At 44.4% G+C, this 143,525-nt stretch overlaps 2 protein-coding genes and 1 long non-coding RNA gene across 5 annotated transcripts; 2 read left to right on the top strand and 1 right to left on the bottom strand.

Moving 5' to 3' along the window:
- The first annotated feature begins 13,091 nt into the window (after window positions 1-13,091).
- On the top strand, window positions 13,092-101,742 carry LOC102155709 (myocardial zonula adherens protein). Of its 3 annotated transcripts, XR_005381702.1 has the most exons (14): window positions 13,092-13,263; window positions 23,921-24,007; window positions 37,025-37,180; window positions 40,389-40,481; window positions 44,678-44,791; window positions 48,410-48,562; window positions 51,141-51,266; window positions 52,283-52,411; window positions 57,759-57,838; window positions 59,298-59,403; window positions 79,848-79,931; window positions 93,184-93,284; window positions 94,841-94,921; window positions 100,811-101,742. XR_005381702.1 is itself a non-coding variant. In XM_038580533.1 (13 exons), exons 1-13 carry the CDS (start codon window positions 13,198-13,200, stop codon window positions 100,905-100,907), a joined length of 1,392 nt encoding a protein of 463 aa, XP_038436461.1. In that variant the 5' UTR covers window positions 13,092-13,197; the 3' UTR covers window positions 100,908-101,742. The 3 variants fall into 3 exon arrangements, 2 of the variants coding, with proteins under 2 accessions (XP_038436461.1, XP_038436462.1); XM_038580533.1 differs by lacking the exon at window positions 94,841-94,921; XM_038580534.1 differs by lacking the exons at window positions 79,848-79,931; window positions 94,841-94,921.
- Window positions 101,743-105,338: 3,596 nt separating this feature from the next.
- Window positions 105,339-117,340, bottom strand: LOC102155613. Its single transcript, XR_005381704.1, has 3 exons — window positions 117,172-117,340; window positions 114,912-115,057; window positions 105,339-105,707 (listed from the first exon to the last, which is right to left on the bottom strand). It is a non-coding gene; the product is annotated as an uncharacterized LOC102155613 (long non-coding RNA).
- Window positions 117,341-117,445: 105 nt separating this feature from the next.
- Window positions 117,446-127,846, top strand: POLR2M (RNA polymerase II subunit M). The gene is made up of 4 exons (XM_038580535.1): window positions 117,446-117,692; window positions 119,875-120,522; window positions 122,952-123,162; window positions 124,945-127,846. The coding sequence occupies exons 1-4, from the start codon at window positions 117,580-117,582 to the stop codon at window positions 125,086-125,088; spliced, it is 1,116 nt and encodes a 371-aa protein (XP_038436463.1). The 5' UTR covers window positions 117,446-117,579; the 3' UTR covers window positions 125,089-127,846.
- Window positions 127,847-143,525: the final 15,679 nt, after the last annotated feature.

The raw sequence follows: 143,525 nt of genomic DNA on the forward strand, positions 1-143,525 counted from the left end.
AGAGGGGATGGAGAGGACGGAAGTGGGCTTCCAGGGGACTCTCCGGCGGGACCTGGCCCCGTGGGAGACAGGATGCAGGCGAGCCAGCCCCCCCAGCCCCCTCCAATCAGGCCATTTCCTCTTGCCAGAGGTATATGTGGTGGCCCGTGTGATGCAACCGTCATAAATGCATTGTCCTCAAATCTAAACTGGGGCGGGAGGAAACGCCTGGCATTTATGATATGTCTGTCTTCTTATTCGTTGAGCATGTTGTTTGGGGGAGATAATAAACACTGTGGAGAGAGTGTTTTCAGAGATCTTTGTGGAAACAACGTCCTGATGAAGGGCGAAGACGCTGAGGACATCTGAAGCAGGACACGGCTCTCGGACAGCCTCTTGGTCCCCGGCTCTTCCCCTCTGCTTCCCTCCTTCCCTTGCAGGGTCCTCCCTGGTGTCCACAGCTCACTGGAATGACTCTTGACTCTTCCTCCCTAGGGGACTGACCAATAGGTGGGTACAAAGGCCCAGCCTCCTTGCCATCCAGCTCCAGAGCAGCCCATGGGATCAGCCAAAGGCTCTGGTGTGACTGCACCCCCCGGGGCCACCCCCCCCCCACTGCCTCCCCCACTCCTGTATCTCCTCAGGGCACCCCTCACACCGTCCTGCACACGTGCCTCCCTCAGAGTGTGTGACCCAGCGAGCCCAAGACACGTGGAGGCGTAAAGGTAGAGAACGTGTTCCAGAAAGTCGAGGTAGTCCGGGGCTGGCTGGAGGATGGGAGGTGGGGGGCGTGTAGGACACGCGGGGGCCTCCTCCTGCCACTTGCACTGAACATCCAGCGAAGGACGTGTGTCTGGTTTTCTCCAGAAGCTCGCCTGCCACGCTGCCCAGGGCCGCAGAGGCCTGACCTATTATCAGGGTAAACTGCCTGTGGCTTAGAGAAAGTGGCCGTTTATAACCTGAGCAAATAACAACGGGGAAATGTCTGGGAACCGCTCTGTTGATCAAGGCTTTGGGAATGTCAAAGCTACACACCGCCCGCGAGCACATCCCGTCCAAAGGCCCTCCGGTAGCACGAGGAGGTGTGGAGCCCCAGAGGAAGCGTGACTTAGGTCAACACGGATAGTGTCGGAGCCACCACAGGAAGCCAGTTCATTCGTCTTTCCACGGCTCCTCTGGTAAGCCTGTGCTTCCTACCCAAGAAGAACCTGGGCGTAAGCCCTTGGTACTCGTCTTTGTCCTGTGACAGTGACTTGTCCGAAGGAGTGTGAAATGTCCTTAAAGAAGACTGTCACCGGGCTTCCCGCAAGGCCCCCAGCAGCTGTCCACAAAGTGAGCCTGATTTGCCGGTGCCAGGCACTCAGTTCTTCCAGAACCCTCCCTATCAGATCAAATCCAGCTGTTTGTCTTCCAGTCATGGTCAAGACACATATGGAAGCCATAGAAACCATAACTGGGGGGACGTCTACCTACGTGCTTTTCTTTAGAAGGGACCTCACGTGCTATGGCCACTTTGTATTCTATACTCTCATTTGAGCCTCACAAAGACTCTAAGAGGTGGTAGAAGGTTCACAGGTGAGAAGACTGAAGTGTTTAGTGCCAGCTCTGGCTGTGAGGTTAGTGGCTCCTCTTCACCACACCCCTCAGGTTGGTTGGACCCTTCTCTTCCCTGGGGAGAGGGTTATCAGGAAGCTGACCTTCAGCTGGAGCACGAGTTATGACGAATAACTATATGCAGCCACAACACGCTAGCTTCTGATTAATGGATGGCTCCAGACCCAACAGTGTGGGAAACAGCAGTGCTCAATTTGGGGTGTCCTGTCTAGAACTGGGGTTGGTCTTTTGATGTGCCTCTCTGAGCTTGGCAAAAATTAGCCCACATAACCAGATTCTGTGTGACCTTCTCTTCCCAGATTAGGCATATTTCCGGAAAGCTACCTTAGGACAGTCCCCCAGCTATTTGTTTTGCTAGCTGCCTATGAGCTCAATGCATTCGCTTTTCCATGGATGGGGAGGGTCTTGTAGTTGGCTACATTGGAGAAACACTGCATAGTTCTGTATCTTTGGAAGATGTTCCATCTACTTTAAGGCAATAAGTCGTATTTTAAATCTGCCTTGGGCGGCCCGGATGGCTCAGCGGTTTAGCACCACCCTCAGCCCAGGGTGTGATCCTAGAGACCCGGGATCGAGTCCCATGTCGGGCTCCTTGCATGGAGCCTACTTCTCCTTCTGCCTGTGTCTCTGTCTCTGTCTCTCTCTCCTCTCTGTGTATTCTCATGAATAAATAAATAAAATCTTTTTTAAAAATCTGCCTACTTTTGTTTCACTTAGATTTTTCTAATTTTTTGGCTATAGAAATGTTTTTTAAAATAGGTTTTTAAAATATTTTATTTATTTATTTGACAGAGCAGAGAACACAAGCAGGGGGAGCAGCAGAGGCAGAGGGAGAAGCAGGCTCCCCACTGAGCGGGGAGCCCGAGGACCCTGAGATCATGACCTGAGCTGAAGTCAGATCTTTAACCGACTGAGCCACCCAAGTGTCCCCTTTTTAAATATATTTTTTAAATATTTTATTTATTTATTCATGAGAGACACACAGAGAGAGAGACACACAGAGAGAGGTAGAGACACAGGCAGAGGGAGAAGCAGGCTCCACGCAGGGAGCCCGACGTGGGACTAGATCCAGGGTCTCCAGGATCATGCCCTGGGCTAAAGGCAGCACTAAACCGCTGAGCCACCCAGGCTGCCCCCCTTTTTAAATATTTTAAAATGTGCTTCTTTTTTTTTTTTTTAAACCTTCTTGAAGTGCCTTAACCTCACCTTTCTGAGGCAAATTTCTCTCATCTGTCCTGGTTCTTACGAATGGGTTTTCTGTCTTGGTCACTCTTTTAGAATCACTGTCCCCTGTCTTCCCGGTGTCCCCTCTACACACCAGGGTCTGGCCTTGATCTTGGGGCCTTGCTCTCTGCTTCTGGTCTTGGGACTGATGGGGTTTCCTGGGACAAGGGACTTCCAGTGCCAAAGCTGAGGATGTCCCAGGCAAACCAGGACATGTTGGTCATCTATTCTGAGCCGTGCTCCATGCAGTCCTGCAGCTCCCTGATGGCTGCCCTGGTGCCTCCCTGGCTTCTCTAAGGATTCTTGTTTCTGGCTGAGCCTACCTGAAGGACATGCAGCTGTTTAACCTTCAACTCCCTGCTCCTGGTCTGGGGGTGTGACTATAAGTTGCCCCCTGCCTCTCAGCTAAACTCAATCTCATCAGCCCTCTGTAGTTGGGGCAGACTTGAAGTTCCCTTGCTGCCCCGGTGAGCGAGCAGACCCCATCCCGACGCTATCCTATCCACCTCACGTGGACTCAGGTAACCCTGCCCACCCTGTCTCTGCCCCTAGCTCTGACAGGCTCAAGGGGAACTGAGTGGCTCTCAAGAAGGGTCATGGTGATGTGACCCTGGCTGAGAGGGAGCTGATGGGGCATAGGCTGCCCTGACATGTGTGTGGAGGCAGAGAGGGCCAATGTGTCTGGGAACAGAAGCTGCGGCCTCCCAGGCCCTCCCTCCATCTCTGCCCTGTCACCATAGTTAGGCAGAGTTTGGAGGACTGGCACCTGGGATGGACAGCTGTGTTTGTGTCTGGGCCACACAGATGTCTGCTGATGAATGAGTCATCTCTGATGTCAAAGGCTCAGTCACAATCGAGGAGGGTGATGGAGGCGTGGGGAGGAATGAGAGCAATCAAGTGTTAACACGTGTCCCAGCACCATTGAGGAGTGATGAATTTGTCCCTCGTTTTTACTGCTGTCGATCTCTTTCCTTTGTCCCCTGTCTTTCCCCAGCCTTTCTGCTCCCTTGCTCCAGGTATTTCTGTGTAGGTTCAGATCCGGTGTGCCTTTTGTTCATTAAAGCTCTGATTTACTGAGATACTGGTGACTTTAGTTCCCGAAGGGGAGGTCTTGAATTGACATGTTGCAGGGCAGGAGGCTGACACAGTCATATCAGAGGGAGGTCTGGACAAGAAGTAGATGTTTCTCCAGATCCGGTGAGCCCTGGAGACCCACACCACTCCCATCCAGAGATGCTGGGACCTCTCAGGGACTGAGTATGCTGTAGCTCTGGGGCCACAGAAAGGCCACTCACTCATTCCAACATGCTCTACTGGATGCCTGCCTAGTGCCAGGCACTGTTGCAGACTCCAGGTTAGAGGAATGAACAAAGCAGACTAAAACCGATGCCCTCCTAGACCTTGGGTCTCAGGGGAGACAGACACAAACCAAATGCCCCAGACTTGGGCTCTTGTATGAGGAGCTGTGAAGCCATTGCAAGGATCTGCCCAGAGGAGTATGGTTTTACACGGATCACTGCAGCCTTTGTGTTGTGAAGAGACTATAGGGGGACAGGGGCAGAAGCAGAAAGGCCAACTAGGAGGCTATATTTCAAGGATCCATGGGAGAGATGATGGTGGTATAAAAGGCTTTAGATGTTGGACATGTTTTGAAGGTACAGCTAGATAGATAAAAGGTAAGGTATGAGATTAAAGGGAGAAGTCAAGGATGACTCCAGGGATTTTGGTCTGAGCTACAAAAGAATGAGCGTCCATCAGCTGAGCTGGAGAAGGCTATGGCAGGAATGGCTTTTTGGTGGGGTGGGGATCTAGCATGAAGATAGCTGGGTCCTGTGTCTCCCATTCCAGGCAGGGCCACACTAGCCCATACAGCTGTGTGTGGATTAGAAATGGCATCCTATCCTCTAATGGACACAACTTCATGCTGGGGGCACAGTTTACCAAGAGGTACCTTAGCTCATCCAGCCTGAAGCTCTGCTGCCGCAAACAACCTTCACAACCACCTACGGAGGCCCTGCCTCAAGTGACTATGAGCATAACAGAAAGACCCTTGCAGGCAGGAGGGGCCAGATGGGTACTTGGGGCAGAGCAAACTGAATTTAGAGAATTGTTCATATCCTCATGTTATATTTCATAGTAAACTCTATCCTTCCATCAGCAGCTATAGTAGAAGCCTTGCTTGCATGAATCCATTAGAGATATAGAGGCAGAAAAATAATGAATATTGTTGATCTTCTTAGAATTAAAAACTAATGACTGCTGTTTGGTTTTGAACTTAGATGATCCTCTTTCGTAAATGCTAAGAGCAGATAAGCTCTCTATATTAATCTTTCTTAGTAGAGCAAACCAAATATAGGAAAGAACAGCATTTATTCTTTCCTAAAAATCTTTTTTTTTTTTGCTTTAAGATTTTATTTATTCATGAGCAACACAGAGAGGAGAGAGAGAAAGAGGCAGAGACACAGGCAGAGGGAGAAGCAGGCTCCATGCAGGGAGCCTGACGTGGGACTCGATCCCACGTCTCCAGGATCACGCCTTGGGCTGAAGGTGGCACTAAACCCCTGAGCCACCAGGGCTGCCCACTTTCCTAAAAATCTTACATCAGCACTGGTATGGAACAATTTGTTGAAGAATTTGTTCCATATCTAAGAGTGTTTGCTTTGGGGAATTCGTTCCAAATCTAAGGAATGTTCTATTCTCTTTCACACGTACCATTACCCCCAAAATGACCAGGCAATTCATGCTTTTCTTTAGAAGGGGCCTCACCTGCTACTGTCACTTCATTTATGTTGAGTACTCTCATTCAAGCCTCACAAAGACTCTGAGAGGTGGTAGGGTGATCTCCCATTTCACAGGTGACAAGACTGAGATTTGGAAAGTAGAAATGACTTGCCCAGGACCTCTCAGCTAATACACGGCAGAACCTGAATGTAAACTCAGGTTCGTTTGGTTCCAAAGCCTGTATTCTCTATTAAATAGTGTTCCTCAGACTAGAATCCCATAATCCCAGGGCCACAGATGTCTAGAATTTGATGGGAATAAATATATCTTCTCTGTACCTCCTTCCCCATCTGATACCTGGGCTCCCTCTAATTATTCTTCTTTTTAAAAGATTTTTAATTTATTTATTCACGAGACACACACACACACACACACACAGAGCGAGAGAGAGGCAGAGACACAGGCAGAGGGAGAAGCAGGCTCCATGCAGGGAGCCCAACATGGGACTTGATCCCGGGTCTCCAGGGCCACACCCTGGGCTGAAGGCTGTGCTAAACCCCTGAGCCACCCAGGCTGTCCTCCCCCTAGTTATTCTTGATGAGATGTATCCATCCGTGGTACCAGTCCCTGCCCTAGTACAAATGCTGGGAAAAGTTTGGGAAACTTATTAGAATATGCATTTCTGGTTGTCATCCCAGAAAGGTATTATTAGAAAGTCCCTACATGGCTTCAGTGCACAGTGGGCCTGGGGATGGTTGATGGAGCCACAGCCCCGTGTAGGGGGAATGGGCCCTGCTTGTCACTGCCCCTACTCCAAATTCTTCCCTCTCTTCCCCCTCCTCAGCTAGCTCTGGCTCTTGGAGTATCTCTTAGATTACATTAAACCCCATTTCCCTGTAGCTTTTACTTACTGGGCCCCATTCTACACTTTGAGTCACACAGAACATGTCTAACTGCTCTGTCACAGGGACAGGACTGAAGGCACCTAACATGTTTCCAAGTCTTTCCTTCTCTAGAGACAACACTCCCAGTTTTGTCACCTGTGTTAATGGTATTAAATTCAACCTGTGTTCTCTACATTAACCACCAATGAAGCGGCAGACTAGTAATCGTGAGTTGATCCTGCTCATTTCAAAGCCTCACAACGGCTACCTGGTAAAACCACCAGAAGAAAATCAACAATTTTTGAGGGAAGTTCCCAAAGAGACTTCCCTTGGGTAACTGGAATAATCTTTCAAATTTCGACAACTGCCTCAGTCCAAATTCAGGCACTTTCCTAGCACCTACAGCAGATGTGACAAAATGACACCTTCAGCCAACATTTTATTTTACACCATTATTTGATGCCAAGTCAAAAACCATCTGTGTCACGTTCTTCTGAAATCATCTGGGTGGTCTGTGTTCTTTAAACCGTGGCACCCAGAATCAAAGGCCACACTCCAGGCGGGGTGGGGCTCTCACCACACAGAGGGCCACTTGCCTCTCTGGTCCAGACCCTGCCTTCCTCTGAATACAGTGTGAAGTTAGATGAGATGTTCTGGGCCATGGAAGGGCTGGCTTCTGTGGAGTCCTAGGCCAGACTGAGTCCCACAGGTATCTTCAGTACATGACACTGCTGAGCGGGGTCTCTTGGATCTGCCACCGGTGCCATTGCTGACTCTGGACCCACAGTGAGGACCATAGATGTATTCCTATCACGTTCCCTCTTGTCAGATTCTCCAGCCTCTTGGTTTTTTGGATCCTGCCTCTTCCCTCAGTAGATTGAGTGTTCCAACCTCTGATCTTTCAGACTGTCTATATTCATACTGTTGTTTTACCAGACTCTCCAGGCCACACGATGGTTGGTGGTTACTGTCGTACCAGAGATCTTTACTCTGAGCCGCACCATATTCCATACCCATTGATATCTGTATGTATATCCAGATTTTATAGAGATGATGAGACATAGATGTCGTGGACAGTTGGTGCCCAACTAATCTCCTTGGCTCTCTTTTACCAGCTCCCTGTGTCTGTTTCCCAGCTGTTTAACATGTGTTTTGATGCTAATGGTTTGTACCTGTGAGCTTCAGAGGATTCCCTATGGACATGGAGGTTCTTGCCCCTACAGAGTACCACAGTGCTTGAGAGTTATATGCCTGCCCTCCCCCCACCCCTATACCAGGGAATGAGTGGCTCGTGTGGGAGTACAAACACCATTTTGTCTTAAAGCACGACTAACTCTGAGGTACAGTTTATACTCTAGAGCTGTCCATGGAATCAGGCTGGATCTGGAACTTTCTCTAAAATGGCACCCTCGCTTGCTTCTTCCAGTGTCTCCAATCCCTTCCTGGTTTCCCCCTCAGAGCACCTCCTCAGTAATCATATGGATCATTGGCTCAGAGTTTGCTTCTGGGAGAAGGTGGTAGTTGTAGCATAAATAGATGGATCCAATATTCTACATGAATACACAGAAGCATCTCAAGGCTTTTTGATTTTTTAAAAAGCAAAAGAACACTTCCCATTATAAATTCACTATTTTGTTTTTGGCACAGATTCAAATACAGGTATTGCTCATATTTTCATCAGTCCAAATGGGATTTACTGAGAAGTGACCAATTCAGAAGCTTTGGGGCAAATCTAAATTATTCATGAAAGGGAGCACGGGGTTACAAAAAGGGATGTTCCTTGTATCGCTCTGCTCAGGGAGGCCCCTAATTCCTTTAACATTTCTCATCGGTCTTACTCCTTCCCTTCTGTGTGGATTTTTTTTTTTTTTCTGACATTGGGTGGAGCCCACTTCCTCTTAAAAGACAGTCACCAGGATGTCTTCCTGAAAAAATAAATACATAAGATTTCCACATTTGCACCTGCAACTTTCCTACTACAAGCCCATGTAGCTACTTGGAAAAGTCAGAAGGGCACCTTTTTTGAGATTTGCCCTTTTGTGTTTAATGCACAGCAAAGCCCCAGGGCTGAGAAAGGAATCACTTGTCCTGTACTAATTCTCCTTCCCTCAGGATCTATAGGTGTTGGTTGACTACTCACTAAGGTGACCTACAATTCACCAAAATCCTCCACCTTGTGCTTGGTCACTAAGTTATGTTGATTTGCTGTGGTTTGAATTCCTCTGCTCCTTTCCTTTTTCCACTGCTGCTAATGGCCCTAGTATAAAGCCTCTTTGTCTCACATCAATACCATTTCAGCAGATGGGTGAGGACTCTGGAGCCATGTTGCCCGGGCCAACGCTTACTTAGCTACACCGCTTACTAGCATTGGTACCACGGACAAGTCACATCATCTTCCTGTGGTGTGATTTCCTCATCTGCAAAATAGGAGGCAGAATGGGGCCTTTCTCACCGAGAGGCTAGGTGATGTGTTTTAAAACTTTTGAATGCCGTGAGTGCAGTAGACGCAGTAGATATCAATTTACTCTACTCAGTGCCTATATCTCTTCCCAAATTGATTGTAAACACCTAGAAAATGGGAGCTGTCTTCTTCATCTCTGTGTCCCAGTGCCTGGCACACAGTAGGTACTTGCTACATAACTGTTCAATGAATTGGCTTATTACTCTGCCAGTGGTTCATTTGTTCACGGGCTAACTGGTGAGTGCAGGGTTATTTGCAATGAGCTCGTATTCCCCAGAGTGGGCCCGCAGCAGCTTCCAGCCCCATGTCTAGACAGGTTTATAAATGCTGTGTATCTGGGTGACTTGGCCAGGGTGTTGGGTTCCTTTCAGTCTGCTTCCCTTATCTCTAGGGCCTGCTCTCTTCTCCAATGCCCCATGAATATGGGGTGTTTCTTGTTCTACTTTATCCAAAGGGGCTCTATAATTCAATACCCTTGTCCTTGGGTTGGAGATGTGTCCATCCTTTATTGTGAAAGTTTAGTCTCTGTTTAGTACTCAGAACAGGAGAATATGTCAGGACTGTGACAGCTGAATGGCAGAGGAAGAAAAGCGATGCTTCAGAGACATAAGAATGAGGAGGGCACAAAGTAGCAGGGAGCCTGGCTTTGCTTGGGCTCACCTACCCTGTTCCCTGTCCGGAGATTCAATTTCCCGTTGGTTCTGCCAAGAAATAACAATAGTCTCTGTTGCTCAGGACTTTGCTGGAGAAATGGGCCCCCTCAACTAAAGATGCCAATAGACAGTTTGGGGGGTGTTCAGCAGAGAGCCACAAGGACAATTCTGAAAGCAGAGGCTGGGAAGAGATGAGAGAATTCTAGAAGTAGGGTGAAGGAAGGAGGTTCAATTCAGTGATCGATTTCAAGTAAATAGTGTCTATACAGACATCTAGAATTTTCTATAGACCTGTGCTTCTCTGGAGAAATTCAGGACAGCTCTTAGGAATGTGTGATTATCACTGTGGATGGGAACGATGGCAACTAAGGCCACCCTGTCATAGTTCCTGTCCCTTTAGCCCAAACAGCAGTAATACTTGGTCACCAAAGATCATGGTGGGCCCAGAGTAGACCGGAGCAATGTTGAAAGGAAACAGGGTGACTTTCCACGCCAGAGCCCTATCCTTATCACTCTGCCATCTGCTCAACCCAACCCTTTAATTCCATAGACTGTGGAGGGCATCTGACTGGGGCAGAAGCATTCACTTTTGATTCTCCTTTTGAAAGGAGTCAGTCTTTCCTTTCCATCTTCTGTCTCAGAATTGTTCATAGAAACTCGTGACTATGATTTTGTTTTTGACTTGTTCCTTTCATTTTAGACCCACTTTCCATTGGTTTCCCCATCCCAAAATGTCTTCCTACTTTCTGTCCTCTTTCTTTCCTACTTTCTGGGGGCTCCCTATTCTCCTCTTTTGTAGTTCCACATGTGTTGGCTTGGTAGGGAGGGACTGTGGCATCTGTCCAATCACAGCCCTTAGTGACAGCCAGTGTGTGGAACTTTCCCAGATGGAATAATCCTGGGGCTCTGTTTCAGCTGGCCAACTGCTTAGAGACCCCAGCCCACCCTAGAAGCCAGGTTGGCAAGGATCCTGGTTTCTGTTTTGCTTGACCTTGAGTGAGTTGAAATATTGCTCTCAAACATCATTTCTTCATCCATTCAACATTTAGTGTGCACTTGCAACCTGCCAGTTACTGTTCTAGGCAGAGATGTAAACATGATCCAGTTACCCAACAAAGAGCTCACAAGCTGGTGTGCAGTCTGCTGCTTTTGCCATAAACTATAACACAGTGTGGAAAATATTATATTAACAATGTAAAAAAGACCTGGGTAGATGGAGGGAAAATTAATCTATGGGCCACACTTCCTTTCAAGTGCTGACTCCATTTTGGGTGGTCACTTGGGTGGTTGCCATAATATAAATAAACATTGATGATGCCAGGCTATTTTGGCTCTGTCTGAATGGCACCCCATTTCCTTTCTCCGCAGGGCAACATAACAAAACAACAATAATCATTAGCTTCTTTTTACTGAGATAACCGTGCAGATATTTTTAACCTATGTTGGCTTTCAACAGCCACTTTTTGACCACTATTTATTGAAAGGCAGACCCAACTTTTAGTTTTACAAAACTCTCTGAAGAAGAGTGGGCTGCAGGGAAGTAGGATATAAAGAGACCTTTCACGAATGACCTCGGGGAGGTGGATGGGCGGGTAGTATAAAAGCAGTAGATCTGAAGTTAGAACACTTTGGTCTAGTTCCAGTCTATTCACCAATTAGCCTAATGTCCCTGGGCCTCACCTGCAAAATAAGGACAATGACAGCATTCATCTTTTGGGTCAGGGTGAGAAACTGATGAGAAAACGTACACAGAATCCTTAGAATGCAAGGCACGGCAGTGGTGGTGAGGACAATAGGCTCAGTGACTCTGGGACACTTAGGCACTCTGCCTCAGTTTCTTCATCCACAGAATGATGGAGTCTCATAGGAACATTTGGAATTCTGTCCAGCAACAATTTTTGAGCATCTTTCACGTTGGTGCCACACTGGGGATTCAGAGAGGGGCAAGACCTGCCCCTTGCCCTCCAGAAGATCACCACTGGGGAAGGGGACACACACAGGCACACACATGCACACAGATGACTCTAACAGAATGCAAGACCCCAAAATGCTGCTAGGTTCATGACTGTGAGTGTTCAGGGAAAGAGGATCCTGGAGAGCTTGATGGGGAGACAGTGTTTGACCTGGGCTTTGAAGAGTAGGTAGAGAGGGATTGTCTTTCCCTGCTGAAGGACACTTTATCAGCAGGATAAAGGCCAAACCCTTTAGCTAAGTGCACCAGGTTCTTCATGATCTGGCTCAGCATCCTTCTGCTGCTTCTCTTCCAATCTTCCTCCCAGTGCTCCTCCTACTGTGATACTTTCAGTACCTAAAATATAGTACCTTCTCTTGTGCCCATCTTTGCAAATGCCAGTTCTTTTGCTCTGTAACTTCCTTGCCCCTCCCTCTTCTAGGGGAGGGGTGCAGCAGAGAGGAGAAGCAAGGCCCTGGGGTCAGACTGTAGGGATCCAGCCTAGCTTTGCCCCTGCCTGCTGGTGGGGCTTCTTCTGCTGTGTTACTCATCTCTTGGTGAGTCAGTGTCCTCGTCTGCAAGATGGGTATATTACTAGTGCCTGCCTCAAAGGGTGGTTGCGAGGATTAAATGAGGTAATATATGCAAAGTGCTGGCCAGGTGGGCCCACAGTAATCGCTGAATAAATACGAGCAGTTGTGATAAACACCCTATGCCTGGCTTCCTCCTGCTTGTACTTCAGGTGTTCGCTTAGTCATCACCTCCCCTCGGAGGCCTTTTCCGGCACAGGCCAGCGCCTAGGGCCCTGAGGTGTGCTCCCGTTGGTACCTCCTCCTCCTCCACCGAAGCACGGACACCTGCCACCTATCCCGACCAGACTGCAAGCCTCCTGAGGACAGACAGCGCTAGTAGACTGTGTTGGCTGCTGGGAGGGACACATGGCAGGGACTCAATAAATCCTGAATGGATGACAAGGGGTGAGCGTTCCAGTGATGCGGGGAGGGGGGTGGGAAGCCTTCTGGGGCAGGCGGGTTGGTGGTGGGCCGAGGGGTAGGTGAGGGTGAACGCGCAGGTGGACTTTGACCCCGCAGGCAGGAGAGGTCCGGGGTGTCCAGAGCTCCCAACCGCCCCGGGACGGACCCCGGGCGGCCGCTGCGCCGCGGGAAGGGGACACGGCGGGCCGCCGCCTCCAGGTCTGCGCCCGGGGGAGAAAATGCAGGCGGACGGGTCGGGCCGGCGCGCGGCGGCGCCTCCCCTCCGCGCCCGCCCCCGCCCCTGCCCCTGCCCCTGCCCCTGCCCCCGGCCAGCCCCGCCCCGCCCCTCCGCGCCGGCCCCGCCCCCGGCCAGCCCCGCCAGCCCCGCCCCCCGCGCCGGCCCCGCCCCCGCCGCCCCGCCAGCCCCGCCCCCCGCGCGGGCCCCGCCGCAGCCCGAGCGGCTACAGACCCACCCCGCCCCGCTGGCCCCGCCCCCGCTGGCCCTGCCCCCGCCACGCTGGCCCCGCCCCCGCCCCACTGGCCCCGCCCCCACCAGCCCCGCCCCCCGCCGGCCCCGCCGCTGCCCGAGCCGCTAAGGTCCCGCGCCTCGCCCCCCGCGCCCTCCTCGCCGCCTGGCCCCGCAGTGGGCCGCACCGCCCGCGCTCAGGGCGGGCTCGGCGGGCTTTTTCCGCCGGAGCAGCGCCGCAGCCCGCCAGCCGCCGGCCGCCGACGCGGGATGCTGCGCTCCACGTCCACCGTCACCCTGCTCTCGGGCGGCGGCGCCAGGGCGCCCAGCAGGCGGGTGAGTAGCCGGGGGCGGGAGCCGCCTGGCCGCGGTGGGGTCCGGCGTTGGGGACGCGCGGGACCCGCCCGGCCTCGATCCCCCGACCCTGGACCCAGCTCCGGCAGGCCCTGACCCTTCTCTCAACGTCCAGCCGAGGGCTCGTGGGGCTTAGGGGACTTTGTGGAATTCCCAGAAATTTCCTCTCCTTCCTGCCTCCTCTGTCAGGCCACGTTTATTGGTGGCATGAGTTTGAACAGCAAAGGGGAAGCATTCCTGCAGTGCCCCTACTTGAGACTCAAACGTAATGAATGTCTTTAACACCCAAACTTGCCTCCTTTCAGCGATTAAAAGAAAGGGTCACTCGTCCCCACCGGTGATAGAGTAAGTGACTCTGGAGTGAGTTTAGCCAAGGTGCAGGCTTCTCCTTACAACATAGAGATCAGCACCTGGCCACCCCCGTGCCCCCGTCCAGGAGCCCAGTGGTGTGGGGCTTGGATTCGTGCAAACCGCTTTCTTCATTCTGATCTCAGTGCAGCACGGTGGCAGCAGGGGTAGCCCTGGAAGCCCTGGGCACCGTGTCCAGGGAGGCTGCCCTTTAGAAGCGCTCTGGCGCTGTTCCCCTTGTTGCGTTTTCCCTCACCTCTCCAGGGGCTCAGTGAAGGATGCTAGGCACAAGCAGGTGGCATCATCCCCGTTCTGGTCTCTCTTCCAGGATTAGCACCTCAGCACACTGCCAGCGCCTTGGCTTCTGGCTTTTTAGTTCATCCATTCCTCAAAGTATTCGTGATAGTTATCGTTTGGTGCCTCTTTTCTGTGGTTGAGACTTCTCTAATCATGTTCCCCAAGTTTTAGCTTAAACAGGTGCTGAAGTCCAAGCCAGGACCCCCTTGGGCACTCCGGACTTCTAGTCTTGTGGACATCCTGTTTGTATTTCCATGCCTCAGCCAAGTGACAAGCGGTGGCCTTATGTGCTGCCTTTCTTCAGCTCTAGAAGAAAGGCATTGCGTTACTCTTGGGTGTGGGCGAAGCGATGGATTCTGCGGGGAGTGGGTGCAGGCGTGTGTGCGTGTGTGTACGCCAGACATGTACAGTTGACAGAACTCTGGTTGTCCAGTCACTAGCTTTATATATATATTTTAAAGATTTATTTATTTATTCATGAGAGACACAGACAGAGAGAGAGGCAGAGACACAGGCAGAGGGAGAAGCAGGCTCCGAGCAGGGATCCTGGGATCATGACCTGAGGTGAAGGCAGGTGCCCAACCACTGAGCCACCCAGGCGTCCCAGTCATTAGCTTTATAAAGCAAGATCCACATCAGGGCCAAGCGAGTTTCCAACTATATGTAGTCTGTCTTATTCTAAGATAGGCATTTGCCTTTTTTCTATGGAAATTGTGCTCAGTTGGAACACAGTTGTGATTGAGAAAGAATGAAGTCACTGAAAAGCCAGCCTTGAGCCTGGATAGGGTCATGCGCAGGACCAGACTGCATGAAAGTGTCAAGTCTCCCTCCAGAGATGGGCAGCTAGAGCGAGTGGATGCCGATGTGACTAGTACACTACATTACCTTTCTGTAGGTTGTTTTTCCCAAATGTTTACTTTCAAGTATTTTTTTAGTTGTAAATGGCACAGTGGACAGACTATTGAAAAGGCTTTGCCTTCTTTTTTTTTTTTTTTTTTAAAGATTTTATTTATTTATTCATGAGAGAGGCAGAGACACAGGCAGAGGGAGAAGCAGGCTCCATGCAGGGAGCCCAACGTGGGACTCGATCCTGGGACTCTAGGATATGCCCTGAGCCAAAGGCAGATGCTCAACCCCTGAGCCACCCAGGCATCTCTGCCTTTTGAATAGGACAACCAAAGTACTTTGGGCTGGAGAGGTCAGGGACCTGAATCAGACCCTCTGAGACTGTTTTGAGCACACAGGTACTGGCATACTTGTTCAGGAAAGAAGTCCTAGGTTCCCTTTACGATTTCCTCTGCTCATGATTTGCAAATGCCACAGGTCCTGTCTGTGTGGATGTGCGTGGGGAGCAAGGTGGGAAGATGTGATCTGTTGACTGATTTTTTTTAAAACAACATGTATAGATATCCTTCTGGATGATACAAGGCTGGGCATTGGGGTCCACTGTACCCATGAAGGCAGTTTTTTTTTTTTAAAGATTTTATTATTTATTCATGAGAGATGCACAGAGAGAGGCAGACACAGGCAGAGGAAGAAGCAGGCTCCCCACAGGGAGCCCAACGGGGGACTCAATCCCAGGACCCCGGGATCATGCCCTGGGCGGAAGGCAGACACACAAACTGAGCCACCCAGGCGCCCCTATGGAGGCAGTTATTGTCACAGACTACTATCATACAAAGTGATGGTTGTTAAAGTGGTGTTTTTCTTGTTTTATTTTCATTTTTTTAAAAAATATTTTATTTATTCATGAGAGACACAGAGATGCAGAAACACAGGCAGAGAGAGAAGCAGGCTCCCTGTGGGGAGCCTGTTGCAGGGCTCGATCTCAGGACCCCGGGATCACAATCTGAGCCAAAGGCAGATGCTTCAACCACAGAACCACACGTAGGTGATGGTCTTGAACAAGAACATGCTAGTGATCAAAATAGCATCTGTTTTATCCAAAGAGCTTACCAAATTAGGGACTGTGGGAGAACCAGGCCGTGCTGGTCCAGCTATTCAGACAACTAGAAATGGTGGTGACAGCTGACATTGAGCAGGGAATTTTCTGAGTCAGCCACCCGGGGTGGTGTAGCCAGACTAGACTGTCACTGGTCATCCCTTGTTCCGTGGCTGCCACCTACAATTTGTACTTCCTTCTTATCCGAAATCATGTCCCAAAGAAGAAAATTGGTGGGAAAGTAATTTCTGTCAGCTGATAAGCAAAGAGGCATTTGTGGATGCCAACCAGCAGGGGTTGTGAAATTAAAAAAAAAAAACAACCTACCTTCAAGCCAGTTGCAAAACTAAAAATAGTTTTATCTGTAGCAACAACAGGAAGATAGATTGGCTGGAGAATAACAACAGACAGAATGATGTCCTTAATGAATGGGGGAAAGCATTTTTTAAAAAAACACTTGAATTGCTTCACGATTTTGAAGGGAATTTTGCACATCAAGTTAATCCCACGAAATGGGCCTTTGAGATGAAAGGTCAGTGGTGTGGAGAGGTTGTGTGTGTTGAGGGGGAAGGCTTCGCACAGCCAAGTACTTTTGGTTGAGTTGCTCAGCTGGGGTGGTGAGAGACTTAGATCTGTCAGGGGTTTCCTCCAGCACCACGCTGTCCTGATAATAAGAGATTGTTGGCTGGTATTGCTGGTATCATGGCTCCTCAGGGGCTCATAAAAAAAACAAACAAACCAGAAGCCAACCCAAAAAGGCCACAGGATAGCACTGTCTCCTACCCTGCTTTTAGGGCTATTTCTTTCTCTCTGGCAAAGGCTTCCTCTGTCAAAACCCAGTTGGCCTGCCAGGCCTCACTCCCTAGCTAATGCACACTCTCCTTGGTCCCATTTTGGTCTGGTTGGCTCAAAATAAAGAGTGTTCCTTAGCTGGCCAGTGAATGGGTCAGACAGGTATTTACCTCACTTCCTTTTCACAGAAACACGTGTGTGCACAGCTTCCCTAGAGGTGGGCTCTGAGGAAGGGATATGGCGTTGTGGGACCTCAGGGCCTGGTAGGAGGAAGTAGCACCCAACTTGGTGTGTCAGAGGTGGGATGAACAGACCTGGGTCCTGGGGACTCTTAAGGAAACTTGATTTCCTCAAGACTGCGACCCTGTGGTGGTGCTGCAGAGGGTATGGAGCGGGATCCTGGCCTGTTTCATGTCTTCAGTGGCCTGTGAGAGGGCTGCATCCGTGGTCCAGGTCACAGTTGTCTGCACTGAGTGCCCACACCTGAATGAGAGACCCAGACGCCCGAGCTTCTGATCACTTGGGAAAGCCTTTCAAGTCAGCCTCAGAAATTGTCTAGTTGTGCTCCAGGAGCTGTGGATCCAGGGCAAACTAACCAGAGACCATGTCAAGAAGCTTCCATCTGAAACACTTGGAGCAATTGGCAGCGTCCTGGTCTTAGGGCTGCCTGTGGCAAGCTCCCCCAGTCTAAAACCGGTCCAGTGGGCTATTTCCCTCTGTTCAGCTTTAGGTGAGTGCTGGTTTCCTAAATTTCAGTCATCCTGCTGCTGATTCTCCTTAGTACTCCGAGACCAGAAGGCCCTTTCTAAAATGCAAAATCTGGTTAGCTGATGTCTGCTTAAGGAGCCTCCCTGCTACTACCAACTGCAAGTACAAAATCCTTATTTTAGCTTCCAGACCTTTCTGATTTGGCCTTCGCCTTCGTTTTCCCCCTCCCACACTTTTTCAAGATACTCCGAATTGCTTGCCATTCCAAGGTTTCCATGCTGTTCCTCGCCTCTCTCATGGTTCTTTAACAAAGGGTCTGCTCCTCCAGGAGCCTGTCTGAGCTCTCCCCTTCCTTGTTTCCCTAGAGGCCAGTGCACCCGGTCATTGCTTGCATCAGCTATGATTAACTATTTGAAGAGAGGGGTTAGGGCCCAGCATAATTGGTGCTTAAAAAGAGGAGGATGCCACTGGGGTCCTAAAGGGGCCACACTTCACACCGAATTGGCAAACAGGAAACCAGGAAGAGAAGCCTGGGATAAAGCCATCCCATCACCCTTGGCCTACCTGGACAGGAAGCAGGTGACAAATGGATGGGAGTGCTGGCCCAGGTGAAGAGTTTGGTAGTTCTGGGAAGGCCTCCAAATAGTCCAGTTGCCTCATCCTGTTGCACAAGTTGGAGCTACATTCCTTTGGTTAAGTCAGTGGTTCTCAACCCTGGTTATACCTAGAATCACTGACAAGCTTAAAATACCTGTGCCCAGGCCCCACCCAGGCAGTTTAAATGAGAACCTCTGAAAGTAGAGAATAACACCAGTGTTTTTTAGGAAGTTCCCCAGGTGATTCTAATGTGCAGCCAAGAATAGGAAGTACTTCTTTAATCATTGTTGTCTTCTTACAGCTTCCTTGGGAATACAGACACTCCCGGGACAGTGCTCTGGAAGGTCCCTTTGGCTTTGTGAAATGGCAAGGTGGTGGTGGGGGCAGAGTGGGTGGGGGGGGGGGCTGCCACTCCAGGTCACACTGGTATTTGTGTGCATTCATTTATTTGCATTTTCTGTCTGCATGTTGGCATTCCTGAGCACATTGTGTGCTTGTACAGAAATGAGCCAGTGAGGACAGGAAGGAGAGGTCACTGTCCTTGTATTTATGAGTTGTGTCTGGAGTCAGTCCTGACATAGGAAAGAGGGGCTCTAGAACATTTTACACCACCTACAGAGTCCAAGTATGTAGATTAGCTACTGTCTTTGGGGCCATATTTGGCCCTCTTGGCTTGTTTTGTATCCCTCTGTGATAATGATTTTTACAGTGGCCTGTAAAACCTAAGTATTTACTATTTGGCCCTTTACAGAAAAGGTTTGCCCCTCTCTGGTGCAGATAACCAGTCCTGTAAGTTCAGGACAACAGTAGAGCTAAGAGGCCTACTCTACATGGGGCATGCCCTGTTGCACACAGCCTGACCCACATATTCCAGAGACTTTATGCTTGTGCTGAGTAGAATGTGGTGTCTGTGCTCCGAGCCACAACCACATGAACCACACCTCTTGTTGTTAGGTGGAACTGGGCAGGAACCCACAGTCACAAAGTGGACCAGGCCTTAGAGAAATGGAAATGCGTTTGGCTAATTTCCTTAGGGAAATACATCATTGTAAACTGATTAGCAACCCCCTAACCCCACCCCCTCCTTGGGTCATCTTCTCCACCCCTTTTTTTATTTGATGATAGTTTTCTCTTGGGTGAACCCATATACTGAAGCTGAGAGCATGATGGTATGTGGGTCCCCAGATTCCCCCATAGATGGAGATCTAGCCCTCTGCCTCCACAAAGGGGGAGGTGGTCAGAAACAAGGCCCCAGAGGACCTGCCTAGCTCCTAGGTGCCCTGAATTGCAGACAAGGGCTTGGCTGTGTATTTTTTCGTGGAGGAGGCTTGAATACTATCTGCCCCTCCCTTGACCTCTCTCCCAGAGGGGTTGGTTTGAAAAAAGTGGAAGGCTCTCTGGGGAGTTTCAGATATAGTCACCTTACTGTATTTTAGTTCAACCTAAAAAGAAACTCATACTGACATTTAATTTACTGAGCAAGCAAGTGCCTGTTACGTGTTGATACTATGCTAAGCCCTGGAAGGGCAATGAAAGCAATTAAAGTACAAAGTTTGCTTCATCTCTCCCCTATTTTCCCCCCTTCCATCCGTGTTGTAATGTGTGGAATGTAATAGGAGGTACTCAATAATTGCTGTTGAATCACTGAACTCAGATTTGAGTGTTAGTCCCTTCCTCCCAAGAGCTGAATGACTCCTGATTGTCTTCCACTAGAGACCTTGCTTCTCCATCAGGCATTTGTAGCTTGTTAGAGTTTGGCCCCTACCCATTTGTTTTCTTCTCCCACTCTAGTGTAGGCTGCAGGCTCACTTACAGTTCTCAGAACATTCTCGCATCTGTGCCTTTGGCCAGCCTGGAGCAAATGCCTTGCCTGGTAGTTGTGTGCTGTATTGTGATGATGGATTCTCCAAACCTTAGTGAACCACAAGGTCCTTTTTGTCCTTCTATACCCAGCTCAAATGTCATCTCTAGGAGCCTTTGATATATGCCCCCCCCCCCCCAGTTAAGACTATTGTTCCTTTCATATTCCTACTCCTTTATAAAGGAAGTGTGGTTCCACCATGCCTTAATCACTGAGCTACGCTGCCTCTCAGGACCTTATATTGGTTATGCTAAGTGTTCTTATTTGCCTTGATTGGGTATATTTTTGGGTTCTGAGCTCTTGGCAACATGGCTGTTTCTTTTTCATCTTGGTACTCTCATTGTCCTTAAAGGTATTTTATTTTATTTTTTTATTTTTTACTTATTTTATTTAAGTAGTAGATGCTCTGTAACCTAATGATGACATACACTGAGTCCACCTTCCTGCTTTTGATCCACTGGAAGGGACCCTTGCATGTAGGGACAGCTAACCCAGTAGCTGTGGTGTTCAGGGAAAGTAAGATTCAGTTCTTCTCATTGTTCAGAACATAAGGCTGACCCAACTGCTGCAGGAGTCCCTGGGAATAAAATACTCTACCTTCCTCAAGTATTGCCCAGCTTAAGCTGCTCTGGGTATTATTATCCGAGTTTAAGGAAACCATGGAGACCAGTATCATAAAATGCTCAGAGAGATAAACAATGCTGCCTTGATCTTACTCAGTGGGAAATTTTCCCACGGGAAGATTTCCTGAAAGTGAATGAATAAAAGGAGTTTAACTTTACCATGTCCACCTAAGTGGGTACCTTCAGGGGTTACTCTGTGCTTCCGTTGAGGAATTCAGAGTGTTTTCTAGACCTCTGGGTTGTTCTCTTTGCTGCTCCTGAGGCGGCCCTGTGGACCTAGGAAAGCTTGATCTGTTGCTCTCTCTTTTCGATACAGTCTCTCTCAATCTTTATTATTTCTTTTATTGCTATTATCTTTAATTAAAAAATTTACACATACTTGAAACAGTTGGAAACAATGTGAGAATCCCACTATACAGAGATAATCATCACCACCACCAGCTGGTATGTTTCCTTAAAGACTTTTTTTTCCCCATAAACCTATGCAGATTATTAGAGTATATTTAAAAAACAAAAATGGGATTATTATTAACATTTTTTCTTGCAACTTTCTTTTTTTCACATGACAACACATTTGGCCATCCTTTTAGGAAGGCATCTGATCCTCTTCAATGCTGGATTTAAACTGTGTCTGTGTGGTTCATCTATCAGAGGGCCAGCACTGATGAGAGGATGCTGGCCCCATGTGTAGCCCATCCTTAAAGCACCTCTAATGACATGAGAGAACATTTACCACAGGGGCCTGGGTGTGGCCTCAAGAACCCGCTGCAATTGCCAGATAGCTTTGAAGGCAAATGTGTTATTTTACAGGTTCATTTTATGTTAATTATCTAACACCAGGTAAAACTGGTGGTTTAGGGAAATATTTTCTGTTTATCCTGTGGCTTTGTCATACCCCAGGGTATACTTGGCTCATTGTTGAGTGCTGCAGGAAGCCTGTTGAGGAATATCAAAGTACTGGGTGGACAGATAAAGAATTGTCTCAAGTAAGGGAGGGGAATATTGTACTTTTGAGGGATTGGACCGATGGGGTGCCTTCTGGGCCTTGTCTCCTCTTCAGTCCTTAGTTTATTCTGAAAATTACTGCTATTAAGGATTACCCTTCTAGACTAATCACCCTACAAAAAGTATCACTTACAATAGATCTGTTGATCAAATTGATATTATCATGGAAAGTAGTAAGTTGCAGGTATATTAATTTGCTAGAGTTTCTGTCAAAAGTCCCGCCAGACCACTTGTACACTTGTGCAAGTGTGTGCATCTATTTACCCATGTGTAGGTACACGTGTGTGTATGGGATGGGGTGTAGGAGAAAAGCACTTCCTTTTCTCTGCAAAATTATGCTATGGATTAGATCAGCCTATACAGAAGATTACTGAACGTCACAGACTTGGATTGCACTCCAATGCTTGTGCAAATGCCAGCTGGTTTCAGCGAGTCCATGTGGTCAGAGGTTTGCCTTTCTCTGGAGGAACTCGGATTCTCCTTGGTGCTATTACCTGTCGGCTATGAGAGCTACCTCCTAGCTGGAATAGGTAGTTTGTCTTTGGCCAACATGACTAGCAGTAAGCTTTGAAGGTTTGTTGCAAAGTTGGCCACATCAGAGGCAGTGGTGCTCCGGGGCCCTGAGGGATGAGGCTGGCCCAGAGGTGAGTGAAGATGGAGTATGATTGCAAAATCAGGTATTTAGTTGAAAGAGCTGGGGTTTTAAATCTCGAGGAGAAGAGGTTCAGAGGAAGGAAGCCTTTGTAGAGAAAAGAGAATTGGGTTGTCTTCTCTGAAGACAACCCAGGGTCCATTAGGTAGGAGTTCAGAGGGAACACATAAATTCATCATCAGGAAGTTGGAAGTACGAGATGTCTCAAAGGGAGGTGACAATGTATGTGGAAGTACCCACACATGTTCCAATGGGCTCTCTTACCTGCACATGGAAGATGCCATCCTCAGTCTCTGCACCCTCTTCATAGGCTGGCAGATTGGACTTCAAAGGTTTTTTGCCATCCCATCCCATTCTGGGTGTTTGGGCTGCAGGGTAGTTTTGCTCAGAGGTGGCTGTGCAGATGAAATTGCAGGTATATTAATTTGCTAGGGCTTCTGTCAAAAGTCCCACCAGACCAAGTGGCTCAAACAACAGACCTCTATTATCCCATAGTTTTGGAGCTAGAAGTCCAAAATCAAGGTGTTGGTAGGGTTGGTTCCTTGTGAGGCATGTGTGAGAACGATCCATTCCAGGCCTTCTCTCTTCAGCATGTTCACGTGATGACCTGCCTATAGTGTGTCTATCTTCAGGGTTCCCTTTTTATAAGGACATCCCTCATTTTAGATTAGGACCCACCTTGATTACCTCATTTTTAACTTAACCTCTCTGAAGATTCTGTTTCCAAATAAGATCACATTCAGAGGCGCTGCTGGGGCTTAGGGCTCCAACATAATGCATTTTAGGGGGACACAGTGCGGTCCATATCAGGGACAAGCAGCACGCCCACGAGGCAAGCCCACATGGCTGCAGCTGGGTACTCTGTCTGCTGCTGGGACACTCTTTGGGCTTTTCTGGTGGCCTGATCACTTCTCCCTGGGAGGTCACAGCAGGACCAGGCTGTGACATTAGGGTACCTCATTGAAGTGGAGTCAGTGGTTGAGCGTTTGCCTTTGGCTCAGGGTGTGATCCCGGTGTCCTGGAATTGAGTCCTGCGTCGGGCTCCCTGTGGGGAGCCTGCTTCTTCTCTACCTGTGTCTCTGCCTCTCTGTGTGTTTCTCATGAATAAATAAATAAAATCTTTAAAAAAAAATTTTTTTTTAAGAAGTGGAGTTCTACAACATTTCTCTTTGTGTGATTGGCTTCTTTCACTTGACATAATGTCCTCAGGGTTCACCCATGTTGCAGCATGTGTCAGAATTTCCTTCCTTTTTGAGTCTGGACAATAGTCCATCCTGTGCAGACACCACATTTTATTTATCCATTCAGCCATTGATGGACCTTTGTATTGCTTCCACGTTTTGGCTGTTGTGCAGAGCACTGCTATGAACATGAGTGTGTAGACTTTTACAAAACTTTGTGCTTATGCACACGCATGTCTGTTTGAGAAAAATTCAGCGTATGGTTGACGAGAAAGCGACTCCACCGTCCGATCACCACGGTGTATATTTTGACCTCTATCCACCTAGCCGTATTCTGACCTAAGCACGTGAGATATGATCATTCTGTACACACTGTTCTGGAACTTGAGCCATTTAAAGAAACGGTTGAATGTTGTGAGATGACTTGGTGATGTCTTTGTTCTGAGCAGCAGGGTGGTGAGAGCCTGTTCTGGGCCACACAGAGGCTGGTCTTCTCTTTGGACCTCCCGTGTGGTCAGTATGATCACCTCATTGCTTAGTGGGGGACACAGGCTCTGAGAAGCACAGGGTCACCTAGATCTTTCTACCTTAAATGTGGGTCCCTCACTGGCTTCTCTTCCCTGTCTCTCCTAGGCAAATGTCTGCAGACTGCGGCTGACGGTACCCCCCGAGAGTCCAGCCTTGGAGCCAGGTGAAAAGAAACTTGAAAGAAAAGAACAAGTAAGCCGCCTCTGAGGCAAAGCTCTGACAAGTTCTCCTCTCTGCACTCTTTTATTTGAACCCCTTACCCCTCCCATCCTCCATCCAGGCTATTCACAGAGTCTGAATGTCAGCGACTCGGCTGATGAAAAGGCCCTCTCGACCTTGCCACCCCATCTTCCATCTTCTCAGAAGTCAGGCCGCCCTGCCTGGCTGGCCCTGCTGGCCTCCTGCCCCTGCTCTTGTTTCCTGGTGAACGCTGGCTCTGTGTGGCCTCAAAGCCGCAGGGACGCTGGCCTTCGTGACAGGTGCTGTGGCAGGGAACGAGTTTTTCCTGAAAAAGCTAAGTCCTGTCCAGTCAAAGGGCCCATTGTGAGCTGCCGGCGGCTGAGCCTTTCTCAGCAGCTGGAGGTAGGAAGCCCAGCTCCCGGTGTAGGCCACCCGGAGAGGACAGGCTCAGCACGTAGCCCGGGTGACAGGCAAGGGCACTAGGGTGGAGGGTGGAGGAGGTCAGCAGGGATTTTTGTGCCAGCCTCTGTGCTCAGTGCTAGGCCGTGAAGGTAAGTGTGACCTTGTCCTTCTCTTGGAGGAGCTCGAAGTTCTTCAGGTGAGACAGACCTCTGAACAATGCTGACATGATAGTTAAAGCCTTAGGATCAGAAGGACAAGAAGGGCTCTGGGAACACCAGGAAGGGAAGAACTGACCGCTGGGGGTGACATTGAAGCAGGGGCCCAAAGGATACACAGGGGACACTACTCAACTCCAGACCTCTTGTCCTGGGCAAGCCCTTTATCTCATTCACAAATAGTTAGGAGACGCCTTCCGTATCTCAGGCACTGGGCACGTGAGTGTAGCGTGCTAGAGTGTACTACACTGTGAGGACAGTACTGAACAAAGCAGGGAACAAAAAAGTGCCTGTCCTTTTTGGACTTATCTCCTAGTTGTGGGGGAGAATTAAAAAATAAAAAAATAAAACATATCTCATAGAATTTAGGAAGTAATAATTGCTGATGAAGACAAAGCAAGGGAAGGGGACAAGAGGGCTGAGGGGCAGGTAGTAATTTTTCTTGTGCATTTATTTTGCATAAGCATAAAATCAAACAGTAAAATGGTATGATATGTGGTAACAGAAGTTTTGTAAATGGAATCATGAAATAATGACAAGCTTTGCTATGGAGCTGACCACTGATATATAAAAAAGGAAGGTCGTCTTTGAGTGGTAAATGGTTAATAATGGCCCTAAATTCACTGTTGGTCTTTGTCTCTTCTCTCCTTCTCTTATTCCCTTCTTCTCCCCACTTTCTACCAAGGACAGAGCACTAATTCAAATGATGAATGACAGGGTAAAGGAGGGGAAATGAGGTTATGACTAGAGCAAGGTTGAGAGAAAGTCAAATTGCTTATCTGCTTAAGGAGAGAGAGGTTGAGTTCCACCAAAGGATCCAGAAAAATGACTGATTCCAGGTGGGAGCAAGGCAAGTACAGAGCTAGCCTGGGACATCTCGTGCGGGAAAGTGAGGTGGCACTCAGATGAGTGGGGTCCTAGCAAAGGACCCAGAAGCCAGTTTGAAAGGGGGTCTCACTGCACTGGCAAAACTGCCAACAACGTGAACATCAAAAAGCAATGGCAGTAATATGTTTTGACAAATTGAATAATTAAAAGAGTTCATGAGTTTATAGTAAGCATCAGATTTAGAAAGAGTGTTCTTCTACAGAACTTCAGCTGATAAATTTGGAAAATCTCTATTTTGTAATCTCAAGGGCAGTTCATCAGTGGATGCAAAGCTAGTTGGTGGAAGTTTATTGTGGAACAGTATTTTCACGTGGTCCCAGAGTATCACCTCACAGGTTACTTTCTGACTTGAAGGCACAGTGGTGCAATCTGGCAGCCAGCGTTTCAACCAAGCGATACAATCTAGCTTCACCAATAGTTGGGCAGCCTGGTGGATGGGCTTCCGAGGTGATGCAGTCAAGGACTGCACAGGATCACCTATGTGATATTCATGCCAAACTTGTTAAACTAAACTGAATAGTAAGGAAACAAACCCCAGATATGGGACATTGTGCAGAACAATTGGCATAGAGGAGACTAAGGAGAGGTTAATATCAAATATAAGGAGCAAACCTTGGTTAGATCCAGGATCAAAAAAAACCTGTAGAGGCCATATTGAGATAGTTGTACAGTTTTGAGTATGAACCACTTATTGGATATTATTGAATAAATGTTACTTTTCTTACTTGTGATAATGGTACTTTGGTTATGTAGTTGAGCTGTATTCTCAGCCTGCATATAGCTTTGAACATTCTCTAAAGAAAGAGTTTGAGGGTAAAAGCTCATAACCAGAACCACCTAGACACGTGTTGTTGACTAGATGGAGTGGGCCACTGCGCTCCTGGGGGGTATCCCTCCTGGCCTGTCTGCTGCCCTGTCTGGACCTGAGCTGTCCAGGGGCTCACAGGCTGCTTAGCACACGAGGAATCAGGAGTACTCTTTGAGGAAGCGGCCCAAGCTGGAGGGAGTGACAAGACCAGAGCCATGGCAGCTGTCCCTGTGTGCATGGCAGAGGAGGTGCGGGGATTGGGCTGTTGGAGTTAGACCCAAGCTGCAGGCCTGGATGGATGTTCATGAAGGGTTTCTGGTGCTGTGAGGCACCAGAGGGCATGTCACTGCTAAGAGATATCAAGTATTCCCAAGGAAAGAAGGCATGTGGTCCACATCAAGCAGGAGTTGGTAACCAAGTTATGTGCTTTGATTTGCCCATTTGTCCTAAATAGTGCTTTTCAAACTTTCAAAGCAATAGGATCTGCTTTTTTTTTTTTAATCAGAATATTACTATGAGCCCTCATATATAAATCAGGTAGAAGTGGTGCTAGTGTGGGGCCAGGGTCCCCCTGTTTTCCCTGGCCACCTCCTGTGGGTACGTGAGAACCCCAGGGCTGTGAGGAGCACAGGGCAGAGCCATGAGGGCAGAGCATGCATCAAGTAGCCTCATATGCTGGGTGGACCAGGTGTGCAGCCTAAGTGCCCATCTGTGATGTGTCGGTGACTCACTGCAGAAGAATTGGGGTAGAGTGGAGGAAGGTGGGGCCAGCTGTTTCCCCAGGACTGAAGTCCTTGGGTGGTGGTGGCACTAGAAGGTACTGGTGGTTACTATGAGGCTGTTCTGAGTGATTTTGCCACCATGTCTTGGCCAGCTGCCTGGGCTTGAGTCACGGGCCAGTGGTGAGGCAGGAGCAAGGAGGTCCTGAAAGTGCCATGGGATGTGCCTCCACCATCGCTGTCCCTCCCTGGGACATTGTGGGCCACAACACTGCAAGGTGCCAAGAACTCTGGACGGCCCTCCCTATTGAGATGACTTTGCGCCAGGGGTGTGCAAAGGCTGGGGTGATTGGAGCTGACTCCAATCAGTCAAAGTGGGAAGGTGTAAAAGGCCTCAGTGGCTTCTGATGAAGGTAAACTTTGAGGACAAAATCCAGGATCCCGTTAGAGCTGTAGGTGACTGAGGGCAAGCCGGGGCTTTGACACCATCATGGATTATGCTTAGCATACTTTGAGCACCTGGGATTCCACAGGACAGCTGGCCACACACAGATGCCACTGCCACTTGGGCCGTTCTTCTGTGTGCTCTTCCCCGAATCCTTGGAGAAGGGGAGGGGTGTGGTGGATGGTATATTTTGCCCACCTTCATAATGGTGTGTTTGGAGACTTCTGGAGGCAGTCACAACAGAGGCATCTTTTTCAGGAGTCCTGCGTTCCTGGGGTGTATGTGGGGAGGCTTCCTGCCCTTATGGCAGACCATTCCTTTTTTTAAAAAAATATTTAATTTATTTATTCATGAGAGAAATAGGCAGAGGGAGAAGCAGGCTTCTCGGGGGGAACCCGATGTGGGACTGGATCCCCGGGCCCCTGGAGCTGAAGGCAGATGCTCAAGCAGGTGATCCTGGCAGACTGTTCCTGCCTGCTGCCTTTAATCTTTCTCTTCTAGAAGCTCCCGACTGCCCCAAGACTGCTTTTGTGGGCCACAGATGAGCTCCCAAATACTTCCTTTCTCTGCTGCTTAGTTTCCTTATTTTAAAGGAAGCACAGTAATGCCTGATTGCAAAGAATAAGTGAGCTAATATATGCATATGCTCACCATGTTGCTTAGTGAGGCAGCGACTCAGAGCCAATGTCAATCCTTCGAGTGCCAAGCACAGTGGCCCTTCTTTGCTTTTTTCCCTCAGACCCTCTGGGAGTTATTCCCCCTTCCTGAAACTGCCTGTCCTGCATTTTCCTCTTGGGCTGTGCCCACGCATCTTTGTTTGGTGTCCTTGTGTCCTTCTCCGTAAATCTGAGCATCCTCCTGTCCATGTCCTCAGGCCTTGCTGCTTCCTCTCTCTGCAGACTTTACCTCAGAGAACTCGTTCTTCCACAGCTTGGAGCCAGCCTCTGCAGGGAGACGCTTAACCTACAGCTCTGCCCTCCTGATCCTGAGCCCTGTCCCACTGGTGGCCATGCCAGTGTTCAGTGTTCTCTACATGGGGTGTTTTTAGAATATAGATACCTAATCAGCACATCACCATTATTTTGGTATTTAAAAATATGAATGAATCTGGATCATTTATGAACAGACATACCCAGAAAGTTCTAGGCTGAATTGCAGTTTGGAATGGAACCTAGGTATTCACATTTAGAAAGTGTTCTGACGCCATCCCTCTCTGTTTGAGTCTCCTGAGGCATCTCACAGTGAGAAAGATGACCAGTGTTTTCTTACATTTGTTCATCATAGGTATTTCCCTCAGAGCCATTTGAAATGAGGTGATGTCTTTTTATTTTGTCTCCCAGAGCTTAGGTCCCTGCCTTGCACATAGGAGGTGCTTCAAGAATGCCTTATGTGTTTTGTTTTTTATTTTCTTAGGGCTGCCATAGCAAGTACCATGAACTGCATGGCTTAACAAACAAATTTATTGGCTTACAGTTTTGGAGATTAGAAGTCTGGAGTCAAGGTCCAGTCAGCAGGGTCATACCCTCTCTGCAGGCTCTAAAAGAATCTTCCCTTGCCTCTTTCAGCTGCTGGGGGCTATGGCAGTCCCTGGCTATGGCTGCCTAACCCAAGTCTTCACGTGGTATTCTCCTGATGTGTGTGTGTGTGTGTGTGTGTGTGTGTGTGTGTATCCAAATTTTCTCCTTTTTATGAGGATGCCCATTGTGCTGGATCAGGGCTCACTCTAATGGCTTCATTTTAATTTGCCCTCTCTCCAAATAAGGTCAAATTTGGAGCTACTAGGGGTTAGGACTCCAACATTTCTCTTTTTTGCAGGACACAGTTCAGCCCCAAACAATTTTTTTTTTGGTAGAATGTTAACTTAATTATATTAACTACTCAGATAAATTAGCCATTGGACTTTATTTATGTGTTAAAAACCATTAAGAATATGAGAGAAGAAATGCTCTTAGTTTGTGGATACACATTTCATACTGAGGAATTGATAGTTGGTGTAGATAATGTTGAAATTAACCCCCATCATTTTCAAAGAATGCCATGAATGTATGTACCCATATTCCTATGTAAATCTGTATGTGGTATATTCTTAGATACATGCACATAGCAGTAAGAGACAACACCAGCTATTATGGATTTATCAGCTAAATCGAGGTCTCACTGCATACTTGAGTTTTAGTGAGCACAGCCTGAGCTCTGCTGATTCTGAGTCTGCGGGATGGTGAAGTCTTTTGCAAAGCAACAGAGTAATTTGAAGCAGATGATATTTCCGGTAGCTGGTAACATCCTACCATTGTAGGTGTCCTTTAGCGACCTGTGTTTTTAAAGAACTCTAGTGAGGGAGAGCAGGTATATGTGTATGTATGAAACATTGGGAGCTTTCATAGCCCAGTATAATGTTTCAAAGGAGAAAAGTCTTGCCGTTCAGTTTTACAGTCCCCTTTCCCTTAAAAGCCCCAGATGAGTAAGCGTGCTGAGTCCTCGTCCTTGGGGTGACTGTTTATACAACAGCCCGGGCTGTTGCCAGGTGAGGGAGTGTGCTGCCAGGATTCACATCGGCGCTGGGGCTGTCCTGATGGTGTGCAGGACTCTGTGTGCCTCTCAGAGATAGCAGGCCCAGGAGGATGGGAAGAGGCCCGTGTCCTAGTTCTGGTTCCCTACTGCCCACTGTGGTGTTTGGGCCAGGCAAGTCATCTCTAGGCCTCAGTTTTCTCTTCTAGCAACTGTAGATATTAGCCTGGAACCAGTGTTTTTCCAAGTTTCTTTAGCTATGGAACTCCTTATTCAACTGAATATATATATATATATATATATATATATATATATATATGGAAGTCCATTGGTACAAGAGGGAAAGCCTAGTAGCTGTGGTTTCAGGCAAGACCAGGGCTGTGCCGGCTGTTCCACCCATCCTATACCCTCTACCCCCTGCCCCAGCCTCAGCCTTGTCAGACACTGAGGAGTGCTGGGGTACCATTTACAAACCCACTGGACTACCCAGCTCTTTTCCATTTTTCTGATCTCCTGGGATTATGATTGTTGCCCTGTGAAGAGGCCAGTCGAAGGGTGGATATCTCACTGTCACGGCACATTTGATGGTTGTGGTGCAAACAGCACCAGGAAGAGAGAGGTAGACAGACAGAAGCATTCAGACAAACAACATAGACTTTAGCAGGATCCCAGATACTCAGAAATGTAAAGATCCCGCTAATAATAATAGAATCTGTCAACATCTACTAGTAATGCCCAGCAGCGTACCCGGGGTTTTATGTATATTATTCTGTGTATTTCTAGAACAACCCTTTGCAGTGGGTGGTAATATACCCCTTGTCCTTGATCAGGACAGGACCCTTGAACCTGAGTGCAGTAAATAACTGGCACAGGGCCACGTAGCTAGTACACCATGGATTTGCAGTTCCAACTTGGGTCTGTGCCATGGCCATGTTGCCATGGGAATGTAAACTCTCATACTTTCTCTTATCTGGGAAGGTCTGTCAGGATATTTATATTTTATCAATCAAGGTTACCTAATGTGTGTACTGTATGACTGGGTTCCAGCAAAGAAGTTCCTGATTTTGCCTTCCAGATATTCTTCTTTTTTTTTTTCCTCTGGAGTTGTTGGGCCTAACCAGCTGTTGTCAGCTTAGAATCTAGAAGGTAATATCTTTAAGAAATTACCTCCTACCAGGATACTGTTATTAGAACTACTCTCTCTTTGGGCTTTCTACTTGGCTAGAAGTTTTTCTTTTCCTTCTCTTTAAGCATTAAAAATGATTGGTCTTTGTCCAAGCATGAGTTTATTATTTTATATAAAATGGTGTCTTGAGTCTGTGAGCTCCTCAGAAATAACAAATACTTTAATGAACCAAAGGTATCCATTTCTTTGAGGAAACTGGTCTGTCTCTCCCTTCCCTATTTCTCTCCCAGGCTGTGGGAAGGCTGCTCAGGATGGCTGCAGGGTTCATTATTCATTTTCGTCACAGGGAGACAAAACAATGTCAGGTGTGAGTCATGACCGGGGACTCCTAATTTGCTGGGATTGACACACAGGGCAGACGGGTCAGAGCACGTTCCTGAAAGTGCTGTCCTCAGCGGGCAAGATGGGTAAGACGCCCTTGTTTCAGCGCTCAGCTGTCCCTGTGTCAGCTGCTGCCCTCTGGCTGGAAGAAGAGGTTCAAAGCAAGAAGTTTTGGAAACAACTTGGTTTCTAGTTTGCATGTCATTTAGTTCAGGTAATGGTCCATCTAAGTCATATCAGCAGACTGGACATGTGACTGGCTGCCTGTCCTGGCCTCTGGGGCCAGGGGCTGGCAGTAGTAGGCTATCACCGTGTGTCTGCTGTTATTTCTTCCCTGAGAACTCTTCTAATTTTTTAAAAAAGATTTTATTATTTATTTGAGGGGGTTGGGGAGAGTGCTAGAGCAATCACGAGCAGGGGGAGGAGCAGGGAAGAAGCAGACTCCCTTTTGAGCGTGGAGCTCAGTTTGGGGCTTGATCCCAAGACCCTGAGATCATGACCTGAGCAGACGCCTAACCAACTGAGCCACCCAGGCACCCCCTCCCTGAGAACTCTTCTTGACCAAAGGATTTTCTTCTTTTGCACAGAACACTGTTTTGGATGATTAGATGCTCCAAATCTCTGGCATAGACCCAATTCCAAATATTCTGCTTGCCTGCCTTCCTTCCTTCCTTCCAAACATATTGATTGTGCATCTCTTTGTGCTGAGAGTTAGGGTTAAAACAGTACAGCAGATCCAGCCCCTGCGTTATGGAGCATATCTTATGTAAGATCATATATTCTTAGGGTTTGGGAAATATGATCACCTATTACTGGCCTCACTGACCCCAGCTCTCCAGCAGCCATAAAGTCCTTGCGGCAGGAATTTAGGTGGAGTTACTTTCCTGTACTTTCTCTTCTATTTTTTTTTTAAAGATTTATTTATTTATTCACACACACACACACACACAGAGAGAGAGAGAGAGAGAGAGAGAGGCAGAGACACAGGCAGAGGGAGAAGCAGGCTCCATGCCGGAGCCCGACGCGGGACTCGATTCCGGGACCCCAGGACGGCGCCCTGGGCCAAAGGCAGGCGCTATATCTCCAAGCCACCCAGGGATCCCTTTCTCCTTCTTTCTAAGGCAATTTGCACTACATACATCTTTGGGGAAAACAGCCAGAGCATGAGTCTGTAAGTAAATTTTCAGCCATGAGTATATCCCAGGGAACAGTTTAAATGAAAGATTCTCTGTATATTTCTCTGATTATGTCTATTGTTAATTACATTGCAATTCACGGGGTGCATTTCAGTTGGCTGTTACTTTTTTCCCTTCTTTGACACTGACTTTTTTTTCATTTCCTACATTTGGTAGGGCTTTGGTTTTCCAGGCAGTTTTGCCTAGTATTATTTCATACCCAGGAGGCTTTTTAATAGGCTTAGTATGTTTTAAAGAATTTGATATTTTAATACCAACCAAGCAGCATTATGAAGAAGTTTAAAAAAAAAAAAAACAAACCAAACCCCACAACTTTTGACTGCGGAGAATTTCAAACATACACAAAAGGAGACTGAACGGTGTGATGAATTACTGACCCTTCACCCAGCCCCAAAGCCCTCAACCCAAGCTCAGTCTTGCTTGTCTGCACTCCCATCCGCTTCCTCCCCCCGGTATCCCAGATATCATAAATATTTAAGCATGTTTCTCTGAAAGATAAAGACTATCTCTCATACAATCACAATGCTGTTATCATGCTTCAGAAACTAATATTTATCTTATAGGGAGATACCTTAAAGGACCTGAGAGGAGAAAAATTCAGCCGCAGACACAGTGCCAAACATGTTGGCTCTTTTCATTTTTTTCCTGAGTTCTCTAGGTTTTCATCAAAAACATACATTTTATCAGAGTGATAGCCTTCTTGGGTTCCTTTGCAACTCTGCTGGATAGAGAGTTTATGACTGGGGTAGACATCAGCTCCCTGTCCCTTGGTCTAACATCTTTCCACAGAGGATGTTCCCTTCAGTTGGACCATATTTACATAATCTGGAAAACTCCCCAGAATTTCTTCCAACTCCCTCTTCAGCAAATACTTATTGAGAAATTCATTGACTGATTCAGTCACTGATAGATGTCAGGGCTTATGATGGTAAAGAAGATCAACGTGGCCCAGTGGCTAGGTGAGCAGCCCTTACATATGTGATGATACTAATAGTCACCGTGTTGTGGTTGTGCTGAAGGTGTAGAGACCTAACCAGTCTGAAAGGTCAGTGAAGATGTCCTTGAGGGAGAGACATTTCAGCCCAGCAGTGGGCACTGGACACAGAGGGAATAGCCCGTGTCACATCCTGTGACAAGGAGGGAGTTGACTGATAAAGGAGCAGAAAGGACGGGGTGGGGGCAGAGGGGGAGATGGAGCCCAGGAGGCCTCCCTGTGCTGAGCCTGCCTCTCCCCAGTGGCCCCAACCAGACCAGGGGCCCAGGCTCTTGGCTTCCCTGCCGCTGAGGTCTGGGCTGCTGCCACATGGAGATGTGAGATTCCATTTCACCCCGACTCTTAGCTGTTTTGAAAGCTTTGTGGTCAAAGGCAAGAGCTTAGATTTGGGAAGATGTACTCAGGCACTTGAATGCTGTGGCCACCTTGGAAGAACTAATAATATTTATATGACAGGGTTATTGTGAGGATAAAGAAAATACTGTGTAATAAAACAGACAACAAATATTTGTTCCCTGTGCTTTATTCATAAACCTCCCTTCTGTTTGCCTATCACAGTGCAGCAGCTGGTCACGGCCTCGGGAACCCTCGCTGTGTGGAGTGGCCAGTGAGAGTGGCCCTGCTCCTGAGCAGAGTCCTGTGCTCAGCCCTTGTCTGGACTCTTTTATTTAGTTCCTGACTTTGTAATAATCTTTTCTTTTTTGTTTTTTGAAAATTGAATGAATGTTATTCATTCAAAAATAATGCACCCCCACCCCTTTTCTTTGGCTAAAAATCAGACATAGGTAGGGATGCCTGGGTGGCTCAGGGGTGAGCGTTTGCCTTTGGCTCAGGTCATGATCCTTGGGTCCTGGGATCGAGTCCCACATCAGGCTGCCCGCATATGGAGCCCACTTATCCCTCTGCCTGTGTCTCTGTGTCTCTCATGAATAAATAAAGTCTTTAAAAAATCAGACAAAAAGAAGCATAAATTAAAAAATGAAATCCTATTTTGCCTGAGGCCACTGGCATTAAAAATTTGGATTCCACCCTTCTAGATGTTTTATGCACATAAACATTTTTAAAACAAAACCAAAAATATAGAAATTACTGTTTTTCTCTTAACAGATCTTCGATATCTTTCTTTCCATGTGTGTAACGATTAGATCTACCACCTCTGGAGCCGTGCTTCACAGACCTCGTATTGTCTGTGACATTTTGTCCATCCACAGGCAGGGAGGCAGAGTTGTCTGTGTGCAGCCACCTGAGCGTTTTCCTGAAAACCAGTCCCGTCTGGGAAAGCCTTTGCTTTGCAGAAATGCATTTCACTAAGCCTTCCCATCCTCATCAGCTTGTTTTTCAGGAACTGGGTGGAGTCTGATTAAAAGAGCATGCTTTTGTTGCCTGGTATTTGGGGAGGTTCATGAGAGCTTTTCCTTTTCCTAATTATTTGTATGGGAAACCAGGGGTCTGGAATCCTAGCTTGTCATTCCACCAAGAGCAACTGAACAGTCTCTTCACCTAAATTTATGTACAAATTCCAAGAGTTGGATTAGTGCCAGTGGGATCCAAGCACAAAGGACTCAAGCAGAATCATTTTCTGGAAGCAAATACCATAGTTCATCTCTTCCCAAATATGTACAGAAGGGTGGGAAGCAATGAGTGTTTTGTTTCCTAATTTTTTTTAAAGCTTCCCATCGTTGACAGGCAAACAGTACAAAAAGGTATAAAGAAAGAATTGAAAGTCATCCTGATACCCAGTACCCCAGCTCTACCATGCTGTCCCCTCCTTAGAGGTCATTACTATTAATAATTTACCATGTATCTTTCTAGACTTTTCTTTGACAACTTTAAATGAATGGGAATGTAAAGTTATATTCTGCAGCAAATGAATGATTTTAAAATGTAAATTACAGTCTTATATGTCAAAAATATTTTGTGAGTCCATGGAAGGAATTGATGCAAAGGTGGTGTAAAAAATTAGTGAGTAGGACACCCGAGTGGCTCAGTTGGTTAAGTGTCCCACCCTTGATTTTGGCTCCTGTCATGATCTTAGGGTCGAGCCCTGAGTTGGGATTCTCATTTAGCACAGAATCTGCTTACTGTCTCTCTCTCCTTCTGTCCCTACCCCTGCTTGTTTTTTTTTTTTGTTTGTTTGTTTGTTTGTTTGTTTGTCTCTCTCTGTCTCTGTAAGTATATAAAATCTTAAAAGATAGTGGGAGAGCAGGCTTGCCATATGGAATTCAGGCTTCTGTACTGTGATTGTCATGGTCAGGGTTAGCCCCAGGGGAGACTGGTGTAGGCTGGTTTGTCTGTGAAGCCTCAGTCCCTGATTTTGTCTTGCCCTTCTCTGTCATGGGGACTCTTTCTCTGTCATCCTGGACCTAACAAAGCCCATGGTGTGGGGAAGTATACTTAGTGTCGGAAGGACAGAATTGTCCTTGAACCTAGATGTGTGGCTATAAGCAAGTTATTTAACCTCTCTGAACTTTGGTTTTCTCAGCTATTAAGTGAAGAGGACAATTGCTATGTCACAGAATGGTTGTAAAGATTAAACGTACTAAGGAACCTATCTGGCTTATAGTAGAAGCTGAACAAATCCTAATTTTCTTTTCTCTAGCTTCTTGAGCCTTCATTCTAGAAAAGTGTGTTAGGACTTGAACGTGTTATCCTTTCCCAAGGGTATTAAATCTCTGGGTGAAGGGATTAAAGTGCAAGAAAGTTCTTTTGGCTGAAGTCCTGCTGGCTCTGCCTGGCTTTTCAGAAATATTTCATGAATGGTCATAACAGGTTGTGTACTCCTCCACCCCCTGGCCCCCCCACCCCCCGGCCTTTTCTCTGAGCTGGCTCCAGGGTGGGTCTTAACCTCAGGGGACAATTTGGCTGCCAGTGGACAGCCAACATTCTTCCCCCAGTATCTCAACCTCATGCATTTCAAGTGATGTATTTAATGATGAGGTTGAAGGCATACAGAGGAACTGCTTTTCAGGGGAGAAGCAGCATTATTAGGACACCTGGACTGTGAAAGTGCCGACTCTTGCTCTTGTCGTGAGGGGCAACAAAGGTCAACCTGGCACCTCCGTGAGAATGAAAGGCGCTCCTCTGGGCTGGTAGGGCCCTGCAGATGCACTCTTAGGTAGATGGACAGTGCTTTGATAGAAATTTGAGAAAGATGGCCTTCCTCCAGGGTAGAGGCTGGCATGACCCGTTCCAGGTGCAGGCAGGAGGAAAGTGACCGGGCTGGATTTCTGCTGGGCTCCTTAGTGCCGGCACAGCCCAAACTGCCACATACAATGTACCCATTATCGCAACTGTTTCTACCAGGCCTAAACAGTCATTATTCTTTTCTCTTTTCTACCTTCTTGAAGCTCCCTGAACTAAGCAATGGAGAACCAACCAGGAAACTTCCTCAGGGTGTTGTCTATGGCGTGGTGCGGAGATCAGATCCAAACGAGCAGAAAGAAATGGTGGTATATGGGTGGTCCACCAACCAGCTGAAAGAAGAGATGAACTACATCAGAGATGTGAGTCATTTGAGGATTGCTGTTTTTGGTTTTGTTTGTACTCCTTTTGTAGCATGTGAGACGATGCAGTTGGAAGCATTGACATGAATGTAATAAAGCCTTTTGGAAGAATTTCTAGCATTACTGTTTTCGATGGAAATGTTTCTCCATATCTTCACGTAATGTTAAAGGTACATATACGTAATTCTGTAGTGAAGTATAGAGTGAACTGCTAGAGGTTGTTAAGTACGGATGCTCAGGAGACCAAATGATTCCATTCTTCCACATATGATATAGAGACTTTTAAGTGATTTTTCTTATTATGTAGGACACTCCACTACTAATACATGAGTTTCAAAAATGATATAAATTTGATTGCTTTTGGTTGTAAGGAACAGAAAAGCCAACTCAAAGAGGAAATTTGTCTCATGTGGGGTAAGTATTGGGGTAGGTGGGCTCTCGCCAGGGCACATCCAAGCTCCAGTCCTCTGAATCCTACTCAGAGTTTCCATTGGTTCTTTCCTCCTTTGTGTCAGGCTTATGGCATCATCTAAAAATATGATGGTGGCTGGAGGAAGAGGCTACTTGTCTCTGGTTTCTTTTTTTAGAGTCCTTCTGTTAGGCTTCTTATATCTCATTGGCCAGGATTGGGTCACAGGCCCATTCCCAAATCCATCCCTGGATGGATCCCCTGGTGAGGGGAATGGGATTGATTATAGCTGGTTCAGATCAGTTAGTCGAAATAGATGCTGAGAAGTCAACCACAGTAGACACTGTCCATCTCAGGCCAATCAATGTCATTTCTTTGTGTTTAATATAACATTTCTTATATTTCTTAATTGCACACTCTTTTAAGAAAATTTGGAAAATACAAAAGTGTGTCAAGAAGAAATCAAAACCATCCATAATTCTACCATTTAACCAGAGCTGTTTTTTTTTTTTTTTTTTTTTTTTTTAATTTTTTCCAGAGCTGTTGTTAAGGAGCATTTTCTTCTACATTTTTTATTTGTTTTCATCCATCCATCCATCCATCCATCCATCTCCATTCCTTTTTGGTTCTTTGGCCTCCCAGTGCCCTGTTGACCAAATCAGTATCATTAGATAGAGAGGAAATTAGTTACTCTGACCCTGATGAGCTCAGAGCACCACCTGTGGACTAAAAAGTGCTCATGGGAAGCAGAGCAGTGTGGGGCAGTGGGGTACCCCTTAGACCTTGGTTCAACATCTACCTCTGTGTTTGGCCCAGCCAAGCTTTTGTTTCTGTGGGCTTCAGTTTTCTCCTATATAGATTGTGGAGGGTGGAAAGGGACCCCTAAAGTCAAAACTTCTAGCTTTTTATATGGTGTGTTTGCAGAGAAGATACAAAGTCATGTTATCAGCTTTTGTATAGTTTTTTAATTTAATTTAATTTTTTTTTGTACAGTTTTTTTAAAAGAACATCTCATTGAGTATTAAAAATAACTGTTTTGGGCACCTTCTTTCACGTGTCTTGAAAGATTTAGATACTTATATAATTAAAAGAAATTAAAAAATCTTGTCTTAGTTAAAAATAATAAATGCTTAACAGAGAAAATGAAGAAAAGCCAAAAAAGTTACATACATACACAAATGTACAGGACAACTATGACAACCACCACCCTCAAATCCCCAATCATTCTACTCCCCAAATATAATTTTTAATCATTCAGAGTATCTCATTCTTGACTTCCTCTATAGAAGCAACTTGAACATTCCTCATCTCCAGTATTTTTCTCATGTAAATACTTAGTCCCTTCTCATATACCTCGGATAAAAAGGCACTGCTTCACAGGTAAACCTTTCAAGCAGAGCTGAAGAGCCGCCAGTTGCCCAAGACAAAAACAACAGGTGGAGGTTGTGAACCAGGGATGACATGTGCCTGGGACACAGGGGTGGTTCTGACCTGGATTACTAGCCTCCATTGTGACCTGTAACATAAAATTAATTTCCAGGTCCCACCTTCTATAGCTGGTTTCAAATCCATCCTGGCCTGCTCATCCCTAAGCATGTTTATGGGATTGTTCTCTCTTGCCATGAGTGATTCTGGCCCAGTTGGCTTCTTGTACCACTTGCCATCCAGCTTGAGAGCCAACCCACTCCCCACTGATGAGCAGCATGAGAGCCAATTAGGGCCATGGTGAAAACCTTTCTGTCTGCCAGAGTGTTTTGGGCCTCATTTCCCCAAAATGTTTGTAGATAACAGCAAGAAAGTAGACTCTTGATCAGAATTCATTTAGGAAAGTCTTGGCATCTTGATTTACACCTTGCTGCCAAAATTTTCACCAATACGCACTCACCTCTAACAAACATGCAATCTGATTTAAAACCTGTGCTAGCTATGCAAATACAGCTTCAAGGTGAAGTGCTCCCTCGTGCTATCCCCTAATTCCTACCTACTACTGTCTTTGAGTCCCTCCTGCCATGGAAGTTCTGGAACTACCTGCAGAGGGCTCCCTTGAGACCTCGTTTCTATTTGAGGATCCCTGAGCTCTCCATTAAGCAGAGCAGGAGCAGGGGCTTTTTTTGACCCTTGACAGGGTCAAGGCCTTTTTTTTTTTTTTTTTTAATAAAAATTGTAAGGACCTGGTTACTCCTCCAAAAGTGCTACTATAGAGGAACTTCAACAGTGGTTGTGTAAACAGGTGTTTGGAGGATTACCCTGACTTTTGTTATATTTTGTGCCTGTGTATTATTGATAAATGAGAAATGTTCAAATTTATGGTCTCTCTATGCTCATACTTCCCTGCCGTATATTTCAGATGTTTAATTGCTCTTTGGTGGTCAGAGCAGAGATAGGGAAAATTAGAGGTTGCTTTTTTTTTTTTTTTTGTCTTCTTAGTCACTTGTTTATAGAGTCAACTTGTTAATTTTCTACTTATAAAAATGTGTGATAGGAAAAGGAATCTTGCTGAATGTGTTTTGACAGGTGATAGGTGCATTTCAACAAACCATTTTTTCTTTAGGGCTTATTATTTGGATAATTAATCTTTATTAATAATTACAAACATTCATAATAATACATATTTATTGTTGTTATTTGGATAATTCCCTTGGCTTCTAACTAGATATTAGAAGTGATTTTCTTAATCTCCCAAACTGTCATGTTCTTAAAATTGTTTTTTTTTTGTGGAACCCTCCTGTCATTAGTGTTTCAGAAAATCTCTCAAAATTTTGTAACTTGATCTCTAACTAGCATCTTTGTGGGCTGCAGGTGAGAGCCACTTTGGAAAAAGTAAGGAAGCGAATGTATGGAGACTATGATGAAATGAGACAGAAGATTCGACAGCTTACCCAGGAATTGTCAGTAAGTGAATATCTCAGTGACTTGGAAATATGGAGGGATGGTAGGGCTTAGGACTCCCTCTGAGTGGCTGGTGCCTGAACATATTTGAGTTTATGATGTTCTTTGTGAATAGAATCATATTTTAAATGAACTGAGGGAATTTTATCACAGAATTAAGTGTATTATTTAAAGGGACATTTGTGGCAAGAAGAATCTTTACATTCAAAGCATTCCCTCCACAGTGAGGGACAAGACAAGGAAGCCAGCTATCATCATTACTATTTAATATTGTACCTGAGAGATTAGCCAATGGAATTAAACAGGAGAAACAAATTTAGAGGTATAAAAACCAGACAGGTAGATGTAAAACTGTCACTGTTTACAAACTGTATGATTATATACCCAGAAAGCACAAGTGAGCCAATGGAAAAAAAAAAAACTACTGTAAAAAACAATTTTGTAAGGTAGCAGGGTAAAAAAATTAATAGGTACAAACAAATAGATTTCAGTATACAAAACACAACTGGTGAGAAGAAACAAGAGCAAAGAGAACTACCAAATATCTAGGAGTAAACTATACCAAGAGGAAAGACATACTATGTACTTAGATAGGAATTGCCAACATTGTAAGATGTCCGTACTACTCAGGGTAATACACAAATGTAATGTAACCCAATAAAAATACCAACAGATTTTTATTTTATGTCATTCTTATAACTGGACTAGGTGATTCCAGAGTATACAGAAAATAAATAGGAAGAATTGAGGAAATTCTGGGGAAAAAAATGCAATGAGGAAGACTAGCTCTATTAATGTTATAAGAAACTGAGAGAGCCTCAGAGATTAGGACAGAATCATATTAACACATAAAAAAGTAAGCATCCATGAAAAAAGTGAAGAAATGGACTCCAATATATGATAAATGTAGCATCTCAAATAAAGAGAGGAAAATGGACCAGTGAAGATATGCTTTGGGGAATATATTTTTTTTAAGATTTTATTTATTCATGAGAGACCCAGAGAGATAGGCAGAGACATAGGCAGAGGGAAAAGCAGGCTCCCTGTGAGGTGCCTGACTCGGGATTTGATCCCAGAACCCTGGGATCACGCCCTGAGCCAACGGCAGAAACTCCACCACCCAGCTACCCAGGGGCCCATGTGGGGACAATTTATATGCTTTTGTGACAGACTTCTGGTGAATTCCAAAGACATCAAAGACTTAAGTGCTGAAGATGAAACTTAAAAGTACCAGAAGAAAACATGTGAATTCTTTTATATTCTTGGGGTGGAGAAGGCTTTTCGTTACTCTGATGTGGAATTCTAAAACTACAAAAGAAAAGTTTGGTAACTTTGACTACACTGAAATGAAGGACGTGTGCTGGCAGAGACACCAGTCAAAGTCTAATGACAAACCTGGCAAAATGATTTGCCCTTCATGTCATAGGTAATAGGCTGATTTTCTGAGTATTTAAAGAGCTCTCAGGCATCAAGAAGAAAAGGCCACAACTCATAAAAATAGGCAAAATATTTGTTATGGAGTACTTATAGTAAAAGAAGGATGAAGAGCTCTTAAATGTCTGGCAGGATGCTCTGCTTCCCTCTCATTAAGAAAAACTTGGATTAAAACCATCCTGACTGGGGATCCCTGGGCGGCTTAGCAGTTTGGCGCCTGCTTTCGGCCCAGGGCGTGATCCTGGGGACCTGGGATCAAGTCCCACATCGGGCTCCTGCATGGAGCCTGCTTCTCCCTCTGCCTATGTTTCTGCCTCTCTCTCTCTCTGTCTCTCATGGATAAATAAATGAAATCTTTAAAAAAATAATAAAACTATCCTGAAGTGTAATTTTTACCTGTGAGACTGGCACACCTATAGGGGCAGACAAGATACTATATTAGGGTGCTGTGGAGGAAGAGGCAGATTGCTGGATAGGATAGAATTTTGTGTTACTCTGAGGGAGAGCGATTTGGCTGTAGCTACCAAAATTACAAAGGCCTCCATCCTGTGACTTAGCAGTTCTGTTCCTGAGAGCATATTCCCTAAACTCTCACGCGTGAACTGACATAGGTATGAACTTAGTTATCACAGCATTGTTCGCTGTAGTAACAAGGTTGGAAACCTAACTTTCCATTAAGAAGAGAAAAGTAAAATAAATTATGACTCTACAATAGGGTACACAGAAGGAGAAGGCGCCTTCTTTTGGCATAGGGTGGCATAGTCGAGCCTCCAACTCTTGATTTCGGCTCAGGTCGTGATCTCAGGGGTGTGGAATCTAGCCCTGCAGCAGGCTCCCTGCTCAGTGGAGAGTCTGCTTGAGGCTCGTGTCTCTCTCTCCCTCTCCCTTTGCTCCTCTCCCTGCCCCTGTGCCCAAAATAAATAAATAAATCTTAAAAAGGAGGGGGGGAGCATAGGGGAAGGGGAGGGAGGAGGAAAGAATAAAAAGAGCAAGTAAGCTCTTCAAAATGAGATATGGGAAGATTTCAAAGATACAGAGTATATGGTATAAAAAAAAGCAAAATACAAGAAAATAGGTACAATGAACTACCATTTACATAAGACAGGAGGGGAAAATAAGTATGTTTAGATAGTTTTGTGGGTGCAAAAGTAGTTACTAGAAGGATAATCAAGAAACAAATTAACGGATTCTTTTTTTTTAAAAAAGATTTTAAAAAATTTATTTATGATAGACAGAGAGAGAGAGAGGCAGAGACACAGGCAGAGGGAGAAGCAGGCTCCATGCCGGGAGCCCGGCGCAGGACTGGATCCCGGGACTCCAGGATCGCGCCCTGGGCCAAAGGCAGGCGCTAAACCACTGAGCTACCCAGGGATCCCCAAATTAACTGATTCTTAATTGAGAGGCAGAGTAGGCAAGGTGGTCCCTGAGCAGATGGGACAGGAGTGACAGATTTATGTTAGTGTGTACCTTTTACATTTTGTAAATGTTTCAACTATGTGAATGTCTTACTTTCCAATTTAAGAGAAAATAACATTCCTCTGATTTAAACAAGCTAATGCCTGCGAAAAAATTATTTTTTGTATTTTTGATTCATAATGTTGAAAGAAAAAAAGTCCACGTATACACAACCTACTTTCCGTAAAGGTGAATCTCTGCAGGAAGGAAGCACAGCTACGCCAGCCGTGTTAGAGGTTAGCGCATGACTTGGCCGCGAGATTATCTGCTTAAGTAAGACCCATTGCCTTGATTATAGGGGTGGGGGCGTAGCCCATTCTCAACTGGCATGTAGGAAGAGGTTTGTGAAATTCTCACATACTTGTGGAAATTGAGTCTGCCATCCACTGACACGCGCTAACAACTGTAATTAAAGCCGGAGGATTGGAGTTGCAATAGATGCTCAGACAGGTCCCTGCCCCTGGCTTTCCATCACCGTCTCTTGCACACCCTCATTTTCCCATGCAAGAAACTATGTCTCTGCCCCGTCTCCTCCCCTAGGCCAGCCCTCATTCTGCAGCCACATTACCATTGCTAAATTCTTGCAATGTGAACACACCCCTGAGCAAGAACGTGCCCCCCACCCTGTTCCTGGGCCTGCCCTGCTGTTTCAACTCTGCTTCCCATGTGCAGGGTGCCCCTCTGGTTCTGTCATTGCTGACTGCTTTCTGTGGCTCCAGCAGACCCCACCGGCATCCACCCTTGAGCCTAGCCCGAATCCTTACCCCTCATTCTCCTGCCTCCCTGCTCCCAGACCTTCTTGAAGGTTTGGCTTAAACTTGTAGAACTCTCTCTGATGAGACTGTCTGCAACACGTTAAACACACACACCCAACAAAGACACGGCAGCAGCGGCAGCCCCAGAATGATGCTGGAGAACTGTGTGCACCCCAGATGTGCTCTTTCTGTGCTGAGTGGAAAGAGCAAGATGTCATGAGAAGATATTCCAACTGGGTTTTAGTTATACCCTTATACAGTGGTTCTAGCTGTACCGCTTCTCAGTTGCTGGTGTGCAAACCCCGTAGCTTCTCTGATTCTGTTTCTTCCATGTGAAGGGGGATGGTCTGCTGCTGCACCTGTTGTGAGGAGCCGGTGAGGCCTGTGGGTGAATATGTAAAGGAAGAGCCTTCTTGTCTTTCCCCTCTCTGGGTCATGCAGATGTTGAATTTGCAATTTTAAGCTGCACTTGGAATATCAGGAGAAGGTTCTAGCCTAACTGAAGCTTGTTGCAGGTATAAATGGTTTTGTGTAACCATCTCGTCATCTGTTCAGGCTTCACAGGCTCAGCAGGAGTATCTTGAGAGTCACATCCAGACACAGTCGTCAGCCCTGGACAGTTTTAATGCCATGAACTCAACCTTAACGTCGGACTCCATTGGCCTGCAGGTACTCCAGTGCTCGCCGTTAGCCTGGGTGCCCTCTGGGGTGCCCTCTGTTACGGGGCCGGCATGCCTAACCAAGTGTGGGTCCGTGCCTCGGTAGTAAAGTAAGTCACGGGATGTCTTCAGATCATTATTTAGGATCCTTCAAGCATGGCCACAGTAAAGCCCATACCAGGAAGCTAGTGAAGGAGGTGAGAGGAAGTGCTTCCAAGCCAAGACTCTAAACCTTTGAGTAGAATTTGTTTCTGCCTTTGTTAAAATGGGCGTTTAGATCCTGAGCTCCATTAGAGGTGTCACTTTCTCCAGTAGGTACCCAAGTGGTCTTAAGTATTAGCACTTAAAACAGCACAGCAGCCCCTGTTCTTTTAGCTCTCGCGTTACGGGAAGTTCCACCCAAGCACGGAAAAGACAGACCTACTCACAGACCATCTGTACTCATTCATGGCAAGTAACTCCCAAAGGCTGTGAAGCACTTTTTACTAATTTAGAAATTATTTTGCAATAAAAGAAATCCTGTGCATTCCAAAGAATGTCTTTAGTACGAGGCAGGAAGGCAGAAGGATTCAGGACGCTCTGAATGTGCGTCCTCGGTCCACTTCAGGATTGCTCCCATGATTGAACTGCCTTGCTGGGAGTTCACCCCGCCAGTGCTACCCATTGTTACCCTTCCAACTGAGTCCTGCATCTAATATGCAGATTAACTTGAAAAGGTTCAGAACAGCATTACATTCACCAGAAACACTCTCCCTTGGCTTTGGTTTCCAGATAGGCACACAACAGGTTCTTGCCTCTTCTCTAAATCCATTTGGCTCTTATTTTTTTTCCCTTCCCTAAAAGGTGCCATAGCTATTATGTGTCCTTCCCAGTTCTATACAAATAACAGATAAATTTTCATGTTGAAATCCTCCACTTCCCCATGAGCCTGGTTTTCTCTGGTCACAGCTGTGAGGGCAGTAGTGCCAACCACAAAGCTAGATACAGCAGCGGGCCTGGGCAGGCATCGTGTTGGGATTTGGCTGGGAGGCCATTTCTGGTGGGGTCTTGGAGCCTCACCCCTTTCCTGATCCTTCTTAGTGCATGCTGGTTTTCCCCTGGCCCCAGGCCTGGCCCTGCTCTGGGTCTGGTGTGGTTTTCCCTTTCTTCTGCCATCAAGGGAGCTTGGCAAGGCTCCCTTTCCTTCTCTCTTGGGCATCTTTTCGCTCCTGGCCAAACAGTAGGAGATGCTGTACCTCACCTAAGTGCAGACCTGGTTGGTATGGGCACAGATTTTCTGGGTTCTCTTCCCCACCTGTACTTCTGACCTGCCATCCCGCTGGTGCTCCAGGCAGTGAGGTCAGCCATCAGAATAGGGTCAGCCATAACCCAGGTATCTGACTGGTTCCTAGTTACAGTCCAGTGTCTTGGCCTGGGGCAGACAGAGGAGCTTTATAATGAAAAGATTAAAAATTATGTTAAGGGGCACCTGGGTGGCTGAGTTGGTTAAGCATCTGCCTTTGGCTCAAGTCATGATCCCAGAGTCATGGGATCGAGCTCCGCATCGGGCTCCCTGCTCAGTAGGGAATCTGCTTCGCCCTTTGCTTCTCCCCATCACTCTTGCTTAATGCCAGTTAATATTGGTATGATTTAATGCTTTGGGTTCTACATGGTTAACTCCTCATTCATACAGAGAATGGCTTCCATAACCTGGAATTCTTACCACCGGGGACTGGGTTGTGTGTACCATCTACCACCTCCCCAAGTCACGTTCGACTTTCAGTTAGATTTGGAAACCCTGGGGTTGGACACATGTTCTAATGCCTATATCCTCTTTGTAGAGGATTAGTCTTTGAAGCTTCCTCAAGTCCTTAGCCTTCACTGTAGATAAAATGCCTCTGATTCCTAAACCTACTTGAATCAGAGAAAGGATTTTTGATGGAGGTAAATAGACATTAACAAAAACACAGAAGCCATTTGGAAGCACAGAATCAGAAGATATTTGAGCTGCAAAGGGCTTTAGAAACCACCTGGCCCAATCACTCCCTCTCCAAGGCCCACTGGCTCTACAGATAGAACTCTTGTGCTCATGAACCTACATCTGGACCCAGGGTTCTAGTCCTGGCTCTACTGCTAGCCAGACACCTTGTTCAAGTCGTTTTTTTCTGCTGGCCTCAGCTTGTTTATCCATAAAACAGGGGGACTGGGGATCATCTCAGCAGTTCCTTACACTTCTGACAGCCTGTGAAATCAAACCAAGGTTCTGGTCTGTCAATAATAATGAAAATGGGATAGTTTGGGCAAGGGGAGAGGTCAGAGCCTTGCAGAAGTAAGAAGCCAACAATCTTCAGATTCACTTGAATTTCCTGGCTGTGATATGGTGCTTTTCTTTTCTCCTTTTCCATCTTCTTTTTATTTATTTATTTATTTTTTTAATTTTTATTTATTTATGATAGTCACACACAGAGAGAGAGAGAGAGAGAGAGAGAGAGGCAGAGACATAGGCAGAAGGAGAAGCAGGCTCCATGCACCGGGAGCCCGACGTGGGATTTGATCCCGGGTCTCCAGGATCGCGCCCTGGGCCAAAGGCAGGCGCCAAACCGCTGCGCCACCCAGGGATCCCTCCATCTTCTTTTTAACAATAACTTTTTAAAAAGATTTTATTTATTGTTCCTCATGAGAGAGACAGAGAGACAGAGACATAGGCAGAGGGAGAAGCAGGCTCCCTGTGAGGAGCGCGATGCAGGACTCGATCCCAGGACCCTGGGATCACAACCTGAATCAAAGGCAGATGCTCAACCACTGAGCCACGTAGGTGTCCCTAATTTAATCATTCTTGCTCCAGTGGATGGCCTGGAGCAATAATCAACAGGATTTTTTGCTTGTCAGGCACTTGTCTGAGTCACCAGACTCTGTTCCCTGGTACTTCTTCATTGCCACAGTTCTCTGCCTGGTAGGGGAAGGGGAAGCGTTTGCTGGCACCATCAGAACCTGAGCTGTGCTGTGGCTGTCCTGGTAGGTGGTTTCACAAGTACAGAAGGGACAGCCCCTTTAAGGAAAAAGGGGACTATCTCCATTCTACAAAATGTATGTTTTTATTTTTTGATTTTGTTGTAGGAATTTGAAAGATACAGAAAACACAGGGAAGGAAATAAATATCCTCCATAATCTTACCACATAGAGATAACCATTATTTGGATCTTGATGAAATTCATCCCAGTCTTCTGAAAACTTGTCTCTACATAAACACGTTTGAACCGATGCCTATACATTTTCCTCTTCAAAATGGGATTTGTTCTATCCTTACTATTTTCAAAACATAATTTTTCTTACATGAAATGATGCATTATTCCACTTTTCCTGGAAAGACTCCATTTTTGTCCATCTCCATCCATCCTGAGCAGGGGCAGGTGGTGTGGGCAGAGGCTGTGGGGTGTGATGTGGAGGCTTGCTGGCCCACCCAACTACAGAACCTTAGACCACTTGCCCATGGTGGGGGGCCCTCAGCCCCCCAGATACCAGCGTCCTGGCTTGCAGCTGCTTGACATCTCTCCCAATGGTTAATGGCAAAGGGATGTCCCGGTGCATGACTCTGGCCATGTTTTCTCACATCACCGGATCTGGTTTTGATTTCTTTTTATGCCACTAGAAAACCCTCGTGGATGTTACTCTGGAAAATAGCAACATTAAGGATCAAATCCGAGATCTGCAGCAGACCTATGAAGCATCCATGGGCCAGCTGCGGGAAAAGCAGAGGCAGTTGGAGGTAGCGCAAGTTGAAAATCAGCTGTTGAAGATGAAGGTAAACTAGGAGACCGCGGATTTCCCCCTGACCCTTCTCTTCTTTCCCTTTCCTTCTCTCTCTTCCCATCATTAACAAATCCATCTCCTTTCTTCTGTTTTCTTGGTTGGCATTTCCCATACTTTTTGTGGCCAACTCCATAGGGCTTGGCTTGAAGGCACCGAGGGGGGTTCTATGTTCACTATTCCCAGTTCAGATTGGGATGCACCACAAATACCCTGAGAGGGCACTTCTGCCCTGGCCCCAGTGGCGTTAAGGGCTGCTGAGACAGTCATCATGGCACCACTGTCACATACTGAGAGGGCGGGGGGTTGCCCACAGGTCTGGGACTTCAGAAGACTTCACTGTTGAGATTTTCTCTGATGTCTCAAGGTATTTCTAGTTTGATAATAAAGAGCCTGCTGGAAGGTAATAAGGGCTCTTTATTATCAAGGGCATGCAGGAAGAAGATCCGTGGGTGACCGAGGACGCTGGGCAGTGGTTGAGTGGGCCAATGAGGGACAGGAGGGACATAGCCCTTTCTAGAAGTCTCTGTTTGCCATGGAAATGGAGTGCAGGACACATTGTGTGTCTCTCAGCTGATGATAATCACTGCTCAGGATATTCCATTTTGTGGCTGCTTGCACCAGAACCTCTCTAGTGATGAGAAGGTTGATTAGCACCAACAGAGACTTTTGTTGGATCTTAGAAATAAATGTCATGTACCCCATGGAGTTTGAAGTATACTTCCTTTATCCAGAGCTCACACATCACACACACAGAGCTCAGCTCTCTGGAAAAAGCAATAAGCTGGAAGGACGGGACACAGACCTTCTGCAGCATAAAATCAATGGCATGAGGTTCAAAGGCAAGGATGGGGCGTGGGCAGAAAGGGAGTACCAGCCACCTCCAACCTGAGTCCTGCTCACCCATCTGCTTTTTCTTTTCTCTTGAGCTGGGGCCCAGGGAGGCACTGGGAGGTCCTGGCTTAGTGTCCCCAGACCAGGTGGGAATGTTTCTAAATGCGGTATTTAGGAAAGCACAAACATGTGGAAAGGCTGAGTCCAGATTTCTTCTATGAGCTGAACTGAAGTCTCTCCTAGGTACTGTTTGGCCAGTGTGATTAATAGGACAGCTTTAACTCCATGTGGGCAACTTGTCTTCAAAGGCCTCCCCGCTTCTGTGACATAACAAGATTTTAAAATAATGTATACACATGGTGGGGTGCGGCGGGAGGGGAGCCATAGTATGAAAGGTAATGCAGAAATATGCCCACACCATTTTACATTCCCCCAGCAGTGTGAGAGGATTCTGAGGTCTCATATCCTCACCGACACTTTGTTACTGCCTCATTGCTCATGGCCATCCCAGGAGTGTGAAGTGGTATCTCTTTGTGGTTTTGTGTTCCCCGATAAGTGATGATATTGAGCATATTTCTTGTGCTTAATAGGTCGGTATATCTTCCCAAAGAAGACATCTATCAGATCCTTCACCCATTTTAAAATTGGATATTATTGAATTGTAAAAAATCTTTATATATTTTGGGCACAAGTTATAAGATATGTGATTTGCAGATCTTTTCTCCCACTCTCTGGGTTGCTTTTCACGTTCGTTGATGGCATCCTTGAAGCCCAGAAGTTTTAATATTGAATACTGATAAGGTCTTTCTGTTTATCTTTTCTCGTGTATGCTTTTGGTATCATATCTGAGAAACTATTGCCTCACCAAAGGTTGCAAAGATTCATCTTATGTTTACTTAGAGGAGTTTTATAGTTTTGTCTTTTACGTTTAAACCTTTGATCTATTTTGGCTTACTTTTTGGTAAAGTAAGAACATTAGGTGTCTAATGTTCTTTTGGGTGTGACTATCCATTTGTCCCAGCACTGTTTGTTAAAAAGACTATCCTTTTCCCATTGAATGGTCTTGGGAGGTAATTTCTTGAAATTTAATTTTTTGGTAACAGATAAACGATTTATTTGATTCAGAGTCAAATCTACAAAATAATATATCCAGAAATAGAATATCGGTACCTGTAATATCCCCTTTCGTCTCTTTTTAAAGATTTTATTTATTTATAAGAGAGAGAGAGAGAGAGAGAGAGAGAGAGAGGCAGAGACACAGGCAGAGGGAGAAGCAGGCTCCATGCAGGGAGCCTGACGTGGGACTCGATACTGGGTCTCCAGGATCACGCCCTGGCCTGAAGGTGGTGCTAAACTGCTGAGCCACTGGGGCTGTCCCCCCTTTTCATCACTTACTCCTTCTTTTCTTAAACAGATAGACCTTTTAATTTTAAAAATTCAACTTAAAAGTGGCTAAATTGGGGGACAGGGCTGATGCTTAGGTACATTTCTGTCTTTTTGAAAAATTACCTCATGTGGAGGGTCCTTATCCTGGTAACAGAGTGTGAAGTCCTGCTTTCTCTTTCTCTACACCTCTACTCCCCTCTCCTTCTTCCCACCATCCTCCTCCCCTTAGTTCCTGCTGCTTTGGTCTCCCGTCTCCGCAGAAGAAGCCTGGTTGGTGGGTTCACCACTGCGTGGCAGGTGCTGGTTCCCTGGAACCTGCAAAAGCCAGAGCTCTGAAATGAATGTCTCTGTAGGTGGAATCCTCCCAGGAAGCCAATGCCGAGGTGATGAGAGAGATGACCAGGAAGCTGTACAGCCAGTATGAGGAAAGGCTGCAGGAGCAGCAGCAGAAGCACAATGCCGAGAAGGAGGCTCTGCTGGTGTGTATGCCCTAGCTGCCCACGAAGAACTGGGGAGCGTGTGGTCCATGAACGTTGGTGAGGTTTAGGTAGTAGCAGGGTTTCTGCTTGGAGGGGAGTCTGCTTTCTCTAACATGAGTGAAGGTCAAGGTTTATTCATTTGCTCGCTCATCCCCCCACTTCTCCCTCCCGCCCTCATTCATGCCCCCCTCCTTGCTCCAGATAACCACCAGTCTCTGCCTCTAAGTACCTCCTTTTCTCTGGCTAGATTTGCCATTTGCCAGTCTTCCAGCAGATCCCAGGCTTCCATGCAGCTGTGCCCTTTCTTCCTCCATTTGCTCTTTACCTGAAATGCCCTCCTTCCCTGTCCCTGCACCTTCCCAAGAACGTGCAAAGCCCTGAAAATGCCACCATCTCTGAATAAGTCTTTGCCATTCATTAGAAGTGTCCTGTGTCTTTGGGAAGCCCATGTTCTCTCTCCGCTCTTTGCTGTGGCATTCTAGACCTCACCTGTACATCTCACATCCCGGCTTTGGTAGGAGCGAGTGTAAGATCATTGGAGGTAGGGAGTCCTTGGCTGCCTTCTCTTGTGTTCTTAAAGCTCTATAGATGTGCTGAATGGCTGACCGACTTGGTGCTTTGCAGTATGGGAGAAGGGTAGAGGCATTCTGCATTCAGTTCCAGATGTGGCCCTACTTACCTTTATATTATTGGCAAATACACTGACACTTTGAGCATCCAGTCAAGGGAGAAATAACATTTGCGGGCTTGTTTTTTAGATATAAGGACTCGGGGGGTGGGGAGAGGAGAAAAAATAACTAGGCCCATTAAAAAGCCACACGACGTTTCTTTATTTGCAGGTGAGAACTCGAATCATGGGAGTTGAGTTCATGATCTGAGTTCATGACACTTCTCAGCCCCAAGAGTATGTTTTTAGAGAGATGTCACGATTTAGCAAGGCCAGCGCTATTTGGACCCTCATTAGCAGCCTAGGGACTCCACGCCTGTGCTGAGAACAGAGTGTGTTTCCTTTGCAGGAAGAAACCAAAAGTTTTCTGAAAGCTATTGAAGAAGCCAATAAAAAGATGGAAGCAGCGGAGATCAGCCTAGTGGAGAAGGACCAGAGGATTGGAGAGCTGGACAGGCTGATTGAGCGCATGGAAAAGGTAACAAACACTGCTCTGGGCCCAGACTCTCCACATCCCTGCAGTCCTGGCAGGCCCGCAAAGGTGCAAGGAGCCTTCGGCACCCGTCTCGCTCATCCCTCTAATTTGTGATTTCAGCAGGAAACAACAAAGCCATAAAATGGAGTATGAGAAGGTCTGACAAAGTTCTCATCTTTCCTATAGTAACTGTTTTGGTGCTTTTTTTTAAAAAAAAAAAAGATTATTTATTTAGGTATTCATGAGAGACACAGAGAGGCAGAGACACAGGCAGAGGGAAAAGCAGGCTCCCTATGGGGAGCCCGATGCAGGACTCAATCCCTGGACCCCGGGATCACGCCCTGAGCTGAAGGCAGACACTCAACTGCTGAGCCACCCAGGTGCCACTATTTTGATGCTTTATTTTTTTTTTAAGATTTTATTTCTTTATGAGAGAGAGAGAGAGAGGGAGAGAGAGAGGGGCAGAGACACAGGCAGAGGGAGAAGCAGGCTCCATGCAGGGAGCCCGATGTGGGACTCCATCCCAGGTCTCCAGGATCACGCCCTGGGCCAAAGGCAGCCCTCAAGTGCTGAGCCACCTGGGCTGCCCCTATTTTGATGCTTTAAAAAACGTCCCATACATAGTAATTTATAAAAATGTTTTAGCATCGTTTCACTGGGGTCCCAAGCATGAAATTCATGGACTCACTGAGCAACCAAGCCTTATAGGGATAGGATATACTAAATATCGTATCGGTATCCTGAGCAAGCGTTTGTTGGGCAGGTGTCTGAAAGGTTGGCTTTTCTCTGACCCACCACATCTGTCAGCAGAGTGGAGGACCTGTGTTTTCTATGGGTCTGGGTAGCCTGGGGAAGGCCGGAGCTCAGCTGAGATTGATATAGGAGAGCTTGGTTCTTGTATCACAGAGTCAGAGACAATCTTTTGGACAACAGAGTGAGCAAAGTGATAGAAGTTTATTAAGCAGAGATACAGAGAAAGCTCTCAAAGGGAAAGGGGTCCCTCTGGGGGACAGGGTTGGGAACCTGTGGGAACAGGGTTGCCACTGAGGACTTTTATGGTCTGTCTTTTATGGGAAACTGACCAGGGAACTTGGTAAATTCTTTGTCGGTATCAGGGCGGACATTTAGAGCAAAGGTGGTGGATTTGTAACTATCATAATAACAAACAAGATGTGTTTTGTAAATATCATGAGCCCAAACAAGGGGTTCCCTTCTCTCTGGCTAATACCTGCTCCATAATATTTCTCTACATCTGGGATTTCTGTGATTACTTAGTAGCCATTAAAGGGGGATACTCCCTAACATTTTGGAGCTAGGGAGCCCGGTTTACTTTTTCTGTTTTTGCTGTCATATTTCTGTTTTCTTGGGATGGGAAGGAGCCTGACTCTGGGGCCTTTCCCTTATCTTTCCCTGCCTAACGCCATCTGCCCATAACTCCTCGTTCCCACATCAAGATAAGGAAGCCAGTCAAGAGCAAGGGAGGAAGCAGAAATTAGAGAGAATGTGGACAATAGGAAGAAGGGGTGGGAGAGAGGAAAAAGAAAAAGCAGGAAGGAGGAAAAAGGCAAGGTGACCTTTAGCAGGTGACCGCTGACTTCTGGGGGAAGGGTGTTCGTTTAGGGGTAATGCTGTGCATGGTTCTCAGCAGCATGTGGTTCCGCTGAACAGCGGCCACCTGCCAGGACTGTGACATGAATACCCTGTAGCTCATGCTGACCACCCCCTGGCTGGTGATGAGCCAGGAGGAAGGACAATGTGTGCATGGCCAGCTCCTGGGCTTCCAGTGATTCTGAGAGATCTCCTTCCCTCTCGTGTCCACAACATAGGCTCCTCTATGGTGCCCTGATGAGGTGCGGTGTAACCAGGGCGGGAGTGGCATTAAAGCCAGTGCTCTGGAGCTTCGGAGCTTTGGGGGCTCCCGCCTTAGGTAATGTCTTTATCTGGGAGCGATATGAACAAAGTGAGTCTGCTACAACTTCAGCTCTCTTCCTTGGGAAAACAGAATCCTCTCTTTTATTGAAAAGAAGAGGGCAGGGGCGCCTGGGTAGTTCAGTGGTTGAGTTGCCTTTGGCTCAGGTCGTGATCCTGGGATCCTGGGATCGAGTCCCATATTAGGCTCCCCAGAGGGAGCCTGCTTTTCCCTCTGCCTGTGTCTCTGTCTCTCTCTCTGTGTTTCTCATGGATAAATAAAATCTTTAAAGAAGAGAGCAAAGTGGCATGTTTAACATCAGGATTGGTTGGAGGTGGTTGTAGTGAAGATTGGGCAATGATGGCATTTTCTGGAACTTTAGATGAGCTTTCTCCCCCATTCCCCCTGCCCTGCAACAGCAGAAGGTACTGGTTTGGTAAATGCTCCCTGCGGGTGACAGATTTTCCTGCCACGTACAGGTGCCAAGTGAGTGGGCAGCCTGGTTGGGGCAGGAAGCCACCTTATGGAGACTGCCCACGTGGTGGCTAAACATACAGGTTTTAGAATCAGATGGACCTAGGGTTTAAAACTTGCCTCTCTTTCTAGTTGTGGGCAGTTACTTGAGTCTTCCAAACAGAGTTTTCTCTTCTGTAAATGCTAGTAATAATAATTCTTAGGGCTTCGTGAGCAGTAAACGAAAAACGTCCCCACAAAGTGCTAAGCACCGTGCCTGGCATGTAGTAGAGACTCAAAAATGTGTGGCTCTGATTTTTACTTTGTTAGACTTATGTCAGTGTCTGCCCCTGGAGTCAGCTTTTTTGGGCTAGGCTTTTTTTTTTTTTTTTCTTTTTAATAGCTTAGCTTGTTTGTACCCTTGGGATTCTGAAAGTAGAATTTTTTCCCCTGCTGATTCCCACGTGGAGCCTGTGTAAGAGGTGATGGGTGAGAGGCCAGGGAGGTGGTAAGGCCAGCCTTCCCTGCCGGCACTGATGTGACACACAATGTTCCCCAGGCCCTGTCGGCTTTTTCTGTAGTGAATGAAAATGTATTGTCATTTCTCTAAATCTTCTTTTTCCATTTAGGCTAGAGATATGCTGGCTTTATTTAGCTAGGATTAGGTATTCCAATTTACTGCTCCTTCTCCCTTGGGGATACCTCGTTCAGAGCAGGAATTGTGCCAGATGTCTCACACACTATGCGAACAGCATGTCCGCAGGCACGAACTGTGGCAGTGTCGTATCCTGCTTGCGCCTATTTTTGGATTTTCAGAACACCTCTTTTTTCCTGATTGGTAAAAAATCTTTTAAGGAGTGTGATCTATCAGGGACCCTGCTGCAGAAAAGGTGATATTCTGTGCTTGGGCGGTGGTTTCATAGGCATGTACAAATGTAAGAAATTATTGGGTAGTGTACACTAAAGATTTGTTGTGCTTCAATTTAGAAAAAAAATTGAACACTTAAAGTGTGCTGGAAGTTAGGCCTTGCCCTACTCTCTGACAACTTTTGTTCCTGGAGTCAGCCACGGCGGGGGTCGGGGGTAGTGGGGGCTCACTTGTGAAAGGTCCATCGTGGTTATTTCAGGGCTGATACAAACTTCCAGCAGCAGCAAATGGAGTGAGAACAGGGGGAGCATTCTGCCCAGGTGGGCAGTAAGACTGTGTCTTTCTGGAGAGATTTAAAAACAAAAACAAAATCCCACTAAAAGTTGGTCTTCCTAAATCCATCAGCGATAATACACTCTTCCTGTCAGGGTTGACTGTTCTCCTGTCTCTTTGGTCTGTTTCTTGGACACCACTGCTTATAGCTTCAGAAGTTATGAGAGATTTTCAGAGGTTTGCCTTTTTTTTTTTAAGAGTTTATTGTTTATTTATTCATGAGAGAGAGAGAGTGAGAGGCAGAAACACAGGCAGAGGGAGAAGCAGGCTCCATGCAGGGAGCCCAATACGGGACTCGATCCCGGGACTCCAGGATCACACCCTGGGCCAAAGGCAGGCGCTGAACCGCTGAGCCACCTAGACATCCCTAAAGGTTTGCTTTTAAAGAGTGTGTTGGGAGAATTTCTGAGAATAATGAAGAGGCACAGCGGTACTTAGGGCCTAAAGTAAAATCATCTCCTCCCAATTTAGTGAACGGGGTTTGATAAATTTAATTTTAAGGAAATCTATGACACCAACGTCTGTAATGTATTTCTAGAGCAGTTTTGGTTATGATGGCTGCTATGCTTTTATTAACGTTTTCCACTTTGTCCAAAGAAATAATTGTCCATATTCGTCTATTACTTTTTTTGGATAGATTTTTAAATTTGCATATTTAACAGAGGGTACAAATCTTAATGCACAGCTTGATATATGTGCTAGTTTTCCATTGCTGCTGTAACAAATTACCACTGTTAGTGGCTTAAAACATCACCAATTTATTCTCTTATAGCCCTGGAGATCAGGGGTGCTAAAATCAAGGTGTCGGCAGGGCTGGGTTCCTTTTGGAAGCTCTAGAGGGGAGTCTGTTTGCTAGGCCTTTCTAACTTCTAGATGCTGCCCGCATTCCTTGACTTAGGGCTCTGCAGCTTCAAAGCCAGCAGTGTAGCATTTTCCAGTCTTTGTCTTTCTCTGGCTCTAACAACTTCTTCCTCCTTCCAGAAGGGCCCAGCTGGATAATCCAGGATCATTCCCCCATTTTTAAGACCCTTAACTTAATCCCATCTGCAAAGGTCCTTTTTCTGTGTAAGGCAACATATTCACAGGTTTCAAGGATCAGGATGTGGACAGCAGTGGGGGATCACCCATTATTCTGTCACAGTACACTTTTACAAGTAAACATACCTGTGTAAATACCACCAGGTTACTGGGTGAATGTGGATATTTTCCAAATTCTAGAGGTTCTTTTCTTGATAATGCAGAAAATAATCAAGAATTTTGCAGTATCACAGGCTCCTGACTTAAGAGTATGGATTTTCATTTCTTAGAACTATAAATTCCCACAAGGTACCCGAACCGAAGTTGGAGGGATACTTATTTATTTATTAAAGATTTATTTATTTTTATTAGCACGTGCACAAGAGCAGGGGGAGGGGCAGAGAGAGAGAGAATCCTCAGGCAGACTCCCTGCTGAGCACGGAGCCCTGACAAGGGGTTCAGTCTCATGACTCTGAGATCATGACTTGAGCCCAACAGTTGGCCACTTAACCAACTGAGCCACCCAGGTGTCCAGTAAAAAGAAATCTTGGATGGCTTTATCCAGGATCTTTGTATCTTATTCATAAATATATCTGTAAATGCACACCAAAAGATTTGGCATTTTTGAGCTTTGTTTGGACTTTGGTGGGTGGATGCATAAACCCCGCTGGGAATTCTGTAGGCTTGAACCCACTAGTGCTGGAATTACTCTATATACATTCTCTGTCCAGCTGGGGACCCGATGATTCAGATATCGGTGTTTATTTTAGGAACGCCATCAGCTGCAGCTACAGCTTCTGGAGCATGAAACAGAAATGTCAGTGGAAATAACCGATTCTGACAAGGAAAGGTAAGATGCATGCCCTTTAGTTTATAGTGGACTTAGACGGTGGACATGCTGTGTTTTTATGAGCATGCCAGGTCCTTGCATTTTCCTTTATTTGGTCATCACTGTTACAGACTTCTACAAATTAAGTATTGGGCTGGGAGCTTCCACTACGGGGTCGGTTTCTTTAGGAGCTCACAGCCACATCTTGGAGCCCATGGCTGCTGGATAGTGTGGGGAACACACTGCAGACTGCCTCGGGTGCAGAAGTTCAGTCTATAAATGTTCTCTGTGACCTTCAAGTCCACAGGATGCACCTTGTTGATGAGAAGACTCATTAGCTGTGACTAATAACATTGCGATGGAAACTAATTTTAAAATGCCCTTTTTTTTTGTTTGTTTCCAAACATTGTTTACTTCAAACCTTACCTTGTACCCTAGCTACGGGCATAGAAAGCCTTGCATGGAAAATGCTGGAGCAGTACATGGTCTCCGCTAGAAATCAGAGGGCAGAGAGATCATGCATGGCCCTCTGGTGAAGGAAAACAAGGTTGGGATGATTTGAGCAATTTGAGCAAGTTACTTAACCTCACTGAGATTCCTTGCTTATCTGCAATCCAAGATTTCTTTTTAAAGTGGGGGAGGGGGTCACGGCGACGAGGGCAGTGCCCATCTCACTGGGTCATTCATTGTGAGGGGGTTAGGGGGCTTGCTGCCTGCCCTGTGGTATGTGTTGAAAAATGTCTGTTTTCCTTCCTCTCCACAAATTCAAACTTTGCAGTCTTCTGTAGACTTTAACGTAGCGCTGAGGGGGGTACCTGGCAGGAGTGGTTAGCTGACCACCAGACCCTGCGCCCAGTGCTCCATTCCAGTGGCTCCAAAGAGCCCGTCTTCTGGTTCCTTTGGTTTCGCTGAACCAAGCAGAGTTAGAGGGTAGTTTGTATCATTTTAAGACAAAATTATGAAATGCCTCGGAAAGCAGCCCAGTCTCTTTTGATGTGGAGAGGACCTTCTCTTTCAACATGCTTTCCGGTTTCCCCAAGTAAATGATGTGTAGACAGCTACAGTTCCACACTTCCCAGCACTTGGCCACTTGATTTCGGATATTGTATTGTGTTGTGGTACTAGACTCCTCTCCTCCGTTTTCCACTCCAAGGCCTTTTGCCTATAAAGCATATATAGCATGATGTTGTACTAACTCCAGAATAGAGAGCCCCTCATTCTCTAAGTGGTGCCAAAAAACTTCGGTTTCAGTCCCTGGAAAGTAGAGTCATTGTCCTTATACAGGGTAAGCCTTCCAAGTGGGAGCTTGCAGAAAAGTCCTGTGTTCCTCCTGCAGTGGGGTGGTCCATCGATAGTTAATCCGCCCCAGAGACACAGAGAAGAAGGTGGAGTTGTGGCACTGTTCCCTTCAGCCGTGACTCTGTGCTGGTACTGCTGCTTTGGTTGAGGACTCTACAGCTTGCTCTTCTCTCTGTGTTAGGTATCAGCAGCTGGAAGAGGCATCTGCCAGCCTCCGTGAACGGATCAGACACTTAGATGACATGGTGCATTGCCAGCAGAAGAAAGTCAAGCAGATGGTTGAGGAGGTAAGCCCCCGTGGAAGGTCATGGGCTGGGATTGCTGCCTGTTGTGGTGACGTTTCAGCCCTAGAGCCAGATCTGACTCTCAGGTCAGTTTTCCATGGCTCCCAAGTTAACGTACTCAAGCCACGATCTTCATGGCCCAGAGGGAAATCTCCTAATCCCCACCCGTGGGCTGGTGATTATCCCTCTAATCAGATCACAGGGTTCCAGTGAAGAAGGCTGGGAAGCACAGTGCATGAACTCACTCGCTTTCAGAGGCAGCAGTTCCTCCAAAGGAGTGCCTACAGCTCAGGGGTCGCGAGGGTCTGGTGAGAAAAGTTTCCTTTAGCTCAGGTCTCTGCACCTCCTTGCACCTGGCTGCTTTTCTCCCCAGGGACCGCTCCATCTTTTCTTCCTCGGTGGACAGGTGTCTCTTCCCATGCTCCTGTCTCCTCCCTCCTCCTCTCCCTTCTTCCCTCATCTTTTCGGTCTCCATCTGTCTGTGGAATGTTAGACCAAGTTCTATGTTTACTATATGCTCATAGCTTATGCGTTTGTTTTTCTAAATGGAAAAAAAACAGGTAAGTTGAACATTTATATTTCTGCGGAAGAACTTTAATTGAACCTCTGGCAGTGGAAAAACAAAAAACAAAACAAAACATTTTCCTTATATTAAGCACTACTCTGAAGGGTTATCTATTTTATTAGTTAATTATTAAAATTAAAAGCCTGTCTACTAATAAATCACACACATGACAAAAAGAAGATTAAAAAAGATACCTATTTTATTAATCTCTAAGATGTTGGCAATATTAGTGGAGTGAGGTTAACGTCAGGGGATTGTGAGGTTGGAGGGATACTTTTTTCTCTTGTAGGATAAACACATACATTAGGTGAACTCTGTCACCTAAACTAGAAATCCAGTCATACTGTGTGGAATCCTGTAAGTCTTACATTGGCTCATCTGTGAGTCTCAGGGAGAAGAACAGAAGAACGAGGGGCCCCTCTGCACTCCCATTGCACACCCAGGCAGGAGCAGTAGGGATGGATAGATCCTGCTCCATTATCAACACTAGCTAGGTGTCAGGAGTGTGTTTCCCAAGGGAAAACATATCATCATCATCATCATCATCATCATCATCATTATCATCATCATCACACTTAGTATCTCAGGGAACTCTGGCTGTTAGGTCATAGCTTTTCTGCTTCTGAATTTCACAGGAAGTCTGGGGCAAGGCTACCCGTTTCCCCACATGCACTACATTTCTCCCAGCCCACCACAGGGAGGTGATGTACATTGCTCTTAGGTTTTATCTTAGAGAACAAGTGAACAAAGAAAGCCTTATACCGGTTGGCTTCTGTTTCAGTTACTCTCTGTAAGAGTTTAAGATTGGGGGGCAGCCCTGGTGGCTCAGCGGTTTAGCGCCGCCTTCAGCCCAGGGCCTAACCATGGAGACCCAGGATCGAGGATCGAGTCCCGCATCGGGCTCCCTGCATGGAACCTGCTTCTCCCTCTGCCTGTCTCTGCCTCTCTCTCTCTGTGTCTCTCATAAATAAATAAAATATTTTAAAAAAAAGAGTTTAAGATTGGTACCAAAATCAGAGATACTTCCTCAAAGGAAGAGATACTTCCTTCAAGTGGTTTAGGATTCTGTCTTCTAACTTCTGGAATATAACGGATATACCAATTTGAAGGGAGTAGGGAAAAATTGATACATGAAAATAGGAAAGCAGATAAAGATCACTGTCCATGTCTCACTTTTCTACCTGTGACTTAATATCTCCCAAATAAGCTTCTCTAAATCCTGATGGTGTGGTCTAGAAGACACAGTCCTCAGAAGGAAATCAGAGACTGAAATTTAGGGTGCTGTCGTCGGAGTGAGCACCACCTAGGGGCCAGCTGGGTTTCAACAGTGCATGGATTCTGGAAAAAAAAAAAGAGACTTCTATTTTTTTATTCAAAATTTAAGCCACTACCTCAATCAGGTAGTAAGAATTGATGTGTTTGCCCAGTATTCCATGTTAACATACACCACAAAAGGACGGTTTAAAATCTCAATTGCTGCAGCCATTGATATGAATAGTTTTTTTTTTTTTTTGAAGTTAGAAACATGGAAAAGGGACATTGACAGATGTACACATTTAGAAGAGCAGAGTCAGGTTGGAAAGTTGAGAGCTCTAGTGATACAGGGAATGGCCGAAGGACTTGGGGAAGATGTGGCCAAGGAGAGGCATGAGAGCTAAATTCACATCTCAGAATGCATTCTTGCTTAGTGTTGCATGCACAACCAGGCCAGAGCCACTGGGTGGCACTTGGAAAGAGGTGAATTTCAGCTTTTCATTTCACATGAAGAAAACATTTCTAACACTGACTGCCTTGGGGAGGTACTTAGTCCTTCCTTACAGGTCCATCCCTCATGATCCAGGAGTTGAGCTGGAAGCTCCTTATATAAAGAATGCTTTGCTTTTTACTAGGCTGTGCGATCTCAGCATTAGCATTACTTTGCATAATAAGTGCAATTAACAAATTCATAACCTTTGACTTTATTTTTTTTAAGATTTTATTTATTTACTCATGAGAGAGACACACACACAGAGGGGGGCAGCACAGAGGGAGAAGCAGGCTCCATGCAGGGAGCCTGACGTGGGACTTGATCTTGGGTCTCCAGGATCATGCCCTGGGCTGAAGGCGGCGCTAAACCGCCGAGCCACCCAGGGATCTTCCCTCCTCTGACTTTAAAAGAGGAGTTTATTTTTATCTGTGAATTCAAGTTGTCCAGACTTTTTTTTTTTTTTTTAAGATTTTTATCCATTCATGAGAGAGAGAGAGAGAGAGAGAGAGAAGCATAGGCAGAGGGAGAAGCCCGGGATCACGCTCTGAGCCAAGGGCAAACACTCAACCACTGAGCCACCCAGGCATCCCAAGCTGTCCAGACATTGAGAGAAACTTGACCTAGAAAAAGAGGCAAACTTCATGTGTAGCAGACGTTAGGGACAGTTTTGCTTTCCTCACTTGAAGTCTGAAAGCCTGTCTGTGTGCTAGCTTCACGTTTCCCAAGGGTGGGGATCCAGCCTCCAACCACCGCTGGTGTCATTTTAGCCATAATGTCTATGAAGAAGCTTAGCTTACTGAAACGATGGGCTTCTTTTTTCAGCTCAACACTGAAAAAGGGTGTTACTGGGTTTCTTGGAATCCTTGAATGTTTAGCCATGTATTTCCTTGCAGTTTTAGTAGGATATAATTTCTATATTATTATTATTATTATTATTATTATTATTATTATTATTAATTTAATGAATAAAAACTATCTGGCCTCAGTTTTGCAGTCCTTGGCCCAATAAGGACTTGATTTTCCTATGTGGGATGGTATATGTCAGTAAGGCCTTGTGCATGTAAGATGGGCTAATGACAGATCAAGGCAGGATGACCCTTTTGAATGAAGGATTGGTATATGTCTTACGGGGTCAAATTTAATACACAGTGTCTTTTGTGACATGTGGAACCACATATCCCCAGCAGGCTAGATCTTTCTACTGAATTATATCCTCCTTTTAGAAAAAGATTTATTTTTTTATATTTTTTTTAAGATTTTATTTTTTAAGAGAGAGGCAGAGACACAGGCAGTGGGAGAAGCAGGCTTCATGCAGGAAGCCTGATGTGGGACTTAATCCCAGGACCCCAGGATCACGCCCTGGGCTGAAGGCAGACGCCCAACCTCCGAGCCACCCAGGCGTCCCAGATTTATTTTTTTAGAGTGAGAGAGAGAGTGCACACGTGGCATGTGGGGTCAGGTAAGGGGTAAAGGGAGAGAGAGAATCCACAAGCAGAGCCTGTGCTGAGTGCATAGCCCAACGCGGGGCTCAATCGCATGACCTTGAGATCAGACTTTAGCTAAAACCAAGAATCGGACACTTAACTGACTATGCCACCCAGGCACGCTAAAATTACATCTCCTTTTGTGGTGGACATCAAGGGTTGGCTACCTCACTCCCATCACTAATTCTTCTAACTGGTTCTGGTTCTGACAAAAAAATAAAATCAGCCCATATATGATCCTTCTAGACAATTCTGAGGGTTTACCAGAAAATATAGAGGGACTAAAAAAAAAAAAGCACTTGTGGGGAAACTCACTGATTTGTGGGTTCAGGAGATAAGCAGCAGTACTTCTCTGTGCCTGGGGCAGGTGTGGTCCTGCCTTCTCAGATCTTACCATCCGGTGTGACCTGCCTTTCCAGAGTCATTCTTGCGCATGGGCTTCTTTCTTCTGTTGAAAAGTTTCATTGGGATTGGAGGTCCTTTGTCTTGAGTCCAATTGCATCTTTAGCTTGCCTTTCGAGGAACCCAGAGATGGAGAGGAGCAAAAGGCTGAGCAGAGCCTGACGCTAGAGCAGTGGTGTCTGGGCACATCTTTACGTGTCCTCTCTTCTCAGCAGGCTTGTTCATACCTCCTTACCTGCTCTCACCATGGCCAGGCCCTGCCAACCAAAGCAGCTTTCCTACCGAGGAGGAAATTACCTGGAGGAAAAAAAAAACCAAATTCTTATTTGCCCTCAGAAATGGGAGGGGGGGGTACTTATATTTTTGCCAGTAGGCAGTGGTATTATTCAGCTGACTACATAGTAATTTCAGAGAGAGCTCCTTGACCTCCTCCCTCTTCAACCCTAGGAGTGCTTTCGTTTCATCATCTCCTCCTCCTCCTCCCCCTCCCCATCCTCCTCCTCCTCCTCACTTCCCTCTGTAGTCCTGTGGTCGGGATGGGTGAAGTGGTTCTTCCAACAGGAAGTATCTCACGGGGGTGTAGCGGAGGTGTTCTGGCTCTACACTTCTCTTTTGCGTAACGCCCTTCCACTCCCGCTTGTCCCGCTCTGTGATTTAGATGTTTAATGAGTGCAAAGGTGGAAGGAATTGATTTTCTCATTAGTGCTGCTCTGCTCAGGCTGCACATTAGAATCACTTGGGGAGCCTTAAAACACGCCAAACCTGGCAGATGGCGGTGGGAGGAAGGCTCTGGGGAGTGCAGGGGTTTGGGGTTGTTTTTTTTTAAAGCTGCACGAGATTCCAGTATGCAGCCAGGATGGAGAAGCTGTGCTCCGAATTTCTAGAGCAGTGGCTTGGGTCTCCATGCGGGGTTTCCATGTGTTAGTATATCCAGCCAGCCTCCTTCACAAGCTGCGGTGCCTGAGGTGGAAAGCTGGTAGTGAACTTGGAGTGGAAGTGGCTCACGGGAAGAGTGCCACGGAGACTGCTGAGCAAGGCCGTGAGCATGAACATGGGACAGCCGGTCCGAGTGTGTGACCATCTGGTCTTGTTGGGGATCTAGCAGCCCCATCAAGAGAGGATGCTGCGACAGCTTACTCCTAATGCCAGACTGGCCTGGTGGGATGCAGATAAACTTCCTGGAGGCTCCCCAGATGCATCTAGAGAGATGTTCCCAAGTGGTAGATGACGCACACTTGTTAAATAGCTACTAGACAGACAAGTGATGGAATCCTTTCTGCCCGCTGTCCTTGGAAGCTGAGAACCTGCCCCTAACAAAGGGACCCGAAGGGGTTCTCCTGGATCCCCTTCCCTCTGTGCTTGTGGGTGCAGGCGTCTGGCCTCACCTTGGTTTATATTCCCTCTGTCTGCACAGAAGACCTTATTTGTGGTCCCCCTGCACCCCTTAGAGAGCACACCACCTTGCTGAAACAACAGTATTCACAGTGGTCGCTTCTCAAGTCCAAAATGAGGCAAAACATTTCTGCAGTTCTTCAGAAATGAGTTTGAACGTATTTAGTTACCATCCCTCCTCCTCCTCCTCCTCCTCCTCCTCCTCCTCCTCCTCCTCCTCCTCCTCCTCCTTCTTCTTCTTCTTCTTCTTCTTCTTCTTCTTCTTCTTCTTCTTCTTCTTCTTCTTCTTCTTCTTCTCTTTTTTTGAGAGAGAAGTTTTCATAATGCCATGGGTTGTTTTGTTTTGTTTTTGTTTTTTTGAAAACAACCTAGATTGGAGAGAATAGGTGAAGAGTAACTAACTCTTCTGAGAATTGAGATTTGAGTTTCTGGTTTCTGGATCATCTTGAGCCAGTCAGCAAAGCAGGGCTTCTCTTCTCTTCAAGTCCTGAGACCTTACCTCCTAGGCTCTGAATTTGCAGGCACCCCTGCAGTTAGAGACTTGGGAGAAGTGCAGTTAGAGACCTTGACGGTTACACAATGGAAGGTGGCATAGACAATGGATATGAGCAAGGACTTGAGAATCAGACCTGCATTTACTTGCTGTGGAACCTTCATACAGTTAGTTTTCTTATTTGTGAAATGGGGTTAAATAACAGTATCTACCCAAGAGGATTTTTTGGGTTAGAGTTAAATGAGATGATATAAAAATATAAATGAGATGATATAAAATACTTATATTAATTGGAGCATAGGAAATACGCAAGAAACACAAGCTGCTGTTATTATTACTGGTGGATGGATTCCTGTATATCCCCAAAGTCAGGTTAAATGAATAAAAAGCAAAAGTAGCTGAGTTGATTTCTTGATGGATACACAGAGCTGCCCTTCTGCACTTTGGGAGTCTTAGGGGCCAAATGGAATCTTTGGGTATGCTTCCCTCTGCTCTGCTCTGCGCTCTGTTCCATCCCAGCCACCAGTCTCTTGAGTAGAATATTTGCACATAAAGCAATTAAAAAATGTTTATGTTCTCTCCATCCCAAGAATCTTCCATTTTAAATGGAGCAGCCGCTTGTTAGCACTCGGTTCATTTTGAAACTATCTCTCGTGTGTTGTGCTGAAACATACTGCACAAAAGTACATTTTTGCCAAATGCCCTGGGTTTAGGTGATGCAGAGTAACTTCTGTCACTCATAATTTAGCCAAATGGGGGTTGGGGAACGGAGCCATAGCACTGAGCCCACACCCCCTAATCCACTCAATTGAACTGTTTCCAGATCATGTCACACGAGCTCTTCTCCAGATTTAGTCTCCGGTTCTTTGGAAGATGATAAGATGGTAGCCTGGGTTGGAAGCAGTTCCTTTTATTGTTCGTGATTAGAAGAATACTTGAACTCTGCTGGGAAGAGGTGGCATGTGTCTGTGATGAGCCGACGAACAGAACAGGAAGGACATGTTGTGGAAAGGCAGATTTGACCACATAGGGCTCTCGTTTGTGAAAATACCACACACTGTCACCTCGACTTGTCCAGCCTCACACTGCAGAGTCCAGAGAACTCAAAGAATATTTGTAGAAACTTGGGTTCCTAGACATCAAAGAACTGCAATGAAAATACTAAAAAATAATTCAGGAGGTGCCAGGTGGAGGCTGGTTCTAAGATCTTGGGAAATGGAAGCCTCACTTGTGGAAAAGCTGCCTTGGACACCTGCTAACGTTGGGAGGCGGGCTCGAAGAACTCCAGTGCTCCAGGAAGGAAGCGCACCCCACCAGATCACGCCCCACGTAATACGGAAGCAGCCTCGTGTCCATGTCCTTTGGTTATATTTGCATATGGGAGGTGGCCCTGAGGATGTCCTCTCTGAATGGAGACCGAAAGCCCAGGTCAATGTAGCATTCTCTTTGTGTAAGCAGGGTTTGGTTTGCTTTTCATGCCCATGGGCACTCTGCTTGCATAGGCAGTTAACTAACTTCACGGAAAGGAGAAGTCTATCCAAGGAAAAGTGAAATATATTTGATCCAAATATAGTGAAGTGAAATACTTCACGCCTGCTTTATTTTTATAGAGATCTTGAGACAAGCCACAGGTGCTGGTAGGTCATCAGCACTTAACAGCGCCCCTGAAGACAGACGAGTAGCAGGAGCAGCAGTGGTAGTAATAGTCGGTGGGTGGGATCGCCTTAATCAGCCAGTACACTGGGCTGACGGAGGGACTTCATTTAGGGGCTGGGTGTCACTTAGGTGATGGGTGGCTCTCTACTCCCACTTCTCCATGGCAAAGTGGGCAGGTAAATGGTTTCCTGTCAGTATTTGTCTTTGGTCTTTCATTCAGATCCTTGTACCCTACATCGGCAAGGTGGTGGATGGGGAAGGAACCCTTGGATGCTCAAGGCTGTTGTTTTATCCCTTGGCCACTCACATCTGGCGCTACTCAGAAGTTTGAGGCAGGATTTATTTGGAGTAAATAAAAATGTTAGTTTCAAGTTCTCATGTTCAACATATTATTCATTTCTTAATTTTAAAATCTTAGATACCTTTTCTAAACTGGGAAGTTTTTAGAAGGTATCAAACGGGTTCACTGTGTGTGTGGACCTTTTTACCCCCCTCCTATACATTACGTAAATATTGCAGGTTTATTTTATGACACATGCTGACTAATATACTCGTGATACAAACCGTCCTTTCAAGGGAGGTCTTTTCTTTGTAATGTCATTGAATGCACTTTCTCTTTCTTGAGATTGTTTGTAATTGGCTGTAAAATATTTCTCAGAGACCTGGGTGCCCATATTCTGCCCAGAGAGCTTGTGAGGCTGCTGCACTCCTGTTCCAAGTAACTACCAGCCACTGAATGTTTCTCATGCTTCAGGGCCATGCATCTAGACCTAACATCCCACATTCATCCTCTATGGGGAGTATTATTAGCACAATTTTTTGGCACAGGAAACTGAAACACAGTCTTAAAAAATAAGCCACTGGCAGTCTCTCAGCACATGATGATGGTGCTAGGGCCACAAGATCTTTGACTCCAAAGTCAGTGTTCATTCTTATTTTTGCATGCATTTGTAACTGGAAAAAAATTTAAACATAGAAAATTATAGAGAATGGTGAGAACAAAGACCCAGCTACTCTCCTCTAGAAGTGACCAAATGTTAACATTTTGGCATATTTCAGATTTTGTCCGAGTAAAAGAAAACATTACAAAGAAGAGGTTCCTTTTACTTCTCTGATCTTTTTCCTCCTTCCTCCCTCCCTCTTCAGAAGCAATTTGGTGTCTCCATCTGGGCTGTATTTTGATGCTTTTACTACATACCTATGTATTTATTATCAGTATTTAGTTCAATTTATGTGTTTCAAAATGTATGTACATCCTTATTTATAATATATAAGTAGATATTATTGTATGTATTATTCAACTTACTCTTTTCCCCAGTTTTGTTTTTGATGTTGTTACATATAGGTCTACATTATTTATTTTAATGGCTCTCTAATACTTTCTTGTATTAATGTACTGTAATGTGTCCTGTTGATAGGTATTTAGCTTATTCCCAGATTTTTATTCCTTGACAAACCATGCCAAACACTCTCTTTGCTTCTGTAGTTATGGAGCATGGCTGGAGAAAGTAGGGCCATGCCAGGGCCTTGGGTTGGCAGTCTCCCCTTCACTAGACACTGCCCAGTGGGTCTCCGGAGTGTGCGTACAGTTCCACCCACTGGGAGGGTGGATTTCCCCACATCCTCATCACTTCTTGGCACTGTTGCACCGTAATTTTAGCGAGTTGTGAGATAGTATCTCTTTTGTTTTAATTTTCACTTGCTTCAGCTTGATTACTGCTCATCACTGTGGGTGCCGCTGAGCATCTTTTCATTAGCTTGTTGGCCATTCAGGCTTCCACCCGCTTCCGCCCTATCCTGAATCAGCTGTTCCTATCTTATCTTCGCTTTCCTGGTTATCTTTTCTCCTGCTGGTTTGTCGGAACTCTGGATACTACCAATATTGATCATTTGTCAAAAAGTGTGTGGATGCTGTTATCTTCTCCCAGCTAATGTTTTTTGTTTGTTTATGGTCTCTTGTATAATGCACACATTTTAAATTTTGGTATAAACTTATCAATCCGTTGGTATTGTGTTGTGTGTCTTGTTTGTTGCCATAGGATATTTTTGCGATGGTTTTAGAGTTTTTTCATCTTTATGTCTTGGATTATAACTCCCGCCACACTCATACCCTTTATCCTCTTTCTTACTCTTTTTCTCTGTAGCACTTAGCATCTTAGCATCCTATAATATATACTACGTTTACCTGTTTTGCTTACTTAACTTATTTTCTGTTTGCCTCCACTAGAATGTAAGCTCCGTGAGGGCAGTGACTTTTTTCCTGTTTTGCTCTTGGCTCTACTCCTAACATCTGGAACAGTCACTGGCATATCATAGGCGCTCAATAAATATTTGTTGAACAAATAAAGAATAATCCATGTGGAATTTATTTTTGTCTATACAGGGTGAACAGGGTTGCATTTTTCTTTCTTTTTTTTTTTTTTTAATTCACGGAAAGTCTGTTTCCCTAACAGCATTTCCTGAATATTCCATCCTTGCCCCACTAATTCTTTTCATGGCACCCTTATCAAGCTAGCATTCTTTCCCTTGTGCCACTATCTTTAAATGTTCCTCTTCTCCCGCCCTGATGGGTCAGCCAAAAAACATTTTAAAAGCGCCTTTTATGGACCAAATGCAAAAATAGATAGGAGTTCTTGCCCTCAAAAGACCTTCTGGTTGACACTAAAACTTGTTAGAACTCTGGTCAACTATGACAAGTATTCAGCAGGGGTATGAGCTGTGTGCTTGGGCAGAGAGGCTGGAGAGGGTAGTGATTAGGTTCATAGGCTTTGAGTAAATTGCATCTGGCTTTGCATCCTGCTCCTCTCTTAACAAGGCTTTAGATCTTGAGCAATTCTCCAACATTCAGTTCCTGTATCAACAAAATGAGGACGATCATCATAGTCCCTGCTTCAGAGGCTGTTGTAAGGCTTGGCTGATGAAATGCGCGCTGGGGCTTAGCACAGAACCCATAAGCGTTCACTAATGCTGGTGTGGGTGCACAGCCTTAGAGAGGAAGTGATGATTGACCAGGTCTTGCAGGATGGATTGGATTTTTCTAGGCAGGGACTTAATGGGTGGAAAAAGACATGCCAGACAAAATATAGAATAACAACAACAAACCAAGAGAAAACAAAAACATGGAGACCAGAAAGTTTAGGGTGGGTTCAGGGAGCTATCAGTCTAGTTTGACTGGCTTGTAGAGGAGGCTGGAAATGAGGTTGAGAGCAGTTGTGGGTTCGCACCCACTCAGCATCACACTGAGAAAATGTCCTGTGTTACCCTGCTCCACATTCCGTAGTGGTGAGTTCTGACTGGTTGGACTTGACCCCAGAGTGATGCCCCCTGGCAGGAGGGAGCCGGGCAAATGGGAAGGGAGAGAAGCCGCAAGGGCAGCTTGGAGGCTCCCAGGGGAACCTGGGCCGGTGCAGGTGAGTGTCCACCCTCCAGAACCCTTGAACCTTAGGAACATCTTAAAAACCACCATTGTTGAAGTGCCAGCCATGTCCTACATGTGGAGCTGGACATTGCCATGTGTCCCATCTTACGTTAGCCTGAAATGGCTCCCTCCCTGGGTATTCCTGTTCCATGTAGGGTCTTTGGTACATGGTAGTGCAGCTGTGGTGGAAAGCGTGGGGATAGAGACCTTAGAGTATCTTCTCCCTCCCACCTTCCTCCTCTACAGTCAGAGGGAAAAAGAACAGTCGGGAGACTTCCGGCCCCTACAAAGGCTTTGAAAAGGAAGATACGAGGTGCCTGGGCATCTCAGTCGGTTAAGTGTCTACCTTCAGCTCAGGTCATGGTCCCAGGATTCTGGGATCAAGCCCCACATGGGGCTTCCTGCTCAGCTGGGAGCCTGCTTCTCCCTCTGCCCTCCTCATTCTCATATTGTTTCTGTCTCTCTCTGTCTCTGTCTCTCTCTCTTGTTCAAGTAAGTAAATAAATCCTTTAAAAAAAAAAAAAAGAAAGAAAGAAAAGGAAGATACTGGCCAACCTGTTCCTCCAGCCTTGCCTGCTTCCTGGGCCATGTTGCCGTGATAGGTCATCATCCCCGGGAGGGCAGAAGCAAGCCTCTGAACGTCAGGGTGCTGAGAGGAAGGGCCAGGGGCCCGATGTCAGGGAGATGGAGGTTGAGATCGCAGCCCCGCCAGCCTCCAACTCGGGTGACAAGCTGTCCTGGTGTGCCTGTGGATGAGAAGCTCCTGGCCCGGGGACTCCAGTGCTAAAGCCTGGGCAGCCCCAGGCAAGTTGGGATGAGCCGGTCACCCCTCCCTCACGCCCTTGGCAATCAGCAGGTGCATCCTGCCTCGGGGGATGTGCCTGTCCCTTTATTGAACTGACTTGGGCCTTTTTCTGCTGCCTGTCCTCCTCCCCGGGATGTGAGATCCGTGCAGGTGGAGAGTAGGTCTTCCTGGCTGCCTGCTGTGCTCCCAGCGTCCAACACTGGGCCTGATGCACAGGTGATCCCAGGTGACCGCTGCGGGAATGCCAGGTGACGAAACTCTAGGAGGCTCAGTCTCCTCCTCTGGCGGGGAGAACCACTGCTAGGGTTGTTCCGGAGGTTAGTGAGCAAAGCCAGCAACCGGCCTGGGACCCAGGGCACCCCTCTGTCTTCCTTCCCAGTGGCACATTATTCCACCCTCTGGTTGGAAAGCCAGTTTATTCATCCTTCCGGAATGTTTACACGACCCTGTCATGTTTAGGCACCTGGAAGAAGCGGGGTGCTATTCCTCTCCTTAAAGAGAAGTTGGGTTATCTTTAATACAAGATAGAAATCAAACCAAATTGGATTATTCTACCTCAGAAGCCAGTTTCAACTGATCCTTTTGGATGGTATCGTTCTATTATTATATATTACTTCAAACTTAATAGAAAAAATTGATTAAAATAGGTGCCCTGTTCATATCTAGCCTGGCTGAATGCCACAAGACACATTAATTGGAAATGAATTTCTACAAACCCAATCAAGCATCATGAAGATGACAAATGTACCTTTTTCCCTCCGTTCCTTCATTGATTTTTCATTTTCCCCACTCAGAGCTTCATTTAGCAATTTTTCAGTTTCGTTTTGTTGTGGTCTTAATTCATTGCCTTCACTCCCCCCAGAATGAGATAATGTACCTTGTCCTTTTTAAACTGTTCTTTTATGTTGCATTAGTGCAGGGCAGATTCTGATCTTGTCCTATCTGCCTATGCTTTATTATTTTTTAAGAAAAGCGGGTAACTTTATTATTTTTTAAATTCTTACTGCGGTGGTTTTTATCAAGGAGAATGCACTTTAAAAATACAATAACTATGAAATTACCGTGTTACAAGACCTCTGAGATATAATTAAGAGCAGCTGTAGCAAACATGAAGAACCTTTTCCGAGAAAGAGTGGAGAGTATGCATTCTCATTTCTCCTCATGGAGTATGTGAAGATCGAGCAGGATTTCCTATTTTGCTAAGGGGAATGAGGACAACAATTTTTGAGATCACAGAGGGGGAACAAGAGTTTGGGTGGCAAACAAGGCCCTGTCAGGACACGAGGAGGCAAAAGGAGAAGGTGACTACATGCCTGAGTGAGCTCTAGAAGGTTCTTAGCTGTCCTGTTCAATGCCTGCTCTGGCCAATTCACTGGGCCTCTAGGGGGGTTGAAAACAATAATAAGAATCTTCAAACTGTTCTTCTTGTGAATTTTTCAAATATTCTAACAGCATATATTTCCCCTGAGAAGTCAACAAGGACTCATAATAAAGTATCCTATTGCTTTACTATAATTCATAGCTATGGTTATCTCGTTTTGATTATTAGTTTTAATTGGCAGTTACTCATCTTTGATACATTTTTCAGTGGGAAGATGAATTATTTCTTCATAAATGTGGTTTAAAGCAGAAATCCTTTTGAAATGAGGGTCTGTGGGAAAGAGTAACAAATCAGAGGTGTTGGTGATAGAGGTAGGGAGTTTTATTAACATGTGGTCAGCCTTCACAATACGCATGCACACACACATGCACACAGCCCTCCTACCCTGATTTGAAGTAAATGTGCCTGTGGGCCTTAATTGGGTATTCCTAAAATTTGAATGAAAGCAAAATTAAACAAATTTCAAAGAAAATAAGTCTGTATAAACTTAGTTTGCAATGAAAAAAATTAATTCCCTTTTCCTTGCTAGGTTTTAATGTGATTTGATATGATCATTGGTTTTAACATACCTTCTAGAATTATGCTCCATTTTGGTGTGTTTATTGTTGTATTTAAGGCATTTTTCAGATACATGTATATTATCATCTGCCTGCTGGTAACACACAATACCCTAAAGCACAGTTTGTTTTTTTAAAAATAACGTATCAAGTGCTGTCTAGTATTTAAGACTTCTTTGCTGCTGCATTTCTTATTCATTAATTTCTCTTCACATTCCCAACCTCACTGGTGAGTTATGCTTCACACGTTTCACCCAGTCGGGTACTGTTCACATAATTCTAATTATAGGGCTGTATCATCTTCTGACACTAACCTGAAACGACCTGTGACCTATATGTCTCTCACTAATGGGAAAAAAAATTGCAGGAAGCTGAGAAGCCTCTCAACTTCTAGGGATTGCTCCCAATCCATAACAAGACCTTACTAAAATTTTGTACAGTTTCACTTTGTTCTGGTTGACATACAAGCCCTTTTCGAAAGCAATCGGAAAGAGTCCTTTCACTATAGTGATGATTTTTTTCCAAAAGCAGGTTTATAAAATTGTGTGGATTGACACAAGCGATTACTTCTTCTAAGAGAACAGTTCTTTTATATAAGATCATTGATACAGTAAACACCTGTGAGTGTGCTGTTGAGTGCAAGAGAGAGATGTCAACAAAGGATGGTAGGAGCAGTCAGGTGTCCTAACAGGCTTTATTCAAAGGACTGAGGCAGAAGAGAAGAGGGAGACATGAAGTTAGCCTGGAAGCCTTGGGAACTGCTCGTGTGGGAGGTGACCACTCAGTATAACAGCAGATTTCCTAGTGGAGAGTAGGGTGGAAGCAGCAGCCTGTGCAAAGGCCTAGAGGCAGGACTACTGTATGTCTGTGGAATGCTGAGGATGAGGAGGTTTAAATGTAGGGTTCATCTGGGACAGGACAGGCTGAAATGATAGTGGGACTGTAGCAGGAGAGCCCCATACCCATGCTAGAGAGTTTGAATGTTAGAAGCTTGGGAGGGTCTTTAAGGAGGAGAGTGATACATTCAGCATCTCTGGAGGTAGGTCTAGAAGTCAGTATTTTGTGAAAGCTCCCGCTAGGTGATTCCATTGTGTGGCCATGGCCTCAGGGGGATTGCTTAGTTCAGATCACCTAGGGAGGTAACTCCATGGTGGCTAGTGTGAAGAAAAGCCATTACCTAAGGATACCCCTCTGCCATGCCCCCCCCCCCCCCACAGTGTCACTTTAAATATCAAACTGGCTGTAGGCTTAAGAGGTCTAGTGTCCTGAATGATCATTAGGCCGCAAGACATATATTGAGTTTGGGTTACAAAAAACCTGCCTGCTGAGACAAAAATAAGAACAAATTCTATTCACATTAGGTAAGAGGTTCCAGATTTTACCAAGACAAGTTTCTTCTGTTGTTCTATAAGGGGGTCCACTATTTGATACTGAAATTTAACTGTTGTGACAAGATTATGTTCCTATTAAATAAAATGGATGAGGTCTGGAAAATAAGTGCTTCTAATTTCTCATTTCCTGATGCTCTGATTTGAGCCTGGTGGCTTGGGTCATTTACTACCACCTGGTGACAGCTAGGCCTAAATGCAGCTTCATGAAGAAGACACGAACCTCAAGGTCAAATTTACAAGCTTTTAATGTATGGAAAAGAGCAAAGGTTGCCTGCCAGCTGCATGGTACCCTGGAATTTGGAGTGGCCCCTGATTTTGAGGGTGCTTTTGGGGCCACGTCCACCTTGGTTCATCAGGGCCTCCAAGAGACTATCCATCCAGACAATTTTGTCTCTGAAGTCTAAGAGATAGATTGTTGAGAGATGGATGGATGGAGTCACTGATTCATTTGTTCGTTATCTGAAAATGTAAAGCTGACAGAGGTCCTTAACTCTCAAGAAGCTCACAGTCTAGTGGGGGACAAACGCCAGTAATGACACAGTAGTAGCTAGCTTTGAGTGTTTACCGTGTGCTGGGCTCTACAGGAGACAATATTTGAAGGTGCTTTGAAGCTGGCAGTCAGGGATCCCACCACTTTTCACGCAAAGGTGTGATTTAGAGATTGTGCCTCATGATGGGTGTCTCATAGGAAGACACGTGGGATGCGCTCCAGGGACAGACCCCAAGGGGACAGATTTGGGATTCAAAGCTGGCACCCCTTTTAGGGCATGAGGGCCAAGCCAGGCACTGCCTGCCATCCTCGGTGTCCCTTTTTCTCTAATCTGAACGCCCTGGTCACAAGGATGTACCGTGCAAGATGCTTCTGTAAGGAACGCTCGAGGAAGGGAGCAAGTGCGAGGGTACAGCATTCACTTACAAAGAGCACGATCACTTCTTGAAGCTTTGGTTGCTGAGAAAGGCGAAGCACCCCCAGATCCTTCCCCCAGCTGTTGTGTCCCCGCGCAAGGAGGTGACTGCTCCAGAACCAGCCTGCTGTCTTCTGAGAACTACCACAATTCCCCTCCCTCAGCATCCTCTAGGTGGCATCTCTGCCTTTTATCTACTTAAAAAAATTTTTTTATTATTATTATTTTTTTGTATCTACTTTTTAAAAAGAAAATCCTCGGTGTCTTCATATGAATGGTTCATTGGGGCGCCTTTGACCACATCTCTTGCTTCTCTGGACTCACCAGCCACTCCCATTACTGCAGAGATGGTGAAGCAGGTGTATCCGGAGCCCATTTTTGTGTTATTTGAGGAAATTTACCCCAACCTCCTTGGAACGTTGTAGCTAATTTCACTACCCATCTTGCCTCTCCTTTAAAGAATGAAAGTCAATTTTCAAAAAAAAAATCTTAATACTATAAGAAGGAATGAAAGAGGAACGCTGGTAAGGATGATTTTTGAAAACTAGTCCTACACATATCGAAAGAGAATTTAAAGAAACTTTCCTTTTGCCCAGAATCCTGCCCCAGCCTCAGTATGATTTCGTTGATCTAACTTCCAGCTTTTACTTCCAGTCGTTGCAAGCTTTGGTTTTTGGTTTTGGTTTTGGTTTTGTTTTTTCCCCTCGAGGCTTTTCGTAAACACTTTTACATTCTGCAGTACATTTGTTTGTAGTGTCTGTGTCGTATATTCCATCAAATTGATATTCCATAACGTACTAGCCGATGCTTTAGTGCTAGACGTTAAGGTTATTTCCAATTTCTATTATAAATAATAGGAGCAAGAACATCTTTGTATATATAGCTTTTTTCCTCTGTGTCTGAATTATATCCTTAGGATAAATTCCCAGGAGTGGGATTAGTGGGTCAAAGGCTATGAACAGCTTTATGGCTCTTAATATTTATTGCTAAATTGCCCAAAGGGTCATTCTAATTTACAATGCCACCTGCAACACACGAGAGATGCTGCTCCTCCCAGCTCTTTCAACACTGATTTCTTCAGCCGGTAGTTTTGGGCAAATTTAATCGTTATTAAAGGGTAACTTGTTACTGTTTTTAATTATAATAATACTAATTATTATCAATATTGGACAGTTTTTCTTAAATGTGTTTCTTATACTCTGTTTCATGGGCTTAATTTTTATGTGGGAGGATTATATTTTTTGACACTGGGTGGAATTGAAAGTATTTTATCATGAAAATGTCACATGCACTCAGGACAGAGAGATTAATCATTGAAGCCCCTCAGACTCATGACCAGATTCAACAAATAGCAAAACTTGGCTCTATTTCCCTTTCCTCTTTTTACCCTGCGTGTAGTAATTCTGAAGCAAATCCCAGACATTCTGTTTATGTTTCCTGTACACTTCAATATCCATCTCTAAAACATATGGACTTCTTATATGCTCATAATGCCACTGTCACACCTAACAAAATTAATGATAATTCTTTGGTATCCATTAATATCAATATGTCCTAAAATTTTCTGAAATGTCTTTAAAATGGCCTTTTCTTTTTCTTTTTTTTTTTTTTTAACTGAAGCTTTGTTTCATTCAGCATACAGAGAAGCCCATTTGTTTGGTGGTTATGTTTCTAGAATCTTTTAACCTAGAACATGCTTCTCCTTGTTTGCCCTGCTCCCCTGCCGGGTTTCCTGCATCCAGTGACATTGCAGGAATGAGTCAGTTGTCCTATAAACATGCCCACATTCTGGATTTGACTTTCTGTTTATTAGCTCTAGCAGCTTGGGGAGATTCAGTTTGATCTCTCCTGCAGGGAGGAAGCAGGAATACTTCGTGGTGGTGCTGTGCGATTTACTCTCTCTCTCCTTGGTGACGTGGCATGTCTGCTTGTCCCACGGTGGGTGATGCTGAGGCTGATCACGGATTCAGATGGTGACAGCCCAAAACACAGTTGTAAAGTTCCTCATGAGCCCGGCCCCTGATTGTTTCATCTGTTAATTCATCTACTATAACGGGCCAGTTATTTCCTAGGGATTGCACAAGGGTGATTTTCTAAATCTCTCATTCTTTCCCCATTTATTAACTGGAATTCATCTGAAAAGGAAAATGTTTTCCCTCATTAACCGGGATTTTTTTTTTTAGTAATCTCAAAATGCAGTTTGCACCAGAAGGGCAGGGCAGGCTTTGTACTTTATTCTGTCTCTAAGTTGCCAACTTTCTAAAGCAAGGAGTAGGTTCCCTAGTCATTTCCAATGCTGGTGCTGTTGGTTTTTGTTTTTGACGAATCATGAAATACTCAGGGTGTTAAAAACATATTTATTCCATGCGCTTTGCTCAGTTACATTTATTATTCTTTTTGATGCTAAAATTGTCCCAATCCTTGGCCTAAAGGAGACCCTGCATGTATTTGTTTTCAGGCACAACAAGGTATCTTGGGTTCCCCTCGTATATTTTTGCCCCCTGAAATGAGCTGTTCCTCCAAGATGACCTGTGTTTCATTGGTGAGGGTTAGTATTTAGGTGCCACCATCTGGATATATTATGTGCTTATTGTTTTTATTTCTAAGTTTCTCAGCCAAGCAGAGTTAGGAAATGCATATTTAACAAGTGAAAGTAAAATGCGTTCAATACTGGTATTTTCATTTCAAATTTAACAAAACTTAAAAAAAAAACATTTCTTTGATTTCACACTTGTATTTCCTTCTCTTCCATTAAAAACCTTGGTTTCAAACATTATTATACTTTAATATCTCAAATAGTCTCAGAACAATACCAGCATTATTACCAACAGTTTTTCTAGTGAATAAGAAATTTCTTTGCAGTTCTGTTTCTCTTTAGAATACATTAGCTTGGGATCCCTGGGTGGCGCAGCGGTTTGGCGCCTGCCTTTGGCCCAGGGCGCGATCCTGGAGACCCGGGATCGAATCCCACGTCGGGCTCCCTGCATGGACCCTGCTTCTCCCTCTGCCTGTGTCTCTGCCTCTCTCTCTCTCTCTGTGTGTGACTATCATAAATAAATAAAAATTAAAAAAAAAATAGAATACATTAGCTTGTTCTAACGTTTGAGTTCTTTTCACCAATTTGATATACAGTTAAGTTCCTTTACTTCAATTTGTTTTCAGGTATTTGGATTCATTTTTCTTTTTGGTTTTATTTTTTGAATCTGTAAAAATATGCTTTCAGAACTAAATGTTGGTAACAAGGTATGATCAAAAAAGTCTTTTGGGGATGCCTGAGTGGCTCAGTGGTTGAGCGTCTGCCTTTGGCTCAGGTCATGATCCGGGGGCCCTGGGATGGAGTCCTGCATTGGGCTTCCTGCTGGGAGCCTGCTTCTCCCTCCCCCGGTGTCTCTGCCTCTCTCTGTGTGTCTCTCATGAATAAAATTTAAAAAAACGTCCTTTCTTCTGCCTCCTCTAATTTCCTCCTTCTGCTATTGGCAACTATTTCTTAATAATTCTTTTATCTTTGCAGAATTTCTTTTCGCAAATATATATGCATTCATATATCCTCATCTGTTTTTTTTTTTTTTTACCATTTTATTTATTCATTCATGAGAGACAGAGAGAGAGAGAGGCAGAGACACAGGCAGAGGGAGAAGAAGCAGGCTCCATGCAGGGAGCCCAACGTGGGACTTGATGCCAGGTCTCCATGATCACACTGTGGATGTGGGCTGCCTCGAAAATTTAAGCTGAACAATTATTTTACATAGAATTGCATCTGCATCTCCCAAAGCTTACTCTCTGGAACATATATAGGATGTTAAGGAGGGTTACACAGCAAAATCAGTGTGGAGATGTTAGGTTAAACAAACCTAATGAGGGATCCCTGGGTGGCGCAGTGGTTTAGTGCCTGCCTTTGGCCCAGGGCGCGATCCTGGAGACCCGAGATCGAATCCCACGTCGGGCTCCCGGTGCATGGAGCCTGCTTCTCCCTCTGCCTGTGTCTCTGCCTCTCTCTCTCTGTGATGACTATCATAAATAAATAAAAATAAAAAATAAAAAACAAAACAAACCTAATGAGATGTGACTCCAAAATCATGTGGCCACAGAACCCTCTATTCCAGGAAGCATCTCATGTTAACACTGTTCCATGGGACACAAAGAACCAAAGTGTGGGTTCTATTTAAACGAAAACCAAAAGCATCTCTTCCGGTTGATTAACTTCTGCTTGTACAATTTTGTGTTTATTCACAATTTCTAATTTCTTTCTAGATTGAATCGTTAAAGAAAAAGGTGCAGCAGAAACAGCTCTTGATATTGCAGCTTTTAGAAAAGATCTCTTTCTTAGAAGGAGAGGTAAGACGCTATGTTTCTTTAAGTTGGTGTCTTCTCTACCATTAAATTTTATGTTGCTGAGCCTACCACCGACACTTAATTAAAAATATGGCTATTTCCTAGCCTTATAAAATTGATTGAAGGTTAACTGCCAACACTGAAAATGAGATTCTGACAGCTAGTTTTTCTTGACCACCTGACTCTCCTCATTCCAGCCTGCTGTGCACCTCTGCTTTTTGGCTCTCATTTTTCTCATTCAAGAATTTTCTTAGCAAGTCTTAAGCTGTGGAATAACACTTGATAATTTTCCACGTTTATGTAATGCTTTATAGCTTGTGAAGTATTTTCATGAATATTCCTCACACGGTTACCTCAGTGACTTTAAGAAAGGCGAAAGGAGAATCGTTATCTTTATATTAACAATGTTTCAGAAGGAGGCACAGAGAAGGTAGGTGGCTTTGCTCATGGTCACCCAGCTTAGTTAACACCAGAGCCAGGCTGAGAGATGGGATCTGAATCCGCTGCTCTTCTGTGACACTGAGTCAACAGGTTAGAGGTGACTTGAATGTCACCTGAACTCTTAAAGATATTTAGCCTTCCTGACTTTCTGGCTTTTTTGAAAGTCATTTTGAATATTTGGTATAGAGTCCAGAAAAGGAAATTATGGAGTTGGAAGCACCTTAAGAGCTTAGGTATTAACAGAAGGAGAAGCCAACATCTATTTGTTCTGAAGGCGCTTTATTAAGAGCTTGGCATTGAGCCTCTTCCTTTTGAGCCTCATGAATCTCTCCTTGTCTATGCCCCTCAACATAGCTCTTCCCCCAAGGGAGACAGCCCAGGAGGCAGTGATGAAGTCAGAGGATGGGACAGAAATGTCATTTGTTAAGCACCTGGTATTGCTGGGCGCTGTTAATTGTGCTCCACATCCTTTGTATAACATGGGGGCTAAGCGCAGAATCAGATGTGCCCAAGTTTGAACCCTAGATGTGCCTCTTATTAGCGGTGGAAAAAAGTAGCAGTGTCCACCAGCTCTCTCCCTCCCTGCGGCTGTGCCACTCAAGCCAGCTCTCCTCCTGGTAGATTATGAAAGCCCAAGGGGATGTTGTGCATAGAGAACAGCATTACACCTGTGGGTGCTTGTTTCATGCTCCATTTCTTAAACTCATCTCATGCCCAGACCCTGAGATGTGGATATTATTAGTCCACTTAATTGATTTGGTGGGTGATCCCAGGAAGCCCCAGTAGAGGACGGGGGGAGGGGCGGAAACGAGTCAGGGAGAGGATAGTGTCCTTGCTGAGGAGGCTGCCAACGTGGACAGCTGCAGGCTCACTCCATGGGGAGTCCCTAGGACATGCTCCGCACTAGCCTCTGAGTTGTCCTTACCCAAAGGTCAGAGAGCTGGGCATTGATCCACTAACTCCCGTCAGCCATTGGTTGAGGCCTGCTCCTGGGGGATGCATCCACTGTGGCCTGCCCTCAGGGCCAGCCAGACTCTGGTGGTTTGAGGGAGCCCCCAGGTAAAGAGTCACAAGTGGCATGTCAGGAAATGGTGAGTGTCCAAAGGGTGTGGGTGGGGCCAGCAGCATCTGCTATGTATATCCAATAAGCAAACCTTGGAGAACCAGTTTCCCTTGAGCATTTAAACACTGGTTAAACTTTGATTAAATTCTCATAAGCTATTTAAATCCCACTATGAATGTAGTATGGCTAATTCCTTTTGATCACTTCCTGTAGCCACTTAAACAGCAGATAAAACACATAAGTTATATAATGATGAGATTTAATAATGTATTTATACTTTAACGTATTCTAAAATATTAAATATCTTGTGTTTATTTCTTCATTGTTTCTGTTCTTGTTTTTTTTTTTTTTAATATCTTACCAAGGCTATTGTTTTACTTATTTCAGTGTGTTCTTAGAGTTAATATCATTGTACCACTTTCCAGACAGGTGCGCTAAGGTTAGAGGGTCCTGATTCTTGGGGGGGGGGGGGGGTATAAGGGTACACTAGGATGAGGTGGCTTCAAGGTGATTCAGTCAGGACCCTTTATCACCATGATGCATTGACCTCGCTTTCAGAACAGAACTCATGTATTCCTCATTAATACTTTACCACAGTTTGTTGCGTCAGGTAGATGTTTCACCTCCTAGAAGATAAGAGATGGCTTTTGAGTACTTGGTTTTCTTCTTCAGGCTGTTTGACTAGTTTATGTTACAAACATACTGCTGACTGTTGGTTCCTTGTTAACTGTATGTGACCAGTAATGGCAGTGGATCTCTGCTGCTCTTTCCACCTGGTGGTTGTAGGGTTACCAATGCCAAGCAGTCTTGCCATGGGGCCTAAGGTCCTGGGATGACCTGACTTATGATTCATTTCGTTACTCTTTCTTACTTGACACAGAAATTTCATAAACGAACATATAATTAATACTCTATAAAAGAGATGACATCACCTTAGATATTGTTCCTAGTTTTAAAAATCAATATAAATTGTAACATAGCTTATTATGGTCACCTGTCTTTTCTATTAAAACTATCTTTGTGTATACTTTCTATTAACTTTCCCTTTGAGAGACACTGTTGAACACAAGGCATTTCTTAGATTCACCTTGTTTCTATAATAATAATTTCCTTCTCCTTTTTTTTCTTTTTTAAAGATTTTAAAGATTTTAAAGATTTTATTGAGAATACACAGAGAGGAGACAGAGAGAGAGAGAAGCAGAGACACAGGCAGAGGGAGAAGCAGGCTCCACACAGGGAGCCTGACGTGCGACTCGATCCCGGGTCTCCAGGATCACACCCTGGGCTGAAGGCGGCCCTAAACCGCTGAGCCACTGGGGCTGCCCCTCCTCCTTCTTTTTGATGCCCAAATTGTCACACCTCAGATGGGGAGAGTTCTCCTACATCAATTTCTTTGCCCGTGCAACAGGGTTCCTGGTGCTTCTGGGTTCATTCTTGCCGCCTCGTTTTTGTCTTGTTTCAAGATACAGTACTGGCTTGTCGCCAAGGAGCCCTGGTTCATTTTAGTGGCAAACTATATTGAGAACTACCTGGGCGTGAGAATTGGTCATGGCTAAAGCAGTGTGCCTATTGTTAGGCTAATTTTAGTCCTGACAGAATTGGGGGAAGTACATGTCCTTTTAAGATTACGAAGGGGGCACCAAGGTGGCTCAGCAGCTGAGCCTCTGCCTTTGGGTCAGGTTGTGATCCCAGGGTTCTGGGACCAAGTCCTGCACTGGGCTCCCCATGGGGAGCCTGCTTCTCCCTCTGCCTATGTCTCTGCCTCTCTGTGTCTCTCGTGAATGGATAAATAGAATCTTAAGAAAAAAAAAAAAGATTACTAGTCACACATTTTCCAAACTTATCTAATTATATCGCTTTACAATACAGGATTCTGTTGGCCACTAAGAATTTCTGTGCTTTTGGCCGGTTCTCACGCCACTAATTTTTATACCACATCTTCCCACCACCTGCTTTAAACCATAATGATGCCAAAGGTGGTATTCCAGATATCTTTGAGAAGTTTTGATAGACATATCTGGTAGCCTTTTATATCCCACCTTATTAATAAAGTAGCTACCTTTTACTAAGTGCCTAATTGCAGACCCTGGAGTTAGGCTGCCCGAGTTCAAATTCCCAGCTCTGCCACTTGCTAGTTGTGTGATCTTGAATAGGCTGTTTAACTGCTCTGGGGCTCAGTTTGCTCATCTGTAAAAGGGAGTCTTCTCTAAAATGGTGTCTTCTCTATAGAGTTGTTAGGAGGATTAAATTAGTTAATACTAAGTGATTAGGAAAGTACATGGCTCACTGTAAATGCCATATGTGTTTACTGTTTTTCCAATTGTCCAGGCCCCAGGGTCTCCTTTCCTTGTCACTGATACATATTTCTTCCTCCTCCTTTTCCTCTCCCACCTTCCTTCTTAAAACAAAAAATGTGGATCATTTTGGTCTCTAAATCCAACATTTGAACTTACTGATGTTTACTCATTAGATTTGGAACCCTCCACCCCAACCAGATCCCTAGAAGTTTGCTCTAGCCTGGCCCCATCACACCACATTTTTATCAACCAATTCAAAATCTTCCTGACATAAAAATATGTCCATTCTTTCTTCTTTTCCTCCCAACAATACTTTATTTGCCCACCTTTTGAAGAAGGAATATCCCATTCCCTATTTCCTATATAGAAACTGTTACTAAATTGAAATTATGCTTTATAAGTATATAAAGTTGGTCAGCTGTCTGAAACTCTGATGTGATTCCATTCCATTTTTCACTGCTGAAAATCCTGAACTTACAGCAGAATTCCAAGGTCAGAGGAAAGGAGTCACATGTCTTGGTTTTGTTCATCCTGCATTTAATGCATGTTGTATGGTACATAAACCTCTCAACGTGTCCGTTGTGCATTCCTGGGACTATTATTAATTTTCCAGGGTAATAGTGGGGCAGCAGCACCAGGCACCAAGGCTGCACGTATGCATTTTATTGGACACACATTTTTGTTTAGTGCCTGTGCTCCAGCTCCGGCCTCTCCCTCCCCTGGGCCTGGGGGAGTTGGGGGAGGAGGTGGCTGCCCTATATTTGTGACATAACTTCCAAAAAATGCCAAAAGGTGCGGTACCAGGTCCTTCCTTCCTGGAAGGCGCACAGCCTCCTGGGCTGCATGTCACATCTAAACACAAGGGGGCGGTATTTGAAAGCAGGACAATCCTGGAACCGGAGGCTCAGCCCCAGAAGCCACCCTCCGCGGAACACAAGCCTGGCAGTAGTGAGGCTGCCTTTTGTCGGTTCACTGTAGGTAGTCTGTGGGATTGAGAGCAGAGTCTTTGTTTTCCTAGACCTAGTCCTGACACTTTTCTATTTCTAAATCTGTTCCTCCTTCTCTAACTTGTCTCCTACTGCCCATATTCAAGCTCACACCTTTGGCAGCCTTGTTGTATATTCATTTACATCAATAAGCCTTATCTATGTAAAGTGTATAGTGACAGGTGGGAACTAGACTTCCCACGGTGGTCATTTCACAGGATATATGAACAGGGCACCTGGAAACACTATAATGTGATATGTCAGTTATACCAAAAAAAAAAACTAAAGTGCCTAGTTCATTGAATGTTGACAGTTGCATGTACCAGTGAAACCAGCACCACAGTCTAGATACAGAACATTTCCACCACTTCCCGAAGACTCCATTTCCCTTTCTCAGTTTATCCCCAGGCAGCCAGTGATTTGTGTTTTTGTTTTTTGGTGGGAGGCTCACCTTGTCACTGAGGACTGGTTTGCATCCTCTGTAAATGAAATCATACAGTACGGACTCTTGTATCTAGCATCTTTTGCTCAGCATAATGATTTTAGCTGTATCTGTGTTGTAGGTGTTCCACTGTATTTATTTATCCACTCATTTGTTGATCTACATTTGAGTTGTTTCCAGGTTGGGGCTCTTGTGAATGATGCTGCTGTGAGCATTACTATACAAGTCATTATGTGGACTTAAGCTTTTACTCCTCTTGGGTGAATTCCTAGTAGTGGGATGGCTGTGTTGAACAGTAGATATAGGTTTAACTTTCTAAGAAACTGTCGAATGGTTTATTAAAGGGACTGTGTAGTATTTTACAGTCCCACTAGGAGTTCGAATGTTACAGTTTCTACATCTTCACCCTTAGTCCCATCAATCTATTTGATTTAGCCATCCTAGAGGGTGTTTAGGTAGTATCTCATTGTGGTGTTATTTGCATTTCCATGGTCACTAGTGATACTGAGCATCTTTTTAAATGCTTATTGGCCATTTAGTATTTTGAAGTGCCCATTCAAATCTTTTGCCCATCATTTTATCAAGTTTTTGGTTTTCTTATTATTGAATTGTAAGAGTTCTTATATTTTGGATGCCAGTTGTCAGATACATGTATTGTGAATATTTTCTCCCATTTCATGATTTGCCTTTTCATTTTCTTTTCTTAATTAAACTCTTCCCCCAATGTGGGGCTCGAACTCATGACCTCAAAGTTGCATGCTTTACTGACTGTCCAGCCAGATGCCTCACTTTTTCCTTTTCTTGAAGATAAGGTTTTTATTTTTGGTAAAGTTCAGTTTATCAATTTTTTCTTTTATGGTTTATCCTTTTTGTATGCTAAGAAGTCTTTGCCTAGTACAAGGTCACAGAGATTTTCTCCTAGGGTTTTCCCTAAATGTTTTATTTGAGATCTGTAATCCACTTGGAGCTAATTTTTGGGTTTGGTGTGAAGTAAGGAATGTATCTTTTTCCACATAGATATCCAGTTGTTTCCTTTTAGCACCTCTTTGATCCTTATTATTTATACACCCCCCCCCCCAGTCTTTGATCAGTCTAGCTAGGGGGTTATCAGTTTTGTTGATGTTTTAAAAAATTGGAATAGCTTTTGCTTTGTTGATACTTTCTGTTGTCTGTTTTCTATCCTATTGAGTTTTGTTCTGATATTCATTATTCCCTTCCTTCTAATTATTTTGGTATTACTTTGCTCCTCTTTTTCTAGGTCCTTGGGGTGGACATTAGGCCATTGATTTTAGAGCTCTCTTCTTTGTTACTATCAGCAGCTATAAACGTCTCTCTGTACGCTCTGCTTCAGTGGCACCCCTCAAGCTATGATATGTTGTATTTTCATTATCATCCAGTTTGAAATATTTTCTAATTTCCTTTGAGATTCTTCTTTGATTTATGGATTATTCAGAAGTGTGTTGTTTAACCTCCAAATATTCGAGGTTTTCTTATATATTGTTTTTGATTTCTAATTGTTATTGTCAGAGAACATATTTTGTATGGTTTTAATTCTTTTAAATTTATTGAGATTTGTTTTATGGCTCAGCACATGGTTTCTCTTGGTTAGTGTAAAAAAACAGGTATTCAGTTATTTTTGTGTTCTATAAATATCAATTAGATTAAGATGGCTGATAGTATCATTTATTTTATTTATGTTCTTCCTGATTTTTGTGTAATTCTTCTATCAATTGCTGACAGAGGGGTGTCAGCTAAAACCATTGGTATGGTTTTAGACCATCTATTTAATTTTTTAATTTCATATATTTTGAAGCTCTGTTATTAGATATGTATAATTTTTATTGTCATGTCTTGGTGATGAATTGACTTTTTCCTTATTATGAAATGTTGGTCACTGTCTTGTTCATATTCTCTGTCTTGAAATCTGTCTTCTCTGGCATTAATATAGCTATTCCTGCTCTCTTAAGTTTACTGTTTGTATTATATACCTTTTTCCACCCACTTATTTTCAGCTGATCCATGTCTCTATACTTAACGTGCATCTCTTATTGACAAGACATAGTTAAGTCTTGCTTTTTAAAATATATTCTGATGTCTCTTTCATTGGAGTGTATAGTCCGTTGACATTTAATAATTACTAGGATTGGATTTAGGTCTGTCATTTTATTATTTATTTTCTGTTTACACCCTCTGGTTTGTTTTGCTTATTTTTGTTCTCCCTTCTTTTGTATTCTTTTGGATTATTATTATTTTTAAAAATTCCATTTTAATATATCTATTGGCATTTTGCTATGTCTCTTTTCTCTAATATATTAGCCATTATCCTTGCGTATCACAATGTACATCATTATTTGTTCATAGTCTACTTAAAGATCTAATATTAAACTACTTTGTGTAAAATGTAGAAATCTTGCAATGAGGGCAGCCCAGGTGGCTCAGCGGTTTAGCGCCGCCTTTGGCCCAGGGCCTGATCCTAGAGACCTGGGATCGAGTCCCATGTTGGGCTCCCTGCATGGAGCCTGCTTTGCCCTCTGCCTTGTGTCTCTGCCTCTATCTCTCTTTCTCTCTCTCTCTGTGTCTCTCATGAATAAATAAATAAAAATCTTTAAAAAAAAATCTTGCCATGATATAGGTCCATTTACCCCTTCCTCTGCTGTTATAGGTATCACACTTGCATGCATTATAAACCCACAATACATTGTTACAATCGCTTTTAATATTGTCTTTCATATTGTCTTTCATATCTACTCATATAGTATCTATTTCTGATGTTCTTCATTCATTCCTGAAAATCTGTTTCTCGTAGATCATCTCTCTTCAGCCTGAAGACCTTTATGTAGCATTTTGTTTAGTATAGCACGCATGAGGACAAATTCACTTAGTTTTTCTTTATCTGAAAGTGAGCTCTTTATTTTACCATCATTATTGAATCATTGAGCGTTTAGGGATAAATTTCTTTCTTTTAGTGCTGTCTTCTGACTTCCAGTTTCTGATGAGAAATCTGTGGTAGTTCAAATTATTGTTCCCTTGTATGTAACAAGATTGCTTTCAATCTTGTGGGTTTCAGTAGTTTGAATAAGATATCCCAAGGTATATTTCTCTTTGGATTTATTCTGTTTGGGATTTGTTGAGACTCTTGGATTTGCAAATTTATGTCTTTCACCAAATTTGGGAAATGATTAGCCATTATTTCTTTGATTGTTTCTCCTGCTCTAGTTTCTTTATCCTCTCCTTTTATGATTCTAGTGTCCCTGTGTGAGGCATTAGAAATTGTCCCATAGTTCCAGGAAGCTCCATTTATTATTTTCAGTGTTTTCTTTCTTCATCTTACTCTGATTGGTTTTTCTTTTTAAAGATCTATTTACTTTAGAGGGAGAGTATGGCAGGGGAGGGCCTGAGGGACAAAGAGTTTTAAGCAGACTATGTTGGGCACAGAGCCTGATGGGCTCAATCTCATGACCCTAAAATTATGAGCTGAAACCAGGAGTCAGATGCTTAACTGACTGTGCTATCCAAGTGCCCCTGATTGAATTTTTGTTAATATGTTTTCAAGTTCACTGACTTTTTCCTTTGTCATCTCCATTCTTTCTTTGGTCTAGTGATTTTTTAAAAAAAAATTTCAGGGAGTATATTTTTCTGTTCTAAAGTTTCTACTTGGTTCTTTTTTTTAATATTTTCTGTTTGATTTTTTAAATTATATCAATTAGTAGTATATATTTTTTTAAAGATTTTATTTATTTATTCATGATAGTCACAGAGAGAGAGAGAGAGAGAGGCAGAGACACAGGCAGAGGGAGAAGCGGGCTCCATGCAGGGAACCCGATGTGGGATTCGATCCCGGGTCTCCAGGATCGCGCCCCGGGCCAAAGGCAGGCGCCAAACCGCTGCGCCACCCAGGGATCCCCAGTAGCATATTTTCTTTTACCTCATCGAGCATAGTTATAAAAGGGGCTTGAAAGTCCTTGTCTGAAAATTCCAACATCCAGGTCATCTCAAGATTGGCATCTGTTGGTTCTCATTCTCTTTGGAAATGGGTCACATTTTCCTGACTCTTTACAAGTTCAGTAATTTTGGATTATAATCTAGACATTGTAAAGGTTCTGTTGTGGAGGATTTGGATTGTTCTATTGTTCTGAACAGTGCTGAGGTTTTTATTTTAGGTAATGAATATGGTTAGACCCAACTCCACCCTGCCATGCTGTAGTGGGTGATGGCTCAGATCTCAGTTCAGCTCTTTAAGCCTTGGCTGCAAACTTCTTTCAGTTGACCCAACACATGCATGGTTCGGGGGTCTGCCAGAGACTTGAGTTGAGTCTTTACATGGAATTTTACATTTCTGCTTTCTTTCTCTCCTTTTTGGCTTCCCTTTATTCTTGGCAGTCCTGGTTATGCTGGACTCCTTTTTTTTCCCTCTACAAGAAAGGTGATCTTTCTGTTGAATTTATAAAGGGTCTGTGCTGCTGCCACAGTGACTGAACTGCTCTTGGGCAAGGCTGCAAACAAAAACAAATGAGTCACAGAGAACACGTTCTTAGCTTGTCACTCCCCTCTACAGCTTGCCTCTCCGTGTTCAGTCTCCAAAGACCTTAATAGATGGGTTTTTTGGTTTTATTTGGTCTTCTGTCCACTTCATAGCTATTCTTTGCAGGAGGATCCATTGGCTAAATGCCTACTCCTCAGTGCTATAAATACAGCTCTCACTCCTTGAACTAGGAAATTGTAGTGGCCTCCTTGACTAACCAAGGAGTTTTATTTCCTTCCAAGACAATTTTCACCTGGAAGCCCAGTGGTTGAAATAAAATCTAGTGCTCTGGCTTATCAAATTGGGTATAAAATCCTTGTAAAGGCATATGTAGCCCTTCGGAACTAACTCTTGCTACCTATATACTGCAGCAAGGTGCTTGTTCTCAACCTGGTATATTCTGCAATTCTGGAATACTCATCCCTTTGTTTCTCTTAGTCTTTCCCTTGCATAACTCCAGGAAGCCTTCATGGAGTTCAGTCATTTTCCCTGTCTTGAGTTCCCCCTTAATATTCTGTGGGTCCCTCTGGCATGGGACTTATGCTTTTGTTATTTTCTGCTTGGTTGTCTGTACCCCCACAAGACTGAATTCAGGGGTTGCAATCATGCCCTATTTCTTTAACTGCTAACTAGCTCCCCTCACCCAACTTTACACACTACCTGATACATAGTTGGTACTCCTTTTGTTCACATTAAAATTTAAGAGTGCAGGTTTTTTATTTCAGCCTTCAGCATGTATCTCATATGCACACATAGAGTTCTTCTGAAATAGAATAAAGGATTTGTGGCTACTTTGCCACATTGCGTTCAGTCTATCAGTAGGGCATATTTACTAACCTGTCTTTTGTGCCCCCTAACTGTAGGTAGTCAGTTCAGAATTATGTGAAATCCTCATTATTAAACTCTACACTGAGAAGAGACAAGGCGGTGGGGTTTCTGGAGCTTGTTAATGGGCAAGCCCCTTCTGCCTTTGTCTTTCCTTATGAATGAGAGAATCCACATATTGCTAGAGAAGCTGTGTGTGCACTTGTGTGTGTAAATGTTGTACCTTAGGCAGTAAGCCAGCAACATTCTCCATCCTGAGCATTAGGTAATAGATTTGGAGTCCATCCATCTGTCATGGCTCATCAGCTGCTATGGATTCTCTCCCTATACACCATTTCCCTTTTTTTCTGAAGGGATCCATAGACCTTTACAGAACATGAGTTTGTACCAGAGCTGCTGCTTTGCTCTTTGGTATCACCCATTTCAGAGTATGATCTACTGAGTGATAGCCACATTCTTGCTTTTGAAACAAATGAGTTTCTTTTTCTTTTTTTTTTTTAATTTTTATTTATTTTATGATAGTCACACAGAGAGAGAGAGAGAGAGAGAGAGAGGCAGAGACACAGGCAGAGGGAGAAGTAGGCTCCATGCAGAGAGAGAGAGAGAGAGAGAGGCAGAGACACAGGCAGAGGGAGAAGTAGGCTCCATGCACCGGGATCCCAATGTGGGATTCGATCCCGGGTCTCCAGGATCGCGCCCTGGGCCAAAGGCAGGTGCCAAACCACTGTGCCACCCAGGGATCCCGAGTTTCTTTTTCAAAGAACCGTTCAACTTTCACGCATTAATCTAATGTGTTAGAATAGTGCTTTAGCTTCTTAAAAGACAAATGCTTTAATTTTTTCTAATTGTGCAAATAACATTCTCCTTATAAGACTACTTATACATTTATTTATTCAGTATTTACCTTGCATCTCTGACATGGCATGCTCGGAGAATATAGCTAAGAAGATAGATAACGTTATTGTCTCATGAAAAATTAAAGTGTTGGTGAAGATGTGAAGAAAAAGGAACCCTCTCATACTGTTGGTAGGAAGGCAGACTGGTACAGCCATAGTGGAAAACAGTATAGAGGGTACTCAAAAAATTAAAAATAGAGCAGCCTGGGTGGCTCAATGGTTTAGTGCCACCTTCAGCCCAGGGCGTGATCCTGGGGACCCAGGATCGAGTCCCACGTCAGGCTCCCTGCATGGAGCCTGCTTTTCCCCCTGCCTATGTCTCTGCCTCTCTCTCTCTCTCTCTCTGTCTCTCAATAAATAAAATCTTTTAAAAAAAAATTAAAAATAGAACTATCCTACAATCTAGTAATTGCACTACTGGGTATTTACCCAAAGAATACAAAAATATTAATTTTAACTAACTTTTAACTTAAGTGACATATGCACCCTTCTCTTTATTGCAGTATTTACAATAGCCAAATTATAGAAGCAGCCCAAGTGTCCATTGATCAATGGATAAAGAAGAGGTGGTTTGGAATATTATTCAGCCATCAAAAAGAGTGAACTCTTGCCATTTGCAACAACATGGATGGAGCTAGAGAGTATTATGCTAAGTGAAATAAGTCAGAGAGACAAATATCATATGATTTCACTCATATGTGGAATTTAAGAAACAACATAAATGAACAGAGAGAGAGAGAGCGAAACCAAGAAATAGACTCTTAACTCTAGAGAACTGATGATTACCAGAGGGGAGGTGGGTTGGGAGATGAGTGAAATAGGTGATGGGGATTAAAGATCATTACCATAATGAAAAAATAAACTAATAATATACAAAAAGAGAAAATTTAGCATTACAGAAAAATATAGAAGGATTAAAAAAAAAAACAAAACCTCAATACCCAGAGATAACCACCATTAACCTCTTTCTGGATTTTGTGTGTGTATATTTGCCCTTTAGGTGCCAGGCACTATCCTTTCTTCTGTTTTCATTCCAATATTCTCAGCCCCTTTGCTCCTTTGTCCTTCATTTCCCCCATGGGGCAAATTTCCAATTCCTGAGCATCTAATCATCAGCCTATGTAATGTTTGGCTCTGGCCTGAAAAAAACTGTTTAGAATGCTAATTTTAATCCCAAGGAGCTTGTTCTACTTTATATGTTTGAGATTCTGAATTTTCCAAACCTATGAAATACTAATTATTAAGTTATAGAGGTATTTCCCACTAAATTAAATTAATAGACTTACTCATTTTATAGTTTAATAAGGGAGTATTAAAACATGAGCTGTACCTTATTTATAATTGCAAAAAAAGTGGTAAATATCTAAATGCCATCAGTAAGAGACTAGTTAAATAAATAATATACATCCACACAATGGAATGCTATGAACCCATTAAAATAGCTTGTTGACATAAAAAGAAAACTAATAAACATGCCAAGATATTCACAACAAATTGTTGAGTGAAAAACCCCAAATTTAGCATACAACAGGGTATTTTGTTTGTTTCCATTGATGTAAAATTGGATACATATGTATGTACATGCACAGAAAAGTATCTGTAAGGATGCAAACTATTTCTTCAATTCCTACTGTATAAGAGGTGCTCAATAATACATTATGATGTCCATGTCACAGGGTAAATCATGTAATACATTTGGACTGTATCTATATGTCTATCTGTATCACACGTTTGTGGGGGAACGTATTTGCTTTACTAAAAGTACTTTTTTCCTCCTCTCTAGAATAATGAACTACAAAGCAGGTTGGACTATTTAATAGAAACCCAGGCCAAGCCTGAGGTGGAGACCAGAGAGATTGGAGTGGGCTGTGATCTTCTAACCAGGTATTTGGGAATTTCCTATTTTTCTGACTCAAATTCCTCTTTGACTTAAGAAAATACGTTATGGGGCTGTTAGTACCAGAATCACATTCTTTCTATCAAAAATATTTCTGCAAAGATAAATGGTAACTGCCGAGGGGTCTGGCTCGTTTCTGTGGGAGCAGGAGTACTGTGCAGGGCAGAGAGGGTCATGCAGAGAAGCGTGGGGAAGCCACGTGAGAGACAGACTGGCCCTGTCAGGAAGTGCAGACATTTGTTCCTCTGTCCGCTGGTTCATTCACCCTGCAAACATCTGTTGAATACCTTCCCTGTGCCATAGGCTTATGGAGAGGAATGAGATTTGGTGCCTGCCCCACATGCAGTCTGGAAGGGGAGACATACACAGAGGCAGACATTTACAACAGTGTGTTTGTGGTGGGGTGGGGGGCCCTCGAGGTGCTCTGGTAACACAGAGGGAGGGAGAGTCCTCTGTTTCCCGAGCGGTGACACAGTATCGTCAAGCACTGGCTCAGTATCAAAAATAGATCGATCTGTTTCAGTCATGACAAATGAACAATAACCACAACCTTGTCTGTTCAGTTGCATTTCTAAGCTCGAGGACTGACCTATTTGTCCTTAAGCTGCTCCACACACCCATGCCCGGGTCTCCCTCTGGTAAGATCAGCGTCTGTGACCCAGTAGCTAACCCATCATCGCTAGGTGCTCGAAACCGTGCTTGGCCCAAAGAGACATAAAACGATAATGAGCATGCCCATGGCATGTGGCTTGTAATTTAGGTACCCAAAGTCACAAAGTACCTTGTATACCGTGTGTAGGAGGATGTAGTCCTGTGTAATTAGGGGCACTGGTGTGTGCTCTGTTAGATACTAGCAGGCTGGAGAAATGTAGAATCCTGGAACCTCGAATGGTTGTATCTGGTAGGAAACGGTGGTGAGTGCATCACCAAGCCGGAATGTAGAGTACCTGGGTCTAGTTCCCCTAGCTAGCAGCAGGATGTGTTCAAGCCAGACTGTCTTTGCTGGGGCCTCAGTTTCCCAATCTGTAAAGTACAGTAGTTTTGAGTAGGTGATTTCTCAGGTTTAACCAGCTCAAGCAGGGAAACAGATACTTAAAACATACTGAAGGTCTCATGAATGTGGGGGACAAAGGACATGATAAAAATATAGCCAAAAGGAATGGTCATGGCCGGGGACTCCTTCTGAAATATAAATAGTTTGGCCATTTCTCTCCTTTTTTATTTTTCAGGAACCAAGTGGTTTAGTCCACTTTAATTGCCCACATAATAAATCTTGTTTGGCTTAAGACGGGTACAAAACTATGTCTGAAACCAATAAATTGTTTGTTTTCTAATTCCCACATTTTGGCTTAAAACAAAGTTTTCAATTTGTATGCCGAAGGATAGCCTGAAGCAAACTTTTATGGCTAAGTTATGAAACCACAAAGCGGTTTTCATAATGGAAGTGCTGACAGACCCTTAACTTATGGCCATGGTGAACTTGGAAGCCACTTCAGCATCTAAAAGCAGCTTTTCCATAAATGTAACATTTGGTTTCCCCCAGGATCCATCTTAGCGCTTTCACTGCATAGGTCAATCAGCAGAGGAAATGAAAGCTACATATCCGCATTTCCGAAAAGGCAGGGTAAGATTCCATTCGTTTCCTCTCCGATATTTATTAAGTGCCTACTACGTGAAAGGTGCCATGCGGGTCTGAGTGGCGAGGAGCACAAGGTCTTTAGAGAGAATTCAGAGCAGTAGTTTCCCACCTGTGCTGCTTCCCTGCACGTGGTGCTGGGGCTCAGGGAGCGGCCTCGGGGGGCTGGAGGTGAGCAAGGAGCTGGCCTGTGGGGACCCTTCCCCTCCTGGAAAACAAAACAAAACAAAACTGAAAAACTCGGCTGTTAGTGTGTTTTATATGTTGGATCCCAAGTAAGATTTTGTTTGAATAAAGAAACTGGAATCCCTTGGTCTAGTTTAGTACCTATGTTTGATAGATACCGAAATCGAGGCTCAGAGAGAGGTAAGTGATTCACTGGAAGCCACATAGTCAGGATTAGAACCAGACTGTTAGAGTCCTGCTGTGGTACATGTGTAGTTTTAAGATAATAAATAAAGTCACTAAATTCTGTGTGTATGTTCTAACAAAATTCCTGGTTCTTACTTAGACTTTGAACTTGCACCTAATATAAGATCCCATAGTGTTTTCCGGAACATTTCGAAAATAGCCTACTCCAAAATGTATTGGATCAATAAAAGTATTGCATTAAAGCCTTAATTCTGCAGATGAGTTTTGTTCTCACTACCTGTTCTCTCACAAAGAACTTGACAGTGTAGTCCAGTTGGGGAGCCTCAGGCCATGGGGCTTCACTGCCCAGCCAGCTGCCAGCTGAGCACAATCTTGGGCAAGCTACTTCATCACTCTTAAGCCTCCAGTATTTCATCCTTAAAATGGGAATGAAGAGGAGAGTATCAAATCTCATAGGGTTTCTATGAGGGTTAAATGCAAAAATATATAGCATTTAGCACTTAATAACTAATAGCTATTATTGGGGCACTTGGGTGGCTCAGTCAGTTAAGCATCTGCCTTTGGCTCAGGTCATGATCCTGGGATCCTTGGATGGAGCTCTGCATCTGGCTCCCTACTCCATGGGGAGTCTGCTTCTCCCTCTCCCTCTCATCCCCCAATTTGTGGTCTCTCTGTGAAATAAAAAAAAATCTTAAAAAAAAGAGCTATTATTATTATTAATTACACCAAAACTCTAATTTTTCACATAAGACGCTGTATCAAATATAAATGAATTTGGGTGTGCTAAGACAATTTCATTAACTTAATTTTTACTGGGGGTTATCAGTGATTTTGTTAAATGGATTGATAGTGCTACAAGTCTGTAGTGCTTCAGTATGCATTAAGCTCTTCAGTTAAACTCTCCATGGTTTGGAACCCTCTAGACAGTGCATAAAACTCTGGAAGGCCCAGTGATTGATGAGGTCTCTGTGATGGCTGAGATGGCCGCGTGGTCCCAGCCTGTTCCAGGCACTGGGCACAAAGCCTCACGGGAGAGTAGCGGGCCACCCAGGACTCATTTCTCCCTATACCTGCCGGGCTTTCCTGCTGTGCTACTGTTACCAGCATTTGACTTACAGTTAGAGCTGCTTGATTTTTATGCTGGGAAGATTCAAAACCAGTCTTTACTTTACTTACTTTTCTTTACTTATAGAGCCATTAAGTCCCTTTTGTAAACTCCCCACACTGTCACCACGTCCCCATTTTCACCAACATTTTTGCCAACACTGTGTACTCCAGGGGACAGCAACGCTGAGGTTGCTCATTCCCTAGCCTAGCACTTTCTTGATGCTCCATAAACATTTGTTGGCTGATCTGCCTCTCGCTCTATCTACAGCTTTGGGTAAATCCCTAATCTTCTTTGAGTCTCGATTTCTCACCCAGAACTGGAAGATTCTGATGGTAATTCCCTCAGAAACTTGCTGAGCTGGTGAACTAGGCTAAAGACAGGAAGTGCCCAGTGGAGTGGGTGCATCTTCCTATTCCATTGATGCGGCCACCACCTTCCCAGGTCCCTAAGGGCAGTTCTCTGCGGACACTCTGCTCCAGGACCACCTCAGTGCCCGTACAGGCCTACTCCTCCCTTCAGGACCTGCTGCATGCCTTTACAGTCCCACTGCCACCAGCCTGCTAGAGACTTGGGTTCTTTATGTCTCGTCAGCAGAGTACCACCTTCTCTCTCCAGTTTCTCCTCTTCAAATCCTTCTCCTCTTCATCCAACCCTTGCATTACATAGATTTCTGGAGAGCACGGATTTTACAACTGGGCAAGGAGGGAGGGAAGGGTTGAGAAGGCATTCACTGTGATTCCAGGGTCTTTTAAAAAAGCCACCTATTCTTTAGAAAAGAATCAAGAGTTTGATTTAAAAGTTTGAGATCTATTAATGAAAGCCATGGAGAGCAATTTCCAATCCACTAGCCTTCATCCAAAGAGAAAAATGAAAAACGAAAAAGAAACTTTTTCTCTTTGCCCCTTAGTGACACCTCGGTGTCCAAGCAAGCTCATAAATTATGTCTTAATAGATGTGATGTAATGAAAAATACTCCCCATGGTCATAAGTGCCCCGCACATAGTAAGTGCTTTAAAATGCCAACATTTCATACTGCTGGTGTGTAGAGACCAGAACACAAAGTAGCTTTTTGTCAAAGCTTTATTTGCTCACTCTGGTGTTGTCTCCCTCAGGGGACTTGCCCCTTTATGGAATAATAAAAGGTTAACAATGGCCTAAGGTGTTAAAGAAAATGGTTGAATTTCATTCGGTGGTTGAAATTATTTGTGTTCTTGAAATCCCGTTGTTTCCTAGTGATCAACAAAATACCTCACTTCCTCTTGAAAGGTTGGGATATCAGAGTTTGTGTTTTTGAAACCTGGAAAGCTCACCTTTATAAATATTTTTGCATTTTACGGGCTTTTACGATATTATCACCAGAGACCACTTCCGTTACATGGAATTTTCATGGTGGTTGGCACAAACCACCATCTGGCTTCTGCCCCCAGCACTCCACAAAACTGCCTGGTCAGGTCACTGGGGACCCAACTGCCAGATTTTGTGGATTCCTCTGTGGCAGGGGACAAGACACTGACCACTCACTCCTGGCAACCCTTGTCCTCTGGTTTCCTTCATTATCCATACATTTAGTGATAGGTCTGTGCCTGGCCTGCGTGAGCTGCTGGCGTCATGAAGAGGAGTGTGGTTTTCAGCCTTCAGGCATTTGTAACTAGCAGAGAATGTGGAGACCAGAGGAGCCTATGGGGTGCTCCCAGTGCTGGGTCAGGAGCCTGTATGACAGTCTTTTTCAAGGTTACGTGGGGAGGATAGTTTAGAGAGCATGGAAAAGACATATGGAATCTCTTGGGGAGAGATGGGTGATGTTTAAAATTTCCCCCAAGCTTCTAATATATCCCATTAAGAATCTGTAAGCCAGCTACAGTTGAAAATCACGGCAGGGTAAGGGGAAATGTTAACTGCTGGAAAAGTTTAGCAAAAGTGGAAGCAGAAAATGGTGCACTACTGCCCAAGGAAACGGACCAAAAGAAAGGAATGATCACTTCTTTTCCATCACTGGGGTGGGGAATCTGGGATAATTGTCATATAGGAGGTGATGTTTGGTTTGAGTCTTGAAATACAGGCAGGGATTCATGAAATCCACTTGATTAGGGAAGCTTTCAAGACAGAGCGGACAACAGGAGAATGGCAGTGGCAGGGGTGAAAACCGTGTTTCTTAGCAAGGCCAGACGGGAGGGAGATAAAACAGGAGATGGCAGCGGGTCTGTAAGACCAAGCACAGGAGCTTAGACTTCATCCTGGAAGCACTGGGGAGACTCTGAAAAGTATGAAGTACGGTAATATGCCTCAATTATCAGAAGATCTCTTTGACAGCAAACCGGGTAGAGGATCTGAGGAGGAGGAGGACTTTGCCAACACCGAAGGGAGGAAGACCATTTAGAACAGTGCTCCAGGATTCAAAGATGGATTCGGAGAGCCTGAACGGGGGCAGTGGCTGAGGGAATAGAGAAGACCAGGATCTCCTACTTGCACCTGGTCACTGCATCGGGGGGAGAAGGAACATAATTGCTGTAACACAAGCCCACAGACCTCGGCTTAGCAAAATCAAGACTGATTTCTCATGTGACAGCCCAAGGCCAGCTGGCATGGGCCTCACTGCACATGGTCATTCAGGAGTCCAGATTCTTCCAGCTGGTCACCTTGCTTGGGCTTTGGGGTCCTCCTGGGCCCTCCACTCTATCCTCTACATGAAAGGGAAGAGGTTGGGCATGGAGGGTTATGTAGGAGGATTTTCCTGGCTAGACCTGGAAGTAATAAACATCATTGCTGTCCTTTAGTCACATGGCCACACTGGGAAAAAGTAGTTACGGTGTCCAGGAGGAAAAAGAGATGGGAGATTTCCTCCATCTCAGTCACCAAATTCTGGTTGATTCCACCTCCCCTGTATCTCCTTACCCGTTCCTTGCTACTTCACCTCCAGTGTTACTGTCAGAATTCAAGTTCTCCTGATCTCTCTCTCACCTCCTGAACAGCACACACACTAAAGGATCTCCTAACTAGCCTCCTGCCTCCTAACTAACCTACCTCCTAACCCCTCTTTAATCAACCCTTAGCGGTGCCAAGGAATCTTACTAGAATAAAAAGATGAGCATATCCTGCCCCTCCTTACAAATCTTTAGTGGCTGTGTCCCCTTCTAACCTCCTTAGCAGGGCACACAGGGCCCTCCACCAGGCCTCGTCCTCTGCCACTTTCCATCATGAACCCTTTGCCCCAGTCCCACCGAACATGTCTCCTTTCCATACCCAGAGCCCTTATGCTCACCCTTTTCTGCCTTTGCACACACTGTCCCTTCTGCTTGAATTCCTGTCTCCTCCTTTGGCCGCTTGAGGAATGCCTAGGCACCTTCAAGGTTCCCCCTCTCGGTGCAGATTTCCAGATGCCCTCCTCAGTGCTGCTACCTCGTTCTGGCCTCAGTTGGCCCATAACAGGTCAATCCTTATATTGCTCAGGGTCCTGACAGGACAGGAAGACTGAAGAGACTTAGATGAAGGGGCCATTTGTGAAGGTATGGGCAGCTTTGAGAGAAGTAAACAAAGAACAGTGGTGTACTCTGCAGTACTTCTTCCAGTAGTACTCGTGAAGCTACTACCCGCGGGGCCTGAAGAGGCAGGCGGAGGAAGCGGGTAGAGCAGACAAAGGGGAGAGCTGTAAGCTGTGGTCCTTGCAAGAGGAATGTGGCCAACTACCAAGCCACAGCCTGGCCGGGAGGGGACAAAGGTCCTGACCTCTCTGTCCTTCTAGTCTCTCATCCTCTGCCGCCAGTTCCCAACTGGTCAGAACCAACTGGAAGCTAAAGGGTAAGGGAGCCCATTGATGCTGACCTTCAGGTCAGCTTCCCAAGGGCAGAGTGAGGTGAAGACCGGGAAGAATCATCTGAACCGGCAAATGGAGAATATCCAGCACAGATCATTATGTATCTCATAGTACCTAACACACTGTATTACAGTTACGAAAATAGCTGTCCCACCAAATGATGAGTTCCTTAATTAAATACATTTTTAAAAATGTTTCCGAATTATTGATGCTTGGCACAACCTTTGAAAGCTGCTAATGGGGCACCTGGGTGGCTCAAGTCGGTTTAAGTATCTGATTCTTGATTTCAGCTCAGGTCATGATCTCAGGGTCCTGGGATCGAGCCCTGCATCTGGCTATGCTCTTGGTGGAGAGTGTGCTTAAGATTTTCTCTCCCCCTCTGCCTCTCTCTCTGCTCAGCTCTGTCAAACCTTTGGGGGAAAAAGTTGCTAAAAATAAAGGACCCTCATAATATTTAAATGAAAGATTCAACTGCATTCTATTTTTAGGCCACAGCAGTGGCAAAACCATTTCCTAGAGTTGTCTTACATGAAAAATATGGAGAAGTTTGTTCCATCTGCCTGACCTGCCTTTTCTCACTTCTCAGCCCAACAGGCAGGACTCGTGAAATTGCGATGCCTTCCAGGAACTATACCCCATACACAAGAGTTCTGGAGTTAACCATGAAGAAAACCCTGACTTAGGCCCTTGGAAACACACACCTTGTACAGATGGGCAAAGGCCCTAGAACCGCACAGCTCAAAGTCTGGGAAGGACGGCTGCTGCTTCCCTGTATACGTGTTTAAGCCAGAAAGGAGCCTGCTGAGGTTCTGATCTACTTCTAAAACATGAAGGAAAAGTGAGGTGGAAGGGGAGGGCTGGGGAGAGTGGTTTCGAGGTCATATTTCAAACACCCAACCATGCCCTACTGGGCCGTCATTAGCTCTCTGAGTAGACACTGAAATTGTGTCAGGAGAATTCCCTCACAATTTATTTTCTGGTTTACTAGCCTTCGGTTGGGAGGAAAAAGGGCATTAATTTGAAATTTCATGTTATTCACGCCAGGATCATTTGTTACAGCATGAAGGCTTTATTCACCCATAAAAGTATTAGAGGCAGTGTTTCTCTGGTGCCGAGAAGCCTGTCCATGGTGCAGGAGCACCTGGGGAGACCGAACCCTGCCAAGGAAGGGTGCTGTCTCCTCTTGGCACCCAGGATCTGTGTGGGGTTGCGGGAGCCATGGCTGGAGATTGGCCTCCTGCCGGCACAAGTGCCTCATTCTGATGTGCTAATCCTTTGGTTTAATTTGTGCCTTATGCCTTCATGGGGCTTACTGAAATCTATGTATTTATTTCACCTGTGATTTTTTTTTCCCTTTCTCACTTTAACTGAAAGAATTTTGTATGTTGTGGAAATATAATCATTTCATGTTTTCAGTATCAATTGGTGTTTTTGTTAAATAATTTGTTCATGCATGCTCTACTTTGATATTATAACCTATGTCACATATGTTTAATAAATGCCATATATTTTGTTCTACCTACGTTGTCTCTGTATTTCATCCATGGTCAGGTAGGAGAGGTAGAGAACAGGATGGAGCTTGGGAATGTCAAAGTCAGGGCACAGAGATCTTTCCATCAGTACAGTTCATCGAAGCATTTATAAACCATAAGACAAGGTGTGTGTATGTGAGGCGGGGGGAGATAGCACCAGCGTGTGTGTATGTCTAAACCCTGAAATGTATCTAATTAACTCAATAGTACATAGTAATTTTATCTTACCGAAATGAAAAACAGCTTTGTATGCAAGGTTTTGTCCTAGATTATGAAAAAAAAAAAAATCCTAGAATAATGCCATCAATGTTTTCATTTCAATCCTTCTTGGCTGTCTTAAAACACACACACATACTATTTATTTTGTTTTGTTTTGAAAACACATATGGTACTATGTTGAAAAAGCAGAATTGTGATACTTAGGAATCTGGGCTCTGGAGACTGAGCTCAGTCACTAGTGTGTGCTCTGGGAAAATTATGGAACCTCTTTCAGCCCCTATTAAATGGGATCCTTGACAGTTCTCTTCTAGCTGCAGTTGGTGGAAAGATTAAATGAGTTAATATCTGTGAAGTTCTAAAATAGTGCCTGGCACACAGTAGGCACTTAAGTGTTATTCTCATTACTACATACTTTGTAACCACTTCTCACTTGCTATATTGTGGTCATTCTATACAGATATGGATATATAGATCTATGCCATTGTTTCTTATACTTAACTGGATTCCATTTTATTGACCTACTATGATTTACTCAGCCTTCCACTCGTGTTGGAATTTTAGAAGTTGTCTTTACTTTTCTTAAGCAATCCTCTGATGAATCATCTTGTGTACATGCTGTCTTTATATACTTGCCTAATTAGTTTCTCAGGATAAATTCCTAGAAGAAGCATTGCTGGGCCGGATCAAAAATTATACAGACTTAAGTCTTTTGGTATATATGGTCCAACTGGGCCTTGGAAATTTGCACCCATTTAAATTCTTATAACAGGATGAGAATGAGGTTTCTGACCCCTTTGCCAACACTGGGAATGAGAAATGAAGGAGTGTATAAAGTTGCTTGCTTTAGGCAGACCTGTCCCACAAACAGGCAGTGAAAAAAGTTCTTCAGGATATTGCCTTTGGATACCTGAGCTCAGGGTCGGTGCAGGTGTGAGCTGCAGGCCTGTAGGCGTCCCCAGGGCCCAGAGAGAACATGGGCAGCAAACAGGAAACAGGCCTGGGCTTAGAGTGAGTGAGTGGGCTTTCCCCAGGATCCTGGAATCACAGAAGGTCTGCTGCTCAGTCAGAAGCAAGAGCCAGCCATGAAGACAGAAAAAATTCAGGCCACATGACTGAAATGGGTTTGAGTCTGGGTAGGACCTGCCCCCAGAGGGCAGATTTCAGGGGCCAGCCAGGAAAGAGGGACGTTTGGGAAGTGTTTGGAGTTGTATGGCATGACCTGCCCTCCCCCACTAGCGGGTGTACCAACCAAGACTGACCCCTGACCTGCTCCACCCTGGGAACCCTCTTCCTCCCCCCCAAATGCTAGCTCTAGCTTCCTGCTCCAGGAGCCCCAGGGTGGTCCCCTAAGGGCAAGGGGTGGGGTGGGGTGTATGATGGCAAGGATTCCTTCCTGTCTGCATCAGACCACAGTACTCTTCCTGATAGCCACACTCAGACCCTGTTCCGTTCAACCAGCACATGCCAGTTGCCACAGGTCATGTGCTGGGGAGACAGGTCTGTGCCCCTCGAGACCCTCACCTCCCAAAAATTATCCCTAGTGAGTCTGGTTCCTCTTGAACTCTGCTGTCTCTGAATCCCAGGGCTACTTTTCCCAAGCCCCCTCTCACCCTCTTACCTCTTACATCTAATGACGGAGCATCACGTCCATTTCCTGTCTCTCTCATGAAGTGAGCTCCTTCGGGGTAATTTCCCATAAACAAGGGGATTCATTCCAAACCTCAATAATCTACAAATAGGAAGTATTCCAGAAAGAGCCCTGGCTGGGGAAATCTAGCAGAGCAAGAGTTATAGAGCTAGGTCCAGCATACATCCACTAAATCTTTGCAACCACTCTGTGTGGAAGACATTACTGGTGCTGCTATTTTGTGGACAAGGAAAATGAAACTCAAAGAGAGATGCAAACTGTCTGAAACCACGCGGGCCTGATTCCAGAACACAGGTGGGAAGCCTGGAGTCAGTCTCTAGTCTGCCACTAAGTCACAATACCCGTTTGGTCAGGCCACTTCAGGCTTAGCGCTCCCACTGGCAGTTTTGCCTAGAAATGGAATTACATCCCCTTCACAGGCTTGCTGTGCAGATCACTTGAGACCATGGAAAAATTTTCCAGCACCACACCAGAGACAAACAGTTGATACCTGCCATTATTACTATAATACTGGGAAGGAGGTGTTGCATCATGAATATTTGCAAATCTAAGGATCCTCTTACTGGACGGACTATTAGACTCAATGAGTACTAGTGAGTGGGACTGTGGCTGGATTAACAGGAGATTGAATAAACTGTAGTCTCCTTTTCCCCATATGAAAATTTGAGAATAACTCATTTGAATTTGTCAGAGAAGGGAAAGACCAAAAGGGAGACTGGAGATGTGTTTCTAGAGTCCAGAGGCAAAAAGACCAGAGGGAGACTGGAGGCTAAATTTTGAGGTAATCTGTTAAAACAGGATTAGATTACTAATACATGGTGTAGAGTATAAATTGTTTTAGCACCATTTATTGAAAAGACTACCCATTTTCCACTAAACTGCTTTGGTACCACTGTTGAAAATCAATTGGTCATATTTGCATCAGTCTATTTTTGTATTCACTACTTTGTTATATTGATCTATTTGCCCATCTTATTCTAATAAGGCTTGAAGTCATGTGGCATAGGCTCTCTGACTTTGTGCTTTTCTTTTTTTTTAAATTTATGATAGTCACACAGAGAGAGAGAGAGGCAGAGACACAGGCAGAGGGAGAAGCAGGCTCCATGCACCGGGAGCCCGACGTGGGATTCGATCCCGGGTCTCCAGGATCCCGCCCTGGGCCAAAGGCAGGCGCCAAACCGCTGTGCCACCCAGGGATCCCTGTGCTTCTTTTCAAAGTTGTTTTGCCTATTCTAAGTCCTTTGCACTTCCATATGAGTTTTATAGTCTGTCCATTTCTACCAAAGGCTGCTGGGACTTTGATTGGCATTGCACTGAAGAGAGAGATCACCAAGAAGAACACCAAGACCTCAATACTGAGTGGGGTGCATGGGTAGCTCAGGCTGATTGAGCATCCGACTCTTGGTTTCAGCTCAGGTCTTGATCTCATGGGTCCTGGGATGGAGGAGCCTTGTGTCATCAGGCTCTGTGCTCAGCAGGGAACCTGCTTAAGATTCTCTCTCCTTCTCTCCTCCTGCCCCTCCTCCCACTTGCAGTCTCTCCAATAAATAAATAAATCTTTTAAAAAAAAGACCTCACTGCTGAGTGTCAGGCCAACTTGGAGCAACATCACAGTCTAGCTGGTAGTACTAGGTCAGGTCCTGAATGTTGGGACTACTTCTCCCTTCTTCAGTTGGGAAGGTACCAGGTAAAAATTTCCATAATGTAGTTTGATAAAGGTATAGTATAATCTTTGTGGAATTCTGAACAGAATATTGTAAGAAACATTAATTTGTGCCCAAGGGCCATAAAACTCATGTAATTTGAATGCAATAAAATATAAATAAATAGCAAACAGTTCTTAGGGGTTTTCTCTTAATTTTTCAACACATACTTTCGAGTTTTAACATATAGCATTTACAGCATTCACCTTCCTGAATTAGGGGTGGGAGGGGGTTAAGAAATAATTAGTAGGCAATTTTTTGGCCCTGGGACTTTTCTTGTAAATGTTTTCTTTGGCAGCCATACTCTTGAGAACAGGAAGTTACTCTCTTGTTACAGATTTAAGACTTTTCTGAGCCAAATAACAGAAAGCTGGATTAGTTCTGAAATGAAGAGGGAAAAAAAAACAACTTTAGGTTCTTGCTGGAGATTAATGACATCTTGCAAATATTTTAATTCTCTCCTTTCCTCTTAACTTGCCACCTCCTAAACAAAACACATTCAGCCTGAAAAAACTTAACTGGTCACTTTGTGGCCCAACCCTAAAATAAAATATCTTTATAGTACCCACGAATTTATTTAAACATTTTTGGGGGGCTGGGGAAGGAAATTAGGGCTGTCTCAAGTTAACCTTTTTTTGTCCCCAAATTCCCAATATGGAATTGAAAATAGAAAATATAGTCGTAAAGATGGTGTTTTTCCATGGTGATCATAAAGATTCATAATTGATTTTTTAAAATGACTTTTAATAGATAAAAAATGTTATATATCAAGCTTTGTAAAAAAAATGACTATGTATTGTTTGAGATACTTACAAATAATTCTTTAGGAAATGTTCAAAATAACAGAATTACAACCTTTGACTATAGTACTTATTAGTCTGACTATAAAACAAGGCAAGTGGTTTCCTCCCAGAAAAGGCTGAGTCTTTTTGAGTTAAAATTAACCTTTTACACTTAATTCTAGAGGGGGAAAAAAACCCAACAACCTTGTAATCTCAATGAAATTTATAATCTAGCAGGACATCAAGTCTATAAATTATCTGAGAATCATTTGTGCAGATTGTTTGTAAAGATTTTATTGGAGAGACAGTACGAGGGAGGGACAAAAGGAGAGACTCTCCAGCAGATTCTCCACTAAGCGCAGAGCCCCATGTGGGGCTTGATCCCAGGGCCCTGAGATCATGACCTGAGCCAAAAATAGAGTTGGATGCTTAACTGACTGATCATCCAGGCGCCCCATTTGTGGGGCCTCTTAAAATCAGAAGACCTTAGGAAAACTGAGATTTGGAGGTAAAGAACATTTTCTTACAAGTTATATATATTGGATTAGTGACCTAGATGTTTCTGTGGGATTAACTGTAATATCTCAGACAAGAAAAATGTTGGGCAAAATTTTTCATCTATTCTTTTGTGACACACCCAAACTCAAATGCTCTGGCGCCCAGGGTCTGCACAGAGGTGGAAAGGGTCTGGTGTAGGATAACGAGGGTGAGTGACTCATTGGAGGAAAGTTCACCCAGATGATAAATAAGTACATGCCCAAGTCACTCAAATTCGTGATTTTGAGAAACTCTGTCCTGACCAAAAAAATCCATTTGTAGATTGGATGTGGCCACAGACCCACAATTTGCAACCCTTTGTTTATATTATCTAATGTTATTTTCTGTGCACGATAAAAAAGAAAATACTTATTCCTTCAAAGCACCTTTTTCTCTCTTCTGCCTGAAATGATGTTCCTCCCACATCATTTATTATAGTTTGCTTTTCTTCTACTATTTTGACAACTTCAGGGTTTTTTTAAACCTTATAAACAATCTTAAATTACTCAGAGCTGTCATCCACTAGATATAAAAATTAAATTAAGCCCAAGAATTCTAGGTGACGGAAGACATTACCCAGTTCCATAAGATACGGGCAAGTATGGGAGTACAGCAAGGGTTGATAAAACCTGAAACGTCATCAATGTTGGATGAGTATTTATTTAAAGGGAGCTACCTGCTTCCTGGTTTACTGCATACCAAATATTTCTTCTCAACATTTATGAGCTTAAATAGATGCAGATGTTGCCAAAGAATGTATTATGACATTAATCATCCCAGAATCATATAATTTAAGCGTTGAAAGGCATCTTGGAGTTTGTCTGGTTTAATAACCTCATTTTAAATAGGAGAAAACAGAGACCCAGAGAAATTAATTGGCCACAAAGCACAAAGTAAGTGGTACATAAACCCTCTCCCCCCAAAAACAGTTGAGGATTGACAACCACCCCTTCAATTCTCTGATCGGGATCACCTTTATTGTCCCGTATACTATGCTTGACTGTTCTCCAAATTTTTAGGAAGAAAAATCAAGCACTTTTTTTTTTTTTTAATAATTCTCTCGACTCTACATTCCATGGGCGTCCCTTGTGCCCCCACTTCCCCTAGCTGAAACTTTTCAGAGCTGTGTTCTTGTTCGTGCAAGACAGAACATTAAAGGTGATCAGACACTCGATTCTGGCCAGGTCCAGGGGCAGGAGAGGGGTAGTGGGCTTTCTCTAACTCCATCCTCCTGCCGGTCACCAGTTTCTTTATTTCATAGCATCTGATAGGCATCAGACTCCAAAGAGTGAGACCCATGGTGTGCTGACGTTGTAGCAGTGGCCTGGTTCTTCTTTCCCTCCACGATGGGTACGACTCTGAACTCCCTCCCCTATTAATACTTGAAAGGAAATTGTACCCTCTCACCCTTTCCTGACTTTGCAAATTACCTCCCTTACTGTTTCTATTTTCTGATAAACATACGTAGAAACCATCTTTCCTTGAGCACAAGAGAAGCGTAAACATACTTATCTGAGTGTATTTTTTAATGAAATAATCTTATAGCCATCTTTTGATACACAGTCAACTGCACGTTTTATGAAAGATCTTTGACAAGGTTCACGTGTATATATAGGATGTCTGCTCTCCAGCACTGAATCTGAGCCAATTCCAAGCAAAGTTTGGTTTTGACATTGTCCCCTTTTGCCTGCTCTCCATATTCTCCAAATCCTGGATAGGAGGTCCTCTGGGTCTTCCTGCTATGTAAAGTCTGTTTTAATACTTAGTGATCTACTCTCCTGATTGCTAAAAATTCTCTCAATTTCCTCTTTTATCCTCCTATCAAATTCTACTCTGTTAGTGTAGGTTATCGCCTCAGCTAGTCCTTTTGTCAGACAGCCATTTGGAACCAGTTCATATTCATTTATAAATGGCTGATAGGCCACAACCCTTTTAGAAATATCCATGGTCTCAAAGGAAGATCCTTGTTAACCTAGTGATCTTATTGCTGGAATTCCAGTCAGTGTGTCAAAGGGAAGTGAATTAAGTTAAGGGGAGGGGAAGATATTTTAAATCAAGAGTCTGTCTTGCTTCTGACAATTTTCTTTCTCCTAAACTGAGAGGAGGGGCTTCAGCTACAATGGCTATATAGTCTGTACCAAGATGGGTACATGTGATCTTACAAGAACACTTTCTTCTCATTCATGAGTTTGTTCATATGAATAATCACAGAAAGATGTTAATTGCAATTAACCACATATCTAGCCAATAATCTTCACTAAATTTGTTAATTAAAAGTAAAATTACATGAAATTTTTGGGAATCGGACATTTAATTATTTTTCCCCTAAAATACCTCTTCCCACACCATCACAAAGATCATAAAACACTGTGGTGGCCAGAAATGGGAGATGTGTCACCAAATAACACTCAACCATGTGAAAGTCTGAAGAGAAAAGAATTCTTTCCCTTCAACTTGAACCTTATTTGGCTGGGATTTTCTCACCAGAGTCTTCCTATTTTTTTTCCATGGGCAACTGCCCCCTTGATTAATCCCATTTCCCTCAGTCTTAGTTTTTCTAAGCAGCTGAGCAAACAAAGATGCAGGCGTCCATTTTAACGTGCTTCCTCCCTCAAGCCCTCTGGGATGGGCCGTCTGTTCATCCTGTTCATAAACCAATGGCCTGAATGTGCTTGGAGAAAGCAGCAAGGATCTTCTGTCAGGATTAATTTTAATAGGCCACAGTCTGTTACCCGGGAACCACAGCCCCGGTAAATGGCTTTAAATTACTATTTGCTGATAAAGAGGGAGATAGGAGTTGAAAATTTGGTTCCTCATTTCAAACAGTTTGGATAACTAATGCAAGAATTTACTTTTAGTGTGGAGTACATGCACTTTACGGCCTAAACCCCTGGGTAGCTGAGGAAAACCTTTTGTTGCAGTGGGAGCACAGTAAAATACAAAGAGGGGAAATGTGACATTTTGTAGTACAGAATTTTAGAGCTGGAAGGGAAATGAAAAATTTATCTGTGCATTTCTCAGCATAAGGCTTCCGATGAAGCTTTCTGTTTCTGTGCAGAGAAACTTTATCCCTACAGCTCCTTCCTCTGTTCTGTGTCCCTCTTTACCAGTTCCTTTCCTTTCCTTTCTTCACTCTGCTTTTCTCAGGCCCAGTTCCACTTCCCTGTTTCCTTATTTCTCTCTCCCAACTGGCCAGGATCCTGCCAGTTATTTGGGAAGGTCTGTGCTGAGGGACAAGTGGCAGGAGGTCCTAGCCCTCGTGTCTCCCTCTATAAAGCAGGGCTAGTCTCTGCCACTCTGCTCATCCACGAAAGCGGTTTGGGGGCTTGGAAGGGCAGGTTTGGTAAATGGTACACAGATGCCAGCCATTATTGTTCAATGGAGTCTAAGGTTTAGCATTCTTTATTAATTTTTCATTAGCTACGGCTGCTATGGTTTGTTTGCAAGTTCAGCAGGTTCCATTCCCAAATGAACGCTTAAAAAAAACAACACGGAAGAAAATAGAATTTGCTTCAAGCTTGTTTATGACTCTTGGTTCCTATGTCTTCTCCACATGCCCAGCACACAGCAGGGGCAGAGCAAAAGCCAGCCCTCCCTCTCCTCCATCAGCTCTCTCTCCCTGGTCATGGTGGACCCCTGATTTTCCTAACAGGTTGACACTATCGGGCTCTGTATCGGTCAGGGCTCCTCAGAGACACAGATGCAGTAGAATGTGTGTGTGTGTGTGTGTGTGTGTGTGTGTGTGTAGATAATCATGGGAGTCAATTCCTTAAAATGAATCTGAGAGAGAGACACCTGGCTCAGGTGACTAACCCTGCAGGTAAGCAGCAGGCTGGAGAACAGGAGAAAAACCACTGCTTCAGTCCAGGTCTGAAGGCTGTCTGCCAGCAGAATTCCTTCTTGCTCGGGGGCGGGGTGTGTGTGTGTGTGTGTGTCAGTCTTTTTATTACAGGCTTCGATATTGGATGAGGCCCACACACATCATGGGGGGGCAATTTGCTTTAATCAAAGTCCACTGATTTGAATGTTAATCTCAGCCAAAAAACATCTTTATAGAAACATCGAGTAACATCTGTCCAGTTATCTGGGCACCAAGACCTAGGCAACTGACACACAAAATTAATCATCACAGGTTTCTTTTTTGGTGACTACTGTTCCCAATGACCTTGGTTCAAATATCTGCCAATCCTCTCCTTTATATTTTCTTTTGGGACTGACCTCCCACTAACCATCACTCTGCTGCCCAAGTTCCTGCTGTCTGACAGGAGTTAGGCTACATTTTTCATTTATGCTTTCATCACAACCCACTGCCACAGTGACCACACACCACCGTCAATTCTAGGCAGAGAGACAGGCATGCTTCTGGGTGTTCCCCTGCAGCACTCCCTGTGTGGACCCTCCAGTGATCCCAACATGGTGGTAGGACAATCTCTGTGAGCTGAGAGGCTCAACAAGCAAGGGAATTGGACATTTCTGGTTTTTGCTACATTGATATCAGTGTTTCCTACATCAGTATTCCAAGTGAAGGAAGCAAAAGTAGATTATTTTTTTCTAAGGAAGAAAGTTCTATGACAGCAGTTATAAGGAAAAGATAGGCCAGGATAGGAAGACCTCTGAGGAGCTGTTACAGCAGTTCGCTCAAGGACTTGGAACAGAGGCAATTAAGGCAATGCTGGGTATGTGGCAAGGTGCTGAAAGGGGTAGAAAGAGGGAGAAGTGTCCAGAGAAGAAGGTATTTAGGCTGTTAGGTTGAGGAAAAATGAATACTTAGTTTCTGGCTTGGGCAAACTAAGTGGATGATGATGCCATCAAACAGGGAATTTTAAAAAGGAAGAGTGGGTAGGGGAAGGGAACAGAAGTTCAGCTTCGGAGACGCTGAACCTGAGGAACCTTTGGGACATCCGGGTGGTAAGGTCCTTAGGGCTCTAATTCAGGCCCTAGAGCAAAAACTGCCAGAGCTGAAAATCCTGGAGAGATTGGTAACATGGAATTTCCGTTAGGAGACAGTGGTCAATAAGTCAGAGGCAGCAAGGAGGAGAGAGACTGAGACCTGCTCCTTGGGTCTGACACCACGAGAGCGATCATGGCACTGGTGAAAGTGGAAGAGATGGAGTCAAAGAGTACAGACAAGTCTTTCCAACAGCTTATCCTTGAACACAGAGAAGGGAGTGGAAGATAGAGGGGTACTTTTAACAGTTTCGCTGGGGGTATAGCAGACATGCCATGCACCAGACTTATTTTCAGGGTACCATGGGAGAAGTTGTGACTTGTCAAATGAATACACTCACATAACCATCACTACAATCAAGGTAATGAACATATCCATCACCCTGGAAGTTTCCTCCTGCCCCTTCATAATCCTTCCCTGCAGCCTCTCCCTGCTACCCCACATCATTAGGCACTCACTGATCTTTCAGTTACTAAAGCTTAGTTTGCATCTTTTAGAATTTTACATAAATGGAATCGCACAGTATGTACTCTTCCTGGCTTCACTCAGTATAACTGAGGTTCACTGAGGTTTTTGCATGTATGATAGTACTCAATTGTACAGACATACTACAACGTGTTTATCCATTCACCTAGCGATGGACATCAGGTGGTCTCCAGTTTTCTATTACAAATAAAGCTATCAACATTTATGTACAGGTCTTCAGAAAGACACAGGCTTTCCTTTCTCTTGGGTAAGTACCTAGCAAAGGGTTATGCAGTAGGTTTTTAGAAACTGCCAAATTGTTTTCCCCAGTGGTTGTGTTATTTTACATTCCCATTAGCAGTGTAAGTCCCAGTAGTCCCACATCCTTTCCAACACTTGGTACAGACTTTCTAATTTCAGACATTCTGATAATTGTGTTGTAGTTATCTCATTGAATTTTTAATTTGCATTTTCTTAATGGCTACTAACACTGCTCACCTTTCATGTACTTATTTTTTCCTTTGTACCCTCTGGTGAAATGCGTGTTCCAATCTTTTACAACCTAACCTTAGAAGTGAAACCCAGTCACTTTCACCATTTGTTTTTTTTTTTTTTTTTTTACCACGTTGTCTTTGTTAGAAGTCAGGAAGTCCATCCACATTTAACAGGAAGGGATTACCATAGGGCAGGACCATTGGGAGTCCAGCCTAGAGGCTGCCTACGACAGATGGCTTCCCATTTCTCTTGGAGTAAAATTCAAACTCCATATCCTGGTCTACAAAGCTTTGCAAGATCTAGCCCCGACCTTTTGTTATTTAGACATGCTGAGCTCCTGCTCCTTTTAGAGCCTTAGCATTTATGTTTCCCTCTACTTGGGATGCTTTCCTGTCAGACTTTCCCATGGTTAATGCTCATCATTCAGGTCTCAGCTTATAAATTACCTCTTCAGAAAAACCAACCTCAATCACCTCAATCAAGGTAGCCTCCTAATCACTCCACCTGTATTAATTCTCTATGTGGCACTTGGTACACTATCTAATAGAATGTAAGTTTCAGCATGGCAGACTTGTCTTATTCACCATTATATCTCCAAAGCCTAGATCAGCATCTCATGCACGAGAAGTAATTATTTATTGAATGAACAAATGAATGAGATCTCCAAGGAGGCAAAATAGATGGGATCCAGATCATAGCTGGAGGGATTAACCTTGATTAATGCTCCTGTTATTACTGCTGTTCAACAAACCACCCTTTAACCTTAAAGTTTAAAAAAAATGATTTAATTATGCCCTTGAATTTCATAAGTCAGGAATACAGAAAGAGCCTAGTGGGTATATCTCTACTCTACAATGTCTGGGGCCTCAGTCTGGGAGCCTGGAAGGCTGTTCCAGTCAGGAGCTAGAATCATTCAAAGGTTTATTCACTCACATATCTGGTGGTTAATACTGCCTTCTGGCTGAAACCCCAGTTTAGGCTGACAAAACACCAAACCCCACACAAACTCAGGTTTCTGCATGGCTGACTTACTTCCAAGAGTAAGAACCCCAAGAAAATTAGGCAGAAGCTGCATCACCTTTTACTATGAAGACTGAAAAAAATCACTTTTGCTCTAGTTATAAGCATGCCCAGATTCAAGGACAGGGAAGACCAACCCCATTTTTTTTTTTTTAAGATTTTATTTATTTATTCATGAGAGACACACAGAGAGAGAGGCAGGCAGAGACTTAGGCAGAGAGAGAAGCAGGCTCCATGCAGGGAACCTGATGTGGGACTCGATCCTGGGACCGTGGGATCACGCCCTGAGCCGAAGGCAGATGCTCAACCGCTGAGCCACCCAGGCATCCCCAACCCCATTTCTTGAGAGGAGGAGAGTTAAATTCACATAGTAAGCAGAACATGTGGGATGGGAAATAATTTTGCTGCCATTCTAGTGGACCTGACGCATACCATGGCCAGTTTTGTGGCCTAAAACCAGTGGGAGAAAACAGAGGAGCAGCCTGGAGAAGATTCTGAGGATCTGTGCTACTAATTTTACAATTGATTTGTAATTTTTATCTTCAACTACCTAAGGACTAATGGAAATCTTTCCCAGGTGTTTTTGTTTTGTCCTTTTTTGAGAGAGCACATGAATGGGGCACGGGGGAAGAGAGGGAGAGGAGAGAATTTTAAGTAGGCTCCAGCACCCAGCACAGAGCTCCATGTGGGGCTTGATCTTAGGACCCTGAGATCATGACCTGAGCCAAAATCAAGAATCCAATGCTTAATGGACTGAGCCACCAGGTGCCCGTTTTTGTCCTTTTAAATTGCATTCAAACAACACTCTTTGCAGTGTGGTGGCAATGGAATGGCTAAGTCATCCTGGCAACACTTCACATAATGATGAAACTGTCCTCTCCTTTAATTCTTCATTTTGACGTTTTTTCTTGCTAATAGCCAAATTCATTAGTTTACTGAGGATGATTAATACTCTGAAGATTAGTCCAAGTACCACTGGAAAAGTGATTTATTTAAAGATGTCATCTATTTATTCATGAGAGACACAGACACAGGCAGAGGGAGAAGCAGACTCCATGTAGGGAGCCCGACGTGGGACTCGATCCCGGGACCCTAGGATCACACCCTGGGCCAAAGGCAGCACTAAACCGCTGAGCCACTGGGGCTGCCCAACAATTGGAATTCTTTAGCAGAGATTAGGGATTGTTGGTTTGTGGGCTCCATTTCTTTTCAAGTATTTGGCTCTGGCTGGAGACTGTTAAAACCAATGTCATTCACAGTTTCCTTCTTTGTTAAATTTCTCCATTTTATATCATTTCTCCCCAGACACTGCTGTTAAAATCTGTGTTCTAAACTTACCTTTCATTTGTTTGTTTGATGGTTATAAAAGAATACTTTGCCTCTTTTCGTTCTGAAGTGCAAATAGCCCGCTTTTGTTTTAGGGTGATGTTTTCTCACTTGCCAAACCTCTTGGTTACTGATGAGAACTAGATTGTGCATCGGTGCTGTTAGAAATTCAGATTTGTATTAGGACATCTTGAAGTTCTAAGCTATGTTGTATAAAAGATTCTATCACATACCACTGAGAATTCACAATCACTATGGTTGATACTTACATAAAAAGCTTAAGATTTGTATATACGAAAGAGACATTTCATTAAGAGGAGCATGAGAGGAAGGCTATGAGAAAAATTGAGAGACAGATTCCATCAACTAATACCTGCGATATACATTAGAAGAGACAGAAAAGTACAAACATTAACTCCCTGAGAGAATTCCCGGACTTCACAGTTTTGTTAGGAAAAAGAAATCACCATGCATAAGACAATTGGAGAAGCAGAATATGCTTCAGAGACTGAGGTTTGAGCTCTAAGAGGTATAGTTATGTTCAAGAGCAAGAGCAATTTGGGGCTGGAATAATGTAGAAAGGCTTAGGGGGAAGATGAGGCTTGAATTTAGATTTATAAGGGGCTAGAGGAGGATGGTAGGGGGCAAAATTCTGAGTCTTGAGAGAAAGGCATCCTTGCCTGGAGGACACCAGTGGCCCAGGACCAGGAGGGTTCACTACCGTGGGGTTAATAAAGGCCTCCAGCTGTGGCTCAGGGTTAGGTTGAGGGAGGCTTTGGGGGAGCTTGCCAGCAGACAACTCCCTGACTCCAAGGTCTTACTCAAGTATCTGCTATATAGCTGGCGGAGCAGGTTCTTCTTTTTTTTTTAATTTTTAAAATTATTTATTTATTCATGAGAGACACCAAGAGGCAGAGACACAGGCAGAGGGAGTAGCAAGCTCCATGCTGGGAGCCTGACGTGGGACTCCATCCAGGGTCTCCAGGATCACACCCCAGGCTGCAGGCAGTGCTAAACCGCTGCGCCACCGGGGCTGCCCTGGAGCAGGTTCTTGAGGTCTTTGCAAGCAGGGCTTATGTTGAGAATTTGGATACTTTACTCTGATCAGAATGGACTAGCTTGGGACAATACAGAAATGGCTTCAACTGTATCCCTGGAGTAGTTTCAGATTTTATCTAAGAGCCTCTATCTGATTGGGAGGGAACAGCTCTATTTATTACAGCACTATACACAGGATTGAGAAAATTAAAGATTTTCCATATCAGAGAATGGGGGGAGGTGGTGCTGGAGGTTATAGGGGTGCCCAAACCCCCCAACCGTTACGTGTTGTGACTCTTGCACGCTTTTCCTAGTTTTGCTTTGGGACACAGCTCTGGTAGCTGAGCTGTAAAGACAAAGTCAGAGCCACCTGGGATGCTTCTTACACTGCTCTACTCTTAAGATTCTTAACAACCTGAAAAGAAAAAAAACAAAAACAAAAAAAAACTTTCAACAGTTTTAAACATTTGGAAATAGGCGGAAAAAAAAAGAAGATTTTTTCCAAACGGGTGTGGTAGAAAGAGTAGCTGGGCATTGGAGTGACATCTGGTGCGGCCACTTAACTAGTTTTGTGCCCTGGGAATACCTCATTGATTTTGCGCCTCTGCTTTCCCACGGGCGAATTGGGCAGTTAGGAAGGATCGGTTTCAGGCTGACTTGTCCGGCACCTGCCACCATCACCTCCGGCGGATTCTGGAGGGGCCTGTGTACCTGCGGGGCGGGCCGAGGGTGGGGTCGGGGGGCTGGGGGGGGGGGGGGGGGGACTGGTAGAGGCGTCGGGGATTGTTCCGAGCTGGGAGCTGCACTGAACCAGAGGGCGCAAGCCAGACACATAAATGTCCTGCTCCGAATGCCACTGAGTCCCACTAAGAAACGCTGATAGTCACGAAAAATCCCTCCAACTTAGTTTGAGGACCTCACTAAGCCCTGGCCGCCTGGGCCCCGTCCGGCACACTCCCCCGGCTTCACCAAGGGCGAGTTTCCACTTCCATCCCACTTCTCAGAAGGCACCTGCCGGGGGGGGGGGGGGGGGCTTCTTTTTTCTTTTTTAAAAGATATTTATTCGTGAGAAACAGAGAGGGGCAGAGACACAGGCAGAGGGAGAAGCAGGCTCCCTGCAGGGAGCCCGACGCGGGACTCGAAACGGGGTCCCCAGGGTCACGCCCCCGGTCGAAGGCGGCGCTCACCCGCTGGGCCACCCGGGCTGCCCCTCTTACTGCTGTTTCACCATTACCTGATTAGTGTCTGCCTCCCTCCACCCCTCGGTAAGCTCCACAACGGCAGGAGTCGGGGACACGTGTTGGGGGGTCACAGCGGCGCTACAGGCAACACTTTTCGAATAAACCTGAAGAGCCGAGCCGACGAGCCGCGAAGAGACCCCCGGCGCCAGCGCGCCCCGCCCCCTCGGCTTACGTAACTTCCGCCCCTCCCCGCTCCTCCCAGCGCCCCCTTCCCCTCGCCTGTGTTTGTTTCCGGTGTTTCAATAAAGCTCGATTCGGCTCGAAGAAGCCCCGCTCTTCCGGGAAAATGGCGGCTCCCGCTCGTACCTCGGAGTCCACGCCGGCGGCGGATCCGGCGCCAGCAGCGGGGGCTGCCGAGGGAGCCGAGTGCCCGCCGCCGCGCCAGCCGCAGCCCCCGCAGAATGTCCTCGCTGGCCCGCGGCTTCGAGCCCCAAGTTCCCGAGGACTTGGGGCGGCGGAGTTTGGCGGAGCTGCGGGAGATGTTGAAGCGCCAGGAGAGACTTTTGCGCAACGAGTAAGCTGGGGTCCCGCCGAGTCACCGCCAGGCTTCTCCGGTCGGGGCTCCCTGGGACGCGTTCGTTGCCCTCCCCCGCGTCGGGTTCCCTGCCCTGGAAGGTGACCTTCCCTCCGTCAGACCCGGGGGTGCCGCCGGCCCGCGGACGGCCTCCCGCCGCACAGGCGGCCGCGCGAGGGCCCAACGGCCGGCTGCTGGAGTCTCAGCTGTTCCCTGAGTCCTCCGCGGTGCTAATGACCTTGCTACCCCGACGGCTCCCTGAAGGGAGGGGCCGTGGCCTAAATCCCGTGGCACCTCCGCCTCCCTTGCCGCCCGGACCGGGCCCAGGACACCGGGTCAGTTCCGTCTCGGTCCCGTTCCTACGGGAGCTGTAGGAAGGAGAGGGAGAGTCTGGAGTGCTGCATTAGGCAGGAAAAGTTTGTCCCCTCCAGCTGGCCGACTTCCCTTTAGCAGGTGAACAACATAATGAGAGTGATTTTTTTATTTTATTTTTTTTAAGGACGCTTCATTTAGCAGATCGGTGCAGGATGGTTTTGGAGGAATCCGAGGCAGGCGACAGCTGGAGGTTATTTTCAGAGAAGTTCCCAGCAAGGGGGACTGTAGAAGAGTAGTTGTCGGATTGGGAAAACTCCGACCAGGCGTGGAATAATCGGGGTAGGTAGTTGAAAGGGATGGCTGAAGTTCCCAGCCTGTAGGGAGGACCACTGGTAAGAACAGGAAAATTGGGGAAGAGCTCCGAGGTTGAGTTTACTCGGGGGGTGCTGAGTTGGACAGGGAGTTAGTTAGATGTACTTAGAAGATAGAGTAGGGGGACCCCTGGGTGGCGCCGCGGCTCAGCGCCTGCCTTCGGCCCAGGGCGTGACCCCGGAGACCCGGGATCGGGATCGAGCCCCACGTCGGGCTCCCTGCGTGGAGCCTGCTTCTCCCTCTGCCTGTGTCTCTGCCTCTCTCTCTCTCTCCCTCCTCTCTCTCTCTCTCCTCTCTCTGTGTCTCTCGTGAATAAATAAAATCCTGGGGAGGTGGGGGAAAGCTAGAGTAGTGGTCATGAGGATCCGGAGAGAGAAGGCTGAGGACATGTAGGAATCTCAGCTGGAGAGGGATTCGGTGTTGTAATTGTGGGAAGGAATGTAATGTGAGAGAATGGAGAGCCAGAGGTGTAATCTATCTTCCCTCCGTTTCTAATAGAGATTAAAAAAAAAAAAAAAAAAAGAGAGAGAGAGAGAAACTGAAAAGGAATTTCTGTCAGTCAGCAAAAGGGACAAATGACCATTTGGGAGCTTTCGAGTAGGTTCAAGTACTTTGTGAGAATGGTTTTTTAAATCTATAGCAGCGAGTTAACCTTTTGGTCTCAGGACCCCATTTATACTGTTAAGACTTAAGGAGCGTCCCAAGGAGCTCTTGTTTTACAAGACACATCTACTGGTGTTTTACAAAACATCTACTTACAAAACATCTACTGGTGTTTATTGGTGTGTTAGGAATTACAGGTGAGAAGGGCACTTGGGTGGCATCATCGGTTAAGCGTTGGATTCTTGGTTTTGGCTCAGGTCGGGATCTCGGTGGGGAGATCAAGCCTGGCGTCGGCTCCAGGAGTCTGCTTGGGATTTTCTCTCCCTCTGCCTTTTCCCATTTGTGGTCTTGCGCTCACTCTCTTCCCAAAAATAAATAAATTAGAAAAAAAAGTAATTACAGGTGAGAGATCTTTAAAACACAAGAATACACAGTGATTAGCCATCAGAGCAGTATCACGTGGCCTCTGGAAAACTCCCATTATACCCATATGAGAAAAGGAGCATGGAAATGGCAAATAATGGTTTAGTATTATTATGAAAATAATTTTGACCATGCAGACCCATCCACGTCCCCTCCTTAGGAAGGCCTTGGACATCACACTTTAAAAACTGCGAGTTTTGGGGTGTATTATAGGATATTATGTGCTTAAAATACTTTTGCTGAAATTCTAATTAGACAGATGAGGAATACTTATTTCTGCATCATGTATTTTTAGAGTATTTAGATAATGCGTTTTACTTTATTCCTGTTCTGATGCAGTAGGAAGTCAGATTTTTGGCTTAAAGATAGATTTTTTTTTCCCTTTGAGGATAATGCTTTTGTCTTTGTATCTCAAGTTTAAAAACATGATTCTAACAAATACATGTGTGTTTTTTTCCCCATTTAACAGAAAATTCATTTGCAAATTGCCCGACAAAGGTAAAAAGATCTTAGACTCTGTTGCCAAACTGAAAGCTGCCATTGCAGAATGTGAAGAAGTTAGAAGAAAAAGTGAACTGTTTCATCCTGTTAGTTTAGACTGTGAGCTAAAGCAAAAAGCAATTGCAGTTGTTGATGTGGACACAGATAAGGCCCAGAATTCTGACCAGGTACTTGATACTTCATCACTAGTTTGTGGCTCTTCCTCTGTAAGTAACATCAAGTCATCTCAAACAACCTCACAGCAACAGGGACTTGTACATCCTTTTGGTGAAAGCTATGAAGAAGCTCCAGAAGTGGAGTACACAGTGAATAGGTGCCCAGCCTCCAGCAGCAGAGCCCGTGCACCTTCCTCTTCCGAAGCTAATGTGCGTCTCCCTCAACATCGGGTTTCACGTCAAGCAGAAGATAATTCTAGCAGCTCTTACAACCTGTTTATTGATAAGTTACAAAGGATCACAATTGTGGACCCGGGTGAAGGGCACTCAGAAGAGAGCAGGAGTGCTGAAAACTTGGGAAGGCTCCGTAGTGGGGCACAGAAGAAGCCTCATTACATGGAAGTGCTAGAAATTCGAGCCAAAAACCCAGTGCCCCCAGCACATAAATTTAAAACTAATGTGTAAGTACTATCAGAAACAGGCTGGTCACAGAAATGTACTATTTGTTAAACCAAAAAAAAAAAAAAAAAAAAAGGAAGGAATGCTTTCAGTTCAGTGGACTTTGTGTGGGACCTCCTTATAGTTAGGAAAGAGCATATTGTGGAAACAGCCTGGCCGGAGTGGAGGATTCATGCTGAAAAATACTTTAGGTTTTTAGCCAAATTGGATAGGTTTCACATAGCAGGTGAAGTATTAAATTTCAGGATGCTTAGCCAACATTTGATATTAAACCCAGAGTTGAGAATTTATTGTGACTATTTTCCACAACAATTGTTTGTTATGCAGTTCCCCCTTTGATTAGACTGTAAGCTAAGGGGAAAAAAGCTGATGGACTTGTCATCAAAACATATTAGTATGCTGACTATATGTAAGCAGGTGGTGCTGAGGTGACACAGAAGTAAAGGTCCTGCTCCTCAGGAGTTCAGGGTCTAGATGAAAACCCAAGGCTTCCACACTTGGAAGAACTTTGAACTAGACCATAACAACTTGAGGGGGAAGGTAGCTGAGAAGGGGTTAAAGACACAAAAACATTTGAGGCAGGAGGAGCAAACCTTGCTTCTGAGTTCCTCGCCATAGTTTTGTTACTGAGATCTGCAGAAAAAGAGAAGCTCTTTGAAGAAAAAAGGATGTTACTTCCTTGTGTGCAGATGTAACATTCACCTCAGGGAGTAGCCACTGGTATCCTACCTGTCTGACTTTAGCAGGGTATAACATCATATACAAAGTGGAATCACTACTGCCTGCCTTTGAAAAACTGAAAACCTCTAGTTAAAAATACCTAAAACTTTCAAAGAACTATAGAACTATTACAAAAAAACTTTCAAGTTCAACCCTGCCATTTTTTTTAACTTGAAAACATTTTATTTACTTCTGTATAAAAACCAGAATTATAGAACATTAATTTTTAGTGAGGAACAAAAAGTAATCTTTGTACTCTTTCTAAGTAATCTCTCATCTTGTGTTCAGGGAGGTACATTTCCTTACCTCCAGGAAGCTGGAAAACCTAAAGCATCATGTAGTCAGTGGATACACTGATTGTGGTAGTGTGGTCATTTAGCTGGAAGTCAGAGTGGGGAGAGCCAGATGCTTCTTGTCAGAGCAGATCGGGAAAGGCTGGGCCTGGATGAGTCTGTTAGGTGTTTGTCGAGGGATTCCAAGAATGAGCAGTTTTTGGCTTTTTTTCTGCTCTTCCTTTGGCCTCCTCCATGCCATGCTGGCTCCATGTACCGCCTGGATGCTGGTGGCTGCCCCTCATCTCCCTCTAGCTTCGGTCTTTATAGAACTTCAGATTTGCGTGGCCAGTTACCAATGAAACCTGGCCCTGTGGGTGTTTTGTGGCACTTTAGATTTATATATAGCATAGAACTTTTACTTCTTCCCATGCTTTCTCCCATATTCCCTAAATTCATAGTGTCAGCACTTTGTTTTTTTCCCTAAGGTGTCTTGCTTTTGCCTCATCTCTGTATCTGCCAGCTGTAAAGACCTACATAATATATTTCGTTGACCTTTATCTCTGATCATTCTTATTTTTGTCCTCCTGTCAAAACGAAGGCTCTTATCCCTCTCATGGACTATAACTGGCATGTTTTGGATTCTAGTCTTAACTCCAGCAGTCCATCCTCTCCACTGCTGTCAGAGTGAAATTTGTACAATGCAAATCTGAACCTATTATATAGAACAGAACTCTTCGCTGAGGACTGGGCCTGGTGTACTTACCAGCCTTACCTCGCTGCCTTTCCTGGCCACCCCACCCCCTGAACACCCTTTGTGCAGCACCATGTTGGCCCTCACTCCCTGTTGGGATGCCTTTTCCCCTCATTGACACAGTGAGCATTTATTATTCCAAGACTCCTCAAAATTCACTTTCTTAAAGCTTTTCTGACAGCCCCCTCCCCCGTCTCCCAATAAAACTGGTCGTTTACTTTATGTTGCACTGTGCCAACATGTATAGTATGTATACCACCTCTATGTATGGTATTATCCAGGTGGTATTGTGTTGCACAGAAACTGTCCGTAAGTTTTTTTCCCTTTACTGGACAGCAAACCCCTTCGCAAATGTTTTTTGAATGAAAAGATGGAAAGACGGCTTCAGTTCAAGTGTAAGGTTGGAGGAGTGAAGGAAAATGCAAAGAACTTACCAGTCTACCTATTTGTTGAAACAGTGGATTGTCACATTATTCTCCAAAAAGGTGCTAATTTACATACTGGTTTTGAAGTATGTTTAGAAACAGGATTTTTACCTACATATATAAATACTGGTAAACTCCTTACTATTATCTTTTTAGGAGAATTCACTGCTAAGGTTGAAGGCCACTTCTGTGTGGGAATGTTGTAAATGTGTGTCTGTAAAAAGAAAGTAGTCCGCTGATACAAATTTCCCCTCCTTCAGATTACCTTCGCAACATAATGATGAATCTGCATCTAGCCATTGGCAGAGAAGAGGGTCTCCCCTTTCCTCAGAAGAGAGGCGGCTCAGGGATAAGCAGCATCTCGATGACATCACAGCAGCTCGCCTTCTACCACTTCACCATATGCCCACCCAGCTGCTCTCCATAGAAGAATCTTTGGCACTTCAGAAACAGCAGAAACAGAGTTATGAGGTATTTAGAGCTCTAAATGTTTCTTGTCTGTGTGTTGGATGCTGCTAAGTCAGAATTTACTCTGGAAAGTTCAGAAAGGATAGGACTCGATAGAAGGGAGTAGGTGCTTGAGAAATGGTCAGCTAATGCCAGTAGCTTTCAGATGTGAGCCTCTAGTTCTCTGAGAGTCTTGAAGCTGCTAGAACCACAGGATGCAGCTGGAGATGCTCACAGCTAGGTGCAGCAGCTGAGTGGTTTTTGCCAGAAAATACGGGGAGGAGACTACTGCAAAATTCCCCAGTCTCTTAAAGCCCATGCTGTCAGGCTAGCAGAAGCCTTGCTTCTCTGTCTTCTACCTTGGAAACGCCATGCAAGAGGTTCTCGGTGGTAGAAGCTAACCAAGAATCAGGGAGAACTTTCCCGGTTTCTGTCTCTTGCCAGACAGGGAAGAGCGTAATGTTGGGAGAATACTGTGGTTTTATCAACATGTTCAGACAGTAAACTTAAAAGCATGATCTGTAAGCCCCTGTGAAGACAGAAGAATCGCCTACCTATGGTGACTTAATTTCTTACAGCACTTTCTTCAAAGATCTGGGACTTCTGCCCAGGACTCTAAGCACGTATATGGACAGTTTGTGCACAGAGTAATGAGATGGGAGGAAATAGTTGTGCAGACTGGAGGGAGAATAGAAAGCATCCAATATCCTTAGATAGTAAGAGTTTGAACCTCCAGGAAAATAGCCTAACTTCCTGGCATTGCTTTGCTAGATCTTAATCAGGCACTAGGCACTATTCAAGACAAAATGAGGCTGTTTTTCAGCCTTGACTTTTTACAAAAATTCATTTGGCATGGATTGGCATTTTCAAGGCATTCCTTTTTAGCCATTTTTCTTCCTCACGTATTAGAGTATTATTGCCTACTTACAACTACACCCTTGGGGAATTGTTTTCTAAATTGTTTATATGATCTTAAGTGCCTGTCCAATTTAGCTTGAATTTGGTTCCTTTGAAACTGGTTTCCTTGGCAGAGTGGTAATAGCTCCCATTTCAGTTCTGCCTACCCAGAATATTCATGGCCTGAGAGGAAGGACGGGGAGAGGGTCAAGTTGTAGGGGCAGAAGCAGGAGAAAAGTGAAGAGCCAGATTAAAAATTGCGCTGCCCCTGCCATCAGTCAGAGGTTGTGCCCTTGGGTGTCTTATGAGCACGTTGCCTGCATCTGAAATTTATGTGGCTTTGTGTTGCATAGTAACTTTCATGGGAACTTAATTTGGAGAGGGGATAGTTAGCTTTTTAGAAGTACTGGTTTCTTGATTTTTTTTTTTCATTGTGCAACTGAAATGTAAATCTCAAGCCTAAAAGCCATGATTTCATCTAGGAAAGAAGATTCTTTGTTGGAGAATCAGGACAGCATTAGTGATTTTTGGCATTTGATAGTTCAAACTGCTGTGTGAGTGTGTATGTACACATGCATGTATCCACATACTTAAAAATCTTTTCATATTTGCAACTGTTGCAGCATTTAGCCTGTTACTCAGTTTGCCGTGGAGAAGTGGGGTAATCAGTGCACCACTGTCTGTCTGAGTGGAAATCTGACCATAGCGGTGGTGGGCTAGTAGCTCTCACCAGCATTGCCCCCCTGTATCTGCAGTAGGCACAACCTCAAACTTGCACACTGCTAGAGAGCACTGAGGGGAGTGGTATGCCCCTTTATTTCCAGTGTTCTTTAAGTGACTCCCTGTTGGAAAAATGGTAGGGAAAAAGATGTGAATGTGTGACTTTTTGCTTTGATTTTTGTTTTAAAGGAGATGCAAGCCAAACTCGCGGCACAAAAATTAGCTGAAAGACTGAATATTAAGATGCAGAGCTATAATCCAGAAGGGGAGACTTCGAGGAAGTATCGAGAAGTAAGGGATGAAGATGATCGGTCCTCTGATGATGAATTCTGAAGATGAGCAGTGGAATCATCACCTTAATGTCTGCCTGTTGAGATATCATGATCTTACATCAGACTTTTTACCAAGTATCAAGATCAGAGTCACATTGTTGAGGGGAGGAGTTTTACAAAGTTACACAAAGGTAGCTATAAAAATAGCCCAGTGTGTCTTTCAGAAGATGACTTTCATGTGCTTAGAAAGTTTAAAATTTGAATATTATGTTTAATCATATTGTATTAAAGTTTTGCAGTATGTTGTGTGTTGGTCTGATATTTTAGTACATAGTAAGCACAGTATTTTTTTCCTCTAAGCCAAATGAGGCAGGTAACTGCTCTTCCTTATTCTTATCTCAGTGGAATAGCATTTATTACATGTCTTTCAGTGAAATATTTGGTTGCCCCAGGCATCAGCTAAAATGAATTAGGAAGATAAAGTTCCCTCCTCTTTTGAGTAATGAAGGGAGCAGTCTAGAGAATTTTGTGCATGTTTGCATGGGGTTATTGAGGTATTGGACACATGTGAAGTACCTAGGAAGACACTCCTAGGAAATTCTTAAATATTTGTCTCCTTCCGTCTTCCCTTAGGAAGGATGCTATCTTTCTTCTGATTAGGAATAAGGAGTACTTTTAGTGATGCTGGAGCTTGGATGATCTTTAGATGATCAGATTTGCCTGGAGTAACACGAGTTGGAGGGAAAGTCTAGGGTGACTGTTGTAGGTGAAGGGAGTAGCTATTCTTAGGCTTGACCTGACTTGAGGTGATTACTCTCAGAGCTGACAGGTTCATTTTGGTAAGGAAACCATTTTTTTTTTTAAAGCTACAATTGGATTGTCAATATATTGCCCCCCTCCCCCATCCAAAGAGGCATATTTAGGCTACAGAAATCTCAATCTCTTATGTATTTGTGTTTATGTAATTTTAAAGGATTATGTAGTTGTTATAAGACTTCTTTGTTTAATATGTTGGAGACTTCAAACAGTGTTGAAAGGAAGAATAAAATATTAGAGCAACTTACAATGTTAATGGTGGTATTTTACTGGTGCTTAATTAAATTTATCTTGCTTTAAAAGAGACTTTCATATATGAAATTTTCCTGCAAACACATTTAGGAGTGAGAAGAAGAGCTCAGTTCTCTAGCATGAACTTCCAGGAGCAGCTACAGCTTTCTATGCCCCTGCCACCCCAGCTCCCCCACCCCCCCAATGTAAAGATATACTGAGCTAACAAATTAATTATTTGTACTTTTAAAAACTAATAGTAAATGTATTTCACAACATAAAATTATTCCTTAGAGGATAAAAGGATACATTCTGAAAAGCCAAGTAATATGGAAGGGCTCAAATGCATGTACACATGGTCCCTTGTAGTCGGATCACCCAGAGAACACTTCTATTAAGGTTTGGGTATATGTACTTCACGTATTTTTTGTTTCTATTTTCAATAATGCAATCATACTATATATATTGTTTCATAGCCTGCTCTATGTGTCCTAAACATTTTCCCATAATAGATAATTTGCATTTTAGATAGCTACAGAATATTCAATTTAATGGGTCTGCCAGAACTTTTAAAATCAACTTATTGTTTAATAATGTTAGTTACAGTGTAAACTGTAAACAATGTGATTAACATCTTAAAGTCACGTTTGTCCAAAAAATTATTTCTGGAAGATAGCCTTCTAGAAGTGAAATCGCTAGTTGGAAGTATATAAGTTTTTGAGATTCTCGATAGACCTCACCCACCACAAAGATGGAGTCCCTTTAAATTCCTCCTAGCAATACTGAACTCCCAGAACTGAAAATTGATATTCAAAGTGTTTGCAAATCAGTTACAAGAAAGGATTATTTTTTAAATTTATATTTCTTTGATTGCTTAATGAAGGATGGTTTTTCATGTTTATTGACCACTTAATGGTCATTCTTTTGAGCGTTGCTTATTCATATTTTAACTATTTTCTTGGAAAGTGCTGTTTTTATTGGTCTATAAATTCTTGATGAATTAAGATGTCCGGCTTTTGTCATATGTTCTTATTTTAGTGTGTTACTTTCTTTTTAATACAGTTTGTGGTGTTTCGGTGTAGAAGTTTTCTTTAGAAGACTACTTTTGTTATGCCTGAGCATGCCTTCCCTACTCCCAAGATGGATATGTATTCATCCTTATTTTCTTCTACTACTTTTTAAAAAATTCCATTTTATACTTCCATTTAATTCAAAAGGAAATTTTTAATCCATCTCAAATTTATTTGAAGATGTTGTAAGATTTAATTTTTGCAGATAGTTGACCAATTGGTTCAATATTTTTTTTGGGGGGGTTCAGTATTTTAAGCCATTTCCTCACTGATTTGTAATGCTATCATTGTAGAATATTAAATTCCCATGTGTCTTGTGGTATGGGCCTATTTCTGTGCCTTGCAGTTTTTCCTGCACTATTTTAATAATTACAGATTTAATCAGCATTAATATTTGGTATACAATTTCTCCAAATTCTGTCAACTATAACCTCCAGAAAAGTACACAAAACAGGTGTGCAGTTTAATGGGTAAAACAAACAGCTATGTAATCACAAGCCAGATGCAGAAAAGCTACTGCCAGCATTCGAATCTCCCCAGGTACCCTGTGGATACCCTATTTATCCCTCAGAGGTAACTACTATCCTGAAGTAGTACTTCCCCCTTTAAAAAAAAAAATGGTTTTACCAGTTATGTATGCAATAATATGGTTAATTTGTTTTGCTGCCTACTTTTGCCTTATAAAAATGAAATCATACTGTATGTATGTTTGGTGTCTTTGACTCAACATTGCTTATGAAATTCATGTGTAAGTGTGGTTGATTCATTTGGTGGCTGTATAATGTGCCATTCCTATCAATCCCACTTTAATCTAGTGGGGTGGGCATTTCTATAATACTTTCAATTTTGGGCTTTTATAAGCAATGCTGCGATGAGCATCTTTGTGCACATAAACATTTCTCTTGGGTATTTACCTAGGAGTTCATTTCGTGGGGTATAAGGTATGCATATCTTTAACATTTAATATTCTCACCGTCCCTTGTCCAGCATGTATGAAAGTTCCAGTTCACTAACACTTGCTACTACCAGACAGTAATTTTAGCCAGTGTGATGTTTTGGTAGTAGGTCTTAATTGTGGTTTTATTTTTGCATTTCCTTGATTAGGAATGGCATTGAGCGTCTTCATGTTTACAGGTCATTGGATTTCTTCTTTTGAAAAGTGTCCATTCAAAACTTTTATTCATCTTTCTATTGTGTTTGTGTCAGCTGTCCTTTTCCTCATTTATCTTTAGGGTGTATTCTTTTTTTTTTTTTTAAAGATTTTATTTATTTATTTGAGAGAGAGAGAGCACAAGCTGGGGGAGTGGCAGGCAGAGGGAGAGGCAGAAGCAGGCTCCCCACTGAGCAGGGAGTCTGACATGGGGCTTGATCCCAGGACCCCAGGATCATGACCTGAGCCAAAGGCAGATGCTTAACCGCCTGAGCCACCCAGTTAGCCCCTTTAGGGTGTATTCTTAATACTAATCATTACTTAGTTATATTTGTTGTAAACATCTTCTTCCTCTTTGGATTACTTTTTCCATGGTGTTTTTGATGAACAGACCTTAATGGCAGACTTACCAATCTTTTATGTTTAATGTCTTTTTTTTTTTTTTTTTTTTAAGATTTTATTTATTTATTCATCACACACACAGAGGCAGAGACAAAGGCAGAGGAAGAAGCAGGTTCCATGCAGGGAGCCTGACTAGAACTTGATCTCGGGTCTCCAGGGTCAAACCCCGGGCTTAAGGCGGTGCTAAGCCACTGGGCCGCTGGGGCTGCCCTGTTTAATGTCTTTTTAAAAGGAATCTCTCCCTATTCTGAAGTCATGAAGATACTATCTTTTAAAATTGTTTTAGTTAAAAAGTGCTCTATAATTTTGCCTTTCCGCTGTGTTGTTGATTCTACCTGGAAATTATTTGTGAATGTATGAGGAAGGATCCTTCTGTGTAGCCAGCTTGTTGTCCTGAGCTATATAGTATACTTCTGGTATACATCAAGCATCTGTGTATGTTTGTGTGAATTTACTGGGTCCTCTCTTGGTTCTGTTTATCTATTTGTGTTAATGTTACTCCATGTTATTTATGGTAGCTTTATGATAGGCTGGAGTAAAGCCTGCCATCCTTCTTTAAGAGTGCTTTGGATGTTTTTGGCCCTTTGCATTTTTACATACATTTTAGAATCAGCTTGCTTTGTTTTGCAAGGAACAAACCAAAAACCCTTGATAATGCACATCTCCATTCACTTAAAAGTATTTGATACTCCATTGTTAATCAATTAACTTTTTATTCCTAACAAAATGTACTTTGAAACTTAGGAGATAGGAGATTTGGAACCTTGCCATTTATCGAGTATAGTTACTATTTCAACAAGGATGACTATTTTTGCGCTGTACAAGTTAAATAGAAAATTCAGAACACTTTTATTGTAAGTTTAGTTTTGACTAAGAAGAGTTAGCAAGTAAGGGGTTTTGTTTTTGTAATGTGACATGATTAGATTTTTATTTTTCAAAAGTACTATTTTTCCCACTTACAGAAGAGGAAGCTGAGACACAAGGACTTGAAATAACTTGTCCAAGGCCAATGACTAGGAAGTGTTGGGGATAAGGTTTAAACCCAAGCTATATATGCTCTTAGCTCATAATCCATGTTGCCCCTCCAAGTAAAATCAAAAGGGTATAGACATAGAAAACATGTTTTCATCTGAATTGCAGGTGAACAAAAGTTAACTTTTAAAAATAAGTTTTTTGTTTTTTTTTTTTAAGATTTTTAATTTATTTACTTAGAGAGAGAGGCAGAGACACAGAGGGAGAAGCAGGCTCCATGCAGGGAGCCCAATGTGGGACTCGATCCTGGGTCTCCAGGATCACACCCTGGGCCAAAAGTGGTGCTAAACCGCTGAGCCACCCAGGTTGCCCTAAAAGTAAGTTTTTAAGGAAGACTTTTTTAATGTTAAATTAGGTTTAAAGTAGGAAAATAGAGTGAATCTGCAGTCATTAACCCTTACCTTCAATTTTCAAGTGATTACTTTAAGGGATGGAAGTGCTGAAGTTTGGAGCTTAACCTGAACTGTGGGAGATATTGGAGGGTTAACCTCATTATGTAAGAGTCACCTCTAAGATAATAATTTCACAGGACCTGTGTCTAGTCCACATCACATTCTCTGGGGATCCAGGAGATATGAGTCAAGGTGGAAGGCAGATAGCTTGTGGGATTACCTCTCTTTCCTGTAACTGGGATGTTGAGGTGATTTGCACAAGGTCAGTCAGAGGCAGCAGAGAAAAGAAGCCAGCCCTCAAGATTTCTGGGCACTGAACTGCATGGCCTTGTGCACAAACCCACAAATCAAAGTTGCATGTGGGCTTTAAAAAGTGCTAATGGTAGGCGAGAGCTCAGATTACTCTGGGGGTGTTTGTCATGTGTCTACGACTTACACCACAAAATTTTTGTATTTGGAATGTTTTGTTTTTAATCATTTTAGAACTATATGACTACTTTGGTCACTGATGGTATCTTCACTCTTCCCTCCTCACTCAACACTTGGCTGCGTAAAACTTTCTAGGGGAAGAGATGTAAGGAAAAGTGACTGCAGGTATCCCAGGCTTTATTTAGGGGAGCAGGTAATATCTGGTAGTTCGCCCTTTGCGGGCTTCAGGACAGTTCATAATGCTAAAAGAAAGTAAAGTTGTCAGGAAGAAAAGGTTCTGTCTTTAGCCCCTGCTAAATAAATAAAAGGATTATATATCCAGCTTTAATGGAGAGCATATAGAGTCATCTACAAAATATGGCAAATTGCATTATTGACTAGCTCCTTGACGGGGAGGAGAAACTGAAAGCTATTATTTTAATTTCTGGCTAAAGTGAGGGAGCTTTGATACTGGGTGGATGAAACAAACCTAGTGCTGGGTAATACTGAACTGGAGCCAGACCACAAATCAGAAGCGATTCTGAAAGCGCAGCATAAAAGCCTGAACAATTAAATATGATCTATTACTTCCCAGATGATTTTAGAAAACTTGGAATAAAAAAAAAAAGGCGAAAAAGAGGGTAAGCCACTGGAATAGCATTAGGTTATTAGATTTAGGATTTAAATGCCACTATTTCCTTTGAATCCAATGGGAAGTTATGTGCTCTCCTGACTATTAAGTCTGTAAGATGAGGTCAGCGACCCCTTATCTAACGTATGGGGTATGTTTTGAGAGAACAGAAATTTCAAAGTGTGGTCTTTAGAGAACACTTTGGGGCCTAACAGAGATTCTATATGAAAACCTTATTGTAACGATGGTAACAATTATGATTCAAGTAGTTTGGGAGGTACCTTTTGGCATTCAGAGTAAAATGTTTTAAAATCACCACCATATGAAACTTTTAATTTAGTGTTAAAATTAACTGAGAACAATAGAGACTCCCTAAAAAAGCTATTTTGACAGGGGAAATTAGGACACTGAGCTAAGGAAAGACCCAGCTTCATATGGAAAATTTTCTCATTATTAAGGCAAAAGAATGAGAGTTGTAAATCAAGCCCTTACTCCAAGCACACAGAAACGCTCCTTAGAAGACGGAGACCCAGATTGGTGCTTATAAATTCTGTCTGAAAATAATGCTAGGAAATACATCACTGCTCTTAACCAGTACCACATATATTTGTATTAAATAGCTCTTCTAGGGATTGTGTGGTAAGAATGAAAGCATATCTTCTATTGATTAGATTTTTAATAAGAAGGACTTTTTTCCCCCTTCAGCTACACTTAATAGGGTCAAAATGCAGCACATGAGGAAACTAACTGACAACAGAAGGCCAATCTTATCTCAAATTAACATCTTTAGTTCTTAGGGAAGGAAGAAACTTTAAATATATTTGCACATCCTATAAATAGGGAAACCAAGGCACAGGGAGGCACAGAGACTTGCCTACAGTGTGCAGCTCGTTCTAACAGAGCCAAGTCTTTCTGCTCTAGCCTGGTGTTCTGTGCTTAATGGGGAGTCTACTTGTAATTAATTCCTTAATACCTTTTTGCAAAGTGACAGAAAAAGCAACAGTGCCAGAAATCCATTTTCTGATTCTGAACCTATAGAAATGTTGGGTAGCCTTAGGTAGGCTTACCTAATGCAATTGGGTTCAGTTACTATAATTTTCTTTTTTTTTTAATTTTCTTGAAATAAAAACTGATAATGTATATTTTATAAAGAAACATCAAGGGGATAATGTACCGCTCCTTATAAATGTGACTCTCTTCATCTTCGCAGCCTGACCTGGTTTGTTTTTAAACATTTATTTATTTGTGGGGTGGGGGAGGAATGGAAGGAGAGGGAGAGAGAATCCCAAGCAGACTCAGTGCTGATTACAGAGTCCCACGCAGGGCTCATTCCCACGACCCTGAGATTGTGACCCGAGCTGAAATCAAGGGTCAGATGCTTAACCAAGACTGTGCCACCCGGGAGCCCCGACTTGGTTTGTTTTACAGACTCCCCATCATCTTCCCACCCTCTTCCTCCAGTCTTCAGCAGTGTGACTCCTACCTACTTACCGAAACCTCTCACCAGTCCTGTGACTTCTGTCTGCCACCACCCTCTAAAGGTAACAGGGGACTTGGGGTCTTAGTATTTATTATTGTGGGCTAATTAGGATAAGTAATAAAAATTCTAGGAAGCCTAATGGCTTCTGTGAAGCAAATGGATTTGAGAGGAGTAAACTTTCTTTGAGAATGATGATTTTTTTGGGGGGAGGGGTTCGGTATAACTGACATATAACGTTATATTAATCTCAGGCATACAACATAATGAGTCGACATTTTATATACGTTGGAGAAAGATCACCACAATACGTATAGTTAACATCCGTTACCACACATAGTTACAAGTGTGTGTGTGTGTGTGTGTGTGTGTGTTTTATGAGAACTCTTAAGATCTACTCTCTTAGCAACTCTCAAATATGGAATATAGTATTTTAACTATAGTCACCGCGCTGTACATTGCATCCCCAAGGCTTAATTATTTTATGGCTGGAACTTTGTACCTCTGGCCCCTTCACTGATTTCTGCCACCCCCTTAAATTCAACTTGAACTAAGATGTTAATAAAGTGTCTGTGACCACCGTAAGGGGCGAGCTAACTTTTGCCCTTTTTTTGTTCGTGATCTTTCTCTCTGGGAGCCAAGGAGGACTTGGATGAAAGCTCCATCTTTGTCAGAGCTTTCTGGATCTTCTGGCCTGGCGTCTTTGGCAGGCTAGTCTGCTTCCTTCGAATGCTGCTGGGCAGTCTCTGCCATCAATACCTTCAAGGAAGCAGTCCTGTATGGAGTGGAGGGGTGTGTCTTCCTCGCCCTACTCTGGCGAAGTCTCTGGTTTTGATAGTCTTGTTACCAATGATCATTTAGAATTTCTCGTGTTGGTTTTTTAATCATTAAAAAAAATCATGACTTACTTTACTGCCCAGGGGAGGACCAGCATTGCTCCTCAAAGCTTCCACCTCTCAGTCTTATCCAGAAATTAGATCTGGGTAGCTGTGGGTTATGGGCAGATCTCAGCCCACAAGCTGTGACTCTGCTTGGCCCTTACCGTCTCTGAGAGAACACACGGAGAATCTCATGCGTACAGGGTTCCCTCAGATAATTTACGAACAAAAGAAAACCATTTGTACTTTGGAACTTTATTATAGTAACACACTACTTAACATGTCTTGCAACTTGCAGAGACTCACAGTGGGTCTTGACTACATCTCTTGAGTAGCACTGCTCTAGGCAATGAGCTCAATGTTCTGCATCATTTCTTCAGTATGAAAGTTTATTTCAAAATAGAAAATTACATATTTATTGGGGTACCTGGGTGACTCGGTTAAGTGTCTGCCTTCAGCTTAGGTCATGATCTTAGGGTCATGGGATTGAGCCCCACATCGGGCTCCCTGCTCAGTGGGGAGCCTGCTTCTCTCTCTCTCTCTTTTTTTTAAAGGTTTATTTATTCATGAGAGATAGAGAGAGAGAGAGGCAGAGACACAGGCAGTGAGAGAAGTAGGCTCCATGCAGGAGGCCCGATGTGGGACTCAATCTCCAGACCCCAGGATCATGCCCTGAGTCAAAGGCAGGCGCTCAACCGCTGAGCCACCTAGGTGTCCGTCTCCCTCTCCTGTCACTCTCCCTGCTTGTACTCTCTTGCTCTCCCTCACAAATAAATTACATCTTAAAGAGAAAATTATATATTTGCAAATTGTGCAGGTCAACAGTAGGCATTGGATAATGATGGATAAGGGACAATATGGTGTTTTAGATTCATTGTCTTTTCCTTCCTCCAATCTGTGGCTGCCATAATTACCTCTGGGAGAAAACATTTTATTTATTGGAATCCTTTGTTAAAATCCACATGATCTTGGAGGCAGCAAAACATCAATGAAATCTTATTAATCTCTCAGTGCATATTAGTTCATTAGGTGACTTTTTTCCTGAAGGAAAGTAGGGCTTAAGGGAGGGGAAGATGGAACAGGCAAACTTTGGGAGAGTGGGAGAAGGAAGACAAGAAATGGAAAGTGGAGTAGGAGAAGGACAAGGATAGGAGGTGGGCCTGATGGACCCTCAACAGCCAAGGAGCAGCAAGGAAGCGTTACTTGGAAGAATTGTCTATCTCACCACCTCAACTCTTCTCCACCAGCTCTCCTGAATCCACTCCCATCTCAACATCTTTGCTCCTAATATTCCCTCAAAAAAGGTCATGGTCACCAATAGCCTTGCTGTTGCTGAATTCAGTAGTTCAATCTCAGTCTTCCTTTTTCTTAACCCTTCAGAACATTTGGCACAGTTGATCATTCCCTCTTTTTCAAACACTTTTTTTCTTCGTTTCTGGAGGCAACCAGAACTACTACTCTCTGTTGAAGGCACTTGATGACCATTTCCTGTCAGTCTTCTTTGCAGATTACTTCTGGTCTTCCTAATCACTGAGCACTGAGAGGCCTAATGTTCTTTCCCTGAACCTCTTCTCCCTCTGTGCTCACTCCTTTGGGGACCTCCTCCAGCTTCGTGGTTTTAAATACTGTTGATACAGTTCTGAGCTCCAGATTCATATTCAGCTGCAACAATAGTGCTCTGAGGAGAATCCTGGCTCTTGGGCTCAGAATCAGGATATATTGGCAGCGGTGGTGGCAGCAGACTTCTTGTTTTGCTATTCACAAATTGAATATTCTTGGCCAAGTCACTTAACTTCTTGGGATTTGAGTTTTCTGGTTTCTAAAACAAGAGTGTTGGACCTGATTAGCATTGCTCAAAATGTATGTCTTAAAACAGAAGTCTTCTGGAAAATGAGATTTGGTGGTCAGATGAGCTACCATGCTCCATTGCCTGGATTGCTGGGTGGGGAGCCTCCTGACTGGTCTCCCAGCTTCTGCCCTTGCCCACACTTACAGTGCTGTCTCAACACAGCAGCCAGCATCACTTTGTAAAGACATTATCAGATCAGGTCATTTTTCTGCCTCAAGCCCACCAGGGGCTCCCATCTCAGAATGAGCTAAACGTTTATGATTGCCCACAAAACCCCACCTGATCCCGCTGTTGCTTATCTGACTGTAGCACCGGGGCCACATGGTCCTCCTTGCTCTTGCTGTAACAGGCATGAGTGTGCCCACCTAAGGGCCTGTGCATGGCTGTTCTCCCTGCCTTGAATATTCCTTCCCCACACCTGAGCGGGCTGGTTCCTCATTTCCTACAAGTATTTCTCCAAATGTCACTTTGTCAGGAATGCCAATGAATATACCCCCTCCCCACCAGCTGCTTTATTTTTCTCCATAGAGTCGTACATTTTCCTGTCTGCTTATTATCTGACTTCCCCCAAAAGAATATGAAGGCAAAGGTTTTTATTTGTTCTGTTTATGGCTATATCCTCAGTGGCCTAGAAAATGCTAGACATAATGGGCACTCAGTAACAGAATGAATGAGTGAGTGAGAGGCTGAGCAGATGGAGAAGAGGAAGGAGGGCTCGGGAAGCCACCCTCTGCACCTGCCCCAGAGCCGCTCTCTTCCATGGGAAACCATGATGCCCAACACAGCTGCGTATTGTTTAGGACATGATCTCACATCTGTGGTCCCCCTCTACTCCTCATTCATGCCCTATGAGGTGGGTATTATTCCAATGTTTTCCAGAAAGGGAAACTGAGGGCCAGCGAGATAGTGGCTTTCTCAAAGCCACACACTGTTAGGACATGCATCTATTTTTCTCCAAGTCGAGTGCCTTTTCAGTTTCCCAGGGTGCTGTTCCTACTTGTTCTGTTTGCTTCCATTCCAGATGGGTGAGCACCTGGCTTTTCCTGCAGTGCTGGTGAGGATGCATGGGGAGCACCCTACACCATGTCCTTGAGGCCTTCCACTAGGCCCAAGGGGATCCTCCCTCTTCGGTCCTGACGAGCAGTGCTGTGATGGATAGTGCCTTTCACAGATACTTTCCTTAATGATGAGAGACAAAAGGGGGAAAAAGAAGACAAAGGGCATGAAAACAGCTCAGGTGTGAGCCTTCTCTAAGCACTTTCCCTCCCAGCTCTTTGGTTCTACCTGCCAGGGCCACTGCCTCTCCCAGAGGACCTCCCAGCACTCCCGCACCTGCCCCAGCCAGCAGCTCACAACTGCTACTCACTCCCAGGGTAACCAATGTTCCTTACTTGCTCGAAGGCTCCTCATTGGAAAGGTGGAATCCTAAGAACAGCATCACCATCACAGGCTTGTGGTGAAGATGAGCTAGGTCTAAGTCTACAACAACTATTAGCTATTGTTCCCACTTCTAGCCTGGTTTCCACTCAACGCCTGCTGGCCCCCATCCTCTGCACCACTGCTTCGTAGAAGAGAACAGAGGCATCAGGATGCCCCCCTAGGGCCCTTCCAGGGGGCATGGCTTTGCCCTTCCGTCCTCAGGAGTGATCCTCATGTACCAAGTCACAGAGGCAGCAGCGTTGGAAGAGCAGGAACTAGACATTCCTTCAGTACAGGGGGTGATTCTGTTCCCTTGCACTTCCTAACTTGGGAGACCAGTGGGGAGGGGTTGGGTTACAGATGTAGGGGATGGCAACTGACAGTCAGTTTTGGAGGTCCTCACAGATGCCTAGTGGGCTGTGGGAAGGGTCAGCCTAACTCTTGGGACTGGAGACCATATGGAGAGGTGGCTGAAGCCTGTAATGCAGATGCTCCAGGAGAGCCCAGATCAGGAAGAGGAAGGACCAGTGACCTTGGGAAGCACAATAGAGGGTGCACAGAGCTGGCCTGACATGTAGCAGATTCCAAAATAGACTAAAATCCTGCCCTCGCAGGCCTCATAGAACTGCCATTTGCATAACATTCTTATCCAGAGCATACTGGGCTAAGTGAGTAACAGACCAAGGGCCTCATTTCCAGGCAGGGGGCTGGGAAGGCTCCATGAAGGAGGGTGATTGAATGAGGCTTTGAACTGTGGGTGCACGTGGACTGGTGGGCTGGGGAGATAGCTGGACACAGCACTAGCAACAGCCAGGAAGGGGGGAAATTCAGAACGTCTGGGAAATTGTGAGAAGTCAGTGAATATCTGGCCAGTATGTTGCAGAATTGGATTCGAATTCAAAAGTGTTTAAAAAATATGTATGAGCCCTAGTGTGAAATTTAAAAAGACTTTAAAATGTATGCAATTGTCATAGATACTGAGATGGAGGTTAGTTTGCAGGACGTCCGTTAGGGGAGCCTCAGAGAGAAATACTTGCGAACGGAGGACAAAGAAGGCAGGACCAAGGGAGAAGTTGGGAGGGGCTGAGGTTCACAAAGTCCTCAGGTGACCGACTGCACAGGGAGCTGGGGAGTCTGGATGGCCCTGCAGAGCAGTGTCCCCATGGGAGGTCTAGGGAGCCCAATAGTGACCCACAAAAAAGATGTGTCTGAGTCCTCCCCCTCGGTCCCTGTGACCTTGTTTGCAAATATAATAAAGTTAAGGATCTTGAGATGAGATCATCCTGCCATCAGGGTGAGCCCAAGTCCATCGACAGAGCCCTGTCAGAGAAAGGAGAGGAAGATTTGGAGCCCAGATTCGCGTAAAGGCACAGACTGGAGCCATGCGTCCGTGGGCCAGGGAGCTGTCAAGCATGGCCCACAGCCACCAGCACCTGGGAGAGAGGCGTGGGACAGCCTCCCTCAAGGCCTCCCACAGGAGCCTTCCTGAAGGCACGGTGATTTCAGGCTCCCACCTCCAGGACTGGGAGAGAATGACTCCCGGGGGGTTAGGCCACCCAGTGTGTGGTGACTGGCTTTGGTGGCCACAGGAAACTAACACGGGAGACCAGGCCTTTCTACCCTGAGCGTCCACCACTAGAGGAAGCATGATCTCGAGTAAGCCACTTTTCTACAGTAGGGACAGACCCCAGAGAAGGCTGTGAGTCCAGCCTGGGGAAGATGTTCTGCTTTCCTGCAGAAGACCCGGACAGGACATCCTGGGAGCCACTTCTCTGTCCCTCAGTCGGGAACAACAGCAAGACCTATCTTAAAAGATTCCTAGGAGACACAATTCAATGATAACACTAGTAGCTGACATTTATGGGGCACTTACTGTATACACGCAGGCACACCTGTACTTGAGTTCTTGTATGTGGCCCCAAATGCCATAAGCACCCAGGAAACAGGAGCTGTTATCATAGGGGGTGCGTCCAAGGTCACACAGCTGCCGGAGTCAGGATCAGAGCCCAGATTTTCTGGCTCTCAGGCCAATACCCCCTTGTCCATAATAGGTCCCCTCTCTGCCTGTGCCTGACCGGGTCTTCTTTTCGTGGTGTTCCTAGTATTTTTATGCAGTGAAACCACATTTGTGCTTCTCAAAGGAAATGTTATTTGCCTTGTCATCTGAAGAGGAGAGCCTCGAGTTGTCTGAAATTCATTCACACTCTCTCAGACGCAGACTCTGTGTGACCAAAGACATTAATTTGCGAGACAGGCTGGGGCAGGAGGGGCAGCCAGGGCCGGGCACAGGTCCCTGCTGCCTACAGCTAATTGGCTCGGCGGGCCCCGCGGCCCAGCATCTGCTGACATGGCATTCCTGAGATGTGGGGAGAGGCCAGACACTATCGCTTTACAGAGGACAAAGTGAAGGACAGAGAGATTAGCCGATTTGCCCTCTTAATTATGTGGTGAGCTAGAGACGGAGCCAAGAATTGAATCCAGATTTCTCCAGTCCCAGATGGGTTTTCTCATCAGGAGGCCTTGCCACATTCCCTCCCTTGGAACTACCCTTTCTCTGGATCCCAGGAACACATACCTGGGCTGAGTTCAGGGCTGTGGTCTCTGTGTGTTATGTCTCCCTTCACATTAGACTGATGCTTAAAAAGAAAGAAAAAATTCATACCCTTAACCATGATCCCTTAATTGAGAATAGCAGAGATGATGCACACATCTCTTAGATACTCTTACCCGCATCTGAAGAATTCCGGCACCCAAACAGAAGGGCCCTTCAGATCTGGCCCATGCATTTCTTTCCAGAAGAATTTGCATACATAGGCATTGTGCAAAAAATGTTAAAAGGAGTTTTCTCCTCCATTCAAAAATCTGAGAAAAATTCATATTGACACAATCTGGGACTAGGAAGGGACAGTGGTCATCCAGAAATTTCCTTATATACCCCTCTCCACCCAGAGGGGACTTTCAGAACAAGACTGTGGGGTTTCACCACTAGAGGGCTTGATGTAAATTACACATTTAAGAATGTTCCAGGTAGAGTTGTTACCCATTTCCCTATTTTCAGGCAAAGTTCGCTTTCCAACAAGGTAACTCACCACAGGTTACTGTTACTGTTGACTTTAGCTAGGTTAGTACAGAACCCTAGTATGTGCCCCCCAAATCCAAATAAATCGATATTTTAAAAATATAGGCAAGATAAGAATCAAAACCAGTTGGCTGACTTTGATCTAACTGGTGACTGACCACACAGCTTTGGCAACTTTTTTTGTGAAACCAGCAAAGTAAATGCTGTCCGTTGAGGCTGCTCGGCGATCATCCTGGCAGGCATCCTCTGTCGGGCCCTCTGTCCTAGCCTGGATCTTCTTTGGAAACAGTTTTCTCTTTGTGTCTTCTGGTGCTGGTGGAAAGAGGGGGTATTTAGTCATTTTTTTCCTTGAAAGAGCTGAGAAGTTCTCTAAGACAACAGACATCTGGTTGGTTTGTTCAATAGGTCATTCATTCATGCATTTATTCAACTGATGTTCACTGACACCCCTTACATACCAGGCACTGAGATTCCTTGACCCCTTGGAATTAACAGTTTAGTGGGAGGAATACTAAAATTATAAATGTGGGAAATGTGATGGAAGGGTGCTATGGAAGCATGAATTCTATTACCCTCCTTAAAAAAAGTCTGAACTCGAGAGACCCTATCTTGCTAAAATTATTATAGTGTATCACCAGGTAAGGCTGCATAATCTAACAGTTGGGTTTAAAAGAGTATTCCCTTTGGGCTCTGCTTGAAGCAGAAATGAATATACTAGCAAGAGCCCAATAAAAGTGCTCTGAGGAAGAGTCCCGGACTCCTATATCAAGATACATTGGGTGACAGGGATGAGGGAGGTGGAGAGATGAGAGAGGGAGAGTGGAGAGTCCCTGCTCTGCTATCATCAGATTGAGTGCTTGGCCAAGTCACTTCACTTCAGGGGATTGAAATCATCCAGTTTCTCAAATGAAGGCATTGGACCTGGTCAACATCTCCCAAAATGTGTCTCTTAAAGCTGAAATCCTGAGAACAATGGGTTTTGGGAAATGCAGCATAATCCCTGCCCTCCTTCACTCACTACCCCATGGGAATTCAAAATCACCTTAGCATATTAAAGGTTTTGATAGGTCCTGGAGTGAAAAGCCTGTTTAACTTTGTTTAACTCAGCATTTCCCAAATGTATTTGCCTGGAGATCCAGTTTTATGTAATACCTATTAATATAGAAATGTTAGACTAGATGTTCACTGAAAAGCCAATAAACATTTATTGAGCGCCTACTTTGTGCTAGGAAGTTGCCTCTCGGGCTGTATTACATGAGTTTATGAATATTACGATTTAATCAAATAAACAGTGTAGATGGAGATTTTTCCATGGACAATACCTTCTAATTAATCCGTCCACAGTTCCCAGGAGTGACTTCCTCCCTTCCAGAGGGCACTGTTTTCGTATCATTAGTGGTTTTCCACATCAGTGCCAAGTTTTTCTTCAAATTGTTTTGGAGTGCAAATCAGGTTTGATTCTTTTAAATTAATACAGGAAACAGCAGAGGGTAAGTGGCACCAACCTCATGCTGGTTATAACTGCCCATCAGATTCTAGCCCCAGACGACTGGACCAGCCTTCAGATGCACTAACTTCATTTATGCATGCCACTTTTCTTTGGGTTCTAGGTGCTTTAACAGTTTTTGTAAAATTCAGTTAGTTTGGGGAAGGAGGAACTTCTAGTACCTGCTCCTTTTGAACAGCTGATTAAAAACAAAACCCTCATCTGGTCAGCTCAAAAATATTCTTTTGCTACTTTCACACAAAGGGAAAGGACATTGCATGTCTTTAAAATGTTCTCCCAGGTGTCTTAGTCTGCAGAAACTTTAGGAAGTGAGTCTTGACAGAGAGCCTGGTTTCCTTTATTTGAAAGTCATCTTACTTTAGATTTTCAAACGAAGACAGGGCACGTGAGAGGGAGAGAGGGAGGGGAAGGGGAACTCATATGGGCTCATGGTGAGAAATCCCATTGCTTCTTCCAACCTTGCCTTATCTAACACTGGGAAGAGAGAATAGGCAGGAAGGTAGGATCTGCAAGCTAGGTGTTCTAAAATCTGGATTCTGTATTCTTTTTCATTCTCTGAAATGGACTCTCTGCTGCTGATCGTAATGCCTAAGTGATAGCTGCTGCTAAATATTATCTTTGTCGAGACGTAGGGCATCATCAAATGTCGAGTCTGCAGACTAATTTTTAATGCAAGCCCAGCAGATTTTTGTGGATATGGGCCAGGAATTTTAATGAAAGAAAACATCAAAGATGCAAAAGAAATGAGAATATTAGTCAAGGAAGATACACAGCGATGCTCTCTGATAACCCCTGTTATTGACATTAGAACTCTGTGGGAGCAACTTAAATAAACATCTGGACACTGAGTTTAGACATTTTCAGTGACAAACCCCAGACAGATCTTTTCGACTTGCAATAATAAATATTTCAGAGGCTATATGAATCAACTGAAAATTCTGTTTTCAATTATTCTAGTTTTATAAATAGAGCATAGTTAATTATTCAAGTATAGAATTTCTTTTGAAGATTAGGTGAATTTTATATTTCCTTTGTCCATGTTATACTTCAGTTTTATTATTCATATCAAATTTATGTCTGTGTGTTCAAAAATAATATAGTTAGCTTGCCAGATGCTATTAAATCAGAATCCAGCTGAGCTTGATTTTTTTATTATTTTATTTTCAGGAAAGACTCTTTTACAGCCCTCAGCCCTGCTGTTCCATGAACTTGTTCAGCATGGCGAGCCCCCGTGAAGGACACCAGTGGTACTAAAAGGGGGTAGACAGACACCCTAGCTCTTCTTACCGGTTTCAATGATTGCTTCGACTTGCTTGGCCAACAGTAAGTCAGGAAAGCACCAGAAAGACAGCATGCTGGTAAAGCTTCAAAGGAGCCAAACCTTAGGAAAAATTTGACTAAAGTACAAAGAACTCTGTAGTCAGTGACCAAAGCTCCTCGGATGGTCCTGTTGATTGCTGTTGCATATTTGATAATATGAATACAGCTTTCCCCTAAGAATTGAAAAATAAAAAAGAGAAATGTGATGAATTGCACACCTATTACCTCCAGAGACCCTAAACTCTCATGCTTTAAGAGTTAGCATCTCCAGTGGCTAGCCTTCAGTGCTTATGACCTACTCTGGTATTCAGAGTGTGGCATGGAGAGGGCCATCCTGGTGGGAGGCTGGTTTAATAATATGGTTATGCGGTGCTTACCAGGGTGTACCTGGTGCGATATTTATGTTCACACTTGCTCTGTGCCATGACTGATCCCGACCGGAATGCACATTATGGGGCTGGGACTAGCTCATCGTTGAGTCTGGCACAGAGGATGCCCTTTTAAAATGTTTTGAGTAAAGAGGTCCTAGCTCTGCTGCTGGTAATTTGGGGGAGGGAAAAGCTTTCAGTAAGCCACAGTGTCTCCATTTGTCCAGTTTTAAATCTAGGAGGTGATACTAGTAGCCAACATTCATCAAGCTCTTAGGAATACATCAAGCTCTTAAAGAAGCTTACTCTTGATTCATAGTTTGGCTAGACATAGAGTACATCAAGCTCTTATAGAAATACACGTATATAATATGAAAAGTCAAATAGAACTAGAAGCTTTATAGTAAGAAATAACAATCCTCTTCCTGACCCCATCCTCTCCCTGAAGCAACGACTTTAGTTGTTTCTC

Source organism: Canis lupus, chromosome 30 (assembly GCF_011100685.1).
Source record: "Canis lupus familiaris isolate Mischka breed German Shepherd chromosome 30, alternate assembly UU_Cfam_GSD_1.0, whole genome shotgun sequence".
Lineage (NCBI taxonomy): Eukaryota > Metazoa > Chordata > Mammalia > Carnivora > Canidae > Canis > Canis lupus.

Excerpts from the sequence above, each read along its gene's own strand:
- LOC102155709 (XM_038580533.1), top strand. The coding sequence starts at position 13,198 with ATGCTGCGCTCCACGTCCACCGTCACCCTGCTCTCGGGCGGCGGCGCC. Across the intron at positions 40,482-44,677 it reads AGCTTACCCAGGAATTGTCA|GCTTCACAGGCTCAGCAGGA; the intron begins GTAAGTGAATAT and ends TCATCTGTTCAG. Across the intron at positions 79,932-93,183 it reads TCTCTTTCTTAGAAGGAGAG|AATAATGAACTACAAAGCAG; the intron begins GTAAGACGCTAT and ends CCTCCTCTCTAG.
- POLR2M (XM_038580535.1), top strand. The coding sequence starts at position 117,580 with ATGTCCTCGCTGGCCCGCGGCTTCGAGCCCCAAGTTCCCGAGGACTTG. Across the intron at positions 117,693-119,874 it reads GAGAGACTTTTGCGCAACGA|AAAATTCATTTGCAAATTGC; the intron begins GTAAGCTGGGGT and ends CCCATTTAACAG. Across the intron at positions 123,163-124,944 it reads AGCAGAAACAGAGTTATGAG|GAGATGCAAGCCAAACTCGC; the intron begins GTATTTAGAGCT and ends TTTGTTTTAAAG.